At 48.3% G+C, this 144,179-nt stretch overlaps 1 protein-coding gene across 1 annotated transcript; it reads left to right on the forward strand.

Moving 5' to 3' along the window:
• The first annotated feature begins 60,933 nt into the window (after positions 1-60,933).
• LOC144180064 (ATP-binding cassette sub-family A member 2-like) lies at positions 60,934-102,143 on the forward strand. The gene is made up of 9 exons (XM_077708472.1): positions 60,934-60,969; positions 64,202-64,578; positions 69,013-69,449; positions 79,302-79,544; positions 82,585-83,054; positions 89,419-89,606; positions 93,985-94,158; positions 98,285-98,498; positions 101,817-102,143. Exons 1-9 carry the CDS (start codon positions 60,934-60,936, stop codon positions 101,994-101,996), a joined length of 2,319 nt encoding a protein of 772 aa, XP_077564598.1. The 3' UTR covers positions 101,997-102,143.
• Positions 102,144-144,179: the final 42,036 nt, after the last annotated feature.

Raw genomic sequence — 144,179 nt, forward strand, 5'->3', positions numbered from 1 at the left:
CCTCAGCGTGAGGTACGCGGTGCTCTTCCCACTACGCTACAAATCCGGGACAGGAGCAAGTGCTCCGAACGCGCCTTATGTCCTTGACTCATTCAAACTACATCAAGAAGTTACTCATACAACGAAGGCACGCGAAGCTGAACGTCAACGGAAACGAAGAACTGAAAACTTTAGAGGGGGATGCTGAATTTCCCGTGGGAAAGCTGCAACGGGAAGCGCCACGCGCCTTGCCGCTCAACCAGCCCCGTCCGCAGCGCCTCTGATGCTGATTGTGGCAGGATGCCTTTAGGGATTGGCCAACCAAAGAATTCATCACGAGATAGGTTCGCGTTCAACCACCGTCGTCATCTTCCCGTAGGGAAAACGCCGAAGAAGAAGAACGAGAAGACAAAGCTGCGAAGAGGAGGTCGTGTACATTGCTCTCAGCCGGTGCACCAATGTCAACAACCTTTACCTCACCAAAGCTGATGGAGACTACCGATTCTACCACAGAGACAACATCGACAAGAACATGATGAACGAGTTTCGGCGCCTCGAGAACCACCGCCTACTCACTGTAACACAACAGCACTTGCGTGCCTTTGGCACCGGTGTGGACCCGGACGCGGAATTCCCTCTGGCGCTAGTAAAAACCAGATCACTCAACGTAACGGCAACACAATGGAACCACACGAAACAGCCAGGATGCTTCGCATCCTCATCAGGGTTCCACACGGGAAGATGGTGTAATTTTTTTTTATCCACTGCACCCGTACCGGAGGAACGGAACCAGGTGAAAGCAATTGCCTCTACCGCGCACGAGCCTCACTTGCTCAGCTGTACGCAACCGATACCATTGCGTACGATATGTTCACTAAAAGTACTGCGCAAAAAAATGTTGCCGGACCTTTAAGCATATATTTTCGCGAAAACGTTTCTTTCGGCTTGGTTTGTCGTCCTGACTAATTCGGATCTAACTTACAACTTAGCCATCGGACTCGGTGAAGCTACTTTTCTAGAGTCACTATTCATGTGGCTGCTACACTGCCTCCGCAGAAGCTCAAAACCAACCAAGACTCCAGGAGACATTTTTGATGGATGCTCGTTTTTTAGTTATAATTGCTATGCGCGGTCATCCAATTGCAATTGAGCGCTCGCCTTGTGTTTCGCCCGGATTTCCTTTTTATTTTTTAAGCGCTACCTGAAACTGTGCCCGCCAAGTGCTTCTTCCTGTTTATCTCTTCTGATTCATGCCACAGAACAAAACACTCTGAATCTATTTTTGGATTTCACTCTTTGGGATTTCACCCTTTCCTTATTTGGGTGCACTGCTAGAAGATGTAGGGAGTCGACTCAAGTGAGCAAAGAACCCCACCGAATCTACAGGGCACAGGTGACGCAGGGGGTGGCCGTCTGATGCGCGGCTTTCGCCGACCAGAGCGGTAAGAATGAGTCAGAGCCTTGAACGAACAACAAAAGAAAGACTTATATTTGGACAAGCAAAACACTATATAAGCACGAGGACATGTCGCGTAACGGCGACGTAACATAGAACGAATAGAAACGCGAGAAACACTTCAAAATCAGGCAACATTATTCAATCAGGAGTGTTAACAAATCTTCATTACAAAACAGAAAAGTTAACTAAAAAGAAAACGAAGAGTTCGATGCATATGAGAGACATAGTCCCACAATATTCACCGACCGGGCCGGACGATTCAAGCTGTCGGAGGCGATAAGGCTACCTATGAAGCGTGGCTTCGTCGTAGGCCAGGCCGTCCGAGAAAATCACGGTGATTCGAGCCCCGGGAGTACGTTGGAGTCTTCTAGGGCGCGGGTCGCCGATGGTGTGGTGCACAAACTGGCAGAAACCGTTGTCACATCACGACGTCCAAACGTAGCTATCTTGCCTCGGCGCGAGTCTCTTTTTTATAACTGCGCCATCGTGGAGAGAGAGGTCACAACACGCAACTCACCATCCACCGACGAGCGCACAACTTCCCTCTTTCTCCCTTCTGGAATCATCGACGCGCCTTAGCCCTGGAAAAGCCTCACTCGGCCTCTCGAAAGAACTCCAAGCTTCCGTGAAAGTTGAGCGGCGGAGCTTTTATTTTGGTATTTTCTTGCCGGCGAGCCGGCGAGTGCTCGCGCTACCGCCGCTTCGTTCGAGAGAGTTCGAGTGTGTACTTGGGGCGAGTAAAACCGAACTGAATGAATCGGACTATTGTAACAAGAATTAGGCGCTGTTCAATAAAAATGAAAAATTTATACGGTACTTTTAGGCGGCGTACGCCGGAGTTTGTGACAGGGATTTACGCGCGCTGTAAAATTTGAGGAACGCTATGAAACGCATTAGCGAAGGGTTAGCATCTGAAGAGAGTTTCTTGCTAACGATATCTGGGAGGGTGAACGCTCTATGGACGCTATCCGGGTGCGTACATTTGCGAGCTTAGCCACTTAACAATTTCGCGTTAGAAGCATCTCGTCTGAGCACACCGTCGAGACCATGGAAGGTTTGCTCTGCCCCAATCGGAGTTGCCAAAGACTGACCACAACAAACCGAGGAAAATGATGCCGGGACATTTTCAACAACGTGAAATGCGGGGAGGGGCGAAGCATGTGCTCTAGGCGCCTATTGTGTGTGCTCTAGGCGCCTTGACGTTTTTGCCCATGCAGATGGAACTGTTGCGGGGTAGAGGTATACAGCTTTGCTGTAAATGTCTGGTGTCTTTCAAGCGAGAAGTGTTCTATTGTGAGGCATTGGAAGATGAGCGTCCAACGGTGCTCTTCTCGTACGCGTTTTTGCCTACTGAGAAGAAACGCTGTAATGCTAGGCATTGGAACGGGAGTGTGCCGGTTGTGCCTGCTTCGGCCGGTTCTCACACGTGCGCTCCAGTGCAGGTGCTAGGCAAAGACTGGCCTTCAGCCCTTCAGACCACACATAGGGATGGCTGCATTGATCAGACAGTATCGAAGAATGTGATGGCAACTTCGAGTACCCGAACACCGCGTATCGTGGTGACCACAAAGCCATTGTGGATATGGTTACTAAGAGTCAGCGAGTGATTCACAGAAGTTTACGTATCGCTGTGGTTCAAAGACCGAAGGTTTTGTACATTTATGTTTACAGCTCCGCTGGTAGACCACATTAGCAGGGCGAAATGGCACTGGACTTCTTGTTGTGCTTACTTTGCGCAGTATTTCGGGAACTTTGCCGCGCTAAGTGGCGTCGACATGACTATTCACAAAGACCTGGTCACCGTCCTGCTCGGCCACAACGGAGCTGGAAAGACGACGCTGTTCAGCATAATTACGGGTGAGCTGCTTCCCAGGGTGCCTCATTTTTGCCTGTGTTTTTATTTGCACGAGAAAGAGATTTCTGCAGAAAATAAATTATTCACAACATGTTTAAAACATAAAGTCAAATTTCACCCAATATATGGCCTGGCAAATCTCAGCCTTCTCAAAAATGACTAAAAAACCTCTTAAAGAAAATATGATTTCTCAATGAGACCGAATAATGTACGTAATGAATAGTGCAATGTGATGTATGTGTAAAGGTGCTACAAGTCGTTAGTTTAGTATAACCCTTACTACAAAAATAAGATGTACGTTTGAAGTTACCACGCGAATTTATGTTCAGAAGGAAAGAATCGCAATTAGCAAGTGTTCGAGTGTTACCTAAAACGTAGGTAATCGTAGCAAGTCCCTTACGCCCAACTACCATTCGCTGTAACAAAGAGCGCTCTTAGGTTTATGTGTTTTCCTAACTCAAGAGTAAAATTCGGTTCCTTAAATTTATTGAATATTTCGTACTATGTGTAGAGGAAGAAGTTAAAGGACCGGAGTTGAAGGTCATCTTCCTGGATTGATTGGTTGCATCCCGTCTCCCTTCTCTTTGAGCGCAAAGGCGTTAAATAGACACACAAATGACTTTTGTGGAGTAGGTGTCGTCAAGCTCATAAGCAGCCAAGCATTTTGTATACTGGGGTAACCGCAAGGAATGTCTAAATAAACGGAGGGAAAGAATTTTTATATTCCACTAAAATTTCCCTAGGCCAAAAGTGGGCAACGCATAGTCTCTAAACCTGATACTACGTAACTTGTCCAAATAACTCTGTCGTTCTCAATGCGGGATTCAAAACCCGCATAAAGGGATAGGAAAGTACCCACAATATTGTTGTTTTGGGCGGGGACAATTTCTTTTATATTTCTTTATTTTCGTGCAGGTAAAAGTGTGTTGCCCCACGGCGCACTGTCATGGTTCTAAGCATTTCTCTTGGCGGGACACGTGTGGCGATTAGATATAAACATTAGGACTACGAAAGTTCTAGTGCGCTATCAGCAAACCTGTTTCGGGTTACAGTGCTTTAAGTGATGCACTTTTGTTAGGGATAAAAAAATCGCTTGCCTTTTCCCTCAATATTTGTTTCGGAACTACGCGCACAGTTTTTTTTTTGTACGTGCCCAATGCGTTAATTTTCATCCATTCCGCTACTTCGCGCACCAACAGGGTTGAAGTCGCCCGCTGTGCAACCCCGAACAATTACGTCATAAAGGAACTCTGCAGCCTTCTGTTTGATGAGCAACTCTGCAGGCAGGGCTTAGCTTGAAGATTACATATTGCGCGAACCATGTATTCTATTTGTATACTCGTGTTTTATATTTACTCTCCGCCTGCGCCCGGTTGTGTTACTGTTTTAAGAAGAGTGCATGAATCCTTTGGATTCTTTTGAGGGAGTTTTTGGCCCTGGGGTCACTAGCCTAGAATATCCTTCTTTAATCTTCAGAGTTCTCATTGCAATTCCATGTTTCGAGAAAAAACCGCGAGGAAAAATAAATGCTGTGTGGGCTGCCGCAGCGGTATTTCATTCGCTGACTGTCACCTGCGCACGTCACTTTGTTGACTGCTGCCACGCAACGTGGGTATTCTTTGAGTTGTTAGGGGAGCAAAACTTCACTCTAATAAACTTGTTTTTCCTTCGCGACAGCTGCGTCGTCTTTAGCTACGTGATATCTAGTGGAGGTGCTGGACACATGCACCATAAACCCTCGGCCAGCCGCCAAGCAAACCCAACTTGTACCAGCCGCAGACAGCACAGCCTCCCACCCTAGTTCCGTCTAATTACTGAGAAGGTTATAAAGGAAGACGTCGTGACCAGCACCATGGTAAAACAAGCCAATCCCCCCGTTGTTGTCTAGCAACATCGCGAACCCACATCATTCAGAGGGTATTTTGGCGAAGACCTCGAAGAGGGTGTGCACATTTTCAACCGGTAAGGTGACGAAAAAAACCCTGAGGAAATTGTTTTTTCCTCTAGAAATTGGCTTGAACGGGGACTCAGTTTGGCTTGAAAACCGCGACCGCTCGCTAACATCATGAACCACCCTCAAAACGGAATATTTGAAAACGTTCACAACTGTCTTTTGTAACGATCGATCTCCGCGGTTGTTGCAGACACGATACCAACACGCCAACGAACGCGTTTTATTGTGCGTTGACGACATGAATGTGCTGTTCTGGCTAGGTGACACCGAAAGGCCATACGAGAAGCTGCCCTTTTTGGTGCGAAACTTTAAACATCTCTTCGGTGGACTCCTTGGGAACCTCCGACAGCCATTCCTGAGTTCTGAACATGCGCTCGAGGCAGTACGGTCGACCCCTTAACCCGTTTTTGGTGACCCACGACAACGATCCAGGATTCGCGACGGACGATTTACGGGAAAGAGTCCGCACCGTCATTCGCGATGAACTGCGAAACGTTTTACCAACAACGCCCAGCCCCAAGTTGCCTCCCTGACTGACACAATCCGAGAAGGTCCAACATGCATTACGAACGTCTAAGGCCTCAGAAACACCCCATGAGCCACAAGCTATGGCCTCCGCCGACGCCGATTGTCGACCCCGCCCAGCTACAACACGTCATCAGGAGGCCCTGCTGTACCGCCGTATGCTGTCGCCGCCCCACCCACTGTAACAAAAAACAACACGTCCAGAAAAAGCGCCGTATGGCGAACCCCCGATAATCTTCAGCTTCTACCACAGCCGAGAGGCGGACCGCAACTACCGTCGCTGCCCCTACATGTGGTTCGGTTCGCAGGGTTCATCGTCGATGTATCAAGCCCTCTACAAGGCCACACCAACCGAGGTCCAGCACGCTTCAACCGTTTGCCGTCGCCCTGCGCATACCTATCGCCACGCCGTCGAAACAAAGCAGACTACGTGCGGGAGACCCTTCAGCACGCCTAGGACAAAATATAGGCAGCAACGTCTGGGGCTGAACTTGCTCAATTCTTTCATTAAATAAAATAATTCAATATCACCTGTTACTACTTTATTCTTTTTTATGTATATCACAGCTTTTGTTTCATTCGTATTACCTTAAAATGCTTTCTATTGCACCAGTCACGCAAATATTCCAAAAATTGGTTTCCACACTACGATATCTTGGATGTTGTGTTTCCTGTGGCAAGCATTGTCATATCATCAGCGTAAGCTACTAAACGAAACGGAAGAGGGTTATAAAAATGTAATCTAAATATACCAAAAACAAGAGTGGCCCTGAAATACTGCCCTGTGGTACACCAGGCAAGATGACTCGACATCAGACACAGTTTCATTAAAACACACCACTTGCTTACGGTACCTCAGGTACGACTGCACTAAAGCAAGACTGATTCACCAACGCAATAAAGACTGGGTTTTTGAAAAAGAAGCGAGTGGTCGAAAAAGTCAAATGCTTTGGATAGACAACTTATATACCCAGCACAATAGCTTTTCTTCAAAAGCGTCGATTATGATCTCTTTTTGCTTAGTTAATTCTATTTGTGCGAATCGCTGTTTTGTAAATCCACACTGACAATCGGAAAGAAGATAATGCTTGCATAAGAAGTTATTCAATCTGTAATGAATGATTTTTTCTACGGATTTATATAGTAGTTGTAGGATAGATACCGGCCTATAATTGGAAAAGTCAGAGACAGAACCACTTTTATGTATTGCAACAACCTTTGCAATTAGCGTTTGTTTCGGGAAGACACCCAGGTTGTAAATATATGTCAGTATCGGAACCAATAGGTCTATTACAAATTTAAACAGTTGAATTTGAAAACCATCTTTATCCTTAGATTTGCTCGGTGGAAGATTTGAGAACACGGATATAACTTCTAATTCAGTAGTGGGAAACAAAAATAAAGTTTCTTAGACGCTTGGTGCCATACAGGCATAAGGAATATTTTGTGCTGGAGACAGCGATTGTGCAATATAGTGATAAAAAACCGTTAAAGGTGGTTGGAAAGCTCTTTCCCGCAGAGAACCTTCCCGTCTTTTTCAATGGAAATAGTAATACTCTGTGGCCGGAAGTTAACCAAGAAATTTTGTTTGTCCCCTTTGACCTGGCGCGTTGTTGCTGAGAGAACGATAAAAAAAATTACTAAAATATTCAATTTTTGCCCTCTTTAGTTCTCGGTTTACCTGATTGCGGTATTTTTTATACGTGCGTAGTTTTTCAGGATTTCGTGTTTTAATCAACTGTGCGAATAGCATGCTTTTGAGTTGATTTTGCAGCTAATTTCTACTCTTACCCATGGTTTTATGGTGTACACGAAAACATTTTCTGTTCTATTTTTATTTGCTATTTTCTATGATCTACATTGTATTTTCTATTGTGCACGATGACAGTACTATACGAACGATGAAGTGGGAAAGCTTGATTTCTGGACAGGTCTCACCTTCCACAAAGAGGAGAGGTTCCAACAGTATCTCCAGAATCTCCTGCCACCACTTTCGTTCATATGCCATGAGCGCCGATTTTCATATCCCGGTTCGTACTTTCTTGTGCCACCCAGTGTTCTGTGTTTCAGCGTTGCTCTGAAACAAGAACGAAAGCACAGTCCTCGTTCCTTGCCAATTTTGCAACGAGCTCCCATTACAAGTTCCTTTATTGCGGAAGGAACGCGTTCCAGTTCCACTTCCAACATTGGAACATCTCGTTACATAACGTTACATCTCATTTTTAAAATTAAAATATTGTGTCGGATTCCTGAGGCGAAATAAAGTTAGAAATTTTAAACTCACACGGAGCTACGTATCGGATACGAATATGAACACCGCCAGCAGCAGTCTATTTGGAGAAAAAAAGAATCCAAAGAAACGCTCCTAGACCATTTTTTTCAGGGAGCATCGGACAAACTCCAGGCATGTCTAACTTCGATTTTGGTGCTCGTCTATTATAGGTGCAACACAGATGCACTTCCCACTTCGGTCTTACAAATGCGCAGTAAGGTTACTGTGCTCCGAAATATCCGAAAGTTTTAAATATGCAGAAATGTAAATAAATGTCTTGCATTAGAAACCCCATGGAAATAGACAGTACATAGGCATTTTATGATTGCTGATTTAATGTTACAGTTTATTTAAAATACGTTAAAGGCCTCTTTGCAGGAAGTTTAGTAAGGGGGTTACAAAAGTGAAGCTTTGCGGATCATACAGCGCAAATGTGCGAGTAATGAAACACAGCACAACAAGTACTGACTGCGAGGTTCCCAATTCAAAATTTGTCGGAAGATAATAAGAAGAAAAAAAAAAATCCAACAGCATAGTTACACACGAAATCTACGGACAAGAATTACAAAGTATGCCGAACTCAATTGGAGTAGTAGATAAAAGAAACAACGAAAGATAGCCAAATATGTGGACTTGACGCCCAGATCAGTTACTGGGTTAGAAATACGCATAAGGGAAAAGCAAAAAAAAGAAAACGCGTAGTGTAGTCACGCGCGTAAAAAAACTTGTACACCATAAAAAAACTAGTCGGACACAAACTGCGGCTTTATAAAAAACAGAAACAACCACAAATAAAGATAAATAAATGCGAAAACAAGAAACCGCGTTCCGTGGTACAGAAAAGACAAATTCCTTGCTTCTGATTGATTGATTGTAGTGCTTAACACGCCGACGCAACGCCGGCGATGAGGCGTGTCGTAGTGGACGGCTCCGGATTAATTTACACCACCTGGGGATCTCTATCGTGCGCCGAAATCTCGTACACACGGATATTTTTATTTTTAGCCTACATCAGAAAAGAGGCCGCCGCGGCCATGAATGGAACCCGCATCATCATGCTCAGCAGCACAACGCCTTAGCCACTGAGCCACCGTGGCGGCTGATTACTTGCTTGTACAAGGATAAAGAAAGTTGGAAACAAAGTTACAGGATACGGCAGAAGAGAAAAAAAATGTACATAAATAAAAAAGTATGAAAACAATTATTGGGGAAAAAAAGCCCGAATGCATAGTCGCAACAAAGTAGAGTCCCTTTTTTGAACCCAATAAGAGTTGCACCTCGATCTTGGAGCGAGATAGGCGAACCCGTTTTAAGATGCGAAGCAGTTTATTGTCGAGCCCGTTCCCTGCGCCGTTGTGTGGGCGTCATTGTGCGGCCTCCACAAACCCACTGCGCATGTCTGCCCGGGCACCGCTGATGATGATTGTGGCAGCAATCCCCCAGGGATTGGCCAACCAAAGAATCCATCACGAGACAGCTTCGCGTTCAACCACCGTCGTCATCTTCCCGTAGGGGGACCCTGAGTAATATGCGAGCCATTCCTCCTCTCCTCTCTGACGCTCCTCTCCTCTCCGGGATTGCGCAACTAATGGCAACACCTGCGGCTCCGCGCCCGATAATGAAAAGCAGCTTAGGGTTAGAGACGCGACGGTAGCCGCTGCATTCTCCACTGGGGGCGCCACTGTACCTCCGCGGTATAAATGACGTGCGCGCGCGTTCGGCCTCCGGTCCCCCCCCCCCCATTGTTCTCCCCCAACGCCGCTATCGAACTGAAAACTAATGGGAACTTGAGTCCACCCCACGCCTGCTTCGCATACTACTCAGGGTTCCCCTACGGGAAGATGGTGAATTTTTTTTCGTCAACACTTCATTGGCAATGTTGAAAAGCCGTTTCACGGAAGCGCTTGAGGGTACTGATGTGTTGTAGTTGAAGAAAAGTTGGTTCAGTTTCTCGAAGTTCTTCATCTGCGACAGCGGGTAGTCAACTGGTACCAGCAGGTACCGCGACAGCTCATCCTGTGAAAATCGGCTGGTAGGGTTTGCTGCCAACAGGAAACGAAATCTTCGGGCGGGGATGAGGTGGCAAATTCTGTGCTGGACGGCTCGGTCACTGCAGCCAACTCCGTCTTTATATCGTGGGTAGCCTTTTATCGCACAGAACTGTCTGGCATTCATAATAGCTTAAAACTTGGGATTAAGCAACTGGCGACAACGAGCTCGCGCTTTCCTTTTAGGGGTCTAAACCTGCAATTCCGAACAATTCCCGGTGCCCCAGTGACCCTGCAATCCCAGTGACCGTTTGAATGACCTCACAGCGAGAGCAACTCCCTCGACAAAACCGCACCCACAGCTCGAGCGTCTAATGCGATGATTACCCCTGGCACTATACGGTGGATTCGCATGGTACCTGCAGCGCCGCTAGGACTTAGAAACCTTTGCTCGACAGGGAACAATTCTATCGGCCAGACGGGCATCATGTCCTTCCCACACAAACGATGCAACGTGAAAAGAATTCTCGCGGCTTCGCTTTCACCCGTCGAACGCTGCGTAAGCTCAACCGGCATGAAAACAAGCACAAGCTGCGGCCCACTGCGTGTTCATTCTTCTGTGTTTTACCTTCGAGGTAGCATGCTCTGCCGAAGGGCGGGGAACTGGAGCCTTGGCAACAAAAACAGCCAGTTTCTAGGAATGTAGCGTTTGCAAAAGAAATGCCGTTCCGTCTGTTCCCCCGAAAACGTAACGAGTTACCGTTCCAGTTCCACAGACCCTTAATAGAGCTTTGGCGTTCCTTTGTTCCTCCCAAAAGGAACTAGTAACACGAACGCCGTTACTTGGAACGCCGTTAGCACAACACTGGCGCCACTGTTCTTCTGAAATGCGGACTCCCGTACGACATTCCACTGCTTGTCTCGAAGACCAAATGAATCATTTTTTCCTGCATGATTTTCGATCCCAAATAAGAAAACGTCCAGTTTTCTGGCGGCACATGGTGAAAAAAACTTACCCCTAATATGCTCTACTGTTGCCTTTCGTGCAAACACTGCAAAATATAACCATCAGTGCCGAGATTGACATTCACGTGAAGAACTCAACAGTGTGGAAAAACGGTGGACGGGTATGATTTCATAACGCCAAGAATGCTAAGCTCACCCGCAGCGCCAGTATCTCTGTGAAGACATTCAGAATGCAACGCTACCCTTTCACTTAAGTGCCTGGTTGATTTCTTGACAGCTTGAGCTCTTCTCTGCTGACGATCATACTGGAGTGTTCTATGAGAAGAACAGCAATGTTGCATCCTAAGCCCTTATAGTATCCGTATTTTACAGCCGATGTGTCGTATGTGTTTAGTAAGCGTGCGGAGTGGATTCAAAGAACACAGTTTTTTCCCTTACCGGGACCTTCACTTATTTGTAGTCATTGGTGTTCTTGTTTGATCTTTACGCCGAAGAATTTAATTTAGAAGAACTAAACACTGGCTATAGTACCAAACGTGTAACGTGCGAAAAAACTCTATATTGCATCTTAACAAATTGTAAACGAGACTTTCCAGCGCAATACATTGCTACCAGCGCCTTTGAAAGTATTGTCTCCCAATTCAAAGGTGTTCTTTCCAACCACTAATAGTAACACGTGCTCTTCTGTCGCACAGGGCTCTATACACCCAGCGGAGGGAAAGTCACCGTGGCCGGCTACGACGTGCACACCGATGCTGCGCGCGGAATGGTGGGCTACTGCCCACAGGTGGACGTTTTCTTCGATGACCTCACCGTCCAAGAGCATGTCGTGTACTACGCGGGCGTAAGTTCTGTTGGATTTCTCAGAAATGACGAAGACAACTCCGCCCTCACCAATAAACTGAAGTTGTTTGCCACCGAATGGTTACGAATACGGAGGCAAATGAGTGATTGAACGAGTAACAAGGTATCGTTTTGTGTCAAGGGTAGCCAAACACTGCGCCCTTGGATCACTGTAGACTTCAGCGCCGCCGGGTGGCATAGAAGTTGTTGCTAAACTCGCCGACTCGTGTGTTCAAATCATAATCAGTAGTTCTGTTGCACTTCTGCGCCGCCAAAATGTTTGCGTTCCCATTGTCTGATCTTCCCACTCCCAGTTTTATAGCGGCGTGCGAACATTCATTCGCCAGCTCTGCAAGCAGCGGCGTACTAACGCAGGTTTTATTGGATGTCGCATAAATGCACTTCGGTTGCATGCCAGCACAAACGACAGGGTTATATTCCGGCTCTCCATATTCTTGTGAATGATGAAGACTAAATAATGAAGTTCTTTTGATTCTCGAGTTAAGAAGATGATCTCGACTCGATCCGATAACCAACGTCCGAGGCATGAAGCAGGTGAGGGATGAGGACTGCCTTTATTGTTGGATATAAGGTGTATTTACATTACCCCAAGTATTTAGATCAGGACAGAATTACGCTAACATTGTCATTCTGCCCCGCCTGTTTTCCCAGCCCGCCTCAGCAGCCTGTTCGGCCAAGATCTATACTGAACTAGATCCCTCTCGACCACCCTCGGTAACACTTCGGTTTTGATCCCAAAAACCACGCCTCCAGAATGGCCGTTCAAGAAAGAGCGAAAACACCTTTCAAAATGATTAATACGAACCATTGATTGGCCACACGAACCAACCAATCGTACACATGTCACCAACTGCGGTCACGTGACCCAACACTACCTCTCATGCACTCATACTACGTTTCCCACGCACGTTATTGCAACCGACAAGCAAATACAAGACACCTGACACCTAAAGGCACTACCGTGCGGTGTGGACACACCATTACATTGAGCGGAGGCGTCAGCCCTAAGTTCAAAGGCGAACGCTTAAAGCAGTCTTCGCGCGGCTAACATCTTACAGTGTCCTCGCCTTCCCGCCCTGCCTTTGTTTGCCGCGCGAACCGGCACAATGAGGGAGTCGTGGCTAATCACTTTCCCAGACTACACGATGCCCCTGCCCACCGCGTGTCTGGCGGGAAGAGCTGCTCGAAACCTAGGCGAGCATTTTTAAGGTGAATGACCCATAAACGAACAGCACCTATGCCGGCTTTGCAAATCTTCAACGACCTCGCCGCGCAAATTTTCGACACTAACAGACGGCAACCTTTCGCTTCCCGTCGAGTCGGTCACCTTGACAAACGATTGAGCCACTTCCCAATGTCGGCAAGCCATAATAGCTTCATGCGGGATGTCCTAGAGGGGACCCCGCGTCGGAGCTGTTTTCACTTCTCTGCACCCATCGCCAAGGTTGAGCTGACCGCATACCAACGGAACAAAGGCACTCGGGCTAAGCCACCCCCCCCCCCCCCCGTCTTTTACCATAGAAAAGGAACGAACACAAACCATGTGCTCGGCAGCCCCCAACTTCGCGTCCCTGCGGTTGCATGAAAGGAAGGAACGCAGCATGACAGCTACAAGCGGAGACGAGGCCGATACTGGAGTCACCAGCGGCTTCCATAAATAAATGAGGAGCCGGAACTTAACACCTCCGCGCCAAGAATATTGTTCATACACCAGCTGTACGTACAATAATCCTCACTGCAGCTTATGCGAACCTACAGCGTCAGAACTAAAGAAAACACACTGAAGCAATTACGCGAATTGTACGCGCAACATCCCAGGTAACAGGCACGGTAATAACGTTCCCCGTCGCCGAAGACATTACCACAATACTACAGCACACACCAACGCTGCCAACCCTAACAGCCGTCCAACTGCACCAACTGTGGATAGCACATGACATACTTAGTGCCTTGCCCTAGCCGTGCCTTCCGCAACATCAAACAATAAGCCAAAGGGCTCAACCACATGAGCAGGGCCTGTGAGAACAAATTTGTGCCGCCCTATAACATTAAAGGCAACCAACCCCACGAAGAGTGTAAATGTTCAAACTTGACAACTAAATGAATAACACCATCCACTCTTAAACCTAAAAGCGCTTGCAGAAATATTCTTTAACTCTAAGGAAAATAAGGAAACCCAAACGTACAAAATGAGACTACTCCGGTACCATTACGAAAACGTTCAAGAAAGCTCTGCGTATGTTCACGCACTCAGGGATGCCTGTTCTTTCATAATTCGTAACAGATTGTTCATCCCCGTTGCGGTTCACTTGCTGTCCACTTGCGATGTGCTGAAAGTTCCTATTTCAGTACTTCAGACAATAGTTCACACACAAGCGCCACAAGGGAGCCCCAGTCGTACATATCATGGCACACCATGACCACATGCCAATGAACGCCAATAATGGGAGAAACTGTAATTTCTACCCAGAGGTAAACTCCCTATCATGCTGTAACAGCAGCTCTACGTCTCAAGAAGACAGCATTACAACCACCAAGCTGCGCTACTCGCAAATAACACGCCTTACGACAGCTGAAGGCAACTGACACATACACACACAAAAAATAACAAGGGAAGAACGGCAGTACAGGCAAAACTAAAATTATCCTCACCTGAATGATCGCCACACACCCATAGCAAAACACGCCAACAACTAAGTGTGCGCCAAACAACACTGACCCTTCTTGTCTAACACTGGACGCTCTTCAGCGCAAACACCCCTTTCCACGGCGGCACGCACCGACCGTCACACGGGAGTTGATTCCGTTCCATGCACCACCAACTGCTTCAAGAGAAACCCTGGTGTGGCTCGCTGTGTCCTGTGCTCTCGGGCGAAAAGAAACACCCTACCCGGCGGTAACACGTACGACGATGTCGCCCCTGCGCCGCGACACCTTCCGCCACCTTCCGCGTTCTCGGGCCCGTCCGAGTTGACCTACGAGCGAGACGACGCGGGCCGGATGCGCTTTCATGCTTCGCGCGCGCAGCGGCGAGAGCGGGAACATTTAGGCGCACCGGTCCACTGCTCTTACATGACCCCTGCGCTACCTCTGCCTCCTCTGAGATGACCATGCTTTGTACAGCTTCGTGTGATCTGTGCATCAGCTCATCTACGAGGGCCTCCTCGCGGTTAGCCGAAGACTCTATTTCAGCGCATGGGGCGATGCCACCCTCAACACTTGCTTGTGCTGCCTCGGAAACCGACAGGTGCACATTGCCCGCCTCTACAGGAAGAATTTCAGAAGCTGCGACTGCTGTCTCGCGCAATACCGTGATCTCATCTGTCGAGGGGGGGAACGCTGACGGGTTTTTAACAACTGGGGTGGCTTCGGCACCTTAACCGCCTTCCCACCCTCCACCTTCTGTGGCGTTTTAAGCGCTCATGACGGAACGAACGCTGTTAAAACTTTCGTATCCTGTTCAAGTTTACCAATCCTGCAGAGTTTCGCTTTCTCGTAAGAGATCTCAGCTCTTCCTTGGGCTAATTCAGTGCTAAACTCCTCAGCCGTCCATTCGGACAGGCTACCCGTGCCCCTTGTACCCGCCAGCCATACTTTCTCTAAAGTTTGATGATCCTTTTTGATAGCTAATTCAGCTGTCAACTTCTCAATTTCAAGCACAATGGCACTAAGCTTCCGGGCATTCCAGCGACATCCGGTTAGCATAGTGGCCATGGAGAACACTGAGAAAGCACATTGGGGCCCACCTGGGCTCACTCTGGGTCGGCCGAGTCGCAGTGTCGCTTATGCAGTAGCCCCTAGACCCGATGCGCCGCTCTCGCCGCTGGGCTGTTGAATCGCGACTGCCAACACCCTGAGCGGGAGTTCACGAGGCATCCCGCTGAGGTGCCGCAACGTCGAATCGCGGCTTCCGCCACCCTAAGCCAGGTCTCACAAAGCCTCCTGCTGAGGTGTCGCTTCGTTGAATCGCCGCTGCCGCCGCCCTAAATTGGAACACACGAGGCCTCCCGCTGAGGTGCCGCCTCGTTGAAGCGCGCTTCCGGCGCTTTAAGCTTTAACTTACGAGACCTCCCGCTCAGGTTGCCGCCTCGTCAAATCGCGGTTTATCCGCCTTAAGCCCGAGCTCAAATGTCTCCTGCTAAGGTGCCGCCTCGTTGAATCGTGGCTTCCATCGCCCTAAATTGAACCTCACAAGGCCTCCCGCTGAGGTTCCGCCTCGTTAAATCGCGGCTGACGCCGCCTTCAGCCATAGCTTACGAGGCCTCCCGCTGAGGTGTCGTCCCGTTGAAACACGTCTGCCGCCGCGCTCAGCCGGAGTTCACGAAGCCTCCCAATGATGCGCCGCCTCGTCGATGGTTGGAGTCTGGCTAGTTATTGGTCAGAGCCGAACCATGCATTGAAGGAGTCTCTCCGGAATGCTCCACCAGCTCTAGCACATGGTCGTGGTCACCCTGTCGACTCCGCCAGTTAGAATTTGCTCTCCACCTTCTTATGAATGATGAAGACAAAATAATGAGGTTCTTTTAGTGCTCGAGCCGAGAGGAAAATCTCGACTCGCTCCGATGAACGACGTCCGATGCTTGAAGCAGGTGAGGGGTGAGGACTGCTTTATTGTTGGATATTAGGTTTATGTACACTACTTACATTACTTCAAGTATGTACATCAGGATAGAATGATGGTTACACCTCACTCTCGCCCGCAGCAGACTGTCCAGCTAACATCTATACTGAACTAGACCTCTCTCTACCTACCTCGGACAAAACCCCGTTTTTGATCCGAAAATCCCCGCCTCCAAAAAGGGCGTTCAAGAATGAGCGAAAACCTCTTCAAAATGATTAATACGAACTATTGATTGGCCACAAGAATGACCGAGTCTTACACACGTCCCCACCTGCGGTCACGTGACCCAACAATACCTCTAATGCACTCATAGTACGTTTCCCACGCACGTTATTGCAACCGAGAAGCAAATACAAGACATGTGCAACCTAACGTCACTGACCGTGCAGTGTGGATGTAGCATTACGTTATTCGGCGGCGTCAGCCCTAAGTTCAAACGCGAACGCTTAAAGCAGTCTTCGCGCGGCTAACAGCTTACAGTGTCCTCGCCTTCGCGCCCTGCCCTTTCGCCGCGCGCACCGGCACATTGAGGGAGTCGTGGCTAATCCCTTTCCCAGACTAAGCGATGCCGCTGCCCACCGCGTGTCTGGCGGGAAGAGCTGCTGGAAACCTAGGCGAGCATTTTCAAGGCGGATGACTCATAAACCAACAGCACGTTCGCCGGCTTTGCAAATCCTCAACGACCACGCCGCGCGCCTTTTTGACACTATGGGATGGCATTCTTTCGATTCCCGTCGGGTCGCTCACCTCGACAAACGATTGAGCCACTTCCCAATGTCGGCAAACCATAACAGCTTCATGCGGGATGTCCTAGAGGGGACCCGCGCCGCAGCTGTTTTCCCTTCTCTGCACCCATCCCCAAGGTTGAGCTGACCGCATACCAACGCAACAAAGGCACTCGGGCTAAGCCGCCCCTCCCCCCCCTGTATTTTACCACACAAAAGGACGGTACACAAAGCATGTGCTTGGCACCCAACTTCGCGTCCCGGCGGTTGCATGAAAGGAAGGAACACAGCATTACACATACAAGCCGAGGCGACAGCGATACATGAGCCACCCGCCGCTTCTGTTATTTAAATGAGGAGCCCGAACATCAGACAGTAAGCGTAGAACTTAGGTGCTTCTCTAATTGGGTCGCTGAAATATCTGCTAGTCTTCAGTAAATGCCCCTAACAGACTTTTCTGATGACCCACTTGGAATGTTCACCTCACCCCTAGTCGGCTGAGGCCATCAATGCGGCGTAGCGTTGTGGACGCGCTCCATACTCAGTTCAGGATACCGTACGGTCAATTCAGCCCGAAATTGGCCTAAATAATATTTTAAAGCAATTATTCTATCTTTGCAATTGCGCGATCGGCCATCTCTTGACCGATGTCTTGCTGTGGATGCCTTGCTCGCTAAAGCACTCAAATCTAAAAATAAAACATTCCTTTCGCTCTTTTTATTTTTGTCCCTTCTTCCACGTTGCCGCATGGCTTAGTAAGAGTATAAAAGACGGCGCTGAGGTCGTTTGGGCGAATAGAAACGCGTCTACCAGCCTATGTTTACTGTTCCAATACAATAATAACTACGGTTTAAGCATAGCGTTGAGAAATTAAATTGTAATCATGTATTATTTCACCGATTAAAGCGTTTTCTCGCCAAAGCTTCACCGGGGCCATGAAGCGCGCTGTGGAACAGTGCTTCGGGTTTATTCTGATCATCTGGGGATCAGCAAAGCACGCTAAAATCTCGCCAAATGCCGTTTTCGCTTTTAGCCTCCATCTGCAATGCAGGTACTGCGGCCGGTATTGAACCCGTGTAGTTGGGCTCAGTACAACAACGGCGCATCCACTGAGCCACTGTGTCGGGGAAATTATTTCTGCACTCATCCATTAGTGAAAAGACCGGCTGGGCAATACTTTTTCATATTTTACTAAACACATTAACACTGCACCGCGGGCGAAATGGCAAGGGTGGCCTGGTCAAGAAGAATGCGGTGCCCCTAAATTCTGTAAAACTTTTCGCAATGCTTGGGAATTACCAGCGAAAATAACTTTCTCAGAAACAAATAAACGTAATTTTAGATCGAACAAAAGCTTCTAACATGTAATGTAATCTTTTCATAGTCATGTGACCTTGTACCGATTGAAATGAGGGCTTTGACATCGTAAAAAGGGCGAAAAGCATCCGGTGTAAGGGTTTTTCTTGTGTTCTGGTTTCTTCGCGCTTTTGGCGATATTGAAGTGCTCTCACCAACTAGCCCAACTTTCTGCGTTGAAGTCAGGTCGCACAGAAAACGCTACTTCGGGTGCAGTGGCCATAACTGAATGTGCATTACCACGCTATGCGTCTTTACGTAGCACTTTTGAGCAATGCAACAAAAAGCTGTTCACTTCGGGCTTTCTACGCGCCATTTGATATCGAGGGCGCAATTATGGTAGCTTCTGTTTAACCCCTTGCTCGGTCTTCTATGGCGACGGGGATAACAGCAGTGATGGAGCTTCTAGTAGCTGCTGATGGCAGACGGCACTAAATGTGCGTTCAATAAAGTTGCTATATTACATATACCGACGCTGACGGCGACGAAAATAGCGACCACGAAGATCGTGTTCGTCCCGATACCTTGCACTGCGGGTGAAAATGCCGACGCGTAGTGGGAAGTTTCTGTCGTGGCCAGAAAATACCAAAGTCACGTGATAAGTGTGTTCCGCTGTAAAATATAGCTGTCCAATGAGTATTTTCGCGGGACTTCTCACCGCGAACAGTGCTGCTACTTTTCAAAACGCCTTTAACGAATTTGCAACGGGCTTAATTACGGTGAAACCCTCGCTGTTGTTTTTCAGCTGAGAGGCGTCGACAATCCTATAGTAAAGGCGAACAAGATAATGCGCACTGTCCGGCTCAAGGATAAAGCTAAAAGTATGCCTCACCAGCTGTCCGGTGGATACAAACGAAAGCTCAGCGTAGCCATAGCTCTTGTGTCTTCACCAAAGGTAAGGGGGCTTTGATAAATTCTTGCATGCACTTGGCGGTTTTCCGTATGTCTATTATACATTTTAAATTCAAATTCGAGTTTACGTGTGAAGCTGATTAGCGGAATAGAGGGTAAAGAGCGAGCACTATTCTATGATGGATCACGGGCTTGTGCATTTTGATCACCTAAGTGCCCTAAACCAGCTCCAATGCCTTGAAAAAGAAACGTTCTTTTTAGCAACCTTCTGAAGGACAGCTGGCTCTGCCGGCATATATTTATCATGCACTCTGCCTGCCGTACAACGCCTTACTCATTGAACCGATCTATGGCATCAGGTGTATTTAATACGTTTCTGTCACACATAGAGCTTATAAGTCTTCGGAAGGATAAAAGTAATGGTTAAATTGTCCTAAATTGGCGACACTCTTTAGTAGCCAGCTTGGCGACATTTGGCACTTTTCCCGCACGGAATAAATTACTCAGCCTTCATGAAATGGTGTAAAATTGCAACAGTGAATACTGAAGGTTGCGAAATTAGACCTTGAAAAATCTGAGTAAAACCGCTGCAATTCTTTAGGTATTTCAAAAACGCGGGATGCACTCAAAGTATGTCGTATAGGTTGTCGGACTCCGTAAAAATATTGTAAAAATTGTTCTATTCATGTATAAAGTTTCTCGAATGAACGCCATATGGTGAAAGATGGACCAAAGGAATACAGTTATTGAAAACATGCAGCTTGTTCACTATATTTGTGCCTGCCTATGGTGAAAGAGAAGGAAACTATTGGCGTTAATAGTAGAGTAAAGCATTAAATGGTAGGATAAACACATTGAATGGTAGGATAAAGTGACTGCTATATTTAGCCCGTTCCTTGCGGCGATGCTCATATGCCCTGCCGATGGGGCAAAGCCCGTAATCACTTGATGTGCGTCGGAGGTAGCTTGTGCTCTGGCCTTTCTGTAAGATGAGCTTGCAGTTACCATGCCTTCCTAACAACGTTCCCCCGGCTTTGGGGGAGATATTCTACAAAGTCAGGGTCCTGATGCTGCTCCTACGTCTGCCCCACCATTGGCGCCCCCGGGGCGCTTGTTGGTAATTATTAATATTTCCAACCATAAAAGTAACTGCGCAGAGAAGCATAACAGAAGACAATCACACATACACGGACGGCGAAAATTCAGTAAGACGCATTAAAACTACAAACGTCTGTTTCAAAGTGCCGATCATTTGCCACGGCCCTCCTTGCAAGCTTTATGAGAATGATTTTTAGCGACAGCGAGCGGTCTGGAGGACAAATTTGGCGAATTTCTGGTGCGTTATCGCATCAGCGGTTCATGAATAAACTGGAAGATGTTAGTACCCATGAAATGGGGAATTAAAAATATTAAATGCTCAGGTAAGACTGTCTATGGACAAAAACATGTCGATATTGTCACGTAGTCAAAGACGACGGAGTGGTCTTAAAAAAAACGAGTTTATTGGAGCGAACGTGTGCTCCCATAACAACAAATAGAATACATAGGCGGCGAGGCAGCAGTCAAGAAAGTTACGTGCGTAGGCGAGTGTGGAGAGTCGTGTGCCGTGGCGTATGCTCTGCAGGCTTTTATCTTTCTACGCGAGTGCTTCTGGAACCGTCGATATACATCCAGAACATGGTAGAGCAAAGAAACGTTTTTTGGGCTAGTGATGTTAGGGCGAAACAGTCTGCTTATCTGAATGAAACAGCCCTTGCGGCATACAAATAGAAGACGCACTTCGCTTGTGACACCGATAAGCGAGCTGGGCGTGGCCGGGCAGTAAAAACCAACAATAAATTAACCCATACATGGTTCGCGGCATTACCCCCTCTAAGAGCGCATCTACCCGATGTTAAAACAAAAAGACAGTCCCAACAAATAACTACAAAAAAGTCCGTCATCTTGCATAGTAAGGCTTCAAGCGAACCACGTGGACGACGTCGGGCTGCATGCGTCGTCGTGATGTTCCCGAATCACCATCGGAGATCACCTCGTAGATAAGTGGCCCGACACGTCGCAGAATCTGGTAGGGTCCGAAATACCGTTGTAGAAGCTTCTCACTGAGTCGGCGTCATAGGATGGGAGTCCAAACCCCAACACAATTCTCTGGGTGGTAGTCGGAGTCTCGGCGTCTCGGCGTCGGAGGTTGTAGTGCCCGGCATCCACCTGCTGCTGGTCCGTTGTACAAACTCGAGTGAGCTGGCGGGCCTCCTCCGCACGCTGAAGGTATCCTTGGACGTCGGGGTTGAGGTCGTCTTCTTGTATATGCGGAAGAGGGAGTCAAGCATAGTAGTCGGCCGTCTTTCGTAGACAGGCTCGAACGGCGTCATCTGCGTAGTTTTCTGGATAGCCGTGTTGTACGCAAACGTGATAGACGGGAGAACTTCTTCCCAAGTCTTATGTTCAACTTCGACGTACATTGACAGCATGCCCGCGATTGCCTTTTTCAGACGTTCTGTTAGTCCGTTCGTTTGGGGGTGGTACGCCGTCGTTTTTCGGTGATCCGTGTTGCTGTTGCGTAATATTCCTTGCATCAGCTCCACAATAAAGGCCGTTCTGCGGTTCGTGATTAGGGCTTCCGGGGCTCCATGTCGCAGCATAACTTGGAATATGAAGAACTTTATGACAAATTGTGAAGCACCCCTCGAAAGAACGGCGGTCTCTGCGTAGTGTGTCGTGTAGTCGGTCGCTACGACAATCCTGTTGTTCCAGGATGGGGATGTAGGAAACGGGCCCAGAAGGTCCATTCAAATCTGTTGGAAGGCCCTTGATGGGACTGCGATCGGCTGCAGGACTCCGGCGGGTCTCGTCGGTGGCGTTTTTCGTCGCTGGCAGTCACGACAGCTCCGGACGTAGTGGCTGACGTCGGATGTAAGGTGGGCCAGTAGTACTTCGCCTTGATTTTTTTAATTGTGCGGGCTGTGCCGCGATGTCCGGAAGACGGGTCGTCGTGGCACGCTTCCAGAATTTCGTCACGAAGGTCTGCGGGGATGACAAGAAGATAATTCGTTCTCGTTCCGGGGCTCACATTCTTCGTCACAAGAACTGAGATTTTCAGGCTGAATGCTGGTTGGTGGCGTTTGAAGGTCCTTGGCAAGGCGACGTTGCATCATTCCAGGTAGTCGATTATGACGCGTAAGTCGGGGTCGGCACGCTGCTGGGCGGGGACGCCGCTCTCTGTCACGATTCCGAAGAACGCGCTGTATTCATCAGAGTCTTGTGGTGGTAGGTAGACGGGAGTGCGGGACAGGCAGTCTGCGTCGGAGTGTTTCCTGCCGGATTTATAGACGATTGTAACGTCGAACTCCTGAAGGCGCACGCTCCACCGCCGAAGCCGTCCCGAGGGGTCCTTCAAATTGGCGAGCCAACACAGCACATGGTGATTTGTCACAACCTTCAAGAGTCTACCATAAACTTATGGACGAAATTTTGAAATCGTCCATATAATAGCGAGGCACTCTTTCTCAGACGCTGAGTAGTTTTTCTCCTCCTTCGACAGACCACGGCTGGCAAAAGAGATTACGTTTTCACAAAAGCTATGTTTTTGACGAGGACGGCAGGCAATCCTATATTACTGGCGTCCGTATGCATTTTCGTTTCGGCGTCTTCGTCGAAATGAGTGAGCACGGGCGGCCTTTGCAGGCGTTTTCGCATCACGCAGAATACGTTTTCTTGGTCGCTTTCTCAGCTAAAAGGTGTGCTATCTTTCGTCAAGCCTGTGAGTGGCTCGGTAATGCGTGCGAAGTTGTGACGAAGCGCCGGTAGTATGCGAACAGTCCGAGAAATCTTCGCCCTCCCTTCTTGTCTTTCGGCCATGGGAAGTTCGCAATGGCTGACGTTTTTGCCTGGTCAGGTAAGGCTCCAGCGGTGTTGACGCCGTGGCCCAAACACTTGAGCTCCTCGTACGCGAAACGGCACTTTTCGGGCTTCAGGATTAACCCCGACGTACGAATGGCCTCGAGTACAGACCCCAACCTTGCAAGGTGCTCATCGAAGGTACCAGCGAATACCACAACATCATCGACGTATACGAGGCAGGTATGCCACTTCAGACTGCTAGCACAGTATCCATGAATCTTTTTAACGTTGCTGCTGCCGTTAACAGTCTAAACGCCATCACCTTGAACTCGGGTGCGCGTTCAAATTCGGCAACCGCGATTACGTCAATTGCTTCTTGCTTTTCTTCGAGGAACACAATTACAGCGCCCTTGTTTAAATGGTGGTAATGGTCGGTGAAATTGGTGACCAAAACGTGAGATTGGCGTTGCCTAAAGCGCGCAATGACACTTGCGACCGAGGCACCGGGGGCTAGAAGCAGCCTTTGGTCACTCTCAACGACAGCGTCGACGTCAGGAACCGCATATTCACAGTAGACTCTGATCATCAAGCTTGCGCGGGGTGGCAGGGTGACATGATCGTCGCCGATCCTTATAGCTGCACGCTGTTCGGGGTTCAGTTCCGGCGTCATGCAGTGATTGGAGAATAATGTTATAGACTTGGCCTGTAGGTCAATTATTGCACCATTGTCTGTCAAAAAGTCCATTCTGAGAATTACGTTGCGGGTGCAGTTAGCGCAAATGACGAACGCCGGAGGTAAGTTGTGCCGTCTATGGTAACGCGCGATGGGCACGTTCCACTTGGCGTCACGAGGTTGCCTCTGCTGTGCGTATGTGCGGACCGTCCCATCTGGCCGTAACTTTCTTCAGCTTAGACATGAATGATGCGCTCATTACGGAGTAGTAGGCTCCCGTGTTTATGAGGGCCACCAAATCAAAGCCATCGATGGACAGCTGAATGTCGGACACCGCCTTCCTCGAGTTCCGGGTGCGTCGTAGCGTCGTATTTTTGCTTGTACGTGTTGAAAATCGGCCACTATGCATCGTCGTCGATTTCGTCGTATTCGCAGCAGCAGGTGCGGTCATGCCGGGTACGCGTCGCGCCGTTTTGCTGTCGTCGTGTTCGGGTGTTACGTTAGGGTGAGATCGGGTGGTCGGGCTAAAGGCATGGTCTTTCACGAGTCGCTTCGTCATTGCAGAGTTTTCATTTTTCCGCGGTCGTGCAACTTCACCTCCAGAAGCTGCTGCTTTTAGTTTCCGCCGCGTGGGCTGGGAGACGTTCCACGGGAGAAGTCAGCATGCAGTTCCACGGCGGTTAGGCAACTGGTACGTTTAAGGGCGAAGGTGAACGGTTGAATCGGGCTGGTCCTCGGTAGGAGTTGGACAGGCATTCGTCGATCTCAATAGGATGCTGGCCGGGTCGGGGGCTTGTTGCGTCGACGGAGAATCGTCGTCAACCGAGCCTCTTTTAATGGCGGCGATGGTAGCTGTGGCCGGCCTCTCGACAGTAGTAGTACAGCGGGCGATTATCGGGCCTTCGCCACACGTCGGTCTTCCTCGGCGTCTGGTTTTGGGTTGCAGGGGGTCGTGCGAGCGACAGTGGACGGTGGTACGGTGGGGCTTCTTGGCGACGGGTTGGAGCAGGTCGGGGTCGACGTACAGCTGCGGAGTTAGTCATGGCTTGTGGATCGAGGGGTGCTTCCGACGGCGTAGAAATCCCTAGTGCGAGTTCGATTTCTTCTCGGATCACGTCGGTCATGTAGGCGATCTGGGGCTGCGGCGTGGGTGTGAAAAGCCGCCTCAGTTTTTCGCGAACGACGGCGCCGATCGTTTCCCGCAAGTCTTCCGTCGCGAATCCAGGGGCGTTGAAGGCGTTCGCCAAAAACGCGTTCAGTAGTCGATCGTATAGCCTCGAACGCATGTCTAGGGTCCTCTCGATCATCAAAGCCTTGGTCACGAACTCAACCACGGTTTTTGGCAGCTTACGAATGAGTCCAGCGAAGAGCTCTTGTTTACTCCCCGCATCAGATAGCGCACCTTACTGTCTTCTGCCATTTCGGGGTCAGCTCAACGGAACAGCATCTTAATCTCAACGAACACCATAACACCTTCATTACGGTGTTGTATTCCCGTCTGGAACAACAGCTCAGCTCGTTCTTTTTGTACGACAGTTGTGAATGTTTTCAAAAATTCCGCTTCGAACAAGCTCCATGATGTTATCGAGCTCTCGTGATTTTCAAACCAGACTTGCGCCGTGTCTCCGAGGTAGAAAAAGACTTGCCTGAGAGTTTCTTCATCATCCCATCGGTTGAAACTCTTCCGGGTCTTCACAAGGGGATCCTTGGAATAATGAGGGCTCCCGAGGTTGCTGCAGAACGACGGGGGGATTGGCTTGAATGACCATGGGGCTGTCGGCGACGTCTTCTTCCTTCGCTTTCTCCTGTAGAAGACCGAGCTCGGGTAGGAGACCTTGCAGGTGGAGGCTGGCTCTTGTTGGACAGGCTGGGCGGATTCCAGAGGTGGTATTGAGCATGAAGGGTGCGTACCCAGCACCTACACCATTTGTCACGTAGTCAAATACGACACAGTTGTCTTTAAGGAAAACGAGTTTATTGGAGCGAAGTTGTGCAGCCCTAACAACTCATGGAATACACAGACGGCGAGATAGCAGTTAAGAAAGTGACATTCGTAGGCGAGCGTCGAGAGTCGGATGCCGCGGCGTCTGCTCTGCAGGCTTTTATCTTTCGGCGCGAGTGTTTCTGGAACCGTCGATTTACATCCAGAACATTGTATATCAAAGAAGATTATTCTGCGCTAGTGACGTTGGGGCGAAACAGTCTGTTTATCTTAATGCGATAGCCCGTTCCGGCATAAAAATGGAAGACGCGCTTCGCTTGGGACTCAGATAACACAGCCGGGCGTGACCAGGCCGTAAAAACAAACAATAAATAAACAAACCCATATATATCCACGACCTGATGAGTAAAATTGTGGTTTTTGAAGGCAGAAAAAAAATGAACTGAGCTTACTGCAAAGTAGTGAAATGTTGTTCAGGTAGGTGATGCGCCAGTCGCGAACGCGGACCACATTTTGTCTCCCGCCTATTCCAGTTGAACTAAAGCTTGAGACTGCGGCCACATGGTATAATAAATAATTAGACAGGTACCCTAGCCACAAAATTAGGTATCAACAAATTTAGTTCGCTGTATAAATAAGTAAAATATATTTATTCATTCATTTATTTAAAATACCTTACAGGCGCTAACAGCACTCGGAGTATGGAGGGTTAGAAGTAAAAGACTGCAAAATTAATAGAAATCGTATAAGGCGCTCACAAAGGCAGTTAACAAATTGAGACAAAATCCGCAGCAAATGCTCATCTAGAGCAGCGTAAAGTACAAGATAAACAAAGAGCTATATCTTGCGCTAACCGAGAACAACATCCTTCAAATTCAAACTAACGCTGGCAAAGAGCTAGTATTTTTCAAAAAATAATGGGCGCAATATTGACCAGAGGTTTAAATGTGGTTGACGAAATAGAGCTTCAACGCTAAGGTACCGGTCAACTCGCATGCCCCTCTGATATCAGCTGCTGATTCTCGACGAGCCGACGTCAGGCATGGACCCCGAGATAAGAGAGAGCTTCTGGAAGATCATCAACCACCTGCGAGGCAAGGTGACCATCCTCCTCTCCACGCACGACATGGAGGAAGCGGACGCCGTCGGGGATAGGATCATCGTTTTGCACAGCGGCCGGGTCATCTGCAGCGGCTCACCGACCTTTCTGAAGAACGCGTGCGGTGAGCCTTCGTGTCGTGTCTCATGTGGCACTAGGTGTGCATCTTCGGACAAGTACTCCCGTTCAATACGGTGCGAATTTCCCTGCGAATTAGCTGTTCCGGAGGCGATCGGGCGGCAAACGAATCTACGTCTGTTACTGCGGCAAATGTCCATAGGCTTGAAGTGGCCGATCTTTCTTGTAGGCTAACTGCGAGGAGACACAGGACGAGACAAGACATGCGTCGATGACGAGCGCTAACTTCCAACAAAGTTTATTTCGAAAAGCAGACGAATATATACCCCCACCTCCTAAACAGTGAGACAATACGCACAAACCACCCAAAGATTACACACTTGCTATGCTCGAGCATTCTATAGACTCAGGAATTTCAACTCTTTATCACACAGCCCGCGGGAGGGCGTGCTCACACATTCTGGCCTCACTCTACAAATCTTTTCCGTTTCGATGATTTCGCGCTTGAGCCTACTTTTTTTTGTCTCTATAAAAAATAGTTTTTTTAAAATCCGGCTTACAACCAATTAAACGAGCTGCAGTGCATTGCGAGGAAACCGTCGCGACCATTGATGACGTTGCATGCGTATTCACAGAGCCTATCATTTAAACAGTGACCGGTCTGTCGTACATACTGATTATCACGAGAGAGAGGGATCTGGTACACCACCTTTTCTTCACACGTAAAGAAGGATTTTTTGTGCTTCTTAGATCATCCTCAGTTTACTTTTGTATCAGAATATTTTCTTTTGAATAAGGTGGCCATTTTGTTTGGGCAGAATGCACTACCTTTACACTGGCACGTGTAAATGTAGTGTACGAACTACAAACTACGAACTACTAAAAGTAGAGTAAAAGTTGTGCAAGCACGTACGAATGCCGCCTGGCTTTTGACATTTCCCTGCAGCAACAAAAATGCATCTTTCTTGCCGATCCAGTGGCTCCGCAACAGTGAATTCACAGAGAAATTCGCACCATATTCTGTAAGGAACTGAATATTCAGACGGGCTTTGATAATATACAACTTTTTTCAAAACCAAACTAACTTGAATCTGATAACTCCTACAGCTACATTTTAGCCTGGAATGATGTTTTTAGCCAAAAACACGCAAGAAACTTGCAATAGCATATGCACTACACGGACGTAATGTTGGCCCGATGGACGTAATATGGGGTAGCACTAAAACCGCACCACGAAAACAATACTTGCATGTTAACCTTGGAGTAATATTATCAAGCGGAACTAAAGGCCCCGCTAAAATCGATCTATCATGTTTCGTGGCAGTGGCTTCGATCGCAGAGGCAAGAGTTTGACGTCACAAAGAAACCGACGGCCGTCTGCTTTTTTTAATGCCTCGTTCATTTTTTTAGGTTGGGGACAAAGTAGCGTTTTTGATTAACTAACCTTGTAATTTGTCGGCGTGGCCCCGTTGAACGCATCGGAACGTTGATACGCGGAGCTCTTTATACGAAATGTCTGCAAAATTGTGTAAACAGGTACACGTTATTCCGCCATCTGACATAATTACATCCGGTATGCTAGAAGTGAAAAGGGCCTAGTTCATAAGGCATGTGGCGATATTCTGTCATTATATATAAAGATAACTGAATATCACATGATACCGTACGGGATGACTTTTAAACATTTACCGAGTTGGTTCTATACAATTACATTTTATTGCGTACGAAGCGCTTATTTTAAGGAGGAATCTGCACATTATCCACTTCGGGAACACTGCTAACCCTGCCAATGGCTCAGGTCTAACCCTTCTAAGCCTTGTTGCAGCGACCACAAGCAAGGACTATGTACACGGTTTTTGGCGAAAGTTTGCCTAACATTTCGCTTCCTGCTACCTTGTTAATCTGCTGCATCTTTGGATTCATCCTTGATCTAGCGCTGAAGGGCACGCGTCGACAGGCCAGCCGGCGCGCGATCAGCAGCAAAACTGAGGTACTAAGCGGGGGAGGAGCAGCTGCTACACCCTCGCCTACTCACGTCATTTGCTTGCACTGAATGCACGAACTGAAGGCCCAGCCGCGCTGAGCGATCAAAGGCAGAAGTGGTGGTTTCAGCATGGCCGAGTCACGTGGTCAGCACCGGGAAGGCTCCCAGTAGGCGAAGTTATAAGAAGGAAAGGAGCAGCTTGCACGACGGTGGCTGAAGGTTACTTGGGACATGATGTATGACCTCAAAATATGTAGCATGGTAGAGCTTCTATTCAAAAAAAGCACCTCTTGCTACATCGGATACCTTTGGCGTGATTGAAGTATATGCTCGGTGTACATAGGTTTCCTAGAAATACGTATCACACCCAAACGCCAACATTAACGTGACTTCTGGAACTGGCTATCGTGCCTGGACTAGCGAGCGAGGGAGGCACCTCTGCTAACGGTTCCTTTTCCAATTGGCATCGCTGCGCGCCCCCTAATTAGGGTGAAATGCCTGCGAGGCTTCGTCTCCTCTTTCATTAGCTCCACGCCAGATTACTATTCAGAAACCAAAACATGCATGCGGGTTACAATGTTGCGCAATAAAAGCAATGGCATCGCAATAGATATCGCAAACGCATCGCCAACATTTTTCATCACAAAAGAGTAACTAACTTTTCATCCCCTTTTCAGTGCCAAAAAATTGAAAGATTTCCTACATTTCTCTTTTTTATACCCAACATGCAGGAGCGGGCTACAAGCTGACCTTCGGGAAACCTGCGACGGGCTTCAAACTCGACCAAGTTCTAGCCATCCTGCGCAGTACGGCACCCCTGGCTGTGGTCGAGAGAGAACGGGATAACGATGTGACGTTTGCGCTGCACACATTCAACTGCGATGGTTTCGAGAAAATGTTCCGGACGTTGGAATCCAATGCCCCGATTCTGGGTCTCACCGGCATTAGCGTGGCGGTCGCCACGATGAAGGACGCATACGTCCTGTGAGTTGGAATTGATTGATTGATTGATTGATTGATTGATTGATTGATTGATTGATTGATTGATTGATTGATTGATTGATTGATTGATTGATTGATTGATTGATTGATTGATTGATTGATTGATTGATCGATCGATTGATTGATTGATTGATTGATTGCGTGTCCTAATGCGCCGAAGTACACCTGTGCTCTGAGGTGCGCCGTTGTGGAAGGCTGCGGATTAATTTTGACCACCCGGGGATCTTCAACGTGCGCCTCAATCTCGACACAAGGGCAGTTTTGGTTTTCGCCTCCATCAGTTATGCGACTTGGGATTTTTACCATACTTTCTTTTGATTTGGTCTGTGAAAAAGCTTTCATTGTCATAAACTTGTGTATCTTTATCCTCCTCAGTCCCGGGGTACCCAAATCGGTACTATAATCATAAAGGCAGAAGCTTCCTCCCATTCGAAATTCGCGCGTCAAAGCTGTTTCCCCGCAAAAAGCATGCATTGCTTTCACTAAGCCCGCCAAGGTGGTGCGATGTGTCAAGTCATTTCTGCAGAGGCAGTGCGGCAAAATTGGCTTTCAACGAGGCGAGCGTTGCAATGCGTCCACAGGGTAAGCAAGAACCAGAGTACCCAAATGGGTACCATGTAATTCTATTACTTTACTTTGATTTTTTGCTATAGCAATTTTTTTTGCGTTGATTTCAATGGATAACGAATAAAAAAAACTTGTTACAAAATATTTAGTATTTGCAAATTCTTTGGACTGAAGATGTCATAAACGCTTCACCCATTTGTTAAGAAACCCTCCAAAACTTTCGAAAAGCGCTTTCACTCTATCCTTCGTGTCTGGAACCACTACGAAATCTATATTTATCGCCAGTAGTGGCGGCACTGGGTGATTAGTTTGCAGCACCAGATAGGCTTTCCATGTCTGGTTTGTTCTTGGGGCTGTTTTTCTAAGTTGCTGTTGAAAAGCGTTCATTGTCATTGCCGCTGCGGAAGGAAAACCGGCCACCAGCGGCTATTTGGCCTTAATGACGTAATTCGAGCGTTCAAAGAACGTCCAGACCCCGAAAGAGAGAAAACTCTTTTGAGCGAGTTTCAAGGTTATCTGATGGGCATGGAGCAGTAATTTTAGGCTAAGTTACTTTGGGATTATTACAACAGCGCAAGGGACAGGACTAGAAAAGCTTACAAGGACGGGCGCTGACTGACGACTAAATTTTATTGAAAGAAACAGCGAATTATCTATGAAAAAGCAAGAACACAAGCAAAACAAGAAAGGCAAAAAAATTCAATTCGATTATTAAACAGAGGCGTCACACTCCGCAGCCACACAACCCAAATAACTTATCTTTTTTGCATGCAGGGAGATTGATGGCATGCTTACACACGAGTCCTCCAATTTATGGATTGTAAACGTCTCCGAAACTTCATGTTTGCGTTCATCCGGGCGTCTGGTTACAATCGAGGAGTGGTCAAGCTTAGGCTAGCAGCCATCTTTTCCGCAATGAGTAGCGAGGTTGCTGCTGTGGAATGTCTTGAGCGAATCAGCATGCTCACGTAGGCGATCGTTGAGGCAACGCCCCGTCTGCCTACGTAGAACTTCCCGCAGAACAGTGGGACATCGTACACTACAAAGAGACTGCATTCCGTGTAAAAGCATTTCCGCTTGACGTTGAAACGTTCCAAGCTACGGTAATCGTTGTAAACCTTTCTGAAGAGTTTGGAAAGCCTATTGATTCCGGAAAAAACCTACTCTGGTGATAGCCTTCCTTCCGGTTTTCAGAAGCTTGTGCGACACCCTGTACCTTTATGGGATGATGCTAACTCTTTCTTTTTGTATATTCCGGGTTTTCTCAGCCCTGCCTGCCCAAATTTCTTCCAGAAAGACTCCTTCGAGACTTTTTACCAACTGCTCGGCGAAGCCCAACTCTTTCAGTTGTGAGTCTTGTGCTTTGAAGCTCTCTGATATGAGGTGGTGGCAACTTCGGTGAAGGGCATTACGCAAAGCGCTTTGGGCGATTCTTCGCATAAACACTTTTGAGTGAACCGATACTTGCACAGGGTGTCAAAGAAGCTTCTGAAATTCGGAAGGAAGACCGGCGTCAGACTGGTTTTTTCGGCCCTCAATAAGCTTTCCAAACTCGGCCGAAAGGTCAACAAGGATGACCTTTGCTTGGAACGTTGCAACATCAAGCGTAAATGTCCCTACATGTACTGCAGTCTCTCTGCGGTGAACAACGTCCTACGGAAGTCCTACGTACGGCAGATGGGGCGTTGCCTCAAAGATCGCCTACGTGAGCATGCTGATTCGCTCAAGACATTCCAAAGCAGCAACCTCGCTACTCATTGCGGAAAACATGGCTGCTAGCCTAAGCTTGACCACTCCTCGATTTTGACCAGATACCCGGATGAACGCACACGTGAACTTTAGAAGGCGTGTACAATATATAACATTCAATACTCGTGTGTAAGCATGCCGTCAAACTCGATGCATGCAAAAGTGATAAGGTATTTGGGCAGCGTGGCTGTGGAGGGTGACACCTCTGTTTCATAATCTTATTGTAACCTCTGTTTGCCTTTCTTGTTTTTTTTTTGTGGTCTTGCTTTTTTATATATATTTTATTTCTTTCAGTAAATTGTTGTCGTCAGTTAGCGCCCGTCCTTGTCAGCTTTTCTCGTCCTGTCTCTTGCGCTGTTTTAATCGTGGATCCTTACCGACTCACCCAAGCTTTTTCTGCTCCATGGCCGGCTTTAGGCTTTCGCGTTAAAATGAGGAAACAGCAGCCATTTTTGCTGTCTGGTTTCTGCTATACGCTTTTGTCGAACTGGCTATCTGGTTTCAGCTGTATAATTTTTTTTTAAAGTAAATGGTTATTAGAAAAACGTTTTGACGTTAACCTGGACATCATTGTGAGCTTTTGTGAGCCATCTGCCGTCCATTGGCGCCACTTGCGTTTACAGTGCTGGCAGAGGAAACATGTGAGGGCATCATCAAGATGGTGACTGATTGTTTCAAGACAAAATATTTCACTGGCCACAATCCTAAGGAGGACATGTTCTAAAACATTAACGTGAGTTATGAGGGGATGTTCTTCGAGGGCAAGTGGACGACTAGCCTAACCACATCTGACACTGCCACAGCACCACACCGCCTTTCAAAGCTGCACACAAATGCCAGGTGATACATTAGTAATGCCATTTTACCGTCAGGCAAAGAGCCACGGCAAGTATAGCCGTGCCGCTTTACACCGAGGTGGGGGTGCTCCGCAGAGTGAGTGACCGCGGTACATGAGCAAGGCCCAAAGAAGGTCACGCGTCGCATCACGTGACTGAGAGATGGCGGCAAAGTCGTGTCGAAGAAGTCGCAACATCGCTGTTACAACGTAGGAGCAGCGAAGAGTCGCAATTATAAGTGTCTTGCAAAATTGCTGCTGAAATTATTTTCGCCTGCTTAGGTTGATTTTTTTCCGAACGATGCAGAGGAACACGAGATTGCAGATGCTTTGAGTTTGATGCGATAGAAAGGCGCGATCGTGTGAAGGTGGTCTTGTATGCTTTAAACAGTACATTTTCTTAAGGTGGAAACAGGGGACGACGAGCGCTACCTAATCTATTAAAACGGCGCTGCTGTGTTACGAGGTCTTTTTATTACACGTTATAGATGTAGTACGTACAGAGACGCCTGTACGTCTTGCCGGTGTGTTATACAATACTCCGACACAGTCTAGTCGATTAGTTGTGTCTTCTGAATGGATATGATTTAGTACAACTCACGCTTCAAATGAGAATTGAAGCGTGAATCAATGTCCTTTAGAAACTTCGTTCCCCCGCCAGAAGGCGACTCTTTTTAGAGCATGATTAGGACAGTTATACTTAGCGCTTAGAAAGGCTATTGTTCTGGTGGATGTGGCAAAACATTAAAGAACCAGAAAAATTCCAGTTAGCAAATAAATGCCGTAGTGAGTTAAAAAGGCGGTGCCCTTTCTACCCGATTTTCTCAGATTCCTGAGTAGTGAATACGCAAAGAAAGAAAACTCGGAGTCACTTATTACGTTGAACAAATCTCAATAAAATAATGCTGGTCTGGAGTCTACAAAATGAAACAATGAAACATGCGTGCATTTAAAACATTTTAACAGGAGCCAGAAACTTAATCTTAGCAAACACAGACACCACCCACACGTAACGTCGTTGCTCATTGCTTTCTCTTGTTCTGCACCAGGGCTATGTAATTCCAATCCTGCCTTTGATGAGCCAGCATTTTTTGAAATTAAGGTTATCTTCGGTTGTACTCAGACGGTCAGATTTACAATGTGTTGGATTTGCAAGACATCAAACTTTCAGATAAAGCAGCGGCAGATCCATGGGACTACACGCGCCAAACTGGTGTACCTTTAATTTCTACTATTCAGCGATAAATATGGTTTCATACCATTTTTAATGGGAACACAACAGAAAAGTTTAAACACAAGAACATTTATGTTCACAAGACTTCAGGAATTGATGCACAATATTCATTGCACAAACCCCAATTTTTACGTTACAAATTGCTGTACGTTACGCCAAATGAGCCTGCTTGCGTGCCTCTTCACTTGAACGACACTCGTACTAATTTCCTGATGTTCCAATGTACCCACCCTCACAAAATATGTTTTAAGGAACCACTTGTTGTAACACCATCTTGCTTCATTGCTGAGTCGTTACCATATATATTTACCCGTTTTAACTGCGGAAATCTTACTTGAATGATTTTTTGCCACAGTAACACTTCTCTTGCGAAAAGATTATAACTCTGACCGCTCCGATTTTCTTCGCATTTAGCCCGCATTTATCTCTAGCTCCGCGTCCAAAGGCAAAACAAAACAAGCGCAAAGGAGTGCGCGGACGGGATCGTAGACTTGTTCGCAGTGGAAGAGATGATGCAGTCAAACCTCGTCAAAAACGTCCCACCTTAATCTGTATTCGCCGCTTAAACGTAGTTGCAAAGATTCCCAAAGTAGCCCCCATTGAACACCATGTATCGGTTTCCCGCTTAAGCCGTAGCCGTTGATTGCACATGAAACGGTCAGTGCGTTAGATTTTCTTTATTGTTCTCCACGCGTAGGTATAAATTCAACAAAATCTCACGGGCGCAGTTGTTACATGCTGGAGCTGTAACGCCCGGGCGATAGGCGCACAGAGGTGCGGCATTAAAACGTGGCCGCTATGATGTGTTCTTTGTCATACAGCTGTTACCGATAGCAGCAACAAACACATGGCCTTCGAAATTAACTTCAGGCAATTCGAAGAAGCTGGTGGTAAGGGTGCGAATTGATGGTCGCTGTCGAATCCAATTCAATCTAGTTCAAAAAGAAAGTGCACAGAAGCGCAGCGTGTCCTAGTTGAAAAGGAAAGTATTCTGGGCACGTTGGCACTCCTCAATGACACAATATAATTGTGCGAAGGGGAGATACGGACGAGGGGAGGCCATACACACACGGTGCTTTGTATGCGTGAAAACGTGTGGACACGGGCGAGGTAAGAGGGAACACATAAGTACTATATCCCTGTATGTGGAGGCCTGCCGGCGCCGCAAGCTGCCCCGAGTTGCAACCTTTATAGTTCCCTGCGGGCCCGTTTCAACAGGTTGACATCGACCTTTACAGACCCTTACCACTCACGCCATCTACGAAAAAGTATATTATTGTCGCCGTGGACAATCTTGCGCTCTACGTGGAAACTTCCGTGCTTTTCAGCGGCACAGCACGCAACGTGGCCTTGTTCCTCCTTCATCAATTCAACGTGCGTCATGGTTTTCTTAGGGAGCTTCTCAGCGAACGAGGACGTGTCCTGCTGGGTGAAGTTTTGAGAGCTCTCCTCACTCAATGCAAGGTTGTTCACTGGACGAGTACTGCCTAACACCCGCAGACAAATGGTTTCACAGAACAATTCAATCACATGCTTGATGACATGCTTCCTATGTACATAGCTTCCGACAACTTGGACGTGGTGCATCCCTTCGTTACTTTCTTGTACAATACCGCTACGCAAACCAACACCAAATTTTCTCCCTTTTTCCTTGTGCACGGAAGAGCCGGAAGAGACCGGACTCGTCGGAGATGGGCTGGTGACAATATCGCAAAACAATAGAGAACATCGAGCTCAATTTGCTTCTGTCAGCACGCGATCCTATTGGACACGCGCAGCTTTGTACTACCATGGAAGTACTGCCCGGAAGCCAGTTGCGCAGCGCCCCCTGGGCAGCGCAGGAGGCCTATGAGTCACCGCTGGTGCCCAATCCAGCGGGCAGGCCCGGTGGCCAGCATTCGGTGGGCGTGGCGAAAACACTCACTCAACGGACAGGCAGTCGCTAGATAGGCGAAGCGCCTTAAAATAGCGCCAGTTTCAGATGAAGCTAGATTGTGATGCGCCCTGTGCACTTACAAGTTCTGACGTTGAAAGGGCCACCAATTGTCCTTATCGTACGGTTGTATGGTTGAGACCATCGATTCAAAAGTGGGTGAGGTTCCAACGCCCACGATTCAAAACTGCCCAGCAACGAGTAACTTCCCTCGGCCAGGCATGTGTAACCGTGTCACAGACGCTTGGATGAGCCGTACGGTGGCTCGATTCCGGCGCGTCCGCCGTACAGGGTGGCGCCGCCATTTTTGCTCACTCGCTGACTGCCGCAGCTGGTCACTGGCTATTTCTATTTCTGTATCTAAGTTTCTGGGTGTTCAACTTCATATGCTTATATTTCTATGTTGTCTGTTTCTTCCTCATCGATCTATTTTAGGATACACACCGAATGGGTTACACAGAAGAAAACGGCTACCGAGAAACAGGAATCGGAATCAGGTACGTGGAGTGGTTTTGTACGTCAATGAAAAAGTTCTGTCTCGGAACTGACGCACATGGCCGCATGGTTCAAATCATGCAACTCACCTGCTAGACACAGTTTATATAGACCTATAAAAACCAATAAAGTAGCTTCAAGTTACAATTATACGGCAGCACAAGCATCGATTGAAAATGCAGAGATGTTTGTGTTGCGTCAAGTTGAAGTGAAAATTCATGACGCCTTCAGCTACCCACTGCTTGATCGCGTTTCGACAATTGTCCCGCATCTATGAGAGGACCATGCTAACGCGAGGCGTGATTGTCATTCCAGGGGCGGGGAAGGAAAATCGAGTGTATGGTTCTGTCTTAGGATTTTCATTTCGCAATAGGAAGTTTCGCGCAAATTCTCTTTCCTAAGATGCTTATCAAAATATTCTGCTTAAGGAGTCATGGTGAGAAAATACAACTTCGTGGTATTCGAAATATTTAGTGTTTTAGTGCCCCCAGCACTAGTCCGAATGCAAACTATCCATTAGTAACTGAGAAATTACTTATTTAAAGTTAAAATTTTAATATCCCGATATAACGTGCATTTTCGTCGTCCGCAATGAGATCACCGGGCCGCGATTACCGTTAGTTAGCCTAGATGGCGTCAACACACCTTCTCAAGGCGTTTTCAGCCTGTGGTTTGTGTACCTGGCTTGTTTTGTTCATGGAGACAGTCGTTTCGTGAAACATGCTGCTTTCTCGACAAATACGGTCACGTAAGACATCGTTGCTTGCGTCAATCGGCCAGTGCCGTCTGCAACAACCCCAAAGCCCCTCAGACCTGTGAAGCTACACCAAGCATAGTGCGCGCAGTACCAACTGCATTACGCATCGGTACTTCTATGTTTACGTGTCGTTTCGTAACTTCCACTGTTTGTCCCACTATTCTTATGACTTTAAAAAGAATATGCCCTAAATTTAAGCGCAAATAGCTCGTTCAGCAAGCTTATCAGCTCTGACAAAATTGCGTTTGCTTTTACCGCCCTCCTCTAATCGCAGAGCTGTCTGTTATGACAATTGCGGGAAATGAGCTAGTGGGTTGCATGGTCATTTCCTTTTTTCTTAATTATGTAGCTTACTTGAAGGAAGTTTACCTTAAAAGTGGTGTCAGTATGAGTCTAACGAGGCAATATTTCGAATGTACCAAACATGTATTGTCTCTAAATGGTTCCTTTAGGGGCGGTAGCTATTGCACCCATTTTCTCGTTTTTCCAAGTTGACGCTACATTGATCGCCTGCAATACGAAGCCGTAAACACAAAAAATGGGCACATTCGCGCTAGTGGTGGGAAGACTGCGCAACCAATGAAGCTGGTAGTCCCTCTTAGCTTATTCTTATTTGGGCTAAGTTTGTGCGTTGTTACGCTTGGAGAGAAAGCCAAGTTTTTTGCGGGGTTATGCCTAAGGACTAGGTAGAGTTTTTTACGTGCTGTAGCCGTTAGCCCCCCAAAGCACAGAATACTCGGTCATTAAGTTATGTACGATGTATTATCGCGCTCACTACGACCTACATTGCTCATTATATTCAGATGATTATATCGTCAGAACAATGAGTATGGTCACATACAGGTTAGTATAAGGTTTGTGTGCTCTAAATCGCTCTGGGTCTTTAACTCCGGGTACCAGACAAAGGTTGTAGAAAGCGCTGAATACTTAGGCACGGTGTAGGTCGTAGTGAGCGCGATAATACGTCTGCCCGATCTCTTCGCGATGAACTTCCAAGAGTGATGGAAGGCGCAGCTTGACGTGTGTTTTCTCAAAGTTTTTGAACTACGTCTGTGGTAACGGTTATTTTTTGTGTTCTGCTCTGTGGGATACTAAATTGATTAGCGTTATCGCTTCTAGGACTGTTCGCGTCTTTTATCTTTGAACGAATTTATATCTTTGAACTGCCAAAACTGCACCACTCGTCGCAACAAGCGATAGAGCGATCCACCCAGAGGCGTTTTTCCAAAGTCGTGCTTGTACCAGCTGTATCGCACCTCCTACATGTGGAAGCAAGAGTCCTGCCATCAGCTTCAGCAGCATCGCTGTTAAAATTGCTGTCTATAAACATACGGCCCTTTTTCCGCTGTTGGACACCGCGGGAACAGCTGAGGTCACCGATTTACCCGAGTTTCCTGAATTCCGATCTGTTCATTATCACCATTATTCAGTAACCCCGAAGCACTGAAGAAGCATGCGTGGTTAAACGTTTGTGTCCTTTAAATCGAAGGATGTACCCATTTTGGATCTCCTCTGGTGTTTCAAGAGGCGCCTTGGGTTTTGTGGTGTGAACTTTTGACGGCGCTTAAGACTGCTGCGTGATCAGCAACTGCGTGTCACTGAACCAATTTCGCTTATCGGAAGTGTGGTAACAAAAAGTGTCGTCAGAACAAAAATCTGAAAAAAGAATATTTTCACGTCACTTTGACAAAGTCCAACATTTTAATGAACGCCCAAAATGAACGTCTCTGCTTTCGGAGCTAGGAAGAAGTGAACACGCGTGAAAATAAAAAACAGCACATTGATTATACCTACCGCGTAGCTTTTGCTGATTCAGGGCCAATCACTGCGTGCTTACGTACTTGTGTATATGCCATTCACGTGTGCCAAGTGGTGCTACAGTATGTTTTTAGGCGTACGGATATCCCGCAGCGTTGAGTGCCGAGTTTATTGTCTATGAAGGGCATGAGGAAGCTTTGCTTTGTCCGGCCCGAATCAGGCACCGGCTGTTTATTACATGTTCCTGCCGCCTTGGCCAAATCCACATGTGTGCTAATGACGCCATTTTAGTCTCTTTTTCACTCACCCGGACGCTTTTGCAGATCTTTCTACGAATAGCCTCCCTTCTTGACGATCATAATTTCAGTTGAAAAAAATTCTGCTAACCATACGTAATTTTTTTGATGCGGCTTTGAAGCTTCTCTGTTGTGCTCGGGACTCATAATCGCGTAAAAGAGTGCGGGGCTGACAGCAAGGACTATCTTGCCGCACTGCTTAAAGATATGGAGTTGATTACATTTCTAAACAGAGGTTTGCAATTGAACACTAGCGACGAGCGGTGCTGAGGGGAAAGTTCACCTTATTGTAAAGGGTGCGGGGATGTAAGCAAGGACGTTTTTGCCCTATTTCGTAAAGAAATAAAGGTGATTACATCTCTTACTAGTGGTTTTCCTAGCGAGAAAGAAAGCGCTGACACCAAACTTTCCATGTGATGTAAAAGGATGTGGGTTGTTGCGCGGGGCCTTTCTGCAGAAGTTTGATCCCCCGTTATCTGAGGTTTCATCGAATTTGGCGGACCAATAAGCAGAGCGTGCCAGGTTCTGTTCCAGCACAATACTCTTAACTATAAAAATGGCAAAAGATCAAACTTGAGTTCCTCTCAATTATGATTGGGAAAGGAAAGCCAGAGTGACTGGGTCAACTAAAGGAATTGGCTTGTTGGGGTGGAGTTAAAACCACACACATTCGGGGCAGCCGAAGCGACCGTCCTCATCTCTTGTAAAACGCAGTAAAAACCCAGGCACGCGATCGAAACAGCCGCACGTCAAGGTGCGGCAATGGGAGGATTCTATTCGTGAAAGAAGGAGAGGTGCTGAACACCCTTCAAGGGATGAAGATGTCTTTGGAGCATTTATCAGATGATTTTAAATGGGTCAAACAGAATTGAATAGAAACTGAATGATGAATTTGCAGCTACCTAAACATTAGTAATTTTTTGGATGCGTGTGAAGGTACTTACTATCCTGAAAAATGCTATTCCCATGTTGTGGCTATTTTTATGGCTAACGTTGACACCATATGCCTTGAAGATAAGTACGGAATTAGCGTGTAGACGCAATGTCATAGTACTGTTATTGGTTGGTGAGGTTATAGGCACGGGTATTTCTCAATTGATCATTGTCGCTGTGTAATATTCTAACAGCGCTAGTATTTTCTAACCACCTATTCTGGAGAAAATTGACCTATTTGTGTGCGCACTTATGACTGAAAGAAGCCAGTCATCTTTTCAATGGTCTCCTCACTAGACTAGAATATTTAATTTCGATGTGCTGATGACGACCGGTTGCCTAAATCGTCGGTTGGCAAAACGGGAAGAAAAAGCAATACTAAATGTGGTCACTGAGTATTACCCAAACCTCAAGCAGTCACGCAAGCGACATGTTTAATAGGAACGCTACCTCAGGAACGCTGATAAAGCAGGAGAGCTGATCGCTGATAAACTGATTTATACCATTCTGACAAGTGGGGTCTTGAAAAAGATGATTGAGCAGAAGCAACACGTTAGGCCTAACAATGCACAAGTTACGCCGGTTACGATAATTGGATGTCACAGGGAGAATTGTCAGGAGTAGCAGTGATTTGTCACTGTGTTGGCGTGTTATTACACGAATATTATGAATGTGCAACTGGCTGGAAATTTGACGTTTTCAAACATAACTGACAGCATGCGTTGATGAAGTTTAGGGCCAGCAGCCCAAACTATGTTGACGTTGCAAGTTCAATGCTATGTATGTATTTTATCCTTAAAACGGGACCTGTGCAGCCAAGCGCTGCCGAAATGCCGCAGACAACTCTAGGCAGCGAGACGGCAACTTTAGTTCTTCCATCCGTGCATGCCAGTACGGCGGCACCAGTGAAAACTGCAGCTAAAATAATCTGTACCTTGCGGGTTATTTAAATTAAACAAAAGATAGGGACATATCACAGGACATTTTTTTCCCGTTGAATACAATTGTGACAAACTGTAATGGAACAGAGGTGACTGCTAGACGAGTCATTTTCGTTGCATGGTTGTGAAAACACGTGTATTATTGGCTGTTGCTGCCCTGCAAACGGCTATGCCGGGTTTTGGCGTAAGAAAATTGAGTTGATTATATTCGTATCAAGTAACGGACGTTATCAGAAGGAATGAGCATTAGAAATACTTTTACAACAATTTGCTATTAACCAACGACACACTGGAAGCCGCATTTACAATACCATACACCGTGCGTTGCCTGCGTTGTGGTATTTGCATGGCAGTCGAATGACGCATTATATACGATAAGGGAGCGATTGAAAAACCGTGGTACTATATTCTGGTCGGCATATTAAAGTGAGGTTTGCCGGCGCAAAATGTCTGTGAAAACGCGACGCTGTGATTGTCTGAGTTGCGATCGCGAACAAGGTTGCTGGAGTTGTTCGGCTGGCTAGAGTAAAACAAAAATGACAAACTTCGCTTGTTTGGGAGTCGGTAAGACCTCGCAGACTCGTAGCATGTGACACACCACCTCCTCGTCCTTCGTGAGACCCAGTAAAAGGGCGTGTACGGGAACAAAAACTGGTAACGAGAACTTAGGCTCTAGAGCTACTTTGTTTTTGAAATTAGCAGCGTTCAAAACCCATGGTACGAAGATATATTCTGGTGGAGAGGGCTACGACGCCTGCCAAGGTGGTCCGTAAATGGGGTTACAAAAGTTCTCCCTTAATTTAAATTGTACCGAGCTTAAAATGTGGCACGAAATGAAGTCATGATTTGGAAAAAGTGTGAAGTTACAGGTAACTCAAGGCAAAGAAATGTTTGCACGGACATCAACGGAAAGATTAAAGAAGCCTTGATTACTAACGTTATGGCTATATAGACAAAACAGCAGTCGCCAACGAAAGTATAAAAAAAGATATCTAATAATTTGAACGTAATGCAGTTGACAGACTAGGTGGTGTGCAGTGTATCGTATAGTATACAACTTCGATAATGGCCTCCCGCAGAGGAAGCGATAGCCGGTCTGACGAATGCGGTCTGTTTATTTATTTATAATTTATTTTTTGCCCTGGGAGCTCGTGATGGTCATTACATAGGGGGTTTAAAAACAAACACAACACAATATCGCACTGGAACGTGGAGTGATACACAAAGTGCGTCGAATGTTCATCGCTTTTCCTCGTGTCTTTTTTGTTTAACAGAGCATGTATCAACGCAAATAAATTAGTAGTGCAACAGGGCTACGTATAGGGTGCATAACAAAAGCAACGAGTAACATCAAAATCATCCGTAGGCGCATTGGAAAGCAGACATACAATGAAATCAAAACATTCTTCACTTTGTCCAACTTACAAGGTTATGCTGGGCAACTGAAAGTGCAAAAAATGCAGAATTTTCCACACCTTTTTTTAAAGAGCAGTTCCTAAGCTTACGGGTCGATATTTTGGGTATAAATGAGTACAACATGGTCTAAAAGGAATATGATTCTGTTAGATGAACTATACTTGCCGGGAGGAAGTTCCATTCCTGTATTGATAGAGCCAGGGTGGCGTCCTGATACTTTTTGGTTCTGCAAAAATTGGTCTTACTTTCAGCGGATGATCAGTTTGAGAGGAAATGTGATGATCTAGCACAAATTTGGATGACCTGGAAGATGAAAATTAAGCAATGGCAAGCACGAAAATTTCCTTCTGGTATCCATATAAGGCAGATCAAGAGAACGTTTCAGAGCAGATACGCTTATATCAAAACAATGGGAACGCAAGATAATTATTGCAGCTTTGTTCCGCAGGTCTTCCAGTGAGTTAATAAAGGTGGTGTTGTGTGGATGCCAGATTAGAGAAGCATATTGTTGCGTCCCGATAGACGCATGCAAAATCGGCTGTACGGTGTTGCACCGATTTATTAGGGGCGGCGCGCCTAAAATGGAAAGGCGAGAGAGCACGTCAAATCTCAGCGAAAATGGCTGACCGAGTCAAGAGCGCGGGGCCCGGGGCATGCGTTTGTGTCGTGGTCTCTGTGCTAGCCGCCTTACCAGGAAACACGGCACGTATCCATCACTTGGAGATTGTACCAAGTGCAATGACCTTTACACACCTTAAACAGGAGACTGCCCTGCTTAACACACAATCCACGCGACATTTTGCCCCCAGTCGAAATAGCATCGCCCCGATGCTCGCAGAGTTATTTAAAATGATAGATGCACTTATGGTATTGTTCAAAATGAGTCCGTCAACGATCGAAGTATGGCTTCATGCGCACTACATGAACGATGTCCAGACACGAGGCCATCGTGGACAACTTCGTACGTTACGTCTATAACCTGGCGCAGCACCCGATTTGGTCCAAATTACCGTTTAAGAAGTTTTTCACAGAGTCCTCGACGTCGGACGGGAGTCCATACCCAGACTCTGTCGCCAGGTTTTTTAAACAGCAGTCCTTTGGCGGAGGTTGTAGAGGTCTAACGCGCGCCAGCTGCCGCGCTTCTTCTGCTCGTTCCGTGAATTCGTGCAGTTCCGTGTTGTCGCCAGTGGCGTCATGGGGCAACATTGCATCCAGCATGGTGGTGACAGGCCGGCCATAAAAAAGAGAGAACGGCGTCATTTTTGTCGTGTCTTGTTGAGCCGTGTTATAGTCGAACGTGACGTATGGCAACATAGCATCCCACGTCTTGTGTTCCACGTCGATGTACATGCTGAGCATGTCCGCTATTGTTTTATTTAGACGCTCAGTAAGGCCGTTTGTCTGTGGGTGATACCCGGTCAACTTACGATGGGAGGTACCGCTGAGCCGCATGATTTCTTCGACGAGGGCATCAGTGAAGGCTTTTCCTCGGTCAGTAATAACAATAGCAGGAGCACCGTGGCGGAGAAGAATCTTCGTAACAAAAAACTGTGCGACCTCGAGAGCTGTTCCGGGCTTCAGGGCTTCCGTGTTCGCGTACCTAGTGAGGGGGCTCTGTCAAAACAGCACACGACGAAAGGGCACGCGACAGAAGAGCACCGACATAACAGCACGGCGTCAAAAGGGCACCCGACAAAACAGCACGCGACAAAACAGCACGGCGTCAAAAGCGCACGCGACGGAACAGCACGTTGACAAAACAGCACAGCGTCAAAACAGCACAGCGACAGAACGGCACGGTTTTATGGAACGCCTAAATGGGCAAATATTTCGATTTCAACGTGGATGAAAACACTTTAGTGGGCGCAAACTGCTCTCTCTGAGGTTCTCTTGACGTTTCGTTACTCTTTCTCGGGAAAAATACTACGGCTTTAATTATTACAGCATGTGGGATATCCAAAATGAAAGAAGCAAAAGCCAGGGACGACATTTGGTAAAACTTTTGTTTCTTTTTAGGTAGCCTTACAATTTTTATGATAATAATAATAATAATATTACTAATATTATTAGTAAGAAGAATAATTTTATTGCGATACTATTGTTCCTAATTGCTTCGTCACTTCTGTACTTCATCTGTACAGCACTCTGAAGCCTGTGTTTCCGGTGTTCCCGCGCCTTAAGATGAAGAGAAAGCCAGGGATGCCTTATCAGTGAACTTTGATCGCCCCCGCCGCGAGCTCGACATGTAGGTGGCGACAGCGTCGCGCTGCTAGTGTGGATGCTCCGCTGAGCGGCCCGTAAGAATGCACACTGTGGGCGCGCTTCGTGCCTTTTTCTTGCCGTATGTGCGCACGACAGGTGCAAACAAGAGTGGTATGCTGTGGTTCGGTAACTCAACGTTCAATGTATAGCATGGAAGCGGCAGTCAGTTTTAATTATTACGCCAAAAAACGCGACGACCCATCGGGAATCTCAGAATGGCCGTAATTGTGACAATAAACTTGTACGCTGTGGCTCGTAGCAAGCTCGATCTTTCCAGACTATGGCTTTGAGCCTTCAATAAAAGCATAAATAGAAACAAATCAGGAAGCCTCGATCTCTGAAATTCAGTTTACAACGGCAATCTCAATCGCTTTCACTGGTAGCATGACGCATTCTTGCATTTGTGGGATGCTCTGAAATGGTAACACTACTTAACTGCCCCGAAATTCCTTCTAAGAGCTTACGATATTTTTTGTGTGTTCAAAAGGCAACATAAAATTACTGAATTTTGATCAGCTCAGAGATATAAATGTAACCGCTCTAACGGGTCTTTTAAATGAAATTTTAGCGACTCTGAAGGAAGGTTTCATGAATAACGGTTTCGGATCACCTATTTACGGCTTTCGTCGCAAGTGAACTTGCGAATTGAATTGTCAACGCACGCAGTACGATCAACATCTCATGTTTAGCTAGGTTTTCGCAAAGTGACAAGCAGGCTTACAGTGTGCAAACCAAGCTTCTGGGACCTCACAGTGAGCACAAATTTTCTGTGACGGCTGCTCTGTTGAAGATTTGCGTTCTTTTAGAATCTAACAGGTGCCTGCAACAGCGAGATGTGTTAGCATTCTTGCGTATAAGGTCGCTTACGAACCCTAAATACGGCAATAAATGAAGTTGCGCTGTTGCAGATGTAGTAAAACATTTCCTTTTTATTTATCGTGGCAAATCAGCGTAACGGGTTCCCGGTAACTACTTTGTTTTGTAAACTGAATATCGCCTTTGTCTTGGCATTTAATTCTTGAGGATTGGTAAAAAATTAAATTCTGCGCATTTCATTTTTTTTCGGGAAGGGGAGGGGGGGGGTTCTGCCAACGTTGTAAGAGCAGCGAGAAGATAACGCATGTAACGCGCGCGAAACGCCAAACTATGGCTATCAGTATTATTTACAATCGAAACTACACTAGGCGTCGTGTTCTGTAGCGGTGAAAAAGCAGTACACGTATTTTCCAAAATGTATAACCCCCCTTTGGTCCGAGATTGTCCAGAAATTGTGGGTTGCCTTTTTCAAAATTGTATTAAAAGCAAGCATTGTGGGAAAAAAAAAAACAGAGAGTCATGGCACACACCCCACACACATGTGGGCAACAACGTGCATTATATATTACGCGTTTTCTCCTCTTTCTTTAAACTTAGGTCTACCTTAAGAGGTTAAGACGTGACCAAATTAGGCATTTGGTTATGCTGAGTGAGACACGTTTCTGGAAAAGGTGATTCATGCCGGATTTGAAAATGATATATATGAAAATGACACACAAAATGCCACATGACTGACGCAAACTCACAACTGCTTAATTTTACCGAAACATTCCCCCTAAATACTCTTGCGCATCCATAGAAACGTATTTTAAATAATACGTAAAATTAGCAACTCGATACAGTTGAATAAGTGTTTATTCCTCCTCCTGAGTATAACCAACGACGGTCCAAAAATGGTATTTATTTTAGAAAAGGTACGGGAAGGACACGATCACACAGACGCTTGCGGGTGTAAAATACGTGTCCGGTAATGTATGGGCGATAGCGCACGGGTCGTGTGCACTGTAAATGTTTTTGTTTGTTTCTTCTTTCTATAAGGACACAGCGCAATTTTACAAGGGTGTGGAATTTGCACGCGTATGCACAGTTCTTGTCGCTTCTTACCCGTTTCGCGTACTAAACTTTTATCCTTTAAATAATCGCCACGCCACCTTCAAAAAGCACCCTTCGACGTTCCCGAAACGGCAGACGACTGCACTCAACAATAAGGAAAGTGCAATGTGTGGAAGCAATGTTTATAACACGTTTCGCACTCAAGCGGTGACCACAACGAAGATGTTTCGTGGAATTAAACCAGCGCATAAACCCGCAACGGCCGCTGATTATTGCGTTTCTAGAGGAAACGAGCACGCAGAGGTTACTATGTCATTGCTTACTGCCGAACGAGCACACATATTGGTTGTTTTGTCGTGTGCAGCACGCCCCTTGCGCCGCACGCAACGTGAAAAAGCAGACGACGCGAGAGCGCCGTCCACACTAGGAGCGGTTCGTACCGCCGCCGCCAGGGGCCGACTGTGTTCGCGCTCGGGGCGAATAGCAGGGGAGCAACTCATTGTACGTCTCCGCGTGCGCATTGTACGCTCTGCGTTCCACAGCAGCCACTGCCCTTTGTTCGTCTTGGCGGCAACAAAAGCCGACCCAACCCTCGTTTTCGTTGAGGAGAGGGAGGAGGTCGAGGGGAAACGAGAGGGGGCAGTTGCTAACATGCGCATTGAGGGGAGGGATTTTGAACAGGAGCCAGTTTATTTTGAGAGCGGGACTTGGAAACAGGCAAAACGCGTTCGGGTTGTTCCGTGGTCCACCCATTCTTGCATCAATCGTTGCATCAATAGTTGGCTTTTCATTGTACCATGTCAAGTGACAGTCTTTGATTCTCGCAATTTCTGGGAAAGTAAAGCCGTCAGAAAGATGCACACGAACATGTTTATGTATTTTAGCGAATGAACTGCATATGTTTCTGCACAAATGCGGTTCCCAACAACAGAGTTTGTTGTTTATGGTGGGTGGCCTGTTTTTATGAGCTCACCTGCTGCCGTCAGCAATTGTTAGGCTCTCGCAACGCGCCGGCAAATTGAACAAAGCATGTTAGCCAGCAGTCTTCTAAGCCTTGCAGCAAGATAATAGGCGTCATAGATGATAGCTATATGTCATATTTTCGGGGAAAATCAAAAGTATCGAAGCTGCAAGCTGCAAAAGTATCAAGGTCCAAAACCTTAGTGCCGCTTCGCTTGATTCTAACTGCAGATATCGAAGCATTTCAGATGAAGAGCACAGTATCGCAGCTTAGGTAACGCAATAAACCATTCATCGGGTAAAGTTTTTTTAAATAGCGAGAAATCGGCGAGCGTGATCGCTAGTACAGCTTTATGTTGTCCGATATTCAGTGGCGCCGGCCCACTCCCATTTTCGATACATCATGTAACCTAAATAATATTGTGCCTGTAAAAGCGCTCACTGCACAGCCTGAATCGTGATACTCGCTTCTCAAGCGTTAATAAACGAAAGGATACCAGCAATGGAAGCACGGGAGAACATACTCGTACGACGACAAATTCGCATGCAGCATTTATTTCAAATAATTTCAGCCTTAGCAAATATATTATGTACGGACCGATGCAAATACATTGTGCACAAATACAAACATGTAAAGACAAATAAACTGACCCCCTCCCTGCTTCCCTTATACAGGCGCTCATGCATAGGTGAAGTAGTGGTGGGACATTTTTTTCCTACTTTGAAGTTGGGACATGTTTTCCGGCACCATTTGTTCCGGGACTATCAGTTCCGGGGCCAGTAGCTCCGGGACCATTTGTGCCGGGACCATATCGCCCGCACATCGTGCGTATGGTCTTCTGCTTAGCAGTTACACAGGAAAAAAACAAACACGCCTCAAGTTTAACGTACACGGCGATGACGTACACTGCAAACACCCCACGAGATTAGCGTTGCACATCCTATAGCAGTTTTTTTCGCAATAAGGCGGGTGTTCGCGAACCACTTCCGTGCGGCCGGAGCCATGCACAGCGGATTGCGTATAACGCGGCTCTTTTTACGCCGCACCAGGCACTCTGAAACAAATTTAACGTTCTCTCGCATTTAGCAACATATGCCTGCGTTTATCTTTAATAAAGTAATTGTTTCTAGTAGAGCTACGGGCTTTTGGGCCTCTATTGATGCTGGCGCGCATGTTGGTATGAAGGCCGGATCACAGTCTGGTACGCCATGATGATTAAGATGATGATTATGATGATGATGATTAGAAGCCCTCCATCTGTATCGGGACGTCCGTTGCCACCAACCAACTTGCCTGTCTTACTCTACTCATTAAACCTACCCTTTATTACCCTGACGGGTTAGCCCTCCGCCTACCGGTTTTAAACTCGCTTCTCCTATTGCCGTTTTCCGCAGCGCCACCTGTAGGGGCTGGAAAGAGCGGATAGCGTTGAGCCGCTGAGCCAAAGAAAGCGAGTTAGATGCCCGCAATGGTGGTTGCATTTCAAATGAAGGAGAAGAGCGAACACGCCGGAGTGTCGCCGTTTAAATGCACGCGAAGAAGTGTGAAGTCCTTCACTGCGGAGCATCCCATATTCCAAATTTAGCGTTCTGGTTGTGAAGCCTAAAAAAGCTGAGAGAAATGAAAGCTTTTGTGTGCTTCTTTTATTGAGTCTGCACTGCGAATACAAAAAAAAACGGCATCAAGGCAAGAAAAGACCTTAACCCGGTACCGAGGCATGCTTTGCAGCGGCCGTGATCTTTCGGCTCCCACAAAAAGACCTTCTCTTGCTGCTGTTTTCTTTTTCTGCTGTTTTATCGAAAGTGTAAAAAAAGAACAAGTGCCAGTTGAAATAGGCATGCCTCGGTACCGGGTTACTATGTAACCCGCTGCAACCCAAATCACCTGGAATATGATGGAAGCGAAAAGCCGAAGTGTAATCCTTAAGCGCTACTATTCTGACGGATAATTTGCTTCTTACTGAAGTCATACACCACTTAATTCTAATTTATACATGGGGGTTTAATTTGTTTAACAGCACAGAGGAGCTCTTAGTGGGTAAGAAATATTTCCGCAACAATATTGCGCGTCAAAGCAGCGTCCGCGAATATGAGCTACTGTGGATCGTGGCTCATTGGTGACCCGGCAGCTCACATTCTTCACTTTAGTGAAAAAGATCGTCACTATACATTGAAGTTTTCAAAAGAATGGCGTCAATGAGCAAATGAATAATTCAAACAACATTTATAAGAAAAGTAATTAAATAATAGAGGATCCAGGAACAATCCTCAGTAAATTAACACAGAAAAAAGTGTTCACGAAATATGCAGATTCATGGCTCTGCGTTAAATTACCACGAAAAGGGCACAGATGACGTCTTCATAAAAATAGATCCCTGAATTCATGACCAAAAACCAATCAATACAACGGGATCGAGGAACCACCTTTAATAGGCAATTACTAGAGTAGTCGTTTCATAGAAATAATTGCACATATAACCATGCGTGAAAAAGAAAGTAATACGAACAAGTAAAATCTGTAATTGATATCAACGGCTCACTATGTTGTGTTGCTTCAGCCTATCACAGGCACACCTAAATCTCTTCCTGTACCGAAATCGCCCTCCACTGGAATATGCGGGTGCCTAAATGTCCATGTACTGATATGTTCCTGCACAGATAAGTCATGTAAAAATAAGTTCAAATGAATGTGCTTTTCTATTCCTTACTTGCCGCAGAATTTGGATTCCGTTCCGGCGAGTGCACTATGCCATACAACCTAGCAACGCCACCGCACCCAACTTTTACAGTGCTCATCTCTTGCAGTGTGCTGTTTTGTCGCGTGCTGTTTCGTCGCCGTGCTGTTTTGTCGCCGTGCTCTTCTGTCGCGTGCTGTTTTGACGCCGTGCTGTTTTGGCACCGTGCTCTTCTGTCGTGTGCGGTTTTGTCGCTGTGCGCTCTTGTCGCTGTGCTGTTTTGACGCGTGCTGTTTTGACGCGTGCCCTTTTGACGCCGCGCTGTTATGTCGGTGCTATTCTGTCGCGTGCCGTTTCGTCGCGTGCTGTTCTGTCGGTATACCCTAGTGAGGTAGTCCGTGGCAACTATAATCCACTTGTTACTAGCGAATGACGTCGGAAATGGTCCCAAAACGTCCATTCCGACCTGCTCAAAAGGGTTTGCGGGAATCTGAACAGGGTGCAGTACACCCGCTGGTCGGAGTAGCGGAGCTTTACGACGTTTGCACTCGTGACACGGCGTACGTAGTGTCGCACCGTGGCTGCCAGCTTGGTCCAGTAATACGATTGCTGGATCCTGGCCAGGGTACGGGTGTAGCCTACGTGACCCGCTGTCGGCTTGTCGTGGCAAGCCCGCAAAACGTCGTTCTTGAGGGCTGCGGGAACCACAAGAAGGTAGCTTCTGCCACGTGGGGAAATGTTTGTCCTGTATAGAACTCCATTCCGGAATCCGAAAGACGATACGCCTCACGAAAACAGCTTCGGTACAGTGCAGCTCCGTCCTTCCAAGAATTCGATGAGTGGCCGCAACTCGGGATCTGCGTGTTGATGCTCGGACAGAGAGGAGGCGTCCAGAACGCCAATAAATGCGTCGTCATCGCCGTAGTCATCTGACGACGCTGGAATAGCTGGTGCTCACGAGAGGCAGTCGGCGTCGGCGTGTTGTTGACCGGAATCGTACACGACAGTCACATCAAACTCTTAAACCCTAAGGCTCCAACGTGCTAGGCGTCTGGACGGGTCTTTTAAGCTCATTAGCAAGCAGAGTGAGTGGTGATCGTTGACCACCGTGAACGGACGACCATATAGGTACGGTCGAAATTTCAGCACCGCCCATACGACGGCCAGAAACTCCTTTTCGGTTGCCGAGTAGTTGGGTTCTGTCCGTGAGAGTGTGCTGCTAGCATACGCTATACCTCTCTCGGCACCGTCTTGCTGTTGCAGAAGGACAGCACCAAGTCCAACGTTACAAGCGTCCGTATGGAGCGTCGTCAAACTGGTCCAGTACTGGTGGAGTTTGCAGCCGTTGCCGGAGCTCGTCGAACACTCTCTGTTCTCCGTCACTCCAGATGAACGTCACATCATCCCGCTTAAGACGAGTCAGGGGCGCCGCAATGAGGGCAAAATTCTTAATAAATCGCCGGTAATAGGAGCACAGGCCTAAAAACTGGCTCGCGGCTTTCTTGTTGACGGGCGTGGGGAACTGGGCGACGCCTCTACCTTGCCAGGATCAGACGAACTCCGGCAGAGCTGACCACATGGCCAAGGAACAACAGTTCCTCGTATCCAAACTGGCATTTTTCTGCTTTCAGCGTACGTCCGGCGGATCTTATGACCTCGAGGACCGACTGAAGACGTTCGAGATGTTCTTCGAACGTGATCAAAAATACGATCACGTCATCAAGATATACCAAGCATGTTTGCCACTTGAGGCCTGATAGCACGGTGTCCATAAGTGTTTGAAAAGTAGCCGGGGCTGAGCACAATCCAAAGGGCAAAACCTTGAATTGGTAAAGTCTATCCAGCGTCACAAAAGCGGTTTTCTGCCAATACCCGCTTTTTAAGTCCATGGACGAAAAATAGCGGGTGCTTCGCATTCGGTCTAACGAGTCGTCAATTCGAGGCAACGGGTAAACGTCTTTTTTTGTCACTTGGTTGAGCTTGCGATAATTCACGCAAAACCGCAATGTCCCATCTTTCTTTTTGACCCGTCGACTGTGCATTTCGAGCTCGCCGTTGTGCTTGGGCTGGTTTGTAGCAGAAAAGAGAATTCTCAATTGTGGATACCATCAAAAAATGCTACTGTAGTCCATCTCGCGATGTGCCGGCGTTCGTTGGAGAAATTAGTCAACAAGAGATTGGTGCGGCCGCCTGACAGGCGCACAAGGTCTCTTGCTATGGCAAAGCCCTGGTCGAAAAAGAGCGCAGTATGCAGTTCGGCAACCCCGTCGGCGGTGCAGGGATCATTGCACGCTGTTGAAACGAATGCGTAGGATCGCGGTGCAGGCTCACGTCTTCATCGGCGATACGAAGGGACAAACGGCGCCGGTCGGTAAGCTGTTCACGAGGCAGGCTTGTGGACCGTCTCACCAGGCGCTCTCCGAGATCTGTAACGACGTTGTCCTCGCGCAGAAAAACCATACCCAATATCAGGTCCTTGCACCACCGCGGAAGAACAACGAACGTGCCAACAAAGTCAGTGCCCCCCAAACCAATCCGTGCTGTACACTTCCCAACTGGCGTCATGAGGTCACCTCCCGCAGATCGAAACTGCGGACTATCCTACGGAGTCTTGACCTTCCGTAAACGGTCGGCACGTTCTTGGCTAATGATTGAATAATCCGCACCGGTGTCGAGTAACGCGGTCACCTCATGCCCGTCGATGGTAATAGGAAGGTCGGCATTCGCGACTCTGTCAGTATTCAGTGGCGTCGTCGTCGTCTACTTGCATTGCGGTGGTAATATGTCCGTAATTCGTCGGGTCGTCGTCGCTTTATCTTCAGTCGTCGTCTGCGTCGCTTGAAGGTCTTTACATTTGCGATCTTCAGCAACCTTGCCTCCGGAGGTTGCTTGGCCTAGTTTTCCTGCCGGGGGCTGGAAAGCCTACCCGGGCGGCTGTTTCGAGGGTTACGACAGGTCGGCGAGAAGTGGGCTGCGGGAGACGGCGAGCGTGATCGACGACTGTCGGGAGACGTAACGTTTTGTGCGGTGGGATAATCGGCGATTTCGCCAGGCCGCTGTCCCAACCGCGGAGGAGGAGCTGTAGGAGAGAATCCGGGAAGACCAATGTCGCGATAGGGGCAGCGTCGCTGTATGTGGGCATGTTCACCACAGTGGTAGCAAAACGGCCGCCCGTCTGCCGTGCGCCACATGTCCGTCTTTCGTAGTGGCGGACGTACAGCAGGTTCCTGTGCAGGCCAAGGATGTACCGGCAGGAGTGGCTGGTGACGTGGCGGGACAGCAGGATCCTGTGTGGGCCGATGATGTACAGGCAAGGGTGGCTGGCGACGTGGCGGGGGTGGTGTAGTAGGCAGTGTTGGAGCTTGCTGACAAAGGCCGCGGCGTAGCTTGTAGGGAAATGTTGCGTCGACGGATCGGGGGTGAGAACACTTGGTGTATCTCCTCGCGCATCATCCTGGCCAAAAAAGGAGCCGACTGCTGGGACGAAATACCAAGATTATCTAGCTCTTCGCGAAGAACTGACTGTATTAGGTCCCACGAGGAGCTCTCGTCACAGGTCTTACTAGCGACATCGGCGCGACTTCTGGTTGTAATACGGGCATATTGCCGTACGCTCCTTCACAGCCCACTCGATAGCCGTGGCCTCCTTGATAAACTCCTGCTCCGTGCGTGGTGGGTTTCTAACAAGCCCAGCAAACATCTGCTCCTTGACTTCATGCAGAAGGTATCGGAGTTTTTTTGGCTCAGAAATGGCTTGATGAGCGCGGCGGAAAAGGCGAGCCATGTCCTCTGAAAACATGGCGACACTCTCGTTGGGCTTTTGAAAACGCGACTCCACAAACGCAGCACTTGGTCTCGTCACTCGGTGTTCGGAAAGGGTTCCTGGAGCTCCTGACGGAAGTCGTTCCAAGTCGTCAATCTCCTCTCGTGATTCTCGTACCATGTGCGAGCACCGTCCTCCAGCGAGTAGTAGACTTGCCGCATCTTCTCGCGATCGTCTCATCGGTTGAAATCGGCAACACGCTCAAAATGCGCGAGCCAGTCTTCAACATCTTCGAACACCTCACCATGGAACGCGTTCGGGGTGCGGGGCTGATGGAGTATCACCTGAGAGGTGGCCATCACCGGAGGCGGCCGAGATTGTGGCGGAGGTGTTAACACCGGAGGTGATGTGGCCATCACCGTAGGCGGTCGAGATTTAGGCTGAGGTGTTAACACCGGAGGTTGACTCCGGTGCACGTTGTTAAGCAGGCCCAAACGTTCTGGGGACAGACCGAGCGTGCTGCGACTGGTCCGATGCACGTTGGTGTCGACGAGACGAGGCCTTTCGGGGCTGGTGTCCGACTGCGATCCAGGCATGGGTGTAACCAGCACTTTTACCAGTGTTGCGTCCCCATAGACGAAGGCAAACTCGGCTGTACGGTGTTGCACCGATTTATTAGGGGCGGCGCGCCTAAAATATAAAGGCGAGAGAGCACGTCAAATCTCAGCGAAAATGACTAACCGAGTCAAGCGAGCGTGCCCGGGGCACGCGTTTGTGTCGTCGTCTTCGTGCTAGCCGGCTTACCGGGAAACACGGCACGTATCCATCACTTCAAGATTGTCCCAAGTGCAATGACACTTACACAGCTTAAACAGGAGATTGCCCTGCTTTATACACAATCCATGTGAAAATATTCTTTTGTGGATGTTATTAAGGAAATGAACGCAGGGAGTTTGGTATAGCTGGTAGCTTGAAAAAGGCGGCGTTTAACAAATAAAAGTTTTGTGGGAGCCCAGTTTTTGATGTAATCAATGTGAGGGGTCCACCTCAGATCGCAAGTAAAAAATTTACCCACATATTTAAATGAGGAGACTCTTTTATTTCGCTTGTTGCCAACAAAACACTGTTTGAAAGGCGTTTCTAAGAGGGTACATGTGTGTTTGGTTTTTGATACGTTGATCTCCCCTCGTCATTTATTGCACCATTCTAAATATTCGGACAAGTCATCCAGTAGACTAATGACGTCATCAATGATAGTTGTCTATTTATAAAAAACCAAGTCATGGACGCACTCATTGAACGCAGTTATTGAACACAGTCACTCAACGCAGTTATGTTGTGCTGCCTGTTCCGGAAGTAACCATAATCCTGGATACTTCAGAATCTAAACCACATAGGTTCAACCATGCCGGTTAGGCTGGTGCTTTCGTACGCAAACAACACTTCCGCATTCGAACAGGATCTGGCCAGCCTGGTTTAACACCTTCTATCCTTTGCCAAAGCAACCTTCAGCCCTCAGTCCCAGGCAGTTGTAAAGCACATAACCAAGGCGGCTGTCAGGCTGCTGTTATATTAGAGGGGAGGCTAAGAATCTCTGCGTATGGACACGCCGCTTTCTAAACTACACCCTGCGTGCGTGTTGAGAGACTGCGTGGTGTACAGTTTAACGTGCAGTAGACGACAAATTGTATGGTGGGCTCCCCCAGAGGCAGCGGTCAGGCCGCGGCAAGGAATGCGGTCTATTTCCACTATTCCTGCCTAACAGCTTTTTTTATTAAAAAAAGAAGAACAATAAACTTCAATGCATAATTGTTGTAGAATTCAGAAAGTGGCGAAGGGGGCTGTCTCACTGTAGGAGCGCCGCTATAGTTTTAGACCAGCCATAGCCGATTACTGCTTCGGGAAAAGGAGTGACTATGTTCAATTAAAGATCCACGAGGCTCTTGGAAGTTTGCAAAGCCGGTCCCGGTGAGGGAGTTTCCGGAAAGTTTTTGGTGGTGCATGCAAGGACGACGTTAGCTCTTCTAGGGTACCGTTTGATTTCTTCAGCCCGCGTTTGTGGATCCTTCTTAACTTTCTTAATTAAGGTGTATAACAAAGGGCTGTTGCAGGCTGTTTTGATTAGGCGTCCTTCGACATTGTGGCTGGCTGCTCGGGCAATAGTATTAATGTGGCGGTTCAAACAAGTATCTGAGGGCAATGGTAGTTAGACGAAGTGAACCAAGCCACCTGTGCGCAATAAAAGATGACCATCGTGCTCAAAACTATCACCAACCTGAAGTTGCTACAGGCCTTCTCGAAGTCGTGCAAGGAAAGCCACGTGTTCAATTCGTATCATTATTCGCCGAGTACCCCAACAGCAAAGACCCTGTAACTCCTTGCACTTTGTCATAATGCAAATCTGGAGGAAGTAACAACTTTATAAATGCTATTAACACAATACTGGATCTATTTATTCGAACAAAATTTTGAACGAATAAACGAAACAACTAAAAATTTTGCAAAAATATACTAACTGATGAAAAAAAATATGCATCGTACACACCTCCGAATTTAAATTTAAAAGCCTGGGAAAGTAAGACAAGAACATGCATAAATATGACAAAAAGAAATCAGCCTGCCTCCCGGCATCTGTTTAAAATGCATAAGTGGCGAAGCAGACGCCTTTGATCACTTAATGATGTAAATTTGGACCATCGGCGAAAGAACGAACTCATCTAACTATTAGAGAACCCAACGCATGTGGATACACCTAGTCAAATCTGGCTTTAATCAACTCCCATTTTATAGAAGCGGCGTATGTATGTATCCTGCGCGTAGCTATACTTCTTTTCTGAGCTTCTGCAGATTTTTTGGGGGGGGGGTGGGTTACATCCATTTGTCATAGCGCTGGTGAAGACAGTTTCAGGGAGGGGTTTAGGTGTCAACACACCACCGAAACGTTATTCATCGCGCAAGCCAACCCCACTTTTGGCCTTTTTGTTTTTGCGGTCATGCTTGGTGCCCACTTCATCTATATGGTTAAACGTTAAAACATGAACACGACAGAATCGAAAAGAAGAGATTGTTTGGGCGGGGACTATAGTTTTAAAATGTTTTAACGGCACGGCATGACACCCCGGAAAATATGTTTGGCGGTGCTACTTCATAGAAGGGCTTAAAAGAGCTGAATGTCCTCTGCCAATGAAGATCTCACTAGAGCTAGAGAATCAGGAGAGAGTTACGGTGAATGGGTGTGAGCATACCGCACTCGAGAGTACAAAACCTGAAACAATTTTACCGCGTGATATAAGGTGTGGAAGGGGAGAACCAGCGTGTCGATCGAGATTCGAGGTGTTAGTGACAATTGTTACAATCCCCTTTTTAGTGAACGTTACTAAACCGTTCCGGACGTCCTGACACTGGTTGATGAGGATGTTACCATTGCAAAACCACTCAACACTTTATAATTCGTGGGGTTGTGGTAACGACCTGTTGAGACTAGGCATCCCACTGCAGTCACCAATGTTGTGACTCACATCCCAGCTTGTCGCCGATGTTAAGAATCAGCCGTCCCGACGCCGTCACAGTTGTGGCGATGCTGACTTGCTTCTTCCGCTATCGACGAGGCGCAGAGCAGAGCGATGAAGTTCTCGGGGCGACGAAAAGTTGAAGGAACATTTATATACAGTATGTACACGGGTAGGAAAACGTTACATTGCTCGCACTCAGGCGACAGCACCTCTCCACTCGGTGCCTCCGAAAAGTGCCACCAAAGAATGCCGACGATAAGTGCCTCCCGGCGGGTTTTTGTACCCTCGGAAGTCCGTTGTTGCCCCGAGAAGTGTGAATCGCTCCAATCAGGACTCTGGCTGGCCGAAGTTTGAAATATAACTAATGGAAGCGAAGCGGTTGCGTCAGCCGAGATGCCACGAAGGAGAAAGGGCGGGCGACGCCCACGCCGTCTCCGCGAAGCCGCCTCTAGGCTTGTATCTGCATGTCAGTTGCCGGTCGTTCACGCGATGCATCGTCCGGCCGAGCCCCCGCGACGCAAAAGGAAAGGCGACCCTGCCTGTCAACCGTTCGTGGTTCGGTATGCTATGTACGAGGCGTGAAGAGGCCCCGCCGTCGGCGCGTCACCCCGTGCAACAAATTTGGGCCGGGCGCCCTGGCACAACAGAAAATATGCGTGGGTAAGTGTCACACGCGTAATCGCCCGCCTGACGGAATGGCTGCTGTTACTTTCAAATGCTGAAGGGCGTCAGCAAGAGAAAATACGTCGAACTTCTTTCAGCACCCACTTTTTCTTAACTTTCAAAAGGACATATGCAACCACTTATACCCCCCGTTTGGAATCCGTCTGCGCAACGTAGGTTAGTCAATGACAGCTCCTGAGTTTTTTAACGGCTTTGCTTGTGATTTATATGCCTTTTTTAACCGCAATGCTGTTGAGCAAATAATTCGTGTATGGTGCGCGTAGTTTTAAAAATACCAAGCATATCCCTGTGATGAATGGCAACGTGAGTGATTGGCCGCGAAAGTGAGCCACCAGTGCGACACGACGATGACGAGGAAGAGGAGCCGGGCGTAAGTGGTCGCGGAAGCTGGTACGCGAACGGCTGGAAGCCAAGGGGCGGAACAGGGCGAGGTTGCGGGGGAACTACCCCGTGGGACGCTTGTTCCACGGGCCACCTCGAGCACAACCGTCGTTGCCCTCTGCGAAGGCTAGAGAGCGCGTCCACGCACCGTCATTGTGGCGCTGGTGCACCGATTGCTGACACTCCGTTCCGGCTGTCGGGCGCTGCCGTTCCTGCTGCTGAGCCGCCAGAACCGCATCGCGACGGAATGTGAGCCTAATCGCTACCGGACATTGTCCTCAGACCTCTCGAACTGCCAGAGTATATTGTGTACCTGCAAACTGTGTTGTGCTTTCCCCATCGCATCTTATGTTCCCGTCGTGCTTGTTCTTCATCTCGTGAAATATAGCGTCAACGTGTTAAACAGCGTTCGTCTCCGCCTGAGTGGTCCTTGGCCCATTCATAACAAAGGTGGCGAGCCTGCCAGGATCCCACCCAGAACATCTGCAGGAAGTTGAGTGCTGTGAGAACACGTCCATGCAGACTAGCATGGATGTGGAAAGGCTAGTGGCGATCGGGACGCTGCTTGGTCTCTCAGGACTGGAACTTCACCAGTGGATCGACACCCAGCGGGCGGAGCAGCGGGCAGAGAGGGCAGCTGAAAGAGAAGCACTCCGTGAAGCCACACACCGCGAAAAAGAGGAACGGCGAGAAGCTGCCGAGATAGCCAAGGAAGCCGCCGAGAGGGAAATGCTAATCTTGGAGTGGAAGATTCGTCTTCAAGAAGGGTCGCAAAGCACCAACGCCGTTACTGCCGGGAATGCAACGAACCGAAATGTGCCCTTCGGGAATCCGCAGAAGCTCCTGCCCCTGTTTGATGAAAGACGCGATGACTTACACGCGTGCTTGCAGCGCTTCGAGCGCGTGGCGACTGGGCAAGAGTGGCCGCTTGAAAAATGGGTCGTCTGCCTCAGTACGTACGTGTCTGGTGAAGCGCTGATCGTGATTGGCAGTATGACTGCAGAGGACTCACTTGACTACAACAAGGTCAAGAAAGCGCTGCTCCAGCGGGTCCGATGCACGGCAACGGCGTACCAGGAGATGTTTAGGAAGGCCCGGCCTGAAGTTGGCGAGACAGGAAAGCAGTTTGCGGCGAGGCTCTCGAGCTACTTCGATCATTGGGTGGAAATGGCCAACATTTAAAAGACCTACAAGGGTATCCGTGATTTGTTAATCTCGGAGCAATTCTACTGTTGTTGCCCCCCGAGACTCGTCGCCGTCTTGAAGGAATGGGAGTGTGCCACCCTGGATGCCTTGGCACACGTCACGGGCCATTTCCTAAAGCCGCACAGCTTTGGGAACTTAGGGAAGCTTCCAAATGACGCGCTGGACATTACGAAGGGTGCAGGCAACACCCCCGGGAAAGGCAACACATAACTTTTCTTATGGTGTATTCGGTTGGGCGTTTACGAGCGCTCTGGAGTGCTCTGAAAAGCGGCCGCGCGTTCGGTTGGTACAATTCGAGCGCTCGAATTACCTTCGGTTGGTTATTTGTAGCGTCATCCTCCGACTCGGAGCGCTCCAGACCGCTCTGACTTCGAAGTGAGAGCTTGGCGGGATCTGGCCGGGAGGGCGGGTCACGTGACACAAAACGCCGCGGTTTAATCGGCGGCTTCGGCGCTGGCTGCACGGTGGCGCTACAGGCGCGCTGCTCCGAGGTCGCCGATGCATTCGGTTGGTACGCTCCCTCTCGCACTCCGATTGCGAACCGCCCTGGCATCTGGCGACTCCGAGCCAGAGGACCGGAGCGGCCAACCGAATACGCCATTAGTCAATCGTCGTGGACGACGCGAGCAAGTCTGTCGCACTGTGACCAAAGAATATGGAAACTGCTTCAAGCATGGCCGCCCAGGTGGCAGATCCGACAATTGTCGAAGTGGGTCAGGAGACCAAGACAAAGTGATCACATGTGCCATTTACGAGCCTCCAAAGAGAGTCTCGAAAACCAAGTTCCACAGGGGCTATGTCGGGCACAACTGGGTGTGGTTCCAACTATATTAACACCAGCGGCAGAAATTCACCGTTTCTCGTCAAGGGAATGCCAGTTGTTCCTGGCCGAGTGCTAGGAAAATTCGCCAGCGTGCTCCGAGACACTGGAAGCGACACAGCCATCGTCCGCCGAGATATGGTCGACGACGATTGCTTGACTGGGATGACACGCCGAGTTGTTCTTCTTGATGGCTCGGTCCAGGAACTCCCAGAAGCCAAAATCCGGGTCCACACGCCGTATTTGGTGGGAGAGATAATCGCAGCCTGCATGAGTCGTCCCAAATACGACCTGATTCTCGGCAATATTCCAGGAGTCAGGGAGCCTCACCAGCTGTGATGGAACATACCCGCGAAGGGGACTGACGCCGTATTCTACGCGAGAAAGACGAAGTGCAAGGCCAAGCGCCTGCTGAGTAGTTGGGAGAAGAAGAGGTGAAGGAGGCACGGGCGCAGAGAGCGAGACCCCAGGCAGAGAGCGAGACCCCAGGCAGAGAGCGAGACCCCAGCCAGGGAACGAGGCGGACTGAACGGGGCACGGCTCTGTGCGACCTCAGGGCGAGACGTCTGGTCTATGCGCCACAGTGAGGCAAGGCCGTCGCGAGTCTCTGCTACGGTTCCGGGCGTCGCCGCCAAGGCCCGGGACATCGTCGCCAGCACGGGCCACCATCGACCGGGCTCCGGCGTTCCGAACAGCGCGTGACCGGGCTCGAGGCGGGAGCAAGGCCGTCAGCGGACCCGGCGGAAAGTCTTCTGGCCACGGAACCTGGGCATCCAACCTCAACGACGCGGACACCGCTACGAGGGCGACGTCGGCACCCGCGTCCCATACAACCGATGTGAGCGTTTCCTGCCCCGGGACGTTTACGCGGGGACGGTGCGCGGACTTTGTAGTTGCGGGCGCTGCAGCGGACCGCGTGGGCTGTTTTATCATCTGAGTTTCCCCTAACGCTTTGTGAATTCCCTTTGCCATTAATTCAACCCTCTGTGCTGTCCAGTCTGTAAATACAATGTCATCTCCTCATCCGCACTAAGAGCGTTCCCTCCGTTTCGTGTGATCCGGCCCATTTCATTACACCAGCCACTCGTGACTGGGAGTACGAAGTTGCTGGCAACAGGGAAACACCGAAGAGCAGCCTGGGACGAACACTACGTTCGAAGCCTTGCTATCTGATTTCCGCCGTTGCAAGGACTGAACGACCGCAGACCACGCGGTCCAACGTGCCACCGCCTTCGTGCACTCCTTACCACCGAGATCGACTACCCCAAGAGCAGCGCAAAGACTACACTTTGAGATCCTGTTACTGAAAAGTTGGGAAGGAGTCTCGGTTCGCACGAGGTCATCGCTCCACTTTCCTCGAAAGCGAAGGCTTCTTATATAGAGAGTTCCAATTTGCAGAGGGAAAGACGGTGAAGCAGATGGTAGTGCCGAAAATCTTCTGGGAGTTCATCATCCGAGCGGCACATGAGAACGTCACACCTCGACACGCGGGCATTCGCAAGACTGCTCAGCGAATTTTAGGCAAGTTCTACTGGCCGGATCTGCAAAATGATGTTAAGCGGTTTGTGCGCTCATGCCACATCTGCAGCCAGAGAACGACGGACAAGTTGCCGCTGCATACATGCTCAACGACATGGTTTAATGAAAGCTACTGACTCACAGTTTAAGAACAAACCTTTTGTCCGCTTCCTTACTCCATGCGTGTGAACCAGCAGCGACAAGCCATCATGCAACTGACTCTTTCTGACTGCATGCTGTGCGTGAGTGCGCTGTGACCGTGACGAGGGGACGTGACTAGTAGAATAGTTGTTTGCTCCCCTAACAACTTTCTTAGGGTGGGGGTGTAGTGATGAATGGCAACGTGAGTGATTGGCCGCGAAAGTGAGCCAGCAGAGCGACAGCGACGATGACCAGGAAGAGGAGCCGGGCGTAAGTGATCGCGGAAGCTGGTACGCGAACGGCTGGAAGTCAAGGGGCGGAACAGGGCAAGGTTGCGTGGGAACTACCCCGTAGGACGCTTGGTCCACAGGCCACCTAGAGCACAACCGTCGTTGCCCTCTGCGAGGCTAGAGAGCGCGTCCACGAACCGTCATCGTGGCGCTGGTGCACCGATTTCTGACACTTCGTTCCGGCTGTCGGCCGCTGCCGTTCCTGCTGTTGAGCCGCCATAACCGCATCGCGACGGAATGTGAGCCTAACCGCTACCGGACATTGTCCTCTGAATTCTCGAACTGCCAGAGTATAATGTGTACCTGCAGACTGTGTTGTGCTTTCCCCATCGCATCTTATGTTCCCATCGTGTGGTTGTTCTTCATCTCGTGAAATATAGCGTCAACGTGTTAAACAGCGTTAGTCTCCGCCTGCGTGGTCCTTGGCCCATTCATAACATCCCTATCGCTCGTGCACACGGGTCTCGAGCGCACGTTTTACAAGCTAGGCACCCCAACGTAGGAAATTGACCAATATGGGCCAAAGAAAACTCAACTAAATTGGCTTAAACTCAACTTTGTGCCCCTCAATGATCAGATTAACAGCGTCGTCATTCACGTCTTGCACGTGAGTGCAAGCTTCCCTGATTTTTTATTCTCTACGTGAAATTTTCTTTTGCTATGTAACCTTAAATAGCCTTTCTGGCTATCTTTTAACCATACTCGCAACGTATTTCTCGCTTTAGTGTTCATAATATATTATACCAAACAGAATTTGTATATTAAGTCACACGAACGTTTTCCGAATAAAATGCAAGTATCAAACTGGCAACATAACGTCGAGAAAAAAATCGGCTCTCGCTTACATTTCGAAGGTCAATTTTCAAGTTGTGCACAAAGTTTTCACATTTTACGCGCATCATACGTTAGAAACAAGGTTGTATCCCGTGTAATTATTTTTTTCATACGTCAAGACAATTATTCACTCATTCATGTTACTCAGTTTCCTACAACGACGATACGCCAAGGTAATGTGCTTGAATAGGCCTCGATATTGCCCGCTGGTTTGGCCAGCCACCTTGTTGTTCTCTCTTAGAGATCAGTACGTAAGTCGTGGATGCTTACTTGCAGCCCCTCAAGTGACACCGGCCGAATTCCGTCGGTACACCCTGGTTCCTCGCCGGTGGGTGCAGTTCAAGGCTCTGCTGGGCAAACGCTACAGATACCTGCGTCGCACGAAGATGCTCTTCCTTACCGGTTGGATCCTGCCGGTCGCCATCGCCCTGCTACCTGGCGCAGTCCTGGTTCGACGCGAGGCAGATGATGTAGGTCCCGAAATGTTGCGCCTACCCTTGACCGCGCAAGCTCATTACGGGCCACACGTGAGCACCTTCCTGCGGCACGTGGACCCCACGAAGTTCTCAATCAGCTACGAGGCGTTGCTAGAGGCCCGCAGCATCTCGATCGACCACCTTAACGGCCCTGGAAAGGAGCTTCTGGAAGCTTTGAAGAAAGACTACTTCAAGTACGGCTCCCATTATGCAATGGGCGCTGTGTTCAACGACACCGAGTGAGTTGCATATGTAATGTAATGCATATGTAATGATACTCGACCGATTGTGATTGTCTGTTGTAGTACATTGTCGATGTACCGCGTCATTACCGTCATCAACTTTATAGTGACAGAAATTGTGTCCCCTTCCGAGTGGGATAGCGTGTAAGGATTTTTCGGGTCGCACTTGAAGGCACGCGGATCGAGGCGTCGAACTAGCATCACGTAAACCGGACAGGTCTCAATCAATATCAATCATTACTGACATAATTGCATCTGGCGTCTCTTTTATATTTATTATCTGTCCCGGATGTGACTACATAACACTAAGCCGTTGAACATAGTTATTCGGCATACCCATGGCCATACGGAGTGATACTTGTGTATTGGAGTCCTAAGAGGATCACCGGAAGTCATGTTACAGGGAAGTGGAAATAAAACTCTCCACAATAATTTGCTTTGAAGTATACCTCTCTAACCCCATGTGCCCATAAATATTGGTGCTCACATTTACCTTCCCTTGTCATAGGACGAAGCAGTCTAAGAGGGAATACTTCGGGCCGTAAACTTCGTGGGCGTGCCCGCCGCCAGTCGTGCGGAATGTTTTTTTTTGCCAAATGTGATAAGCCAACTAGCCAGCAAGAAAGCCTTATTTCGGTTAGACTTCCTCTTGCGCCACACACGAATAGCTTCAAAAGCACTTATCAAGCCGTCTTGCATTCGGAAACGTACTCCCAATCACTCAAAATATTGTACAAGCCGAGGTGATCCGGCCCAGTTCATTCTACAGTGCAGATGGGGAGGCTGAGAATTCTTAGAGACACTGGAACGTTGACACTAATCTGTTCATATTAACTGCGCTACCGACACAGACAAAAGAAGAGGGCACAAACACGGCGCTCAACACGGAGGGCACAAACAGCGCCGTGTTTGTGCCCTCTTCATTTTGTGTGTGTCGGTAGCGCTGTTAATATGAACAAGTACCAACTCGCCCAGTCTTCCATTTTAGCTTCACACTAATCTGCCTTGAAATATTGAGGAGGCAAAAGTTGGTATGCTGTCTCAGCGCTTTCCATGTGCGCAAATGGACATCAGGCGTGTGCATACACGGCTATTAACCTAAACTGACACCACCTCCATCAATGTCATTAATTAAACAATTTGGCGGAAATATTTTAAGAGAAATACACATTTCCCGGGTCACAAGTCAAAGAAAGTGGGGTTTATTTCCACAACTTTTCAAATTAATTTGAAATCCCTAACACCCTTGTCACCGTGGCAGGCACTGTTGCCCAAACGATGGATGGCGACATTCGGTGAACTGCTGGTCATAAGGTTCATCTTAGGCACATAAAAACACCCGGAGACAGGAGAGAAGGACAAGCGCTACTTCCAACTGAGTTTTGTTGAATCAGGTTGAAATATATACCAGCAAACAGACAAGATATACAGAAAAATTAACGATTATACAGAGATAAGAATAATAAAATTACTCAGCAATGTCCCAAATGTGTCAGTCGTTACCACGACCAGTTCTTTTCTAGGAACGCTGTCTCCTTATCGGTCAAGACTACCGATGTTGTACTGACACACTCGAAACCACCTAGTTGCATTTAAGCTGCTTCCATTATCTCACGCGTGCGCTGATCAGAGTCATAAGGCAATACCACAGAATTTTGAAAGTACGGCTCACACTGGGGCATTCACCGCAGTAAGGTAAAGGTTCGCATCCTTTCTTTTGTGCACATTATTTTGATGCTCGCGTAACCAATAGTTGACACACCGTGCCGTCTGACCTACATATACCCTTCCGCAGGCCAACCGAACACGGTACACAACCCCTGTTTCGTATTCTACGTACTTGCTTTGGTACCCAACGCTACAGCCAGGGTTTTCTTTTGGTACAGGATATGTATCTCTGCGAAGCCTTGTGAACCTAATTGGTGCGGACATTATAACGCGAACTCTAGGCCTCTGCCCTATTTTCTTCAGCCGATGTGCGATACTGTGCACACACGGTGTAACAGCCGTCTTACGGCGCTCGTTGCCGTCGTGCGCGCTTGCTTCAGCCGCTTTTATTGCCTGCTTCTCACGCCTGCGGGGAGTCTGAACGACTACCACAATAACGTGTTCAGGTTAGCCTGACCCTCCGCCTCCACAGAGCTCTCCATGCTGTGCGGCGGTCATAGAATGTACTCTTTGAAGTAGTGAGACTGTCGTATTCTCACTCATATTCCCCAACAGCACGACATTGCACGCTTTCCGGACAAGGACTTAAGCCAAGCAGATGTGTGCAAATCTACTGCGTTTGGATTTACATCCAATTTTTTTAAAGTTTGTTGAGATGAAGTGTAGTATTGTTTTGTTTCCACAAATAAAAGCTTCTTAAATATTCCAATTACTCTGTTCGGACACATTTCTGCTAGCTCTGGGGCGTTTGCACAGCAGCAAGAACATTTGTATGAAAGACCAAAGTAGCGCACCTGATTCCGACACGGGAAGTCCTCGAATGGGTTGCAAACGCAGCGCTTGAGGTTCATGCTCTGTAGTGACGCTTACCAGGCTGGCATCAGGTTTAGGAGCGTAGTTGAAACTTTCAGCGATTAAATGCACGACACTCGCAAAGACAACGGATTTGGGTTGGACGGAATGCACTTCATACAACGTAAACTAAGGTTGTAAAGTACCACAATGGAAAGTGTGAGGTATGAAGCTTTCATAGGTTGGTTCGATTGTTTAACTGACGTGCGTGTAAACAAATAAATTTCATTTTAACAATTGCATGTTGGCTTGTATCGCATCACCATTGGTTGCGAAGTTGGCGCCTCACTTAAAAATTAGTTTTATGACAGTTGCATGATGGTTTGTGACAGACAACACGAAACACTCTACTTAGCGCACCACTTTAACTGTAGTTTTATGTCTCACCTGTCACACATCAATAAATACTCTAGTTAGCACATCTCTTAAAATTAATATTTATGACAAATGCATGGTTGTTTGCTACAGACAATAAGCGCTATAGTTAGCGTAGGATATTATTTTTATTTTTATACTTTTCCTTAGAAAAAAGCCGGCATTTTGCGACGTATTTTTCTGTATGTTTGGTGCATATTTAGAAATTTTATAGTTCTTTGCTTGCGTTATAGGTGTGTACTTAAAAGTAAACTCTCGGAAACCCTTTTTGCACCAGTCCACCGTAAAACGTGCTTTACCCCACAATTAGGCGTATATAGTGCATTGCGCTAATTGAAGCTTATTTGAAGATTTATTGAACCAGGGTGCACTACATAGAAGCTATAGACAGAGAAATCTCTTTAGATCAGGTGCTTCTTAGTATCAGCCACGAATCTTCTGGTGCCTGAAAAAAAGCCTTCGGAGGATTCATTAAACGCGGTTGTTGTTTGAAACTGCGATAAACTACATTTCCAACGCAAGCATTCAAGTTAATATTTCAGTAGATGTCAGTATACAGCGTCACCAGGCCACTTATGTCTATGAAAACGAAGGCGACTCATCACCAAAACTGCGTCTTTCCAATTCACTCCTGTCTCTTGAATTGGCGTGTATGATGGTTTCACCACATTTTTGCCATTTTCCTCTTCTTTATTCGCGTTCTTGGATTCCACTTTGTTACTCAATTTTACCACCGGTCGTCAGTATTTTGCCGTACCCGATCGGTTCAACTCTGTTTAATGAATTTATGCTGACGTTTTTCGCACAAGTTTGTTAACACATACCCGAAACGTCCTTCTCCTCCCTTCGCATTATTCTTCTCATACGCCTTTCCGTGATGGGTTCGATTGGTTTCATTGAATATTTTACTCCCGAGTGTTGGCCTTGTAAGGAAGGACAAAAGCCAGACAATGCTTGCGTACTTTTATGTTTTCTAGCGGGAACCCAATAGTAAAACCTTTGCTTGGACTTGCAGGCACACGTCATTTCTGCCATAATTTTTTTAGGCTACAAAAATAGTGTAAATCATTCATTGTCTTACTTAAAAATAATGTGCTGAAACGTAGCGTCTTTTTATGACTTCTTGCCGGTTCATTTTTTTTCCTCATACTAAACATTACACTAAGAGGGCATTTCAGTGCCCTTGATAAAGGCAAATGTGCTTCATAGAAGGGCAAAGCAGCACGTTTTGTTTATAATTTCTGCATAATAAATAGCTGGGGCAGCTTCTGTGCACTGACTTTGTGCACTGACTTTATTCCGTCCCCTCCCTAAGAGACACAAGATGGACACAGAAATTATCCGAAACCATTTGATAGGAAACATAAATACAGATACCATTACATGCTAACAATTCATAGCTCGTGCGCGGCGAGCTTTCAGTCGAATTTGCGAAGCGACTTTGGTGCTAGGAGGACTTTTATCAACAACGCCTAATTTCGGATCGGCTTGTTGCTGTGAAATTTAAGTGTTTTGTACTGTGCTGTCGCAACGCAGAATGGAAGCCTGGTACAACCCCACCAGCATGCTCAGCATGCCCATAATCACAAATCTGGCACACACGGCTCTGTTGCGTATATACTCCGGGAAACCGCGCTCGTACATTTCAACCGACGTCGCCCTGTACGCTCTCCCACAAAATGTCGAAGAATACGAGACGCGCCTGCGGCAGTTGCTGGCGCTGGTTCGACAGACGTGGCTCTACTGGGGCTGCGTGGTAACCATCAGCGTGGGCCTCCTCCTGTCCTCATTCGTCGTCTTCCCGGCCGCAGAGGTGCAGAATGGCGCCCGTAACCTTCAGCTCATGACGGGTGTTCCAGCCTGCGTGTACCTCAAGGCGCACTTCTTCTTTGACCTGGTCTTCTACATCGTTCCAATGGCGGCCATATACGGAACCTTCATCTACCTGCGGCAGCTGTCGTCGCAGACGATAAGTAAGCTCGGCAAGGCTATAGTCAAAGGCGTTCGCTCTGTACGCGAATCATTTGCTTAGGACGCTTCACATGGTAACTATGGATCTAAACAGAAGCGTTACAATTCTGTAAGAAAGGAAAATTTGGTGGCTACGCGAAAAGAAAATCTTTTGGAACTTGAACATCCGGATAGATACTTGACATTGCCAAACAAAATTTTGGAAGTAAGCTGCAACCCAGCTATTACAACGTCTTTTTAAATACATTTACAAAATACACCATCCTGATAATCATACTGAAACCAAAGAAGAATTTTCGTGCGTGGTGTCTGCCTTAGCGCTAGTTTCCTTTGGGCAGTCCCAGGCGAAACTACGTAGAAACATTTTAGAAGCAGGTGCGGTAGATTTATAGGAAAATTACGGATATGTTGTCCATATGGCTTCTTTAAGATGAAAAAACGCCCAGTTTAGGTGCAGCAAAAGGATCGCATTCTTAATCAGTGGTTTTGTCTTCTCCCCGAATGGGTGATACTTTGAAGAAATAATCAAGGGAGGCCTCCTTGGAGGAGTGTCACTTAGGAGCAGTGTCACTTCGTTTATGAGGCGAATCAAGAGCCGTAACCAGCTCGTAAGAATGAGTGTTTCATCCGAAGTTTCATATCCAGCAACAGAAACGGTATCGAATTTCTTATGAAAGTTGCGGGCAGTGCAGACGGTAGTCAGTTACGGATAGGACCTTCTCTTTCGGGGCAAGGATTTGTCGGGCCGTCTTTGCTTTTCATATACTATGTGTTTTTGCTTTGTCGCAGTCGCTCTGGTGGCTATCCTCATCTCATTCGCACCACTGGGAATACTTTTGCCTTACTGTGTCACGGATCGTATCGAATCCGACAGCACCGCCCACTCCGTAATCGTGGGGATCTTTTCGATTGGAGGTGAGTGGAAAAGTAGTGCTGTAACAAGCTCCGCATTATTTTTGGCATAAGAACAGTTTTGCTAAAGAGGAATCCACAATTTGCAAGATGCAATCGGCTTGTAAAAAACATTGGTTGATAGTGACAACCGTAGTGGTGACACCATAAATAAACGTACCTTGGCGAAACGAACAGATACTTTTACTTCACTTTGGCCTTAGAAAACGGCCATAAAATGGCCCACTATAGAATTCATCTCTAGTCGACATGGGCAGCTTGTAAAATAGCCATTTCTTTGTAAGGTAGGTGTCATGATTAAGGGGGCAATCCCCCCTTGAAAACAAAGATGACGTGTCATAGTAGAGCCAGAGGCTGACGAAGAGGAAGACGAAGAAAATGCAAATTTCCCGCGAAGAGGAAGGACTAATGACGAAGTGACGCGATGGAGGCACGTGGAGAATTAACCAATGTGGTGGTGACCCGTGCGGCGGACACGGGCACAGCGAATGCGAGAGTGCCGCGACGGCCGGGCAGAGGCTATTTAATCCCGTGGCACAGGCCGGGAGGGAGGGAGAGATTAGAAGAACGCCACAGCAGGAAGGTCAGGTGGCACGAATCCGATAAACAAGCCGGGGGTACGAGGCCACGCCATCGACCAGAGCCACGTCAGCCTGGGCCGGAGTGGACCGACGTGGCATCGGCCCCCACTTCCACGTCGTACCACCAACCTGCGCTTTGGTGGCCCCAGCGGGAACGGTCGGGCGCCTCCGTACAGCGAGCACGCACAGTCAACTAACGCCTGGGCGGTTCACACGCGGCGACGTTCCCGGAGCTCCCCGGTGCTACCTGCTTCCACGGCGACGTCCCCGAGGCCAGGGGCTGCTTCCTGCTACGAGGGCTACCATGAGGGGTAGCTGAAAAGCGGTCCACCGTGTGACTACCGCGCACAACTGCGTCGGTACCCCCACCATTACCGGCACCGTGGCAGCGGACAACTACGACTACCAGCGTGTCACGGCCACGCTACGGGTACGACACGTCAGCGCCGGAGACAGCGGTAGGCCCGTCCGCTAGGGAATTGGTATTATATGACCATGGTTGTTAGGATCGTTAACATGGACGTTGTATAGACTGGAACTAGGACGGTTTGCGTTATTAGGGACATCATTGTAGCGACTTCTAGTTGGGTTTGTTTGTTAGGGATTAGTCTTTAGGAATTTCTTTGGTTGAGTGCTTTGTTTGCTTTGTAGTTTATTTTGCTTAGGGGCTGTAGTTGTGTATAATAAATGTGTGCTGTGATGAACGTGCCAACGATTCTCCTGTGTCCATTCTTCTGAGCTGGTCGAGACGTGCCACAAAACGTGACACTAGGAAGCAGCAAAGTAATTCAAGTGAACCAGTTTCCCACCTAAATCAATATTATTTCCTTTCACATGGTTCGCCCTTTTCAAATATTCATGCTGTAATCAGCATTTTCCTAGTCCTTGTCTCCTCCTTTATATGCGCAATCTTTGGCACGAGGTTTTTACAGTGCTTGAGCTGCTTGCCTGCCTACTTCCCAGTCGAAAAACACAACAGAGAAATACGACAGAATGATCCTGTGAGGGAATGGGACATTCTGTAGTCTGTAGTAAATCCTGTCCTGTAGTCTGTAGTAAACCCTGTCCTGTAGTCTGTAGTAAATACTGTCCTGTAGTCTGTAGTAAATCCTGTCCTGTAGTCTGTAGTAAATCCTGTCCTGTAGTCTGTAGTAAATCCTGTCCTGTAGTTTGTCGTAAATCCTGTCATGTAGTCTGTAGTAAATCCTGTCCTGTAGTCTGTAGTAAATCCTGTTCTGTAGTCTGTAGTAAATCCTGTCGTGTCTGTTTTCATAGTAAATCCTGTCATGTCTCGAATTTCAACTTGTTTTGCGTAATAAATTACTTCCCGTGATGTTTTTTTCTATTAAGTACCTGAAGTATGCAGGATATGCATAACAATTTCAATAAAAATATGACCAACAAACATAACCATTTGGGGGAATTTTTGCCTTTCTGGAACAAGCTTAAAATTGTTTTCACTGAATAATTGATTTCAGAAAGCTGTACCAAAAGGCAATGTAAGCAATGCAAAAAGTGGTACATTCATGCATGCAATACAAAAGTTTGATGTTACGCAGATTGCACATGCCTGATGCATGTGCAGTCGCGGAAACTCGTGCACACGCACACTACACACGCGGAAACTCGTGGATCCGGCAGCCGCAGAACGTAACGCTGGAACACGCCGGTGACAACGTGGTCTCCAGATGCTCGCGCTAGGCCTTTTTTCTTTAATAGCCGTGTAATTACAAATCCGCGTAGCTGTTAAGAAGAAATACAGAAGTCTTTCCTTCAGGGACACCTAAGTAGCGCTACAAAATTTAGCTAGAGTCATTTGGGCACTTTTCAGCTGATTTGGCCGTGCTTCTGAAGCAGGGCCAAATCGCGTCCCATCATCGCGTTCCATCAATGACGCTCAATCTGTTCATGAAAGCAAATTTATTCTCCCGGATAGAAAAAAAAACTATTACGCGAGCATGGACAATAACCGTTCGAAAATTCGTTCCTTATACTAGTTAGGACCATTAAAACACAAGCAAACAAATATTTCTTGAACCTGATTTATTTAAACAGCAAAACGCGAGAGAATGTGAGAGAATTAAAACGGAAAGTCAATATTTAGCTGGAATGCTTGCCTTGGTGAACCTTGATCCGTTGACAATGCATTCGCACAGCAAAACGTGGAGGGGTATCCTGTGGCAAAAAGCGCACGTTTCTGTGGTGCTGCACTATCTCGATGAGTATGCACGCCCGATACCTGCCGAAGTCACGCAGGGGTCATTGCAAGTTCAGTCGATTGTCGAAGCACATCGCACGTATTCGAGATCACACTGCCTGCGAAATTCGTCGTATTCACTCGCATCAGTGTGCCAATAATCCCAAGCGCCACGGTTAGTCGTGGCTAGAGGAGTCCTCACTTCGAGATGCTTGAAATCCGGACCACTGATCTTGCTTTTACCACAGCTTCCGAAGCTTCAAATGTTGCTGCTGATACTTCGCGGAGACATCATATGCACTTTTTTAGAAAAAGTTACGCTTAACTTCAGCTAGGCAAAGCGCCGATGTTAAATGTGAACGAGCCACTCGGCCACGCTGCCACCGCCAAATTTTGACCGAAAGACGAAAAGCAGGAATGAACAAAGCAGGAGGGAACAAAGGAAGGGTAAGGAGGGAACCGGCCGATCACGAGAAGTTGCTTCGCGACCCCTCCGCACCCCTCTCGATTCTTCGTATTGTGGTCTCCCCGTCCCGCGAGTGCTGTCGTGCCGCGACATGCCTTCAGTGGTGACGATGCTTCCCCGAACTTCTTCCGAAGGGCCGGGCTAGAGGGAAGGCGTGCGTTTTCTTTCTTTCTACATTTATTTTTTTAACACATCTCAATGCAACGAGTTCACTGGCGCCGTTTCTTTTTTTTTTTTTTTCACACAGGTAGCGCCAACTGGTTCGCTGTTTTTAAAATCTTTAACTATTTAGGCTTGATTGGGCACATGTTTCGCGTTAAAATAAACAAATTGCGTGCTAAAAAAATAAAACAGCACGCAGATTGAAACAATGGGGCTCTCAAAGACACCCAGAAATACGTGTCAGAATGTGCACTGCAATTATTACACCACGTCTTCAAAAAGCGTGTCTTGCTTGTCCTTTATGCGTCCGCTTTGCCGACGGGCTACCCTTATTGCCTCATTATTTTATCAAAGATTGTCCACAGTACAATATATGCAATTGCAATTCCCTCAAAGAATTAAAGGAATTTGCGAAGTTCGTTATGTATCCATTTCTTTGGTTATACGCTTAGATGTTGCAACATTACAGTGATTTGTGCTAAGTTGCGTTGTTAATTGCAAATTTGTAGCGAAGGTTTTTTCAAACACGGCCGGAATGCTAATGGCAGTAATGCAACAAACGTTCATTACAACAGACGCTTGCGATGCAATTCAACGAGATGACCGTCACTCGCACGCACCATTGTTTTCGTGCAGCGCACGCTAAAAAAGTGGGAATTCGAGGCACCGCACAGGCCGGAAACACCAAGTTTCGGAGAATCTGCGTCGTTCGTGGTACTGGAATACAACCAGTCCACCCCTTAAGCGGCGCGCGGCATTCCCGTGTCCAGCCAAGCAGCGGTACCACACTAACTATCCTGTTCGTGCTGTCCCGTTTATCCTGCCTGAAGCTCTGTCCTCAAAGGCAATAGCCCCGTGTTATTCGATGCTCTCCAGCAACCACCCCGCGTTCCTGTCGTTCAGCGCGGCGTTTTCCAATGTTTTCTGTTGTCTCCAGCGTATTACATCGCTCTCTCGATGGAAAATGCGGTCCCCGCGTTGATGTTGTCCAGCTCTGCGTTTTCCAGTGTATTCCGTTCTTTCCGGCGTATTCCATCGCTCTCCTAATCCTGGAAAACGCGGGGTTTGCCGACAGGGTAAGCAAGAGATTTTGTAGCAATACTGAACGGTCTGTCGTGTGACACTTTTGCAATGAATCTAAAATTCTCTTTCAGACTGTTAAAATCTGCAGTGACTACAAAATGTTCGGTCGCATGACAGATAATAATAGTAATTACGGAATCCAGTCGTAGTTGCTGAAGGACAGTCTGTGGTGCAACAGAAATTTGTGTAGTGCCTACAGGGTGTTGCACAACAGAAGTTTCTGTAGTACAACAGAATGTCTCATGCGACAGACATTTTGTAGTTCTACTACAAAGGTCTTTGTAGTGGGGCTACACAATGTCTGTCGCATGATAGATATGTGTGTTGTACTACATAAATTTCTGTCGTACGACAGACATTCTGCCGTCCTGCTACAGAGATTCCTGTCTCACAACGGACCATCCTGCATTCGCAACAGAAATTCCTGTTGTGCGACAGAAATGCCTGACGTACGACAGATTTTCTGTAGTTGTACTACAGAAATTCCTGTCGCACGACTGACCATCCTGTAGTCCCAACAGAAATCCCTGTCGTGCGACAGAAATGCCTGTCGTACGACAGATTTTCTGTAGTTGTACTACAAAAATTTCTGTCGCACGACAGACCATTCTGTAGCCCCAACAGAAATCTCTGTCGTGCGACAGAAATCCCTGTCGTGCGACAGAAATTTCTGTTGTGCGACAGAAATTCCTGTTGTGTTTTTCGACTGGGTTTGAACAATTCGCAAGCCATTTATCTATCCACAAAGAAGGTTGTACATATACACACCGAATCTTACTGGTGACGCCTACCATGCACAACCAGCGTAATTGTAAACCGCTTTCGTTACGAACCAAGTCTCTACTCCTCATGTCCCTGCCTTAAAAGGTCACGTTGGCTTACCATCGCGCCTTTGCCCCCACTTGCCGTAGTGGCTGAGTGGCAAAGGCGTTCTGCAGCTGAACGCGAGGACGCGGGTTCGCTTCCCGGCCGCGGCGGCCGCTTTTCTAATGAAGGCGAAAAGCGAAAACTCTCGTGTGTTCGAGATTTCGGCGCACGTAATGATCCCCAGATGGTCTAACTTACCCCGAAGTACTTCACTACCACCCGCCTTAGTGCCTGTGAAGCGTCGGTGCGTTACACCCCACAGTCAATCAATCGTCTTTGCCTCATTTACCCCTATCCCCCATTTTTTCATCTGGCCTTCCCTGGTTCGTCCAGTTCTTGGTGGCGAGTTGATTTTTTTCCTCTTGTTCTTCGTTACCCATCGTTTCTAAAAGCGTTTACTACACTCCTGTTACGGGATTCTCCCCGGGACTATAAAAACACACATAGTGGCGAAATACTATGGAGCCTCATCTTATGGAACAGCTGGTTGCTCTAGCAAGCTCAAATTGTGGCCACGAAACATATTTTAGCTTAATTTTTCTTTTCCCAGCGCATGCTCGCTCTCCGGTCTCACCCCGTCTTTAATACGTAGAACACTTTTTCTTGTTTCCCACGCAGCATAAGCAATCTTGTTTGATACGGAAAGGTGTTAGGTATGTGGCCACTATCGCAGAAGCCCTTATTGTCTGATCGCCAGTGTTCTTGGTCCATCGGAATGTTTATCCGGAAAGGAAAGCCATTGGAGTAATTCTGTGCAGAGAAAGCGCTGAAACATTCGATTCCTCGACGTTTGACAGTGCACGTCACTTTACTGCCTGCTTTTTCGACGCTCGTGTTTTTCTTCTGGTTTACTGCGGGGCACAAGTTCACTCCAGTACATGCGATTCAGTTGAACTATGTTGCGTTCTCCATCGCTACATGACAGCATCAACAAACCGCATATGAGTGGATTAGGTATGAACAACATAACGCTAAATCACAAGGCCGATGGTTATCTGCCTGCCGGAAACTGCTGCACACGCTCGTTCAACCAGTTGCTATACAGTAGGAGTGTTCTTCAAGGGGAGATTTCCGAGCATGCGGCCCATTGTAGTTCACATGGACGGTTGGGACTATTTTGTCTTACAATAAACGAAGCATATGGCCAAAATTTACATAAAAGACGTTACAATACTTACCAAGGTACGTTTTTAACATTGAAGTCATAGGACACGCGTCCTTGCCTACAGATTCACTGGAAAATGTTTATGTTGGCTCTATGGCCACTTTAGGATGTCTCTGAGGGAATTACCTGTCCTCGAAAGAGATTCGGATACCGAAGTAGCGCGTGAAAAACAGCAACCGGATCATGAGTGCCAAGTTTCTCTGACGCTTTGAGCACACACCTCTCCTCCCGTGAACTACCCAACAAGCGCAATGGGACATGTTGCTGCCCAGCTCTCTCTGCCTACCCAGCTTCAGCTGGTGGACAGGGCACCGGCGGCGCGGAATGCATTTGGGCTCCAGTGAAGGAGGAACAACTCCCCTCGCCCGCTCTTTGGGCCGTTCAAAAATCAGAATAAAAGTATTTCCTTCTCCTCTCCCGTCTACTACATCTCTCGCAAACTTCGTCACCTCTGTCGGCGGCGGCAGAGAAGGAGAAGTCAGATCGTTCAACACCGGGTTTGAGCGTGCTCTAATTTTATAAAAAAAAGAGTTTCCACTCATGTGGTGCACCAATACATGTCAAGCAAACACTATTCACGAATATACATTTAAAACCCTTAGCAAAGAGTATCTCTCTTAAGTAATAAATGATGTTAAGTGCATTTCACTTACCTCTGGTTTCACAATTTGTAGAGCCACGTGTGTGAATTCAACTGATGTCGCATGCGTAATCATTGTGAGAGTCACTTGCGGCTTTGCTTTTCAAGCACATTCACAGGGTAGATTGGCGGCATTTTTTATACCCCGCCAGATTTTCGAATCAGAAAGCTGAGCGAATATTTATACTTTTGTTAAGATACTTTCCGGCGTGTGGCTCGTGCATCCGTTTTAAAATCTAACGTTTTTATCGTCCCTCCGGCCTCGGTTGTCTGTGCCGGAAGTTGTGGAGCAGCCTACCCTGTTTTTGTTTGTTTTGTGAATGTTTCAGAGACTACACTCAAATATTTTTCACTCTTATCTGATCACATGCATATTTTTAAAGAATGTTTGCACCTTAGGAATTGTAGCAATTTTGAAATATACGTGGGCAAAATTGCCCACGTATGTTTCGAAATTCCTTCAATTGCTACAGCAACCTTGAAACAAACATGGTTCAAGGAGCTCTATGTAGGTACGCAACAAAGGCCAAAGCACATTCAGCGCACAAAGCACCCTGAGAGTGCTGTTACTTTGGTTCTACGCCGTCTCAAAGAGCCTAGACCTATCGGCGATAAAGTTTTACCACAGTGCATCAACAGCGTCACCGTGTGAGTCTGTCGGAGTGTGCTCCCCGTGCGGTTGTTGAAGACAGTGGTGGAACGAGCGAGTACTGCTTGCGAAACCACTTTTGGTGTGCTACAATGCGTTACCCCCACTTGATTCCAAACATCAACTCCCGTTTAGCAGCGATGTAACAGCGCGTCACGTCTCGTGATAGACTCGCAAATGTTTCACTACCATGCTCGTGATGCTTTGCTTTGACTCCAAGTTACACGACCACAGGTCTTGTCATTCTCTTTGATGATGAGCTTACGTGTTTCGTGTATGTTGCAAGTCCACAAAAATCGAGTTCCTCACACTTCTTTGGTGAATTTGCAGCATATAGTGAAGTCGTCAGCGCTTCATTCTCCCTGAAAATGCACCCGCACCCCTGTCACCCAATTCTGAAATCTGTCATCGCAAATGGGTCCATGCGATCCCTAAAAACGTACAGAATGTTTTATTGTCAGCCATCTAGCAGTCGCCTAACTCCGAAGATTTACTCTATTGATTTATAATTACTGTATTTGGGAGAACGGCCTTCTGTCAAATTACGTCTCCATATTTTTGGAGCAATGTTTTATATGAGCGTATCAATCTGAGTGTTAGCTAGGATCACTCATTTAGTCGGTCTTACAAATAGTCATTCGTCATACTACAAGAGGACGTCACTCTCTCCATTCTTTTATGTTTCTAACGCGTATATAACGTTTTTCCTAGTGCTGGTAGTGGCAGAGTGACACTTTACTCCTGTATTCTTATAATAATGTCTAGTATGTCTAATAAAATTCATTTTTCCGCCACACGTTTACTAGCTGGTTTTCTTGATTCCATCGCCGACGTGCATGCTATCTCACTGCAGCGTTTTTATAAATTTCCACCTTCGTCGGCGGATTATACACCCATCTGATTTCCTTGACAAAACCGTTTCAACGTTGTCACCATAAAGACTGTGTGCTGTTGCGTTGCTTGTAGTGTGTACATTAGCCATGTGAAATGCAGTTGAGCAGTATTTTTAGATGTTATCGCACTTGTTTTGAATTTTTTGGATGCCCTGAGCATTCATCCCAGCTAGTAAAATAGATTTTAGTTGTTTGTTGATATTTGCGATATAAACCGATACAGCACCTATACCTTGCAGGTCCTCCCACCTTTCTTCTGTACATTCTGGTCGCCATCGCCACTGGCCACGCCGTTCCGCGGCTGCCCATGCTCCTGTTTCCGCCGTTCCTGCTGGGCGCCTCAACGATTCGTGCCGTCAACCTAGAATTCGAGGCTGAAATCTGCGAAGAGATGCGTCGACGGCAGTACCAATCCGATTTCGATATGAAATTCTGCGAGGAAATCAACCCATTTGGGTCTGGAATTATCCACTGCTGCAAAAGTAAGCGATCCAGATATTTGTTAGGGCAGACATCTTTATGGGAATCAGGGCATGTGTGCGTAACGAAGCCTAATTTCTTTATTGTACAACTTCTTTAGCTACTTGAAAGCGCAACTTTTGTTGTGTTTGGATTTACCTAGACTCAGCTTGCCGACCGAAAGTTAAAAAAACTGTTGAACGCAACATTTATATCAGCAAACATTTTCCAAATACTTCATCTTATATTGTATTTTATAGCTGTCAACATTGCTTTAAAAGAGAAAACACAACAAATTTGAAGCAAAACACGAATGCACAACTTATTCTTGCACTGCCTTTAAGTTAAAAATAAACGCGACCAAGCTTTTCTACAGCAAACTACAGATTGGCAGCACAAGTATGGTTGAAGCGCAAACAACCTCACAACCCCCAGCAGCGCCCTTACCAACCACAACAACAGCAAAGCGCTTGCGCTTGAGCTTCGAGAACGTGGCTCGAGCGACAAGCACAACAGTAATAGATGTCCGACCAGATGGCCCGAAATGCAGCTGCGCGAACAAGGGACAATAAAGTTGACTTGACCAATGTCCCATTACTTTTGTAATGGGATGACCTACAGAGGTGTGGTGGGCGCGAGAGGTGGGCGGAGGATAGGGGAGAGGGTTATTAGCCAGAAGGCTATTGCCATTAGAGGACATCTGTAGCAAGCCGAGCTGATATGCGGCCAATTTTTTTATATACTTGCTTATTTCAGCTGCAATCATGGCAGCGAGGGCATTGCAAAGGGAGCAGAAAGGATAACGGTAAAAACTAAGCAACAATTCAGTGGCATTCCACACTACAGGAGGATGACCGGTGGAGCAGTGTGTGGGTTTCTACAGCCCAGACGCACACCTCATCGTGAAAATGCGGTGGCACCCTGTGCTGTAACATCATGAGCACACGCTCAACCTGTTGAACGTCACGCACTGCGCGAACAAGTCAGGTCCCCGCGGACGCAGAAGCAATTACACAACCCCCACAAGCGACTCCTTATAGGTTTACCACAAACTGTCGCTTAAACTGCGGCACTGAGCTGGAGAAGCGTTCAGCGAATTTTTGGCCACGCAGAGGTCTTGGTTTTTTCGTTACGTGTTAATTGGGGTGCCTAAGAACATCGCTGTTACGCTTGGCGTCACGGCCCGCTTGCCGTCAGGGTTCTCTTTCCGTCACAATGAGCAAATTGCCGTTTCTGCTCGCAACGGCGTTCCTCGAAGGCACGCCATTCTTTCTCGCTGCGAACAACTAGCGTCCATCCAATAGCTCAACTCAAACTAAGCTGCAGTAACTGCGCTAGGCGACTTATGTCACAGCACACAGCGACGCACATTGAGGAGGCACAACTGGCGAGAGATCGCGGGAAGCAAACATTTGGCCTGTGTTGAAGTGAGGCGGAGAATACACAACGGCTTTTCTCTGCATAAGAAATCCTAAAATGTGGTAGCTATACTATAACAGCTCTGTTGTTAAAAACGCAGTTACAACGATGAAGGGGCGCAGTATCTGCAGCATCAGCGAACTGTTGTTATTGCTATGAAGCAGTAGAACGCAGGCAATACGAACGGGTCGAGGTGAGGACAGAAGTTCAGACAGAAATGTACGCTGGAGATTGTCCTTTCTGCCAAGGATGACGATGAAGGGGTTGGTGAACAACGCCCTAGGGAACGAAGAATCTCCCAGGAAACTTCTAACACACCGAACAACAGGGCTAGGGAATGTCATCGTCCAATGGGCAGATCTGTGCTGGTCACATCGGCTGTTCCCAGCGGTTCTTTGCAAACCAGAGGCTGAGGACACCACGTGGGCATTTGGTGCGCCTTTCGGTTACCGGGGCTAGTGCGATCCGACACGATTCAAGCGCCTTTTAAGTCGTCGCTTCTGCTGCAAAGACACAGTGGAGCTGTGGGCAGGTGTGGTATGCACAGCGTACCCTGCACCAAAGATGCTATGTAGCGGTGGGACGAAGCAGCCAGGAACCATGAAAGATGCGAGCGAGGTATCCTGAGATATTTAAAATTCGGCCTTAAGCGAGTCCGAGCAACTCGTCATCTCAAATATATCTTCATTGCCGTGGCCGAAAGATAGTCAAAAGTAAAATAGGATAAGAAAAACAAAGAGGTTCTAGGCAGTGCAATATTAGACTTTTACTTGAAAAAAAGGGAGAGAGAGCGGAAGAGTGAGTGTCAGACGATCAGTGTCCTTGTCCAATTTTCCTTTACGTTTTTGTGACGTTTTGAAAGTAGCACTCAAACGGGTGAGTGGTTTTGTGCAAACGTTCTCTGTATGAAGCAATTAGGGTGTCTTGTGCTTCGACAATGACTGACACTGATTTTATAAGGATAATCTGACGTACACAAGAAGATATACGAGTATGTTGTCGTGGTACCCCTTCCACGTGGAAGCAAGCACATTTTTGTAGGTGGTATGCTGTAAGCCTGATTTTGATGTGAATTTGGGTGATGTAAATTGGAAAACGATGAAAGTGGATGTAAAAACTTTCCATGCAGTTCGAGAGTTGTAATGATAACCATGGTCTGACGAGCCAGGATATCAATAAGGGAAAGACATTTGTGGTTTTGTATCTCTTCGGCACCGTTGGTAGTTACAGCAGTACTAGAAGCGTCCCCCTTGTGTAAATATGGCAGCTGTAACGAATGTTCTGTGGTGATGATTACCCCTTAAGTTCGTGCGTCGCCAGCTTTGCTGACGCGCCATATGTTACCACAGGAACGACGCTTTGTTGCCGAATACGCCTAGATATCCGGAATCTGCATGGGACACGAAACCTTAGACGACTATTCACTTAGGGTAATGCGCGGGCCGCACACATACCTTTTTGGCATCCTCCCCCTCACGCGCCAGAAGGGTTTTCGCGGTGTGACTTCCACCTGTGTATATAACCCAATATTCATGCTTTTCTGGCCTTCAAATATACTTTTGCTGTTGTAATAGACCACAAAAATGGGTATGTGCACCGTCAAGTGTGCACTCTTCCTCACTCCATGTTCGCATCTCGTTACAGTGCTCTTTCCGATACGAGAAAGGGAGCCGTGGGTAGTGACAACGCCCTTTACAGTCGACTCGTACGGAATCATGTTCGACCTAAGCATCATGATCATGCTGGCAGTACCGGTCTTCTGCATTGTGTTTTGCAACCTAAACAGCGCATACGAAGGTGAACCCAAGCCCCGCGATCTCCACACGCGAGAGCTAGACGACGATGTAGCCCAGGAGAAAAAGCTGGTAAACCTTCTCTGCCGCAAGAAGTTTCGCGACCACGTCATGCTCGTTCGGAACCTGCACAAGTTCTTCGGGGAGTTCTATGCAGTGCGTGGCGTGTTCCTGGCCTTGCAGCCCGGCGAATGCTTCGGCCTGGTTGGAATCAACGGTGCAGGAAAGAGCACCACTTTCCAGATGCTGACCGCCCTTCTTGAGATGAGCGACGGCAACGCCTACATGAATTCCCTCGTTCTCTCGAAGCAGCCACGGGAGGTGAACCTTGATCAATGCCTTCATATACGCTTTGAGAATGGTTGCATCGGACGTACGCATCGGAAGATAGTTAAAATAAAAGAACTGTCTCAATATGCACTGAGAAATGTTGCATCGGACGTACCCGTACGAAGATATTCAAAATAAAAGAACTGGCTTAATATGCACCCTGAATGGTTGGCTCGAACGTACACGTAGAAAGACAATTAGAATAAAAGAACTGGTTAATATGCACTGAGAAGTGTTGTATCGGAATTACGTGTAGGAAGATACTTACAATAAAAGAACTGGCTTAATATGCACTGAGAATTGTTGCATTGGACGTACGCGTAGAAGGATGGTGTAATGTAAAAGAACTGGCCTATTATACCCTTAGAAATGTTGCAACGGATGTACGCGTAGGAAGACAGTAAAGTAAAATAACTGACTTAATATACACAGAGCAGTGTTGCATCGGACGTACCCATAGAAAGAGACATAAAATAAAAGAACCGGAATAATATTTACTCAGAAGTGTTGCATCAGACGTATGCCTAGGAAGATAGTTAAACTCAAAGAACTGGTTTAATATGCACTGAGAAAGGATACATCGGACGTACGTGTACAAAATAGTTAAAATAAAAGACCTGATTTAATATGCTCTGAGGAGTGTTGCCTAGGACGTACACGCAGGAGTACATATAAATTAAAACAACTGGCTCTTCCTGCACTGACAAATGTTCAATCGGACGTTCGCTTAGGAAGAGAGTTAAAGTAAAAGAACTGGCTTAGTGTACATTGAGGAGTGTTGCATCGGACGTACACGTAGGAAGATAGTTCAAATAAAAGAACTGGCTTAATATGCACTGAGAAGTTTTGCCTCGCACGTACGCTTAGGGAGATAGTTAAAGTCAAAGAACTGGATTAGTATACATTGAGGAGTGTTCCGTCAGACGTACGCATAGGGAGATAGTTAAAATAAAAAAACTCAGTTAATATGCAGAGAGAAGTGTGGCATCGGACGTACGCGTAGGAAGATAGTTAAAATAAAAGAACTGGAATATTATGAAACGAGAAATGTTGCAACGGACGTAAGCGTAGGAAGACAGTTAAAGCAAAAGTACTGAAGTGTTGCATCGGACGTACGCGTAGGAATAGACCTGAAATAAAACAACTGGCTTAATATGCACTGAGAAATGTTGCAATGGGCGTACGCGTAGGAAGACAGCTAAAGTAAAATAACTGGCTTACTATACACTGAGAAGTGTTGCATCAGACGTACGCGTAGGAAGAGACGTAAAATAAAAGAACTGGCTTAATATGCACCCTGAATTGTTGCAACGGACGTACGCGTAGAAAGATAGTTAAAGTAAAAGAACTCGTTTATATGCACTGATACAGGATGCATCGGACGTACGCGTAGGAAGATAGGTGAAATTAAAGATCTCACTTAATATGCGGTGAGGAATGTTGCATCGGACGTCCATGTAGGAAGAAATGTAAAGTAAAACAACTGGCTTTACATGGACTGAGATATGTTGAATCGGACGTACGCGTAGGAAGATAGTAAAGTAAAAGACCTGCCTTAGTATGCTTCATGAATATTGCATCGGACGTACACGTAGGAAGAGAGTTAAAATAAAAGAAGTGGCCTAATGTGCAGAGAAAATTGTTGCATCGGACGTACGCGTAGGAAGATAGGTAAAATAAAAAAACTGGAATAATATGTACTGAGAAATTATGTAACGGACCTTCACGTAGGAACAAATATAAAGTAAAACAACTGCCTTTACATGCACTGAGAAATTTTGCATCGGACGTACGCGTAAGGAGATTGTTAAAGTGAAAGAACTGTCTTAGTATACATTGAGGAGTGTGGCATACGTACGAGTAGAAAGATAGTTAAAATAAAAGAACTAGATTAGTATGCACTGAGAAGTGCTGCATCGAACGTACGCGTAGGAAGATACTTAAGGTAAAAAAACCGGCCTAATATGCACTGAGAAATGTAGCATCGGACGTACGCGCAGAAATATACTTAAAATAAAAGAACTGATTTAATATGCGCATACGAGTGTTGCATCGGACGTACGCGTAGGAGGAAATATGAAGTAAAACAACTAGCTTTACATGCACTGAGAAATGTTGAATCGGACGTACGCGTAGGAAGATAGCTAAAATAAAACAAATGGCTCATTATGGAGAGAGAAGTGTTGAATCGTACGTACGTGTAGGGAAATAGCTAGAAAAAGAAGTGGCCTAATATGCACTGAGAATTGTTGCATCGGACGTAAGCGTAGGAAGTTAGGTATAATAATAGAACTGGCTTAATAGGCACTGGGAAGTGTTGCATCGGATGTACGCGTAGGAAGACACATAAAGTAAAACAACTGGCTTAGTATACATTGAGGAGTGTCTCATCGGGCGTAGACGTAACAAGATAGTTAAAAAATAAAAGAACTGGAAGAGAGAAGTGTTGCATCGGACGTAAGCGTAGGAAGATAGTTACAGTAAAAGAACTGGCTGAGTATACATTTAGGAGTTTTGCATCGGGCGTACACCTAGGAAGATATATAAAGTAAAAACGCCGGCCTAATATGCACTCAGAAATGTTGCATCGGGCGTACGTGTGCGGATATAGTTAATAAAACAACTGGCTTAATATGCACTCTGAAGTGGTGCACTCGACGTACGTGTAGGAAGATTGTTAAAATAAAATAACTGATTGAATATGCACTGAGAAATGTTGCGTCGGACGCACGTGTAGGAAGATCGTTAAAATAAAAGAACAGGCATGAAAAACGATGCCATCCTGCCCTGCGAAACTGAATGTCCAGCGCAGCTGTTGTACACCGCTATATACACATGCTGTTGGGGGAGCGTATGAAGCGTTCTCAGTTGTCTCTCAGGCTTGTCGCTTGTACTGCTTGTCTGGCGGCAAAAGCTTGGCACTGACGCATGCCATCGGCGTATTGGGCGCCGCATGTTCGGTCCTGCCTACACGAACGCTTGCGCTGGCCCTGGAATTAACCCAATCGCCTTTCGGGAGCAGATGCAAAGCTAATCTTAGCGAGAACACAGGAGGGTCCCATTGTTCACGGGCGCCTTATCGCCAATCTTGCGATTTCGATGCCTGTTTTGTGGTGTTTCTATAAACGAACACTGAGATGCCACGTTAGTCTGACGCACGCGCTCCGCGTCTTGGATGAGAACGGCTCAGTACTGGCTGGGTTTTTTGTTTTGTTTACGACACGAAATTTTTGAACCCACGAGACGCTAACCGCTTCACTGTAGTATGTACCGAGAAATGTAGCATCGGACGTACACGTCGGAAGATAGTTAAAATAAAGAAAACTGGCTTAATATGCACCGAGAAATGGTGTATTCGACGTACGCGTAGGAAGATAGTTAAAATAAAGAAAACTGGCTTAATATGCACCGAGAAATGGTGTATTCGACGTACGCGTAGGAAGATAGTTAAAATAGAAGAACTGGCTTAATATGCACCGAGGAGTGTTGCATCAGACTTACGCGTAGGACGATAGTTAAAAGAAATGGCCTATTATGTTCCGAGAAAAGTTGCATCGGACGTACGCATCGTAAGATGCTAATGAACATGCCTAATATCCGCCGAGAAGTGTTGCATTGGACGTACGAGTAGGAATATAGTTAAAAAAAACGAACTGGCTTTATATGCAGCGAGAAATGTTGCATCGGACGTACGCATAGAAAGATAGCTAAAATAAGAGAACTGGTTTTTCCTATGTTAATTTAGGAACTATAAATACCTTAAATAAGAAAGCTTTAGTCATGGTAACAACGCATGTGATCATATTTTACAATTTACACACATTGTAACGGAGCGCGGCTATTTCGTAATAAGGGCTGCACTAATTTTCGGAACGCCTTGAATTTTTAGACTGCATAAGCAGATTGCCCATTATCTTTATTTGGGAAGAGTGCGTAACTTGCGTATTTTTGCAAACTGTGGTCTGCTACGCTTGGCTGAGGTAATTAAAAAGCTTTGGTGGGTTCTTCTTTTCTGCACAAAGCACTTCACGTGAAAGGGGGGTCAGTGCCGTAACTAGAGTATGGTAAATATTAAATGGTTCTTCGCACTTGCCTTGAAATAATGACGATTCACATAAACCATGAAAGCAAGAAAACTTTCTCATGTTTGAACATGGTCATTACTTAATGAGGCAAAAGAGGGCCGCAGTCTGTGCTGAAGTGTTTGTTTTGAAGTTAACAGAGCGGCACTAGCACGTAAACATATTTGCCCCGTAGCGATGCATCTTTACGACATTTGAAACACCTCATTTTGCTGAACATTTTTTTCCTTGCTCGTCATTTGTTGCAGTAAGGGTATTTGATTTAAAATCACTTACCCCCATCGAGCAGAAAACAATGTACATTACAAAGTGTTTGATCTTTATTTGCGCGAAGAAACCTGCCAGTGCCAGTTCAAGATAACATCATTGGGTGCATTAACGTGTAAACCATTCACGCCACGGGTTCTAGAACCATAACCTGTCCAAAACCGAAAACAATTTTCAACCGCTTTTTAATGGCGCCACGGGCTCTAGAACCATGCACCCATAACCTGTCTTAAATCTAGAACATTTTCATGTTATTTTTTAAGGTACATGGGAGACTTCTGCCAAGGTTCCTACTGGCATAAATTTTTTATGGCGCTTATTAGGAACATAACAGTTTTTCATTTGGTATGGAACTCTGCGTGGGCCACAAAGTCTGCCTTAGTGATGCATCACATATTCTATCGTTACTGATGCCTTTTTATGTTGGATGTTGGAATTGTAAGTTAACAGAGCCACAAGCAACCAGCCGAGAGCTTCGCCATGTTAGCTGAGTGCGCGTTTTTTGCGGCGTAATGTTAATATATTTCTATACACATCACCAGAGCCTGGGAGGAGCATGTAGGGGTGGGGCATTGGATTGCATTAGAGAGCACCTCTTAATAACGCAGTTGTGAACAACAAATGAACAACGAGCAGTAGGAACAAAACTTTGAAAAAGCAAAAACCTAACAACGCAGGAAATATGAGAAACAGCAAAAATGCCAAAACAAGAAAGCGAAATACTTCCACAGACATCACAAATATTCTTTTTCTATGCAAGCCAAAACAGTAGTTTGATAACATGACGTCTGAGATGAGTCGGCTACGTTGCGATGATAACGAATTCTATGCAGTGATGTTGAAAAGTAGCGGAGAATTTGTATACGCGTTTGTTCTAGCGAACATCACGAGAACTTTGTGCGCACGATCAAGATGAGATTAGGCATGAGGAATGAGATAGTGCGAAAGCGAGTAGGCCCTATGATGACAGAGTGAAAGTATGATAGCCGGGAAAACGTGCAGAGCATTGCGAGAGGCGGAAGATCAGCGAATCTTTTAGCGAAGGTACACCTGGGTGCTTAGAGTGGAAGGGTGAAATCAACATTACAGTTTTATTTTGGACAGACTCCAGTAAGTATGTAAAATTGGGGTTTACAGGAGTGCAGTGTTGTAGATGCATACCTTATTGAAGGAATAATAAGTGAAACACAAGAAGGAAACGGGGTTAGAGAATTAGCTGTTCCAAGCGATATTTTGGAGGCCAAGTTTTCCCACAGCTTTGCTGGTGATAAGTTTGTCCTTGCTGTTAAGAACGCTGTCCCAGCGAAAGCCGAAACACAAACCATACTTTCAGACTCTACCATGTCTCCGAGGGAGGTTGCGAATTGTATTAAATGAGCCACGGCACTGAGCGTGATGTAGCTTATTACCTACCTTACTCGCCCCGTGCTTGTTTGACACAACTTGAAGTGAAGTTGTTAGGCTACAGTTTCAAACAATTCGTTCCCACATTTAACCTCGTCTAAAAATTGCAAGAAAAGCTTGTGGACATTTGGTAGTTGTGATGAAAGGGCACCTAAATTCCCCTATATTATGGGCTCAGAATGATTTACAGTAGGGTCTCAACAGACGTGGAACATGCGTCATGTCACATGGGAATCCTCATACCGGCCTAATAAAGCCCACCTTAAAAATAACAAAAACTACAGAGCTATAAAAAGCGCATTAGGAATATTCATGCCCAGACTAAAATTATAAATACGAGCAGTTCCTTAGGTAATGGTGTTCTAAGTTCGCAATTTAATTACATGTGAAATCTCGCTGCTCACTAGAGCACCACCGCAAGGATATCAACGTTGTCATGAACATATAACGTACAAAACATAGGAGTCAAGGTGTTTGAATTCCGCGCGTACATTATTTGCCCATAACCAGTGCAGGCCGACTTTGCGGTGTCAATGGGATGGGCTTTTTTTCTTCCGCTATCCTGTTCATGGATTCCCTTTTCTCACATCTGCGCTTTGCAGTGGCAGGCCTCCATTGGGTACTGCCCTCAGAGCGACGCTCTCTTGGGCAAGCTGAACGCTTACGAGACGCTGCGCCTGTTTGGCCAACTACGCGGCGTGCCGGAAGACCAGATGCACAGCATGGTGGAGCGGCTCATCAAGTTGGTTGACTTAGAAGAGCATGCAAGCGAGCCATGCGAGAACTACAGGTACTCGACCCACCCAAGTGGCGATAATTTTGGTATGCTCCGCACGGTGTCGCAGATTCTTTTACCGTTCGGTATCAGCCATTTTTCGATCTAGCCAGAAGTTAATCGGAAGTGCACAACTCAGGATGTCGTTTAAGGTTCCCAAGTGCAAGAAGTGTTTTTCCAGCTGCGACTTTTTTACTTCCATTCTCATGTCCTCTAACTGGTCCAAGTAGAGGTTCCCAATGGCACCATTGTTATTCTGAGATTGCCACATTTGAAAGCAAAGATTTACTGATCTCGCTGAGTGGTTTTGCCGCCGCAATCGGTTTAGCCTTCATTTGACCGCAGCTGCGCCGTATCTTTGGCAACGCACCACGTGACTCCCCAGACCAAGCTCTGCTGACCGAGCTCGTTCGCCCACTAAATAAGGACAAAAAAGGGCCGCGTCCGCTGTACCACCTCCGCGACCGGCTTGGCGCATAATTCGCCGCTGTTGTTTCGCGCCTGACCACGTGACTCAGCACTTGCATGCCAGGTTGTCCATGAACGGGATGGAGGCCGTGCCATCTTCTCTGAGTGCAATGCGGGCGCTGTAATATCGCCTCCTGTATTTTTACAATGCCAAACGCATCAGCCCGAACCTGCCAACCAAACCATCTCCTTCTACTCCAGCCAATTCCAATTCTTCCAATTCTTTTTACATGTTCCCCCCCTCCCAAAAATAAAAATAATAACCTGGGGAACAACACCCGCTCCAGCAACGCTATGGCAGGTTGCAGCCAATCAAAAATAAATGAACAGGGGTTATAACCCAAACGTACTTTTTGTAGTAAAAGCCAATTTGTAAAATGCAAAATTAAATACACCCCCATATTGGTACACTTTCGGCCAGTTCATAGCAGTTCGGCCAGTTCGTACCCGCACGGCCACGCATGTCCACTGGCCCGTCCACACGCTTATGAAACGTGAGCGTACACCGCCCTAAAATCTTAAGACATGCCACTAGGACACGAGCGGGTCACCAATCCTGCCGTGCCCATCCGAATGCACGGGAACACCACTGTCAAATCGCGAACGGCACGCACTGTTTGAAAACACGGCAGCAGGAGCACAGCACAAATGAGCAGCGTCCGGAAGAATTACGCAGCGGATGACTGTACAGACACAGTTGACTCCACGAAAGTCCCAGAAGCAGTAGAACTTGAGTTCCGTCTTCTTCACATGTCTTTACCTTCAGGCGTCGCCCAAAAGGTCGTAGGGGAAGGCAGATGTCATGTGCAGAGCCAACAGGTATCGGCTACTAGATGCCAAATTCACTATCGCGAAATGTCCGGCATGCTGTTACCGACAAACTCCACCAGTCCTATTAAAATTTTCACCGCTTCAGCGTTGTCCAGTGCCTGACGCAAATAAGTAGGTTCCAGTGGGAGGCGAACGAGGCGACTTAATCTCGACACAAAGGGAACTGTTTTTGCACATTCCAGGAGATAGTGGCTGATGGAAGGAGCACTGAGTCCGCAGAAGCACGTATTGTTATGCAGCAGATCAACCCGGTGGAAATAATGGGGAAACCGTCCATGTCCAGTGAAAAGTTGGGCGAGTCTTCGGGGTGGAGGAAAGAATGGCGGTATGGCCAAACACTTGGTACCCATCGAAACAACTCAGTGTCTGTGTTGTCAGAGCTCCACCTACCGTGCCACTGCAGCCGACCTACCTTCAAGAGCCGTGCTCTTACAATTCGCTTCGAAGTACCCCCTCCACTTCTGCACCCCTAGTTGCCGCACTTGTAGCGACGAGATCGGCGAGCTCATTGCCCCACACACCGGAATGGCTGGGAACGTGGAAGAGGGAGAGTGGAACGGAAGAAGCCAGTGATTGATAGTTTACTTGAATTTCGTGAACAGTTTCTTAGGGGTTGAAAGGATCTCCTAAAGCCAAAAGCAAAGACAGACAATCAGAATAAATGAAAACGGGACAGGAGGGCTTGTTGTTGTTGAGGTAGAGAAACAAACGGTGTAAGTCAATAGCTTTTCGAAACCTTTGCGTCACCAAAACCTCATCAGACGAGCTGAGCACAACGAACGCTGCACCGGCAGATGTCGTGGTGAAAGGACCGTCTGTGTACGCATGTAAACCGGGACTCAACTTTATCTTCTCAGCTGTACGGCAGTTTATCCTGCGGTGTGGAAGAGCCAAGCGTAGAGCGGGATGACAGCAGGTCCAGAGAAGAGGATATTCCACCTCGCCCGGGAAAATGCGTGTTCCATGCAGCTCAGTGGACTGCCACCGGTGAAACAAGTCGAAAAGACCTGTCTCGATGTCCAAGACGATCGACAGCGGAAGGGAGTTTGCCAATACTTCCAGCGCCGCGGTTCTAGTTGTGGTGTATTCTCCGGTGACCACAAACAGTGACGAACGCATCAAGGAGTGAATTTTAGCTTTTAACAAATGGTGCTGATGATCGCCCCACCATGCCGCTGCAGCATAAGTTACAGTCGGCAGAATTGCTCTGTGGTAAAGAAGGCGAAGGTGACTGCGGTCCAAAAAGGAATGAAGACGCGCAAAACCGATGAGGGCGGCGGACATCTTCTCAATGCGGTTCCGCAAATGATTCGTGTGGGCAACAAAGGTCAAGTGGCTATCGAACACCACAGCCAAGAGCCTCATCTCAGTGACTTGCCGCAAAGTCGTGCCGCACAGCTTAATGGGCGGCTTCCGCTGTGCACCTCTCTGTCCTCTCGATACCAGCAGACATGTACACTTGGGGGGGGTTCAATTTTAACTTCGCAGCACCCGTTCATTTTAATATTTTCTCTGGAGTCTCGTTGGCGAGATTCTCAAGCGCCCGCCGTCTACCTCCCTTGATTACGACTACTGTATCGTCAGCGTAGGCCTGAATATGCACATTAGGTGGTACAGGAAGGCGCAGTAGGTCATGAATCGCGATGTTCCATAATAGCGGGCTCAAAGGTGGGCCCTGGGGGCTGCCCATCGTTGTCTGGACACGCACACTCCCCGCATTACTTCTGTAGTGCAGCGACCTTCCATCTAAGAAGGATTCAAGCAAGCGGTAAATGTTAAAAGGGCAGCGGTGGGCTCGCAGGAAGTAAATCAAGAAAGGGTGCCAAATTGAGTCAAACGCTCCTTTAAAGTCCAATGAAATGAGCAGAGCCAACGATCCCTCTTCACGGCAAGCCTGGAGATGCAAGCGCAGGTTGTGCAGCACCGATGTCGCACTCTGTCCCTGAGTGAATTCATACTGATGTTCGTGCAGTAGGCTGGACGTGTGCAGGAAGAAGTACAGTCGACCGTTCAGCATGCGTTCCAGTAACTTACCGAGTAGAGATGAAATGCAAATGGTGCGGTATGAAGAGGGGTCATGCGGCGGGCGGTTCGGTTTCAGAAGAAGAACAACCCTCGCTTCTTTCCAGACCGACCGGAAATGGCCGAGGGATAGGCACGCATTAAGCACGGACAGCAAAAACAGGGAAGCATGCCCAACAAGAAGGGCCAACATACTCTCCCCAATCGGTAGCCTTCCCAGCTCTTCAGTCATGTGTCCAGTTCAGCTTGGGGCGACGCGTGGTGGAGAGCGGCAACGTTGCAAAAACATTTTCCGCCGTGGCTCTGGGATTTAGAGCGCTGTCCCAAGCGCCATTACTTTGACAATATGGAACACCGATTGCCTTGGCAACCAGGTACAAGCCGCTCCCAAATTAAGTTACGGTTGCGTGAGCCAATCCCATTGGGAAGCGCGCGATGTGTTTGGCATTGTAAAAATACAGGAGGCGATGGCTAAAAGCTTTGTGCCGTCATCAACAAGCAGCGTCTGACAACCCCGCCGATTTTTCCCGGCTTGCCGATCTTCTCAGAAAGCTCCAGAAGTGGGACCACAACCATATACAAAGGCAGGCCACGGACGATTAGTATAATAAGGACAAATTATTCGAAGAGTAAATAAATAAAATAAAGACCCTAAAAGGCTAAGCGAGGCTTTCAATTTGCATATCTGCGGTTGGCGAGCTAAGCCTCAGCCATTGTTTTAATAAAACAATTGTAATTTGGGTCTGTAATTGCTGGCAGGAACCTTTCTAACTCCATTTTGATCAAATATACCCCGACAGCAAGCCTGCAATACGGAGTACATTGAAGCCGCAGGGATACATTTCTTTCGCTGCACATTTTTTTTAATCAAAGAGAAACATTCGAATTACGGTTACAGCAAGCAAACACATTACCGCGGCGCTCCAATGAGCTTAGACGACACAATCAGGTGGTGCTAAATGTAGAATCACATTAACCCCTCACTGATGCCTTTATTAAAAAGCAAAAAGGGATAAAGTTGATACTGGAGTCAGTCAAGATTTTCGAATAATTGACGTTCACACTCGTGCAGCGGTGGCCAAAAGCGCAAGCTGTCCATAGCGGTGGCCATGGTCGGATACCCCCCTGTCGTGTTCTTGGACGAGCCGTACGCAGGTGTCGACGTGCTATCGCGGAACAAAATGCGTGAAGCTATGACTGCCCTCAAGAAGTCTACCATGACCTCTATTGTGCTCACGTCCCACAAGTGAGGGCTTTTGTCTGGTTTTTGGTTATTATATTTTAAATGCAAGCCTGCACCGACGTGCCCAATGACATACATATTGGTTTGCAGACGGCAACCCATCTAATGAAATCAACATACAGCCTCCTCCACTACTACTGTGGGTTCAGCTGAACAATTATACGCTTATATTCACGAAAATTTAGGCAATCATTTGACAGTGTATACCTTTAAGCCATGAAAGTAGAATGGTTTGTAAACACGCGTGATTTATTGCAGATGTAGCTACGGAAATCTTATTCCATATAAGAAACAATAGCATACGCAGGCATAAGTCGCGCAAATAAATGTTTTTTTTTATATTTTGAGAAACCCTCAATAATTGTAAAATCAAGTTTTGGTAAGAGAATTTACTTCGAAGTTCACTGCGGCGTAGAAGAAACTAATTATTGTTTGCTACAATTCGTTTGCATTGAGAACACTTGAATGAATGTCCAAATTATCCTGCAGAAATTTGCTTCTCCACATTTAATAAAAACTGCGAGTTAAAATATAATTTAATATGTTAAGTCCGAAGTTTTAGAATTTCGGGAAAGAAATGGAACGTTGCAAGAAAATGTTTGATTTTTTCTTCCCATCATCGACGAATGTAAGGCCAAATTGCCATCTCCGTCCCTACCAACCTTAAGAACAAAGAAAACAGCGTGTTATTTTTAGCAGGCTTAAGGCCGCTGCTATAGGACTTTCAACGGAGCAGTTTCAGAGAATGCGAATCTGTGTTTTGCGGTGTTTTGCGAAAAAAATTTTTGATGCGAATGGCAAGTTTCAAGGGCTATACGAGGAAAACCATCACCTTAAAGAATTTGGCTCACTACGCTTTCAGTTGTCAGAGTGGCCGGTTTTAGTAAGGACTTGTCTTGGAAAGAGATTAAACTGTTTAATTACTTGAAAACTGATTACATTGCGTTATAGGATCGGGGAAATAGCACTGAGAACGTCCGTCGCGATGCGCGGCGGTGGGGCGACTCCTTGCGCACGAAGTTCAGTTTACCCTCGCAAGCGAGGGTCCGAAATCCGAACCACACGTACACAGCACGTATAAACGCGGGCGCCGCTCGGGGCCGCGTGATGGTACGTATAAACACTGGCGGCGTCTCGGGGAGGCGTTGGCGGCGTAAGCTGTGGCGGTGTCGTATACGCTGCAGGGCCGTCTTCTCCGCTTTCCATTCGTACTTCTATTTTCTTTCGTTCGTCGGCCCCCAGCGAATTCTTCGTAGCCCCTGACACGACCTCCCTTTAGAAGGATCTGTCCCCAGGTCCTTCACCGAGTTGGCGCCCGATGGAGCTATCCGCGAGCTCTGTGGGTGTCCGCGTTGTTTGACGTCCGTTCGTATCCAGAGACGCAACTGTGCGCAAACGTTTGTGCAGTTGCTCGATGCTGGCGTTTTGTTTTTTTCGTTGCTCCGGATAAACTTCGTTTAGTGGGCGTTCGTTTCGAAGAGGTCGGCGAAGTTCAAACTGACTTGATTTTTGCGTACCGTGGGATTCCTTTCGTCGGACGTGAACTTGGGAGCATTTACGGCGTTGCGTTGGTCACGTCGCTTCCGTCGGCGATTGAGTCTGTGTAGCTTCTTGCGGGTTTGATGCGCGTGGGAACGTGGGCGTGCGTTTCGTCTGGTGGCGAGATGCCTTCCGTGAAAGTCGCGGAGTTCGGTGCGTTGAGGGCGTTGTTTTGCTCGAGGTGTGCGTTTCGTACGGTTCGGGAGCCGTTTGTCCTTTCGTTCAGCCTGCGGTGGCACGGCGTTGTCGTGAAGTGGCGCGGCTGATCGGACAAATTCGTTGCGACTCCTTGCTCGCCTTCGCCGTGGTTGCCCTCGGAAGCGAAGCTGTTGTGGGAAAATGGGCGTAGTTCGCCTCGCCCATTCGGTCCCACAATCTTTGGCGTCGTAGGCGTGGCTTCCTCGGTAGGGAATTCGATGCCCTTGTCTGGATCGGTGTCGTTCCTTGTCGTTCTCGCCGTGTCCGTGTCGTCGCTAAAGCTCTGGTCACTTGCCGGTTGTTTCGAAAGTGGTGCGGTAGGCATTCCTCTCGTGCAAGTAGGCTCGATGGCGTCTCGTTTGCCTGGTGCCCGTACGCTCACGGCTGCATCCTCCTGTACCATGGTGGTGTTTGTCGGATGAGTCTCGATCGGAGCAGCGGGGCCCGGGGAACTTGTACGTTCCGGCTCGAACGGGCCGCGTGCGCTGGGTGCGTAGTTGCTCGTAGATGGGTTCACCTGCGCGAGTGCGGTGTCGTTCGTTGGGTAAACTCGGGCTGTAGCAGCGGGTGCCGGAGAGCTCGTACGTTCCGGCTGGGTTGAACCACGTGCGCTTAGCGTTTCGTTTCTCGTGGCAAGGTTTGTTCCTGCGGTTGTTACGTTCGCTGGACAAGTCCGGAAGGCAGCAGCGGGACCGGAGGGTGTCATGAATAGCGTTTCCTCCGTGCGTGCTGGCTTTGTCGCGTTCCGTGCGTCGGGCGGTTCGTTGGTCGTGGTCAGCGCCTCTGGTCTGGGTACGATGTCGTTCGTCAGCGGTACCTGTTCTGGAACAGCGGGTGCGATGGTTGTCGTGCGTACCAGCTCGGGTGCGTTCCGTGTGCTGTTCGTTTCGGCTGTGGTGGTGAGCTCCACCAATCCAGGCACGATGTCGTTTGTCACCTCGGATGCGTTTCGTGTAGTTTGCGTCTCGTTCGTCGGGGCCATGTCCACCAATCCGGGTGCGTTGTCGTTGGTTGCGTGGACTGGGGCCGGGACAGCACGTGCGGAAAATTTCGTATGCACTGGCTCGGTTGCGTTCGGTGCTCTGGGCGTTTGTTTCGTGAGCTCCACCAATTCGGGTACGGTACCGTTCGTAGGTGAGGTCTGGACAGGGGGAGCGGGTGCCAGGTGCGTGCTGCGTTCTGGCTCGTGCGCGCTGCGTACGTGGCGCGTCTCGTTGCTCCTTGCCGAAAGGACCTGCGCGTTGGTGGTGTAGTTCGTCGGTTGGCTCGGTGTCAGAGCAGCGGTTGTTCGCGATCTCGCCAGGAATTCACTGACCTTGGCTTGCGTTTCCGTAATCGTGGCGATCACCTGGGAGAGGTCCAGTGAGCGGGTGGTGCACCGTTTTGCATGCGTCGTTTCGTTCGTGTGCGTGCTGTTGTGCGTGCTGCGCGTCTCCGGACCAAGGTGTGCGTCGTATCGTTGAAGGCTTGCCGCTGGCTCCGGCACCGTGGGAAACGTGTGGCCGACTCTCGCCAGTTGTCTCCGAAGACGTTCTCGTTCTTCGCGCAGCCTCCTGTTCTCGAATAGCGCCGCTTGCAGGTTCGTCTGCCATTTGTCGTCGTAGGCAGCCTGAAGTATCGTTGGCACATTCGATCGTTTGGAGAGCTGGTGACGTTTTTTGTTGTCCTCTAGGAGACGCGAGACGATGTCGTCCTTACGGCCAGAGCAAGGGAGCCTTCGTGATCGTAGTTCATTCACCAACTGCTGCTTCGTCGCTGAACACAGGACGTCGCGTTCCGTTGAAATCAGCAGCCGGTCGATCACCGTTGACGTGGAGTCTGTCGTTGCCCCTCGTCCGCGTGCACTCTCGTAGTCATGGTGCAGTTCGTCCGCGTCGTTCGTCTCCTCGTCCGTTCGTTCCGTGGCCTCAAATCCTGATCCTGTTGGCTGCGCCATGTCAGAGTGGCCGGTTTTAGTAAGGACTTGTCTTGGAAAGAGATTAAACTGTTTAATTACTTGAAAACTGATTACATTGCGTTATAGGATCGGGGAATTGGCACTGAGAACGTCCGTCGCGATGCGCGGCGGTGGGGCGACTCCCTGCGCACGTAGTTCAGTTTACCCTCGCAAGCGAGGGTCCGAAATCCGAACCACACGTACACAGCACGTATAAACGCGGGCGCCGCTCGGGGCCGCGTGATGGTACGTATAAACACTGGCGGCGTCTCGGGGAGGCGTTGGCGGCGAAAGCTGTGGCGGTGTCGTATACGCTGCAGGGCCGTCTTCTCCGCTTTCCGTTCGTACTTCTATTTTCTTTCGTTCGTCGGCCCCCAGCGAATTCTTCGTAGCCCCTGACACAGTAATCCGCAATCTGCCTCACGTATATGTCAGCTCTCTTCTCCAACTTCGCAGCATGGCTGAATGTGAGGTGTCCTGCGACCGCATCAGCATCATGGTCAAGGGGCAGATGACCTGCCTGGGATCGTTGCAGCATTTGAAAACCAAGTTCGGCAGAGACGTCACCATCCAATTCGTTTTGCCTCGGCATTCGAAGGTTGATGCACACGCCCTCAACATGGCTGTCGTTCAAGCGGTCGCAGGCGCAAGGCAACTAGACGAAAAGCACGTGAGTACCATATGAAGGGGACAACATATTGGCACCTGGTATCTGTGTGTAGAAAGGATCCCTCTTCATCTTATGGATCATGTCTTGCTCATTTTCTAATTTTTTTGCTATCGCAGTTACATTGCAGTCCCACATCATTAATTGGGGTCGAGGTAGTGATGATATGGAACGATAGATTATTGTCATTCCCACCACCAGCAGTAGCCTTTATTTAGAAAATGTGATGCGTCCCGCTTTGGGAAAACGCTGCGTCCGACGTGGGCGGGTTGTAAAATGGTTCGAAATATTGCCGACAGTGCAAACAAAATTTCGACAAATCTTTCTGCAACCTTTAGGCTGGTGTCATGCAACGTTTAAATGTGAGTCAAGCAGCTCTGTCTTGGTTTCAGTGCATGGTTTTTAAACTGCATAGAGAATATGGAGAGACTGCACATCATTATTGGGACACCTTGAAGGTAGCGCACTTTAACACGGACACTAGCGAAAGAAACGACAAACCACAGCGTTGACTCACAACTGATTTTTTATTAGAACAGACAGACACTTAAATACTACAACCTAAACTCATGTGACCGGACATCACACATTCGTCACAATCCAGCGTATCATTCACAAAACATGACAGGCATGAAACAGACTGTGTGGATTAAGGCGCGTGTTATAATTCCGTTACAGAGCGATTTAAAAATTCAAACTCACTCTCATGTAAATGAATCGACGGCACACTAAAGCACCACACCCCTTTTTTCTTATCTTATATGCTTCAATAATCTCTCGTGTTAACTTATACCTGTGCACAGATATTATAACCGTTTCCTGGAACGCATGCTCGCACTTGCACTTAGATGCGTGTTAAGAAAAAAAGGGGGGTGTTGTTTAATTGTGCCGTTGATTCATTTACATGTGAGTGAGTTTGAATTTTGAAATCGCTCTGTAACGTAAATATAACACGCGCCTTCATCCACACAGTCTGTTCCATGCCTGTGATGTTTTGTAAATGATACGCTGGATTGTGACGTATGTATAATTTCCTGTCACATGGGTTTAGGTTGTAGTATTTAGGTGTGTGTCTGTTCTAATAAAGAAAACAGTTGTGAGTCACCGCTGTGGTTTGTCGTTTCTTTCGCTAGTGTCCGTGTTTAATTGCGGTTCCTTCAAGATGTCCCATATGGATTACCAACTAGCCCGATTGTCACTTCTTCTACTACCTTATTGTTTTAGCGAGGGAAGTTTTTAAATACCTATTTTTACACCTCGTTCAGGTAAAAGTATATTGCTGTGCGGATCACTGCCACGGCTGCGAGCAGTTGTTTTGGCTGCATATGTAGGGCCGCTGGATAAAACAAGCTGAGGGAATTCATGGAATGTCTACTGATGCGTAGGATTCTTATGTCGCTCATCTAGAGGGTGAGTTTTTAGAACCAAATTTGTACGTTTTTTTAATACGGTGTTCGACAAATTATCTCCATTTACGCTAATATAACAATTACAGGGGAACTTGAGCCGAGTCTTCATTTTTATGGAAATGCAGGCTTTACACGGTTCGCCACTTTTCGCTATTTATTTCGTTTTCCAATTTTGTGGTGTTTCAAAATTCTCTTCTATTCATTTTCTACATTTACACTATCATAACAATTACAGGTAAAACTTCCCCATATCTAAATTTTTGTGAAATATGGGGCATTAAACGGTTCTGGCGTACGGGTACTCGGCAAAGAATACTGCGCATTAAAATTCCGGTTAAGGGCACCTGCAAAAATACAAGTTTACCGTTGAGTGGAGATAGTTGAGATAGTTTTACTGCACAAAATTGGGTTGGCATCATTCTAGAAATTCAACTTCTCGCCTCATGAGGGCCCCACAAGCACCTGCGGCTGCAGTGATGACTTCAGAATTGGCCGCCCAGTCTTGGAGCCACGAGCCAGTTTGGCATGATGTCACCTGTGTCCGTGTCCGGATGATGCGTTGTCGGTGTACAGCGACGTTTGACATTTACTTGCGCGTATCTTCAGCAGCAACGGCGATAAAATTCTGCTGAATAGGCAAGCTTTTGCTATGCGAAATTTTTTAAACACCCCTATACTAAGCCAAAAAAGGTTTTAGCCACAAGCTGCTGCAAATGCGTCCGAGTGTCTGTGATCGCATAAAAGATGGCACAAGCATTGCTGTCGACAGAATCGGATTTTTTAACTGTCCGAGTGCGCTTGTCTGAGTGCAACCATGGTTCTTAAAAAAGTTGCCCTGCCTATCATTCCTTTATTTGGTACTACGCGGTGTCTGATTGGTCGCTCAATTTGTATTCTTATTGTCTACCCTAATAAACAAGCTCTCGTTCTCTATATCACTGTGTTGTAGATGATTTAGCATAATATCCGCATACCTCTTCAACTCTTTGCCTTCATATAGTCCTTCACAGTCTAGATAACCAAACATCTGGCCTTCAATTGGTTCTACGCTTACCGCTTCGACCTTGCACGGTAAATCATATGCCTCCTTTGTGTCTTCATAATCAACTCACTTATCAGCCGTTTCAGAGGCTGGATTAGCTTCCGATAAAAGTTTCACCTGCTGATTTGAGACCAAATAGAGGCCCGTAATCTATGACATCAACATTGTTTTGCATCACCTGGAGCTAAGCAAGATGCGTCAAAATCTTTAAAAGCACCTTTTGCGGTTTTTGTCATCAATTACAAAATACTGCTGTGATTCCAACCCACCAATGTCAAGTTATTAAAAATCAAACAGTTTATTCAAACCGAAAGTATTATTACATTTTAGTGCTTGATCAACGACGGTGCATAGTATTGTCCTAAAAGGAGACTTGAAGATAACAAATAGGTCCCAGCTTTTTAAAGGCGGTTGTCACCAAAAACTGTTTCCAAATATCAAACAATTTACATTTCATGGTGGTTCGGGAATCTTGCAAATATAAAAGGTATGCGCTCTGCAAGATTTGGTTTACAGTTGTATATGAAATACATCAGAAACATTACAGCACTGTGTGACCACCTTACAAAAAGTCACCTTAGAATTGACCCCTTTTTATGTTGTTATGAAGTTGCCTCTTTTGGGAAATGTGGGCGCGTTGATGCCTATTCATACTGGGAAATAACGTCACAAAAAAGACAGGGAGAAGATGGGAGACATCCATATCTGCGCATCTTTTCTGTCATCTTCCCTTCCCGCAGACCAGTCAAGACAAGAGGTAAAAATATTTTTTCATCTCTCATCTGTTCCAGGCAGCCTTCCTCTTTCCTGCGTGAGAGCTGTTTTAGGTTCTGTTCTGAACGGAAATTTATAAACTCTCGCTCTCCCCAGGGCCTCCGTTTCATCGTGGAGCAACGTCCGGCCTGGAGTGCGCTGTTCCAGCAAGTGTCCGCCTTGAAAAAGACCTTCGACTTCCAACACATCATTGTGACGGACACGAACCTCGAGGAGCTCTTCCTCGGCTTCGCCCGCAAGGCTCGGGCAGAAGCAAAACTGGCCATTAACGACTGATGCCGGGACTCTCAAACTGCGCACATTGTTGAACGCGGAACTCCTTTGCTGCGGTTAAATGTAAAAGTTGGCGTACTCTGGATGCGAATATTATATATTGCCCGGTACAACTGTAATTGTTTTGCTGAACGCTTCTCCATAACGGTAAACATGAGGGTAACCTGTAGAAAAATGAAATCCGTATTGAATGCGGGGTTGTCCTCTTCACACAAATGTGTTTTAGTCAGTGCTTCCAACAGAAACGCATATTTGGAAAATGTCATCGCTGTCATGATTACGGGGGCAAAGATGACGTGTCATAGTAGAGCCACAGGCCGACGAAGACGAAGACGAAGAGAAGGCAAATTTCCCGCGAAGAGAGCGGACTAATGGCAAGGTGACGCGAGGGAGGCACGTGGAGAATTAACCAATGTGGTGGTGACCCGTGCGGCGGACACGGGCACAGCGAATGGGAGAGTGCCGCGACGGCCGGGCAGAGGCTATTTATCCCGGGGCACTCGCCGGGGGAGAGAGACCAGAAGAATGCCACAGCAGGAAGGTCAGGTGGCACGAGTCCGAGGAACAAGCCGGGGGTACGAGGCAACGCCATCGACCAGAGCCACGCCAGCCTTGGCCGGAGTGGACCGACGTGTAATCGGCTCCTACTTCCGCGTCGTCCCACCAACCTGCGCTTTGGTGGCCCCAGCGGCGACGGTCGGGCGTCTGCGTACAGCGAGCACGCACCGTCAACTAACGCCTTGGCGGTCCCCACGCGGCGACGTTCCCAGAGTTCCCGTTGCTACCTGCTTCCACGGCGACGGCCCCGAGGCCAGGGGTTGCTTCCTGCTACGAGGGCTACCACGAGTAGTAGCTGAAGAGCGGTACACCGGCGCCAAATATTTGTCACGTTTTGTGGCACGTCTCGACCAGCTCAGAAGAATGGACACGGGAGAGTCGTTGGCATATTTACCACAGCACACATTTATTATGTACAACTACAACCCTAAGCAAAGTAAACACAAAGCAAACAAAGAACTCCAAATAAATTCCTAAATACTAATTCCTAACAAAAACCCAGAAAAGCCAACCAACCAAACCAAAAGTCACTACAATGAAGTCCTTAATAATGCAACCAGTCCTAGTTCATCTCTATACAACGTCTATGTCAACAATCTTAACAATAAGGGCCATATAATATCAAGTCCCTAGCGGACGCGCCTACCGCTGTCTCCGGCGCTAACGTGTCGAAACCGTAGCGTGGCCGTGACACGCTGGTGGTCGTCGTTGTCCGCTGCCGCGGTGCCGGTGGTGGTGGTACCAACGTAGTTGTGCGTGGTAGTCACCCGATGGACCGCTCTTCAGCTACTCCTCGTGGTAGCCCTCGTAGCAGGAAGCAACCCCTGGCCTCGGGGCCGTCGCCGTGGAAGCAGGTAGCACCGCGAACTCCGGGAACGTCGCCGCCTGGGGACCGCCAAGGCGTTAGTTGACGGTGCGTGCTCGCTGTACGCAGACGCCCGACCGTCGCCGCTGGGGCCACCAAAGCGCAGGTTGGTGGGACGACGCGGAAGTAGGAGCCGATTACACGTCGGTCCACTCCGGCCCAGGCTGACGTGGCTCTAATCGATGGCGTGGCCTCGTACCCCCGGCTTGTTCCTCGGACTCGTGCCACCTGACCTTCCTGCTGTGGTGTTCTTCTGGTCTCTCTCCCCCGGCCTGTGCCCCGGGATTAAATAGCCTCTGCCCGGCCGTCGCGGCACTCTCCCATTCGCTGTGCCCGTGTCCGCCGCACGGGTCACCACCACATTGGTTAATTCTCCACGTGCCTCCCTCGCGTCACCTCGCCATTAGTCCGCTCTCTTCGCGGGAAATTTGCCTTCTCTTCGTCTTCCTCTTCGTCGGCCTGTGGCTCTACTATGACACGTCATCTTTGCTCGCTTAATCATGACAATGGGCCCCCTCTTCAAAAGTTTTTTCCCAAAAAACTGCTCACTTGTAGCCGATGTCTCTTCAGATCACCACCACTGTTCACTACTCACACACAACACACCTTATCACACACCACCGTTCACTTTTTCTTCACTCTACAGTTCACTTCTTTCTACACACCATCATTTCACACTTCACCTCAACCTCACTTTCTCAACACATCTATAGTTCACTCGTGTCTACAGAACACACCCATTCGTGCACACCACGTTCCCGATTTATCACCAATACATCACTTTCTCAAACACCACTCTACTCCAACACTCCGATCTAACCCATCATAAAATATCAAACACATCAATCATCTCTTATTCAACAAGCCTTCCTCAATCCACATCAAAAAACGTCTTTTCCTCCTCCTACTCCTCAATCGACACTTTGAAACCACTTCTTTTATATTTACAGGTCATACACCGTCACCACTCTACTCATACACTCGACTCGAACACATCATCCAATCAAACGCATCAATAATGTAATCTTTGACACCACTGTCTCAATCCTAACTCCGTCACTACATCAATCATATTTCCATTGTATACATCTACACCAAAGCGTGCCTTTTAACTATACTACCATATTTATGCTCTACCACCACACACAAATTATTCGTTACCGTTATGGGTCCTATTTCTGGCCAAGTCGAGTCCATGATTTCAACCGGGTTCGTTCAGGTACGGCTTCATCTTCACCTTCTTCTGCCTCAACCACTCAGCACCCTTTGTTACCCTGTCAGCTCGATTCAGACAATCAACTTTTGTCACCGCACTGGATAGACGGTAGCACGTAGCCTGGCTGAATGGCTGCCTGAGGCGCCTAAGCCTTGCGAGTTCACCTCCTACTGGGCAATAGAGAGTGTTCCTTTTACACCTAGCTCGCAAGCCTCTTAGCGCGGTAGGTCTTCTGTGCCCTGAGCGACCTGACTTGCCCTGCTCACTGTGGGACTTCCAATGAGCCTCTCTTGTCTTGGCCCATCGTGTGCTCATCTTTCTCCCTTTGGCTGTTAGCTGGGCCACTTTTATGCTTAGCCTGCCTTTCTCAGCAGGACTACCCTCACTCACTCTAACCCGTCTATGCCACACGCAGTGCTCCTCCCTTTGCTTCGATGGTCCACTAAGGAATTCCTGTTCTTTCTCGCTGATGTCGGCGCGAGATTGCTTATTGGGGGCTCGCGCAACCTTTTCGTCAGCGCCCACTTTCTTCTTTGCGGTAACCCGGTCCAATACCACTTTTCGCTTTGTTTGGTCCACTGCAAAGCAATCCGTTTCAGGGCGCGGCCCTAGCCGTTTGGGAGCCTCAGCCCATGGCTCTGCCCCGTTGAACTCGGTAACAAGCTCAGACGCTGACTGTACTGCCTGCCTGTCATTGCCCTTTTCCTCGACAATCACACAGCTAAAGCCTTGTTGCCGCATGCTATTCCTACCGGTACACGGTAGAAAAGACCCCTCGTCCTCAATCAATGCTTGCGTAGAGAAGCTGGGCAACCTCGAAACATCATAATTACTTGGAGGCATCAAACCTTTCTCGCCGGGATTCTTCTCAGAGCGCTCATCTCTCTGCATCTGTTCTGCTACCGTGTCACACTGACTACGTTCACCCCCTCGCTCTTCGAAAGCGGCTTGCTCACCGACGCCAGTAAACCCTCGAGACTAGGAACATCCACGGCGCGAGACACGACCCCCGACCTCGTGTTCGCACACTTCCCGGACGGCAGGTCGGTCACCTGGAAAAATACTGGTCTAAACTTGGGAAGTGACCATTACATATTCGAAGTGAGCCTGGAGCTGAGGGGAAGTCACGTTAACGCCCCCAGTCGCAAACACAAGCGCACGGATTGGCATGCTTTCCGCAAGCAAAACGTTCGGACCACCATTGACGACATCGAAGAATGGACAAGGGACATCACGGCGGCGGTGGAAAATGCGAGCACCGAGATTGACACAAGCGACTCCATTCCCACCATGGACCCGCACCTGGCTCATATGATAGAAGCGAGACAATCCCTTCAACGTCGATGGAAAAGGAATAGAATTAACAGAAATTTACGAAAGCGCATCGCCCGACTTGGACGTGAAATTGAGGCTTACAGTCAGCAACTCTGCCGACAACAATGGCACGCCATTTGTAAGGAGGCAGATGGGCAGCTTCACGCCAGTCGTACTTGGAAGCTCCTGCGTCACCTCAGAGACGAGACGCAGAGTAAATCTTTTCAACGCCACCGGCTAGGAAAAATCCTGCACTCGGCATTCAAACATCGCGGAGAACAAGGGGTTCGAGACTACCTCAACAACAAATACCTGCCCAAGGCAGCGCAGTCCACACACCCGGGATATGCAGGAGCCGACAACCCCGAACTGTATGCGGACATAGAGGAAAGCGAGGTGCGTAGAGCCATCCAAGAGCGTAACTGCAAATCCGCCGCCGGCCCTGATCGAGTACACAATAAGACGCTCCGCAACCTCAGCGACGAAGCCATCTCGGCACTCACAGACTATTACAACAGGTGCTGGCGCTCCGGGTACATACCAAAGCAATGGAGAACGGCACGTACCGTTGTAATTCCCAAACCGGGTAAGCCGCCTAGCATTGACAAACTCAGACCCATATCCCTCACGTCGTGTGTAGGGAAGGTTATGGAGCATAACTTAATAATAGGTGGCAGGCGCACATAGAGGAACACGACAAGTACCCACCTACCATGATTGGATTCAGAAGTAAACTAAGCACTCAAGACGTCATGCTCCTTATCCAGCGCGACCTACTGGACCGCCCGAGCAGCACGGATTGCCGGGCGATCTTAGGACTGGACGTCAAGAGCGCTGTTGACAATGTACTCCACTCCGCTATTTTGGCACAAGTCACAAGACTAGGGCTGGGAAAGCGCTCTTATGAATACATCCCAGCCTTTCTCACCGATAGAACAGCACAGCTCCATGTCGGACACCTCCAGCTAGAAGAGAGAAGATTGGGAAGTAGGGGAACACCGCAGGGAGCGGTGATCTCCCCCTTTATCTTTAATTTAGTTATGATTCCGGTAGCCGATAGCCTGGCCGACCTGCCCCAAGTCCGGCATACCATCTACGTGGACGACGTGACGCTGTGGGTCGCGGGTGGTGCGACCGGACATATCCAAGACCGGTTACAGGAAGCCATGCACCGGATAGAGGGATGCCTACAAGGAACAGGACTACAGTGTTCCCCCCAGAAATCAGAGTTGTTGATCCTGCCTCCACCAGGGCACTGGAGGAAAAGCGCTGAGGAAGAAGCAGCCAATATCGTCCTCCGAACAGGGAACAAAGGCATCATCCCTCACGTGTCTAGCATTCGAGTATTGGGCATGCACATCAACGCAGGCAAAGGAAACACGTTAGCGATTGACCGCCTCATCACGAAAATTGGCATCGCCACTCGTCTCATTAAGCAAGTGGCTACGAAAAAGCAGGGCATGCGAGAGACCAGCTTGCTGCGATTGGTGCAATCCTTCGTCATAAGTCACGTCGCCTATATCGGAGCTTTCCACAAATGGTTACAGCATGAAAAGGATAAAATCAATGCGGCCGTCCGTAAGGCGCACAGGGCGGTCCTGGGTCTCCTCCCTAGCACCAGCAACGAAGCCCTAGCACGGCTAGGCGTGCACAATACTTTAGAGGAAATCGGAGAGGCACAGTGCATAGCACAGCTCGTCCGCCTAAACGCCACGAAGGCGGGCAGAATAATACTCCAGAAAGCAGGGATGACCGCACCAAACGAGTTTCCCACTGAAGAAGATCAACCGAACGTGGAGAAAAGGCACATTGGCCGCTTGACCCGGCACTTGACCATACCGCCGCTCCCTCGCAACATGCACCCGGAGCATGACAAGGGGCGACGGGAAGCAAGGGCCAAAGCACTGGCCCGAACGTATGAGGATGACGCCCAGGCATACTACGTTGACGCGGCCATGTACAAGAACAAGCCCCACACCTTCGCACTCTCTGTCATACGGGCCTGCGATGGCAAATGCGTCACAGCCGGTAGCGTATCCGCTCATACGGCAACGCAGGCAGAAGAGGCGGCTATCGCGCTGGCGCTAACTTGTGAGTTGGACAAGGCCATTACAGTATTGAGTGACTCACGCTCCGCCATTTCAGCTACAGCAGAGGGATCATTGGGCGACCCGCCCATGGACTACTGCCCACAAATAGAATTGCGCGGGCCCACATTAGGTGGTTCCCGGCGCACATGGAAACCACTCTGGGAAGGACGCCAAACCGCAACGAGGAAGCGGACAGAACTGCGCGCGAGCTCGCACACCGCGCAGTCACCTCGCCCCCTCTCTTGCGATCGGAAGGCAACGACGAGAAAAACGAACCGCACCCGGCATTGAGCTTTGGTGAAGTCCTTGCCTGGTATCGCGAACAACGCCGACAAGCACCGAAGCCTCATTCGCTTCTGAGTAGAAGTGCTGCAGACTGGTATAGCGCTCACGCCAGCTCTGGCGCGACACATCTGTCCGGACCTCTACCAGAGTGACGTGTGCTGTGTGTGTAGTGTGGTGCGCGCGGACCTGCCTCACATAATGTGGGGGTGTGACGAACACAGAGTGAGGGGTTACCCACCGGAACTACCACAACATGTCGTGCAAAATATGAACTCCCCGACTAGGGAGCTCCAACTCATGGTGATCCAGCAGCTGGAGACAGCTCTGGCCAGGCAGAAGCGCGGGCGGCTTCCCGATCACGTCAATGGTCGGACCCCCCAGCGCCGACGCCTCCGGCCGGACGCGGCCCCGTCTTCAGATCGGCTTTAACACCAACAGCCGACGGTGAGGGCGGAACCCTGTGTGGTGATCCCCCTCACCGATAGTGCAGGATAACCAATAAAAGTCCTTTCTCTCTCTCTCTTCTCGTTAGTAGGCTGTCTGCAGACGCAATCGTTTTCTTTATTTTCATTTTTACTCGCTGCCTCGTAGTTGCCTCCGACCCGCGTTCTTTCTATATCACGTGCCTCGTCTCGGTCGGCGTTCCGCGTGCCTTCGATCTCACGTGCGGCACGTTCACCGCTCTCATTGCATCTTTCTTCCTACAAGCTCTGTCGCGAACGCACCTTTTCTATTTCTATTCTTTTGCTATCGGCATCATCGCTGTGGGCTAGGCGCGTGCATCAGGTGAGCTAGGTTCAATGCTCCCTCCTCGCTCGCACAAACTATTTTTCACGAAGTGCCGCCTCGATGATTTTAGTTCTACCTTCTTTCGCAGTTCTTCTATCTCTGCATCAAATTTCTCATGCAGTTCTTCTACCTCTGCATAAAATTTCTCATGCACTTTGCGGCTCTCTTCATCTAACAATTCAAAAAACTACGTTTTGTTCAAACCCCGCGATTGAACTATCGTCAACAACCTTTCCAAATCCATTCTCCAAGCTGGTTAGACACGTGACTGGGCCCAATGGAAATATCCCGTGTGACGATGAACCAATCCTGGCGGGCTCGCCAAATATTTGTCACGTTTTGTGGCACGTCTCGACCAGCTCTGAAGAATGGACACCGGAGAGTTTTTGGCATATTAAAGCAAAGCTTTTCACCTCTACCCCCAAGGGTTCTTTCGCGACCGTTGGTGTCACCAGAAAACTCCAGCGAACAAATAAAAGAATTTACTGGCGCCGCAGGGAATCGAACCCGGAACTAATAGACTACGAAAGCGAGAGCCCGTTGTCTTACCGATTTAGCTACGAGCCCCCGCGAAGACGGGCAAGACATGTGTACTCACCAAGCACATCTACGGGTTTACCCCCTTTGTTATCGCTGAATGCCATGTGAAAGCGTCACTTGACCACTCACGCCCGTCTAGCGGCCCTGTGCGCACCTTGCCAATGTGCTAAGAGTTACAAAAATTAAAGGAATCTCACACCTATACATGGCTTCTCACTTCTAGTACGTCAATGTGCTAAATCCTGTGGCCTCCACTGTTCACGTAAAAAATCACAGCTCTTTGTCGTCCGCCCCCACGCCAAATCAAGGAATACATTCAAATACTCCTTGATTGCCAGGCCATCACTCCAAGCCCCAGCATCAAGATCCTGGGACTACATCTCGAGGCTAACACCAAGAGTGACGACTCCTTATAGCGCCTCAAAAAAAGCACTAACAAAATCATACACATGATCAGGCCAGTTGCCGCCAACAAGCGAGGCCTAAAGGAATCCGGTACCTTTCGATTGACTGAAGCTTTTGTCCTCTCGAGAGTCACTTACGTCAACCCCCTGTCTTCGTCTCGACAAGGAAAACATAAAGAGGCTTTATATGATGATTAGAAAGGCGGTTGAGCAAGCCATTGGTCTTCTCGTGAGTGCTTCCACGCAGAGGCTGCTTAGCAGGGGCTCCACAACACGGTGGAAGAGCTGATAGAAGGCCATCTTTCTAACCAGAAGGTCCGACTCAGAACTGCCGTGGGTAACCGCATGCTTCACCAGATTGGCTGGGTAGCCCAGAATGCCACTCCGCTTGACGTACTCGCAGACTCTTGGCGACTAAAACTAAAGATGCTCCATTTGCTTAGAAATATGAACCCCTCACATGACGAGGGTCACGGAAAAGCACGGGCTCAAGCGCTAAACATCACCATCGGTGGGGATCATGCAGTTATCTACACAGACGCTTCCAAACATCGCGGGCAGCAATACGCCATCATCATGACTACCTCCAGAACCAACCTCCTTGCGTATACCTCACTTAGGACCCAAGAAATGACGGCAGCTGAAGAGGCAGCTATCAACTTGGCTCTCACTCAACCAGGGGTTCGGAGGGTAGTCACCGATTCCCAGCAAGCCTACTGGAATTACCAGTCGGGTTGGGTGTCCTGACCTGCACTGCGCGTTCTAAAAAACCACTCCCCAAATGGTTCCAGTCAGCTCATCAGGTCACCCCCTCACGCTTCAATGGAGGGCAACAAATACGCCCGTCCACCCAACAAGCCTGCGCTTTTACATCCCGTGCTATGGAGCTGCACGAGGACAGTCACCCGCTTGACACGTTCAGGGAGATAACCCAGCATTATCGCCTTCTGATACAGACCGTACCTTCGCCTTACCCTGACCTTTCCAGAGAACAACAAACTACCCTACGGCTCATACAATCCGGGCTCCTTCCCACAGCCTACGCGTCTTCACTTAATGTATCCGAATCGCTATAACGCTGAATGTAAATTTTGGTCAGAAGTAGGAACACTCTGCCCCGTAATCGGGGTGTGTGACTTTAGCCCTCAGCACCCTCCTCTCTTTCCGTCAACTACCCAACAAGAGCAATGCGAGATGCTGCTGTCCAGGCCCTCTCTACCTACCCAGCTTCAGCTGGTGGACAGAACACAGGCCGCGCGGACTGCATATGGGCCCCACAGAAGAAGGAATCACTCCCCAGGGCTGCACTCTGGGCCGTTCAGAAATCTGAACAGAAGTATTTCTCCCTCCTCCTTCTCCTTCTCTGCCGCGAATCTCGTCGCCTCCGTCCGCGGCGCAGAGACGGAGAAGTCAGATCGTCTAACACCAGGTTAAAGCTTACTTTAATTTTATAAAAAAAGTTTCCACTCTTGTGCTACACCAATACAACTCAACCAAACACCGTTCATGCATCATGCATTGATTTAACCTTACCAAGAATATCTCTTTGAAGGAATAAATGGTGTGGTTGAGTGCATTTCACTTCTCTCTGGTTTTGCTATTTGTAGAGCGATGTGAGTGAATTTATGTGACGTCGCATAGGCAATCATTATGGGTGCCTTTTACAGCTTTGCTTTCCAACCACATTCACGGGGTGGATTGGCGCGATTTTTTTACCACAGCACGCATTTATTATGTACAACCACAACCCTAAGCAAAGTAAACACAAAGCAAACAAAGAACGCCAAATAAATTCCTAAATACTAATTCCTAACAAAAACCCAGAAAAGCCAACCAACCAAACCAAAAGTCACTACAATGAAGTCCTTAATAATGCAACCAGTCCAATTCATCTGTATACAACGTCCATGTTAACAATCTTAACATTAAGGGCCATATAATATCAAGTCCCTAGCGGACGGGCCTACCGCTGTCTCCGGCGCTGACGTGTCGTAACCGTAGCGTGGCCGTGACACGCTGGTGGTCGTCGTTGTCCGCTGCCGCGGTGCCGGTGGTGGTGGTACCAACGTAGTTGTGCGTGGTAGTCACCCAGTGGACCGCTCTTCAGCTACTCCTCGTGGTAGCCCTCGTAGCAGGAAGCAACCCCTGGCCTCGGGGCCGTCGCCGTGGAAGCAGGTAGCACCGGGAACTCCGGGAACGTCGCCGCGTGGGGACCGCCAAGGCGTTAGTTGACGGTGCGTGCTCGCTGTACGCAGACGCCCGACCGTCGCCGCTGGGGCCACCAAAGCGCAGGTTGGTGGGACGACGCGGAAGTAGGAGCCGATTACATGTCGGTCCACTCCGGCCCAGGCTGACGTGGCTCTGGTCGATGGCGTGGCCTCGTACCCACGGCTTGTTCCTCGAACTCGTGCCACCTGACCTTCCTGCTGTGGCGTTCTTCTGGTCTCTCTCCCCCGGCCTGTGCCCCGGGATTAAATAGCCTCTGCCCGGCCGTCGCGGCACTCTCCCATTCGCTGTGCCCGCCTCCGCCGCACGGGTCACCACCACATTGGTTAATTCTCCACGTGCCTCCCTCGCGTCACCTCGCCATTAGTCCGCTCTCTTCACGGAATATTTGCCTTCTCTTCGTCTTCCTCTTCGTCAGCCTCTGGCTCTACTATGACACGTCATCTTTGCCCCCTTAATCATGACAATCACTATCATATTATGTTCCACTACATCGGGGAAACAACACGCAAACCACACATGGGGACTTCGCTGCTTTCATAAATTAATATGTATGTATATATATTGTAGCATTGATTGTGGACGCGATTGATGTAACCATCATAGGCGCTCGTGCAAGGACAATTCCCCGTTCGGGATATTCTGCTTGGTGCACGCCCAACGACGAGAAGGCAGAAGTATCGCTTGGCGCACGGGCCGATCGAGTATCACATCGGACACAGCTTGCGTGGCATGAAGAACCTCGGCTTCGCCGCAGCTCTAACTGCTCGTTAGTGGTCCAATAAACCACGCTTCAGTTTGGTAGAGGTGCGGGGTAGCCGAGGTTCTTTGTGCCAAGCAAGCTGTCTCCGACGTGATACTCGATCGGCCCGTACGCCAGCGATACTTCTGCCTTCTCATCGTCGGGCGTGAACCAAGCCGAATATCTCCAACGGGGAATTCGGCTTGGGGACACCAACGGGGGACACCATTTTGCGCGGCCTGAAGTGGAAAACGTGTCTTTGTTATCTTGATGACATAGTCGTTTTTTCTCCCGACTTCGACAGTCATTTGAGGCGCCTGGAGCAGGTTTTGACTTGCCTTGCCAATGCCAAATTGCAACTCAACATGAAGAAATGCCACTTTGCGGCGCGAAAGTTGACCATACTGGGCCACGTTGTGTCGAAGGAGGGAATTCTTCCCGAAGCCACCAAACTTCGTGCGGTCGCCGAGTTCTCTAAACCGACCACCATGAAGGCTCTACGGAGCTTTATTGGTCTATGTTCTTATTTCCGCCGCTTCATTCGCAATTTTGCCGCCATAATTGCGCCCTTGACGGCGCTTCTCGGCAAGGAAAGCGGTATTGGCGCTTGGACGAGGGATTGCGATGAAGCCTTCGCGAAGTTACGGCGACTCCTTCCTTCCCCGCCTATTCTGTGACACTTTGACCCGACCGCGTCAACAGAAATCCACACGGATGCCAGCGGCGCCGGAATTGGTGCAGTGCTTGCCCAACGCAAAGCTGGTTTTGACGATTATGTCGTCGCTTATGCCAGTCGTACGCTCACCAAAGCTGAGTTCAATTATTCGGTCGCGGAAAAGGAGTGCTCGGCCATCGATGGGCGCCTACAAAATTTCGGCCATATTTGTACGGTCGTCTTTTTGACGTTGTGACAGACCACAACGCATTGTGTTGGTTGTCGTCGCTCAAGGACCCGTCTGGCCGCCTTGGTCGCTGGGCTCAGCGCCTTCAAGAGCATGACATCCGTGTGCTGTACCGCTCCGGCCGGAAGCATTCAGACGCTGACGCTCTGTCCCGCTCCCCCCTACCGGCGGAAGACTCGTGTTCCGTTTCTGTTGATGCCGGCCTGTCGTCCCTCGACATCACGGACATGCCAGCCGAGCAGCGCAAGGACCTCTGGATTGCCTCGGTTATTGCCTCCCTCTCGGGCGTGCCCTCTGCTCAAGAGTCGCGTGCGCTGCGCCGACAAGCTGCCCACTTTGCACTCCGCGACGATATGCTCTTCAGGCGCAACTACCAATCGGGAGGTCGCAAATGGTTACTGGTGATACCTCGCCATTTGCGCATGGGCATATGCGCATCCTTCCACGCTGACCCCAGCTGCGCGCACGCCGGTGTGTTAAAAACGTATGAGCGGCTTCGCCTACGGTATTACTGGCTGGGAATGTACACGTTCGTCCGCAAGTACATCCGGTCATGCATCAACTGTCAGCGGCGCAAATCCCCTCCTAATCCTGCGGCGGGCCCGCTGCAGCCATTGCCGTGCCCCGAAAGACCGTTCGACCGCATTGGGATAGACCTTTACGGTCCCTTACCCTGCACAGCCGCTGGCAACCGTTGGGACATTGTGGCGGTGGATCACCTTACGCGCTATGCAGAAACCGCTGCTCTAGCAACTGCCTAGGCACGTGACGTAACGTCCTTCCTGTTACGCTACTTCATACTTCGCCATGGTGCTCCTCGAGAGCTGCTCAGTGACCGAGGTCGCGTCTTCTCTCGGAAGTCATCGAAGCCCTCCTGCGGGAATGTCGAATTATTCACCGAACTACGTCGTCTTACCACCCGCAAACCAATGGACTCACAGAACGATTTAACCGCACTTTGAGTGATATGCTTTCGATGTACGTGGCGTCGGACCATACTGACTGGGACGTGATACTTCCTTCTGTCACGTACGCCTACAACACGGCCACGCAGACGACGACAGGATTCTCACCTTTTTTCCTGCTCTACGGACGGGAGCTGGCATGCACTCTTGACACAATTTTGCACTATCGCCCAGATCAGACCGAGTTCGCACCCATTTCGGAAATAGTCAAGCATGCCGAAGAGTGAACTTCACCAGTGAACTACCTCGTCGAACCGGTTGCTCCCGCACCCGACCGTCGACACCGTGGACGCGTGATAGTTCACGCCAACCGGCTGAACGAGGATTACGATCCTGTGGTCTCCTCGTCACCTTGAGTCGCCAGGATGGCTCCTTTTCCAACGGGGGCGAATATTGTAGCGTTGATTGTGGACGCAATTGATGTAATCATCATAGGCGCTCGTGCAAGGACAATTCCCCGTTGGGGATATTCGGCTTGGTGCACGCCCGACGACGAGAAGGCAAAAGTATCGCTTGGCGCACGGGCCGATCGAGTATCACGTCGGACACAGCTTGCTTGGCACGAAAAACCTCGGCTTCTACGCAGCTCTGCTTGTTAGTGGTCCAATAAACCACGCTTCAGTATATAAATAGCACTCTAAGCACTCTTCTTCGGCTAATTCTAGAGCTTAAAAATTTTGAGTTCGATGGAAAACACTACATCCAAATAAGTGGCACATCTATGGGAACACGCGTAGGGCCAAACTATGCCAATATTTTTATGGGCGTCCTAGAGGGTGAATTTCTGAATAGGCAGAGCTTAAAGCCACTCAATTATAAGCGTTTCATTGATGATGTATTCCTGATTTGGACCCACGGGCAGACGAACCTGATAACCTTCATAGACGCGTTCAACTCTGCTCATCCCTCCATTTTTTTTTCTTGCCAATACTCCCCGTCTACAGTTAATTTTCTTGACGTAAACGTCACCGTCTCAGAGGGCAAACTGATCACTAAACTGTACCGAAAACCGACCGACAAGCAACAGTACCTACATTTTCAAAGCAGTCACGTCAAACATTGCAAAACCGGAATTCCCTATAGCCAAGCTCATCGTTTTCGTCGAATTTGCTCAAAGGAAGAGGACTTCAATGATAATTGTAAGGAGCTACGCAGTGCACTTTTGAAACAAAAATATCCCGTTGAAATAATTGACAACGCTATAGACAGAGCACGAAACCTGAATCGCTCAGACATTCTCAGAGGCACCAAAACCTCCCACGACAAACCGCAAACGAACTTGGTCTTAACACATTCCGCATCTGTTCCCAAAGTCTCGTCTATACTAAAAAAGCACTATAACATTCTTACCCAAAGTGACCGCCTAAAACATATTTTTCCCAAACCCCCACGGGTTGTGTACAGGAGAAACAAAAACATTAGGGATGTCCTGACCTCATCCAAAATAAGGACTCAAACGACCGGCGGATGCAGTCCTTGCGGGAAGCCTCGATGTCAAATATGCACGCACATGTCCACAACGGATACCGCGGTCAGTTCAGCCTCTGACTTTCGTCTAAAACTCAAAGGAAACCTAAACTGTGATAGTTCTAATGTGGTATATTTGCTCGAGTGTACGGTGTGCCACCTACAATACATCGGGCAAACACAAAAGTCGTTCAGATCTAGGTTTAATAATCACAAGTCACATTCCAAAACTCTGCCATCTCTCCCGTTGTCAAAACACGTTAACCTTCCTGGGCACTCTTTTGACCACCTCAGAGCCGCGATATCAGAATCTGGGTTTCGCTCTCACCATGATCGACTAATCCGCGAATCGTATCTCATTTACAAGTTCAAATGCGCATCTTCAGGCATTAATGAGTGTTTGGGGAAATTATCGTCTTTGGTGGGTACCTAAGCTATTTTCACTGTTTTCCTTCCACCGTCTTTTTTTTTTTTTCATTCGCCCTACCGAACACTGTCAGCCACCACACGTTCCCCCTCCCCCCCTCCCCACCCTTGTCTGTCTCCCCTTTTTTTTCATAGAATAGTAGCTGCATTCCCAGTACGCCTCCGCTCCCGCGGTTGGCAGCCCCCTTTGGGGGGTTAAATTTGTTATCGCGAACGCGCCGTCCCCGCGGTCATGTGTGGTGTTTGTGTAGGTGAGGTTGGCACGGCCAAAATAGCAAATAAAGACCCCCTAATTGTAGTAGGGGACTTCAATGCCGCGCAACCTCACTGGGGATATTCCAAACAATGCAGTAAAGGAAGGAAGACGTATGAAGCAGCCAGTCAACTCAATCTGACACTGCATACCGATCCCAAATACCCAACCAGAATGGGAACGAGTGTAACCAGGGATACGTGTCCCGATCTTACCTTCACTAAGAACGTAACTCAGGTGAGCTGTGAAAACACGGGGGAAAACCTCGGTAGCGACCATCACATACTAATCACTAGCATAGAGAAAACAGCACCTAAACGAAAAATCCGAACTAACAAAATCACCGACTGGGACGCTGTCCGTAAGGATAGATCCACGGATAGTGAACCCATACGGGACATACAGGAGTGGACAATGCAACTAATCTCGGACGTAAAAAAGCACACGAGAGAGATCGTGGGTACAGAAGACATCCCAGCAGTTGACAAACGAATACTCCATCTATGGGACGCATGCAGGAGCCTGAAGAAGAGATGGAAAAGGCAAAGATACAACAGTAAGCTCAAAATTAAAATAGCGGAGATAACAGCGGAAGCAAATGAATACGCGAGAGAACTAAACAACCAAAACTGGGCAAACATGTGCAACAACCTACGAGGTACGCTGCACTTCTCTCGAACCTGGGCATTACTCAAACAACTAGCAGACCCAGTACAAGGCAGCCATCAACAAAAACACGATGTAAACAAGATTATACACAATTTCCCGGGAACACAGGAACAACTAAAAACAGCACTCGTGGACAAATATCTCCGAAATCCCACACGGACTGGGCCGAAAACCTACACTTACAGCGGCGACGCCAACCGAACCCTAGACAGGCCAATTACGGAAACGGATATTAGAAGGGCCCTTACTAAGATAACAAAGAGCACCACACCCGGCAAAGACGGAATAACCTATAAATACTTGAAAAACCTAGACGACAGATCTATAGGAGCTCTCGCAAACTACTACAATAGCCACTGGGAGGAAGGAACACTGCCACCGGAATGGAAGTTCGCAGAAATGATTCTTCGCCCCAAACGGGCAAAACATTGTCAATAGGTAACATGAGGCCAATATCGCTAACCTCCTGTGTAGGTAAGATAATGGAACATGTTGTCCTGGATAGACTGCAGAACTACATAGAGGCTAACCATCTCTTCCCTACCACAACATACGGTTTCAGGCCAAAGTTGTCAACCCAGGATATTTTACTGCAAATAAAGGAACAAGTTTTAGATGCAGCTTCTTGTGTAAATCAAGCGGTCATCATGGCCCTTGATTTAAAAGGCGCATTCGACAATATCACCCACCAAACAGTTTTATCTAATCTTAACGACCTAAACTGCGGAGTTAGAATATTTAACTATGTGCGTTCTTTCTTAGAGGACCGGACGGCCACGATAGGAATTGGGGATATACGCACAGACACGCACAAAGCACCGAATAAAGGCACACCACAGGGCTCGGTGATATCTCCAATGCTTTTTAACGTAGCCCTGCACAAGCTTCCAGGAACCCTAAACAAAATCCCCAATATCCGTCATGCAATATACGCCGACGATATAACCATATGGACAACCACGGGGTCAGACGGAGAAAAGCAAGAATCCCTACAAACAGCAGCAACGGCCGTGCAAAAGTATGCCTCCCAGTGCGGACTACAATGCTCGGTAGAAAAATCAGAGTTGCTCCAAATCCTCAAAAGAACACCGGGAAAAACATTCGTACCACCCACTCCGATGACAATCAACATAGACGGGAAACCTATCCCAACAGTAAAGACACTAAAAGTGCTGGGGCTAAGACTACAGCAGGACAATGGCTGCGGAACAGCCCTAAACCATTTAACGAAACAAATAGAACAAACACTACGAATGATCAACCGAGTAACCAACAGAAGACACGGGATGAAAGAAGGGGACATTCTAAAAGTTGTCAACGCTCTCATAATCTCACGAGTCGCATACTCAGCTCCATTCTTATGTTTAACAGCCACTAACATCAAAACACTCAACACAGCACTTAGAAAGGCAATCAAAATGGCGCTAGGATTACCCCAATGGACGTCGACACAGAAATTAAATGAACTCGGAATTAGCAATACAGTTGAAGAAATACTCGAGGCACATAGACTAGGCCAGTTTGAGAGGTTAAAAACCAGCCACACTGGCAGGGAAACCCTAAAGCGACTGGCCTACCGTGTAGATGACAACATTCACGCAACCACCCACGAGATTCCTGATTGCATATCCAGGGCCCTGAAAGTAGCACCCATACCTAAAAACATGAACCCTACACTCCACTACGGCAGAAGGTTGGACGGATGCCGTAATATCGAACGAATATACGGCAATTCATCGTACACGTGGTACACAGATGCTGCCATTACGAGTACCGGTGGCATAGCCGCCATCTGTGCGCACAACCCAATTCAGCAGCGCACCATAACTGCTAGCGTGCGGACATTATCACCTATTGAAGCAGAAGAAGCGGCAATCGCTCTAGCTATCATATCAGGTCAGCAGGATTCACGAATGAACATTGTTTCTGACTCCTAAAACGCCTGCAGGCAGTGGGCGAGAGGGCGCATCGGCAAAACAGCCCACAGATTAGCAATCGGCTACAAATCAAATAATCCAATCAAAATCATATGGGCCCCTGGCCATGAAACTCTAGAGGGCAATCAACAGGCTCACGCCTGGGCTCGCGCCTCCCTTCCCCGAGCTGACAGCCCCCAAGCAGAGTTTCCTGTTCCTGTTATGCCCACATATTCCGAAATTCTAAGCTACTACAAAGCAACCCGAATTAAATTCCCACATCCTCATCCCAAGTTGCAAAGACAGGATCAAACAGCACTCCGCTCAATCCAAACGAACACCTTCCCTCACCTCTCCCGTCTACACAAACTGTACCCAACCCAATACCCGAAGCTGTGCCCCAAGTGCACCCAAGTAGCCACCCTCTACCATACGGCAGCAGGGTGCCACAAAATTCACAAACACCCTCTAACAGAGGAGCAGTGGAGTGAGGCACTGTCTAGCGCCGACTACGACGAGCAGTGCCGAACGATCGCCAGAGCAGCCACCGGCGCCCTGGAGACTGGAGCCCTGGACTAGGGGCACCCACCACGTCCAACTACCCAACAAACATAATAAAGTTATTTCTCTCTCTCTCTCTCTCCCCGCGGTCACTCACCATTTTCTTGGATGTTGCGCGGTTCCCCCATCCCTCCGCTTCTTGGACTGTCAATCATTACTCACTTCTTTGCATGCCTCCATCATGCTGTGACATGCTTTTATTGTAACACAGAAACGTGTTGACCCTTACTGGCTACCGATTCAATAGTTGCTTCCACGCAGGACACACCTAGTTACTTCCTACCTGGCTAAATAATTGGTTGCGTTGCTGGCACGTGCGCTCTTCTGTGAACTTGTAAAATGCCCTGACAGTCCCCACGCCGCCGGTAATTGGTGTTTTCAGGAATGGATGCGTCACCTGCGGCTTCTGTTCTGTATTTATTTGTTGTTCGTGTACTTTGCATTTCGTGTGTCGAGACATTCCCTGCACCATCCATTTATTCGTGTAATCCGTATGAAAAGTGTATTTGAACAGCTCCCTACCCTGTTTTTTTTAATGGATGAAGTTGAATATTGCTGGGCTTTTTAGAAAAGAGTTTGTCATCATGTATAGTGCCACATGTATAATGCCTTCCCTTCCCTGTTCCCTCGCCCCAAACCCGCAAATGTTGTTAAAAAAGGGTACACTGCAGCACGCCCTGTGCACCTATACAAGCGTGCGTGCTCCAACGTTGTATGTTACTCAAGATGAAGACTGGTCCCGCAGTCGAAACGTCAGTAAACCACTGTTTTTGTTTTTAATCGTGCGTCTACCATTTGCTCAAGTATTTTTTCTGGCTCCTCGAGAAGTTTTCTTTTACTGCTTATATATATATATATATATATATATATATATATATATATATATATATATATAGGAAATAAGGGCTCGTTGAAAATAACACAGACATAAGAGTTGGCAGTCAAGAAAACCTCGGAAAGCAAAGGGGAGGATGTGGGAAGTCATTGAAACAGATAAAGGATTTGGAAAGAAAGGAATAAAGCGTAGAAAAAATGCCCGCCAGGTGGGATCCGAACCCACGACCTCCATAATACCTGTCTGGTGCGATAACCACTACGCTACAGGTGCGGCGATTTTCCCCTCCGCTTTCTGGGGTATTTAGGTTTAGGTATTTTTCTTTCCTGTGCTTGGGGATGCTAGCCAGCGCCACTCGGACTACTCGGGGTGAAGGGGACCTTCTTTTTAACCCCCGGGCCATGACTCGAGTATCTACGACATGTCGAGAGTGGTCTTAAGCTTCCTATGGCACCAAGACTGCAGAACAGAGGCCCTCGTTATGCGTGTAGCGAATCAGAATAGGAAATGAGGGTCCTTTGAAAATAACACACAAATAAGAGTTGGCAAGTCAAGAAAAACTCTGAAAGCAAAGGGGAGGATGTGGTAGGTCATTGAAACAAATAAAGAATTTGGAAAGAAAGAAAGAAAGTGGAGAAAACATGCCCGCAGGTGGGATCCGAACCCACGAACTCCAGAATACCGGTCTGGTGCGATAACCACTACGCTACCGGCGGGGCGATTTCCCCATCCACTTTCTGGGGTATTTATGTTTAGGTATTTTTGTTACCGGTGCTTGGGGGTGGTAGCCAGCGCCACTCGGACTGCTCGGGGTGAAGGGAACCTTCTTTTTAACCCCCGGGCAGTCACTCGAGTGTCTACGACGTGTGGAGAGTGGTCTACCAGCGTTGAACCCTGTTAAGCTTCCTATGGCACCAAGACTGCCGGAACAGAGGCCCTTGCTATACATGTAGCGAATGAGAATAGGAAATGAGGGGCTCGTTGAAAGTAACACAGAAATAAGAGTTGGCAGTGAATAAAATCTCGGAAAGAAAAGGGGAGGATGCGGTAGGTCATTGAGACAGATAAAGAATTGGGAAAGAAAGAAAGAAAGTGGATAAAAAATGCCCGCCAGGTGGGTTCCGAACCCATGATCTTCAGAATACCGGTTTGGTGCGATAACCACTACGCTGCCGGCGGGACCATTTTCCCCTCCACTTTCTGGGGTATTTATCTTTACGTATTTTTGTTTCCTGTGCTTGGGGGTGGTAGCCAGCGCCACTCAGACTAGTCGGGGTGAAGGGGACCTTCTTTTTAACCCCCCCGGCCCTAACTAGAGTGTCTACGACTTGTGAATGGTAGCCCAGCGTTGAACCCTCTTAAGCTTCCTATGGCACCAAGACTGCCAGTACAGAGGCCCTTGCTATACATGTAGCGAATGAGAATAGGAAATGAGGGGCTAGTTGAAAATAACACAGAAATAAGAGTTGGCAATCAAGAAAACCTCGGAAAGCAAAGGGGAGGATGTGGTAGGTCATTAACAGAAAAAGAATTTGGAACGAAAGAAAGTGGAGAAAAAATGCCTGCAAGGTTAGATCCGAACCCATGACTCGGATCCCACCTGGTGGGTATTTTTTTTTCACTTTCTTTCTTTCTTTCCAAATTCTTTATCTGTTTCAATGACCTACCACATCCTCCCCTTTGCTTTCGGATGTTTTCTTGGCAGCCAACTCTTATTTCTGTGTTATCTATATATATATACAATAGAGAAGGCAAGCTGAAAAGCATAACAACTGTTTCTGGAACGTTTCGACTGGGGACCGGTCCCCGGTCCCAGGTCGAAATGTTAGGGTCAATGTTGTTAGGTTGCTCAGTTTGGCTTCTCTATCGTACAGCCAGTCTCCTAGCCAGGAACGTTTTGTCTTAAATATATATATATATATATATATATATATATATATATATATATATATAGCAAAAAAAGAAAGACACACGTCGAAAAAATAATAGGTTTAACGTTTCGGCCGAGGGACCGGCCTTATTCTGACGAAGGCCGGTCCCTCGGCCGAAACGTTAAACCTTTTATTTTTTCGACGTGTGTCTTTCTTTTTTTGCTACGACTTGCCAGTGTTCAAGAAATATTTTCCTGCAATATATATATATATATATATATATATATATATATATATATATATATATATATATATATTAAATTAGAGTCACCACGACAAACATAACAATATTTATTACGACGTTTCGGCTGGAAACCAGCCTTTTTAAGTGAAGTACATAGGTCGAATACAGGGTATATGTAGGCTCGCAGGGAGCGCTGTGAGCACGTGGACACATTATTTCTAAAGTGTACAAGAAGGAAGTACAGCAAGAAAACAAGTGGAAAGAAACCTACCGCACGACTGGGCGCGCTGGTAACCCATCTCAATATACAACGCCGCGAAAAGCAAAAGCGAGGCACTTAGGAAGCGTGTTTCCTTCAGCCACCGCCCACCCACGCACAGCAATATTAAGAAAAGTAAACAAATAAGGAAGGGGTACTGGACATCTCACTCCAAAGGAGCGGAAACAACCTGCCGCATAAGGCGGAAGCGTAGAATTGACAATGAGTCATCCGGACACTGGGGAACGCAAAATGGCCGAAGGCGACGTTGAAGTTCAAGAATGCAGGCGGGAGGATTAGCGAGGGGACATCGTCCTCAAAGGAAAATGCCGCCGCTTCCCCAGGAGACCAGATAATAGCCACAAATGGCTTATCCGCGCCCCGCGTCCCGGGCACAAGGCGGACAATCACGACCCCTCGAAGGGCGTGCGTGAGCCACCCAAGAAGAGCGCAGATCGTGCGAGGATTTTGAGAAATGACACACAAGGCAGGAAATAAACAAAGAAACAGCACACAGAAAAAAAAGTGGAACGAGCCCCCGCCTCATGACATGAAATGGATAGATACAACAAATTGTTAGCTTACATTTGATATTTTTGCAAGTAACAAGGGTTTGCGCATTATGAAAAAAGTAAAATGAAGATGTGACGTACGTACGAGAACAAATCTCCAGTGATCTAGGAAAAAAAAGACACTTCGTAGCTAGTCGTCAATGGCAGTATAAATTCGCACACAGCATTTTCAAACAAACTGACAAACGAAAGAATACAAAGAATACACGTGTACAAATCGTAGAACATGGGGAACCATAGCACTGAACAAAAATAGCTTACAAAGTGACATTTCGCGCAAAAGAGCAATGTAGCATACGGAGAAAATAAGTTATTCACAACACTAGACCGAACAGTGCTTGGAAAGTGTAATGATGGGATACAGCAAGATTTCGTGCAGGAGAAGCATTAAAGCATACGGAAAAGTAACCTGCTGACAACGATGAACCATCCAACGGTTGAGAAGTGGTAACGTGCGATACGTGCCGCTACAAGGTCTAGGTTTGAAGACACGACAGCCTTCCCTGAGACTCATTGATACCTCTTGTGAGAGTGTTATATTTGTGGATCAGATAGGATTCGCAGGCTTCCCTGTCGAAATGGGTTTTAAATCCTGATTGGAGCACTGTGGCCTTAAATTGGTAGAACGGGTGTTTCAAAGAGTCGATATGTTTTGAAAGGGGGAGATAAGGTTTTGTTTTTGCATAGGATCTGTGATTATTGATGCGAGTTCTAAAAGAATTTTCAGTCTGTCCAATATATTGCGCACCACAATCACCATATTCTAGGAGGTAAACTATATTTTCGGTGTCACAATTAAAGTTGCCCCTGATCTGCATGGAAAAGTCAGATTCCCTGCTCTGAGCGCTTGTTGTTGGTGTCATCATTAGACACAATTTGCACCAGGGTTTTCCACGTGGTGTGGAACCTGTGAAACTAGTTTCTCTTGATCGAGATGATGTTACAATGTCTCTGTTGTTTCTTGCTCGGCGATACACCACGCGTGGTGGTTCTGGAATGACGTCCTTCATTCTTTCACTCTGGAGCAAGACGTTGTGGTGTCTCCTTAAAATTTCATTGACGTTTGGGCCAGATGCCGAATATGTCAGAATCAGATTGGTTTGTGACCTCGAAGTGGAGGTTTTATTGCCACTAATAAGGCTAGAACGCTCCTGTTTTGATGCCTTCCTGATTGAATCTTCAATGAGTGGTAGTGGGTATTTTTGTCGTGCGATGTCAATGCGGAGCTGATCACAATTAGAAGCGAAGTCAAGCGAATTAGAAGCGTAGTGAGAATCCGACCGAAACGTCGACAAATACAGTTTTATTATAAGCTATATATATATATATATATATATATATATAGTCTAGAAACAAAACGTCACACAGAGTGCGAAAAAATAAGGTTAGTAGAGACAGAGACACACAAGAACAACATTAAAAATAAAAATAAATGTTTACTGAAGTTTCAGGAAGAGGACTCCCTTTTTTCATAGTACTCTGCAGAAAGGGAGTCCTCTTCCGCAAACGTCAGTAAACTTTTATTTTTATTTTTATTGTCCTTCTTGTGTGTCACTGTCTCTACTAACCTTGTATATGTATATATATATATATATATATATATATAAGCAGCTGAAAATTTTCCCGAGGAGCCAGAAGGAATAGTTGAGAAAATGGTGGTAGATGCTAGATTAAAAATAAAAACAGCGGTTTACTGACGTTTCGACTGAAGGACCAGTCTTCATGTATATATACATTCATATATGCACAAAGGAAAAGTACGCTCTTTGGAGACTTCATTTTCAAGGTTTCGACCTGACACAGATCTTCAGGAATGAAAGCTTTGGGAAAAAATCGTACCGACTCAGGGGGGGGGGTGCCCCGATACTCAACCCACATGGGAAACAAATAAACAAGCGACCATACACACACAATACAGAGCTTATTCTGCCAAAGGCAAGAGAAAAAGACCCACAAAAACAAACAAATGAAACAAACAAACAAAAAAGACGAAAAAAACATGGGGGGGGGATATCAGGAGGAATATACTGCACGAACGCGAGTGATGGGGACGACAGGAAAAGCGACATGTTCATGGGTGGCGAAAGGCCGAAAAACATCCGGTGTCTCCAAGAGGGTTAAACTACAAAGCCCATGCCGCCACGGGCAGTGCGTTTACATGCGCGTCACCCCTAACACGGATTAACTACCGTCCGTCTTCAGCAGCAACGTCAAGATTGCAAGCGGGGCCCTTTACTATATCTGAAGACCAGGCAGCTTCCGCGCCTTCGGGGGTCCTACAAAAGCCAATGGGGGAGCCCACTTGAGGCGTCCCCTTCCCCGCCTTCGCCTCCCTTTGTATGCGGCGTCACGTCGTGTCACGCCAGATCAATGTACCGCGTATTAACTGTTTGCACTCGGCCTGTGAGCCGCACGCATGGACCCCTGGGCTTATTCCACAAAAATATGGCGGAGCAGGGCAATTTGTAAAAACATGAAGACACGAAGACAGAGGCGACAGTCAGTGTGTGCGTGCCTCCGGGGCAACCAAAAAATAGAAAAGAAAAGAAAAAGAAGGAAACAATGGAAAAGAGAAGCAAAGCAAAACTTGAGCGAATAGACAGGAAGGACGCGCGCACCCCGTCAGCACTAGCATTGGGGATCACAATGTGAATACAAGACACCCGAGCTATAAGCCACAACAGACACCAAAATAAAATACTTTTTACACGCTCAGGTCAAATTGGAAGCTTCAACATTACATTTCACGTTTTCCAAGGATAAAATGGAGATGACATCTGGTGACAAACAGGCAATGGGTACAGTCTGGCTATTAATGAGGCGTGTTATGCTTGCTAAGTGCTGAGACAAGAAAATGAGAGAGAAAAAAATAAAAAATTACAAAATGTAAAATATCTGGGGGGGAAGGGAAGTGTTGGTAGGGGGATGTCATCGACCTGTGCAAACGCGTCGATTCCTCCATGACAGAAACAGAGAAGGTGCGACACATCTTAAATGGAGTTGATGACGACGCCTTCCAGATGCTACTATCCAAGGACCCTAGAACTGTCGCTGACGTCGTCCGCCTTTGCCAGAGTTTCGACGAGCTGCGCAAGCAGCGAGCCCTAACACGGCAAGCTTGTTTTCTGGAGCAGCCCGTATCAAGCGTAGATGCAGTATATGAAGGGGACCATGCGCTGTATGCGCGAATCAAAGATTTCATTCTCGAAGAGGTGGCCCGCCAAGTCTCCCTCGTCCCTTACATCTCAGTCCCGCCTTCCACCCTGGCGCCTTCGCCTAAGAATGTCATCAAGGAAGAGGTCGCTGAGGCACTACCATCGACTCAGCATAACCTGACCGTAGCTGCGCCCCTGACTTACGCCTCGTTAGCAGGACGGCTATCGCACCAGCCTGCTTCATTCTCTCGCCGACCTGTTGTATGCCCCCATGCCGCTTCCTTTCCTGGCGCTTCCTTTCCACCAGCACCCCGTGCACTAGCTTCATTACCAGCACGACCGCCGATAAGCCCGGTGAGCAGTCCCCAGCTAACGGGTGCGTGGCACACGCAGGACACCCGTCCGATTTGTTTTGCATGTGGCACGCCAGGGCATGTCGCTCGCTACTGTCGCCGCCACATATTCCCGCCCGCCGCCAGCTATCGCGAGGCGCCTTTTTACGCCACCCCTTACTTGTCGCCGTATGCCGCTCAACCAGCGCTGTACAATTTGCCCCCTGAGCCGACTGACCTTCCAACGTTCGCTGGCCGCCGTTTAGCTTCTCCACGTCGCCGTTTGGTGTCTCACATGCGTCGCCGCCCTACTAATGCCGAAGACGAAAACTAAAAGCCGCAGTTCCGGAGGCAAGAACTGCGTCGCCATCGAATCCTAGAAGTCCTCATTTCTCGCCTAAAAATGTTGTCGACGTAATTGTGGAAGGTGTCCGAACCATTGCTCTCATCGACACTGGAGCCGCTGTTTCGGTTATCCACGCCGACCTCTGCCGTTCTATTGGAAAAGTCATGACGCCCCTTTCTGGACTCTCGTTACGCACCGCCAGTTCACAGCCCATTAAGCCGCTAGCCGCTTGCACTGCTCGTGTCATCATCCAAAACAATTCCTACACCATTGAATTCATAGTGCTGCCAGCTTGCTCTCACGACATCACCCTCGAGTGGGACTTTCTTTCCCACAATAACGCTATCATTAATTGTTCCCGTGCTGAATTCGAGCTTTCTTCTGGTCTTTTCGACGATTCTTGTAATGCCGCTACAAAATTACTCGTCGCTGAAGACACCGACGTCCCGTCTAACTCCTCCGTCATCGTGCCCTTGTGCTGTGCTTCCGTCCCCGACGCCACTGTTTTGTTTACACCTTCTGTCATTTTCTTTTGCCATAAATGCCTTCCGCTACATTCCGCCGTTTTGACTGTTCGTGATGGCGCCACCATTATGTTGGTGACCGATCCGTCAGCGACTCCGTGCGCTCTTCTACAGGGAGAAACACTTGGCTTCGCGGAGCTTGTAGATGCTCGTCTAGTTGTTGACGTACCAGGTGATCTTTCTCACGTTGAGATCAGTGAACTGTGTGCTTCTCCATGTTCGCCAGGGCTATTGCCTTCCGATGCCTTTGCCCACTGCATCGACGCCAATCTGGATGCTACCCAGCGAGAACGAATTACTTTATTGCTTTCGAAGATTTGTTCTTCCTTTGATTGCACGCAAACCTCGCTGGGCCGCACGTCTACTGTTACGCACTCAGTCGACACAGGATCACATGCTCCACTTCGACAGCGCCCATATCGTGTGTCTCTGACAGAGCGGCGAACCATTGAAGACCAAGTCACAAATATGCTTCAACGATATGATTCAACCACGTCACAGCGGCGAACCATTGAAGACCACGTCACAGATATGGTTCAACCACGTCACAGATATGATTCAATATCATCGCAAGAAAAGACGTGTACACTCTTCCGCGTATCGACGATGCGCTGGACTGTCTGCAGGGAGCGTCTGGACAGTCCAGCGCATCGTCGAGGGAGCGTCTAGCGCATCGTCCAGCGCATCGTCCAGCACATCAGTCCAGCACATCGTCCAGGGAGCGTCTGGACTGTCTGGACAGGGAGCGGAATTTTTCTCGTCACTGGACTTACGATCCGGGTACGGGCAAGTTCCCATGGCCGAGGCTGATCGCGCAAAGACGGCATTTGTAACCCCAGACGGCCTTTACGAATTTAACGTTATGCCGTTTGGGCTTTGCAACGGCCCCGCCACGTTGAAAGAATGATGGACAGTCTCCTCCGTGGCCTCAAGTGGAAAACGTGCCTCTGTTACCTGGACGACGTAGTCGTGTTTTCTCCCGATTTTGAGACACACCTGATCGCCTAGAACAAGTCCTGACTTGCCTTGCAAACGCTGGGCTGAGACTAAAGCTCAAAAGCCGTTTCGCCGCACGCAAGCTTACCATCCTGTGTTATGTCGTTTCCAAAGACGGCATCACCCCCGACGCAACAAAGCTTCGAGCCGTTGCAGAGTTCCCGAAGCCGACCACAATGAAGGCGCTTCGGAGCTTCATAGGCCTCTGTTCTTATTTTCGACGGTTTGTTCGCAACTTCGCGACCATCACTTCGCCTCTTAACAAGCTCCTCGGTAACGACAGCGGCATTTCTGCGTGGTCACCATCTTGCGACGAGGCGTTTGCGACACTGGGTCGTTTGTTGACATACCCGCCTATATTACGGCATTTCGACCCGTCGGCCCCCACGGAAGTGCACAGTGATGTGAGTGGGATTAGTTTCGGTGCCGTGCTCGCTCAGCCGAAATCCGGATTTGAGGAGTATATTGTGGCGTACGCAAGTCGGGCACTGACGAAAGCAGAAACATTTTACTCCGTCACGGAGAAGAAATGTTTGGCCATAATATGGATGCTTGAGAAGTTCCGCCAGTACTTGTATGGCGCCCATTTGACGTGGTGACCGATCACCACGCGCTTTCTTGGCTCGCCTCCCTGAAGGATCCTTCAGGTCGTCTTGGGCGGTGGGCTCTTCGCCTGCAAGAATATGATATCCGCGTGGTTTACCGTTACGGCCGTAAGCATTCGGATGCTGACGCAGTGTCCCGCTCTCCAATCCGGCTGAAGTGTATCACCTTGCCACAGCGGACTGTAGCTTGTCGTCGCTCAGTGTCACCAACATGACTGCCGAGCAGCGTAAGGACCCATGGATAGCTTCCATCATCGGCGTCCTCTCTGGTCCTTCACCTACCGGTGCACCCAGAGCACTGCGGCGACAAGCCTCTAGCTACCAACTGCGGGAAGAGATCCTTTATCGTCGGAATTACAACTCGGACGATCGCAAGTGGCTTTTGATTATCCCACGCCATCTGCGTGCCGACATCTGCTCCGCCTTTCATGCCGAACCGAAATGCGCGCACGCTGGCGTCCTGAAAACGTACGAGCGACTACGCCTACGTTACTATTGGAGGGGCATGTATACCTACGTGCAGAAGTACGTGCGCTCATGTCCGGAGGGTCACCGTCGCAAATCACCGCCTGCTCGCTCTACAGCCCCGTTGCAACCCCTACCGTGCTCATGAAACCCTTTGATCGCGTTGGTATCGATCTGTACGGGCCCCTGCCTTTAGCGACTGCCTGTAACCGGTGGATAATTGCAGCGGTCGACCTCCTCACAAGGTACGCCGAAACAGCTGCCTTGCCGGCATCCACGGCTCGTGACGTCACCAGTTTTCTTTTGCGTCACTTTATACTTAGTCATGGAGTGCCTCGGGAACTTCTGAGTGATCGTGGCCGCGTTTTTCTATCGGACGTTGTGCAAGCTCTACTCGCCGAATGCCACGTTGTTCACCGCATGAACTCCTCGTACCAACCGCAAACCAATGGGCTCACACAGCGCTTTAACCGCATCCTGGGAGATATTCTATCAATGTACGTGTCGTCGGATCACTCCAATTGGGACCTCGTACTTCCGTTCATAACGTATGCATAAAACACGGCTACGCAGACAACGACAGGATTTTCTCCGTTTTTCCTACTTTATGGACGCGAGCCGACCGGTACACTGGACACCATTCTGCCTTACAACCCTGACGCCATAGAATATAAGCTGGTTTCGCAACTAGCGCAGCAAGCCGAAGAGTGCCGCCAACTCGCCCGTTCCTGTACAACTGCCGATCAACAGTGCCAGAAGCATCGCCGCGACGATTTCATCACCCCTCCGACATTTGAACCGGGCTCATATGTCTGGCTTTAGGTGCCCTGCCCAGCACCGGGTCTCTCCTCAAAACTTGTCGCCAAATATCATGGCCCTTACAAAGACATCGCCCGAACTTCGCCCATAAACTACATTGTGGAACCAGTCACCCCCTCCTCTGATCTTCGCCGCCAGGGGCGTGAAACAGTCCACGTTCAACGACTGTAGCCCTAATACGACCCCCTGGTGTCGTCCTGACCTTAAGTCGCCAGGTTGGCTCCTTTTCACGGGGGGCGATTGTAGCAAGGATAACGAGCAGCTCTTGTAACGCCATCCGAATATCCGGGTATACGCCACATCAAGAAAGAGTGCCATCCGATCGTGGCCAATTTATGCACGACGGTATGCGCGCACGCTAGTAGCAGTGGAAGAAGTACGGCAGAAGGTGCTTGGCGCGTGTGTTCGGCCATCGTCTGTACGCTTGTACCTGCGCTCGCCTTGCTTTTGCTCCTGTCAATAAACAATATTCGGTCTACTACTGGAGGGTCAACTATATCGCTTGTAATATATCTATATATTGTCACGAGTGCGTCTGCTATGAGACGGAGCCACGAAGACGACGACGACGAAAGGCTCATCCACGTGGCGCGTGCCGGAGAGTTCGTGGAACGGCTCGTGCTTTGGAACGCTGATTTGGCTGATCAGCGCTTTGTGTGACTCCACGTCTTTTTGGTGGCTTTCTTTCTACAGCCACAAGTTCGCCTAAATAAATCTCAGTTTGTCCTTGCCCCAACTTCGCCTGCTACACTTCTTGCAACGGAACACTGGTGGAGGTGCGGGGTATGTCCAGCAGTCCTACCGGCAGCCGCTCATCTAGCCCCGTCAGTCCCCTTCTCATCGACACGCCTGTCCATCGCAGCAGCCGTCGCCTTCTGGGCCTAACCCCTGAATTCGGCCTCATGCCTGGGAACGCTCAGTCGCATCAAGCTCGCGAAACGCAAACCATGGAGTCCAACAACTCACAGGTGATTTTCCAACAACCTCGGCAGCCACCCAGCTTCCATGGCGAAGTGTACGAAGACGTCGACGACTGGCTAGACCAGTACGAACGAGTTGCTTCATGCAACCTCTGGAATGCCGTCCACAAACTAAGAAACGTCTACTACTCGCTAGAGGACGGTGCCCGTGTATGGTTTGAGAACCATGAAGCGAGCCTTCGAACTTGGGACGACTTCCGCCACGACATTCGCGAGGCATTCCCTAACGCAGATCGTAGGGACAACGCATTGCAACTCCTTGAATCGCGCGTGCAGAAGCCAAACAAAAGTGTGGCAATGTTCGCTGAGGACATGGCGCGTCTTTTTCGCCGAGCGGATCCCGACATGTACGAGCCGAAAAAGCTCCGGTACCTTATGCACGGAGTGAAGGAGCAGCTCTTTGCCGGACTCGTGCGAAACCCGCCACAGACTGTGCCGCAGTTTATAAAAGAAGCTACCGCCATCGAACGAGCTCTGCGGGATCGCTGCCGCCAATACAACCGAATGGACAATGAAACTTCGGCGCACGCCGCCTTTATTTCCCCAGCCAACGAAAATTCGCTGCGTGACATCGTCCAGAGCATTGTCCAAGAAGAACTGAGAAAGCTTACCACGAGTTCCTCGCAGCCAGCCATTGCTACCATCGCTGAGGTCGTCCGCGAAGAGATTCGTCAAGCGATTGCCCCACCTGAACCCAGCCAAGAAGTTTTACAAGTGAGCTATGCGAATGCCCTGGGTCGTCCTTCGTCTGCACGGCCCTCTTTCCCAACGCAACGAAAGCCGCCTTCTGGGACATGGTCCCGCACTGAGCCAATCTTCCAGCCACCGATACGCAAGACCAACGTATGGCGCACGGCAGACCAAACACCGCTATGCTACCACTGCGGCGAGGCGGGTCACGTGTACCGTCGCTGCCCATACCGCGAGATTGGACTTGCCGGTTTTTCACCCGCCGCTCCTCGCCCTCCTAGTTTCGGGGAACGACCACTTGAAATTGACGCCTATCTCGCGGCGAGGCAAGAGCAGTCTGTGAGACAGCGACCACGCTCGCCCTCGCCAGCTCGCTTGAACACTTCGTTCAATCGTCGAAGCTCTCAGGATGCGTCAAGGGGGAGGTCTCCAAGTCCCCACCGGGGAAACTAGAACCGGCAACCTATGGAGGCAAGGTTGCTGTCGATGGGAGCTGCGAAGACCCTCTAATGTCGCCGGCGGTCGATAGGCGTACGGCGGAAGAATGCGCCGATGAAGTGGTGAGCGCCGATCTTTCTGTTTTAATCGACGGGCAGGAAGTAACTGCTCTGGTGGACACTGGCGTAGATTTTTCGATAATAAGCCAAGGACTCGCAGACAAGCTCAGAAAAGTCAAAACGCTGTGGACTGGGCCACAGATTCGATCCGTAGGCGGCGATGTATGACGCCGACGGGCAAGTGTACTGCGAGAATCCGTATAAGTAAGGCGAATTTTGCCGGCACTTTCGTCATCCTTCCCCAGTGCTGTAAAGACCTTTTCTTGGGAATGGACTTTCTGCGAGAATATCACGCCATTATCAATATCCCAGAGCGCCTAGTCACATTCTCTAACGACGTCATGGCTCGAGACCTCGATTACGAACAATGCTCGTCGACCTTGCGTATCGTTGATGAAGACGTCGTCTTGCCACCGAGGTCATGCGCCTTGGTTTCCGTGAAGTGCGAGGGTTCGTGGTGTGGCGAAGGGATAGCTGAAGCAACAAGTGACCTTCTTTTTACCCGTGGCATCTCGATCGCACGAGGAGTAGTGCACCTAAATGATAATTGCACCGAAGTACTTCTTACAAACTTCAGCAACGAACGCCAGCAAATCTCCAAAAGAACCGCCGTAGCACGCTTTGAGAACATTGAAGAAAACTTCGGATGTCTAGCCTTACAGGCCGAAACAGCGCCAGGTGGCGGTGAACCCTCCGTCTTCGACATATGCCCTGATCTACCAGCCATGAAGCAACAATGCCTGCTGGAACTATTACAACAGTTTATTGATTGCTTCTCTTCTACAACCAAGGTACGACAAACGCCCCTTACGAAGCATCGGATCATTACCATGGAGGATGCGAGACCTGTTCGCCAAAACCCGTATCGTGTCTCTCCCAAGGAACGAGACGCTATACGGGACCAGGTAAAACAAATGCTGGAGGACGATGTGATACAGCCATCGCAAAGCCCCTGGGCTTCTCCTGTTGTTTTGGTGCGGAAGAAAGATGGTAGTCTGCGCTTCTGTGTCGACTACCGCAAGCTAAACCAAGTCACCAAGAAGGATGTGTACCCGCTACCGCGAATCGACGACTCCCTTGACAGACTGCGCCACGCACGGTATTTTTCGTCGATGGGTCTCAGGAGTGGTTACTGGCAGATCGAGGTCGATGAGCGGGACCGGGAGAAAACTGCATTTGTGACACCGGATGGACTTTATGAATTTAAGGTTCTTCCTTTTGGTTTATGCTCAGCTCCAGCAACATTTCAACGTCTCATGGACACTGTCTTGACCGGCCTGAAATGGCAAACGTGCCTTGTGTACCTCGATGACGTTGTTGTCTTTTCCGCCACTCTCGAGGAGCACTTGGAAAGACTTTGCTTGGTCCTCCAGGCATTACGTTCCGCCGGACTCACACTCAAGCCGGAAAAGTGCCATTTCGGTTACGAGAAGCTCCGCTTTTTAGGCCACGTCGTTAGCCACGAAGGAGTACAGCCAGACCCTAACAAAATTGCAGCTGTCGCCGATTTCCCGAAACCTACGGACAAAAAAGGCGTACGCCGCTTTTTGGGACTCTGCTCGTATTACCGCCGGTTTGTTCCAGCCTTTTCTCACATTGCAGCCCCGTTAACCTGCCTAACCCGAGATGATACCCCATTTGTGTGGAACAAGGAACAGCAAACGGCATTTAATGAGCTGAAGCAGCGCATGCAAACACCGCCGGTTTTAGCCCATTTTGACGAAGACGCAGCGACCAGCATCCACACGGACGCAAGCAATATCGGATTAGGAGCAGTTTTAGTACAAAAGCAAGATGGTGCCGAAAAGGCTCTTGCTTTCGCAAGCAGGACGCTCTCCCGTGCGGAGTCGAACTACTCGGCAACTGAAAAAGAATGCCTTGCGGTTGTATGGGCGGTGTTGAAATTTCGACCTTACCTGTATGGACGGCCGTTTCAAGTCGTAAGCGACCATCATTCACTATGCTGGTTGACGAGCCTTAGAAACCCTTCGGGGCGCCTTGCGCGCTGGAGCCTGAGGCTCCAAGAATTCGACATAACCGTCGTTTATAAATCTGGACGACAGCACTCCGATGCGGACTGTCTCTCCCGACCTCCAGTAACGCCTGCAGACGATGAAGAATACGACATTCCGTTCTTGGGAGCTGTGAACACGACCACCATGTCCCAGAAGCAGCGCGAAGACCCAGAACTGCGGCCACTCATCGACTTTTTGGAGGGACAGACAAGTAGTGTTCCAAAAGCCTTCACAAGAGGGTTGTCATCCTTCTCGTTGCGGAACCATGTGCTCTTCAAGAGGAACTTCACCCCTAATGGCAATGCCCACCTCCTAGTCGTCCCCGCAACGCTACGTAATGAAATATTACAAGCGTGTCATGACGAACCCACCGCGGGTCATCTAGGCTTCACTCGCACGTTGGCCCGAATCCAGGAGAAATATTATTGGCCAAGGCTTTCCGTCACCGTTAGACATTACGTCCGTACGTGCCGTGATTGTCAACGACGGAAACCGCCACCGGGACGACCAGCCGGTTTGCTTCAACCAGTTCAGATTCCTGAAAAACCCTTTGAACAAGTTGGAATGGACCTTTTGGGACCTTTCCCACTTTCATCTTCCGGGAACAAATTCGTAGTCGTCGCAACCGACTACCTCACCCGCTACGCCGAGACATGGCCCTTACAATGAGGAACAGCTGCAGAAGTGGCCCACTTCTTCCTCGAAAACATCGTGCTCAGACACGGCGCTCCATCGATTGTAATCACAGACCGCGGAACAGCCTTCACGGCGCAGCTCATGGAAGCTGTCATGACGCTCAGCGGGACTTCCCATAGGAAGACAACCGCATACCATCCGCAGACCAACGGTTTGACGGAGCGCATGAACAAAACGATCGCGGACATGCTCTGCATGTACGTAAATGTCGAGCATAAAACCTGGGATGCCATTCTGCCGTACGTAACTTTTGGATACAACACGGCACGACAGGAGGCGACATGAATGTCGCCCTTTAGGTTACTCTACGGTAGCGAGGTGTCGACCATGTTGGACGCTATGCTACCACATTCCGATAGCGACGACCATGTCGACACGGAAGAGTTTACACGGCGAGCGGAAGAGGCACGGCAACTTGCTCGCGTGCGCACAAGCAATCAGCAACGCCATGACGCCAACCGCTACAATCTCCGCCACAGGCACGCGGACTTCCAACATGGTGACCGTGTGTGGGTGTGGAGTCCTGTTCGTCGCCGAGGGCTCTAAGAAAAGCTGCTTAGACGGTACTTTGGGCCATACAAAGTTCTGCGTCGGCTGAGTGACGTTACGTATGAAGTTGTCCCGGTCAGCACTGTACCCGCAGGACGTCGTAAACTTCAGCCTGAAACCGTTCACGTGGTGCGCATGAAACCCTATTATTCAAGATGAGCCGACGTTCACGCCGTCACACTCAGGGACTGTGCCCATTTTCTACCATTTTCTACGTGTAGTACAACCCTGAGCATCGGAACGATGCCCTTTATAGAGGGGGGCAAATGTCACGAGTGCGTCTGCTATGAGATGGAGCCACGAAGACGACGACGACGAAAGGCTCATCCACGTGGCGCGTGCTGGAGAGTTCGTGGAACGGCTCGTGCTTTGGAACGCTGATTTGGCTGATCAGCGCTTCGTGTGACTCCACGTCTTTTTGGTGGGTTTCTTTCTACAGCCACAAGTTCGCCTAAATAAATCTGTTTGTCCTTGCCCCAACTTTGCCTGCTACACTTCTTGCAACGGAACAATATATATATATATATATTTAGGGTCTGGAAATGAGTGAGGGCCTCGTTAGGAAATACAGGAAATGCCGGCAGTGAACACCACCAAAGAAGGCATAGGGGAATCGTTAGACTATTTTTTACCGTTAGTGACGTTACATTATTATTTTCGGTATTATTAACTACGTGAGAAAGAAAGAAAAACACGCGCCGAGAGTGGGGACTGAACCCATTCCCCTATGCCTTATGTGGCGTTGTAGACTGGCCATTTCTTTCAGTATGTATATATATATATATATATATATATACATACATATATATATATATATAAATACATATATATATATATATAAATATATATATATATATATATATATATTGTTGCGTCCTGCAAACAGGGACACAGGAAAGTTGTCTTCGCGAAGACGCAGGGGCAAAGTATGTATTAGGCGAGGTGCCTAATTTGGGGGAAACAAACAGAGAGCACCAGTTGGTGGCCAGCAATATGGCGACCAAAAACAGAGCGCACGAGCCGCTCGATAACGCGGTAGTTTGTCGTCCTCTGCTGTGCCCATCACACGGCACGTACCCACACGGGGGATTAGCATGTCCGTCCTACTTAATATTGCTCTCATGCCACAGACTGGCACGTGACATTACGCCCTCTCCTCAAAAGCATTGACTCGATGCTACGGTTATGCGCGGTGAATGTAGTCCGCTGCTAGATGCATTGTGTGATCACCGCGAGAAGTATTGTTTCATGCGGACCACATGCACAATTTCTTGGCGAGATCTGTAACGTCCTGCGGCGCTTGGGCTGGATGGAGTAACGTCATAGGTAACATCGCTAACCTGTCGTAACACCGTGATGGGGCCAAAGTAACGCCGCATAAGCTTTTCCGAGAGTCCCCGGTGCCTAACTGGAGTCCACAGCCAGACCCGGTCCAAAGGGGAGAAGGTTGCATGTCGGTGGCGAAGATTGTAGCGAGTGGCGTCACAACGCTGCTGCTGTTGTATTCGCTGGCGTGCCAGCGCGCGTGCTTCTTCGGCGCTACGCACAAACTCCTGAAGGGGGCTGTCTTGGTCGTCGTGGGTATCGGGTAGCAGCATGGCGTCAAGCATTGTTCCCTACCGCAAACAAGTGCAAATGGTGTCATTTGCGTCGTCTCTTGTTGGGCCGTATTATACGCTAACGTTACGTAAGGCAAAACTGCATCCCACGTCTTGTGTTCCGCATCGGCGTACATACTGAGCATGTCGGCTATTGTTAAGACATTCTGTTAAGCCGCTGGTCTGGGAGTAATACGCGCTGGCCTTTCGTTGGGACGTGCCGCTTTGTCTCAACACTTCTTGCAGCAGTTGCGCCATGAAGCCCGTTCCACGGTGTGTAATCAGCTCTGCGGGTGCACCATGCCGCAGCACAATTCTTGTTAGAAAAAACTGCGCAACCTCAAGCGCTGTAGCCCATGGAAGCGCCTTCGTTTAGGCATACCTGGTTAAGTAATCCGTGGCGACTACTATCCATTTATTCCCAGTTGTGGAAGTTGGAAAGCGGCCGAGCAAGTCCATGCCAACTTGTTCAAAATGTTTTCTAGGAACCTGAACGGGCTGCAGAAGTGCAGCTGGCCGAACGGGTGGTGCTTTCCGTCGCTGGCAGTCCCGGCAAGTTCGTACATACTGCCGTACGGTGGCCGATAGCTTCGGCCAGTAGTACTTCTGCTTGATCCTTGCCAGCGTACGTGTGTAACCGAAAATACCAGCGCTAGCCTCGTCGTGACAGGCCTGCAAGGTTTCATTCCTTAGTAGGTTGGGCACGACAAGCAGGTAGTCACTCCCACTCCACGCGAAATTTCTCTTATAGAGAACGTTGCTCCGCAGACAGAATGAGGACAGTCATCTGGCAAATGCCTTCGGCACGACGGTAGTGTGGCCTTGCAAAAATCAAACAGCAATCGTAGTTCCGGATCCGCGCTGCTGCTCCGAAATGGTAGGTGCGTCCAGAACTCCGATTAGCGCGGCATCGTCGCTGCCGTCGTCATCGGCGGGGAGAAGGCCAACAGGAGCTCTTGAAAGGCAGTCTGCGTCTGAATGCCGCTTACCGGATTTGTGTATGATGGCCATGTCAAATTCCTGGAGCCTTAAGCTCCATCGGGCAAGACGGCCAGTAGGATTCTAAAGGTTCGTGAGCCAGCAGAGGGAACGGTGGTCGCTCACGACCGCACTTTCACCAGTGTGGCGTCCTGTCAAACAGGGACACAGGAAAGTTGTATTCGCAAAGACGCAGGGGCAAAGTATTTATGAGGCCAGGTGCCTAATTTGGGGGAAACATACAGAGAGCACCAGTTGGTGGCTAGCAATATGGCGACCAAGAACCGAGCACACGAGCCTCTAGATAACGCGCTCCTTCGTCGTCCTCTGCTGCGCCCATCACACGGCACGTACGCACGCGGGGGATTAGCATGTCGGTCCTACTTAATAATGCTCTCATTCCACATTCTGGCACGTGACAATATATATATATATATATACACGCATACATAAATACATCAATACATACATACATACATACATTCATTAAACCTATTTTTGAATAAGCCAGATCCAAAAACCGAAGCTGAGTAACTTAAAGCTGCAACTCCTCATTTTTTTCATCAAAAAGGAGGTGGCAAGAAAAAAATTGAGGTAACACCCTGCAAACGTGTACGCAGATAGTAGTTCGTATCGAAAATGAGTCAGATCCTGCTTTTTTGCGGGTCAAAAAGAGCCAGCTGCATCTGCCCAATGGTAGTTTGCTTTTCGCTTGACTGTTCAGTGTATTTCTTGGGTGTTTTTATAAAATGTCTTGCTTTTCGGTCCTGCATTATTACGAATTCCGACACTAATTAGGACAACGCGAAAGATCTGCCGCCAAACTTCGGCGACAAAACGGATGGAAGAAGTGAACTCAATGAAACTGAGAGAGTGAAACAACCATTTCATCTGGGCTCCCCTGTCCTTAGGGCATAATGGGTATATTTATGTTCAACTCCCTTAGTTACCCTTTTAGTGTTGGGCTAAAAAGCCCCAACGTACAAGTCATGGCAAATCCTTCGCCACCCCTTGTGAGGGCACGAACCATAAAATACAAACACTCTTCTTGTGAAGCATTTGGGAAATTGCGGGCGAGGCAATGAAGAACTTGCGTACTTCGTGAGTGCCTTCAGGCGGGCTCAAGAAAGTTATCCTACGGAAAATTTCCAAAAGAGCTGCCAATGCGGCAAAACGAATGCACCAAGTCTTCCTGTGGTATTCTACTGTTCTTGAGACCATGATGCGTGCGTTTAATGCCTTTTCCTCCCAAACTCCATCTCACCCTTCGTTAAAATTCAGAGTAGTGGAGCGGCAGCTGACGTCGTTGATTCAGGAGATTATCCGATGAAAAGACAACTCGCTGGCTCGATGGCCGACGGCACAGCCAACGCCGGTCTACTCCAAGTAAACTCAAAATGTACAATATGTACACTTTATTTACGCTACCTATTTACAACTCATGGCTCCTGATCGCAAACAAGAGGTCGGGCAAGGCCCGCGTAGAGCGGGAGCTCGTCGCTCTACTCTCCTCTCTCCCTCTCTGGTTCTCTCTCCTCTAAAACATCGAAATCTTAATTTTTACCACCACACCCCGCCCACAAAAAGGGCGCAAAACTTGATAGTGAGGATGGCTCATTGATTACACCACACTAGGCCACTGATTGGCCACCGTGACAAAGCTACTGGTACAGAATAGCCATGTGACCCACCTTTCTCACTCTCATACAGAAACCTAATGGTATTCCGCAAAACACAAATATAAGAGAAATGAAAACCAACCAACTAAAACCACAACCTACTCCGAGAATCGGTTCTCGGGCAACACGTCGTAAAGTATTGTCACACCTTGCACGCCTATGTTTGTGCTCTGCGCCGCCAGAATTCATTTCCTTTGTAGACGCGTGGAGCTCCCAACAAGCCCTGGTGGCCTACTATCAGTCGTCCCAGCCGACGAGTACCAGGCTCAGACGTGTGACGAATGAAAATTAGTAACTTTGAGCAGTGAAACTTCATAGACTAAACCTCTGGTGACCAATGTTTGACCCGTTGTCCGACCTTCAGCTCCCGTCCGGTTCGGGAATTCTCGTGGCGGTAATCGCGGTCGTTAATCTATCAACGGGCCCACTCCACCGGCTTCTTAGACGAACACACGAAAATCCTCCTTTGGAAAGCTGACATCGCTTTCACCTATTAAGGAGTGGTAGTCGCGTTTGTATGCGACGTCTCCGGGCCCGCTCGTTGGGCGGACACAAAAGCGCATCGTATAACAAAGAAGCCTCCGCGGTTTCTCCTTACGCCCCTCGCGCCTAAATCAGCTAGGCCGGCGGGGAAACAAACACCGTACAGGTAAACAAGCTAACCACAGCGGAAGATGTATATAGTTCATACCACAAGCTAGCTTCAGCACTTTGGAGGCTGCATTATTATCAATAGTGCACCCACTGAGGGCGCCTAACTCGCCGTGAAGGGAGTCCTGAAAGGACATTTCCTTCTCCCCTCTCGGCAAGAAACACCCCAAAGCCATGGCGCGTTTTGTTGCTTCCTTCGCCGTGAGTTAGGCGCCCTGAGGCGGACACCAATGTAGCCTCCACAGTGCTGCAGCTAGCTTATGGTATGAACTATAGTTGCCGGGCGGTTTTAATTATTAAGTGAGGGGTCCCAACAACACCTCCCCACAAAGAATGTTGTCCGTACACTAGCTGTACGTACAATATAAACTCTGGCTGTGGGTTATAAAAGCCCCATACACGAAACAGCTGTAGCAGCCCTGAATATCGCCGGCTGAAGCAGGCAAGAAAGCAGACGTGGAGCTTTGTTTGCAGTTTCAAGATAAGATTGTTTTCAAAAGATGAATAAACCGAGAGCTTTCCCCGACGAGGGAAGAAGGAGGAACCCCCGCGTCCTTCGAGAGAGAGAGAAGAAGAACGCCCCCCGAGCGAGCAGAGGACCATGGCGCCAGGACTAATTCCGAGTTGTCGGCCGCACAACAAAAAAGCGCTCCGCCGAAAAGGCGAGCATTGAAGAGCGCGGGGGAAGGACCCCACGCCGGTGGTGGCCCCATTTTAAATGGGATATGAACACGGCACGTCCGAAGGCGAGATAACCGTGGGTCATTAAATTTTAACAGAGTGAATCTCTAGAGCATGCAAGCATGGCAGGAGGAGCGGAAACTTAGATAGGCAGATCAGTTCAAGAAGTATGCGGGGATAAATTGGTTGGAGTTAGCACAGGACCAGATTTTTGGAGATCTATGGCAGAGGCCTTTTCCCTTCAGCGGGTGTAGATAGGCTGATGATGATGAATATGAACACGTGAACAACCTATTTAAATCACGACCAACTATACGTAAAGTTGGTCGTGATTTAAATACACCCACTGCAACCGAGAACCCCTTTATGTATTGCTCAGGAGTACAACAGGTTTCCTATTATACAACCAAGGTTATTCTACGTTCTTTTTTGATCTGGTTCATAGTTTTCTTACAAAACCTATCGGAACTACAAACATTCATGCGCCTTACTGTGGCCTGAATGGCGTGGCAGACACAATACCTAAGAAAGAGAATTTTGACAACAGTGTGGCGCCCCCCGACTCTACTCTTCGTTGGCCGCTAAGTTCAGTGGCCCCACCAGGGCCGGTGGGAAACGTTGTGCACGTCTGGCCAGTAACCACCGACGAGCACAGCAGCTCGCGATCAGTCACCGTCACCACCAGCAGGCAGCGGGTCGTCATTTGGCTGGAGGGTACCCCGAGCCTTCCACGTTCACGAATACGTGTCAGATCCCTAGGTTCTATAGCCAGCGCTCAGAGGTGCCTTTAGATGGTCCGTTTTAAAATGTGTTGTGCTTGTGTTTTTATGTTTATGAGTGACAATGTCGATCACGTGATCATGTGGGCACCGCCATTCGGTGAATATTGTTCTGGCCAAACAGAGGCCTACAGTGTGTTAGTAGCCCCTTCTCACTTTGTATTTGCACATGTCTTTGGATCCGAGATGTTTGGGAATAATACTGGTGTTTAAGGTTTTGGGGGGTCGATCGAAAAAAGGAAGATGCTGGGCGATATTTAGCCAACTGCATTAGTACTTTGTTTTAGATGCAACTGCATCTCATTCACTCGCCTTGTCCCTCCATACGGCGTTGTCCGCACCTCCCCCTAAATTAAAAAAAATAATAATAGCCAGCGGCGCCCGGTATCCCACGACCCCGTGGGCAGAACGCGAGGTACATGGTGCTCTTCCCACTGCGCCACAAAACCGAAACAGAATCAAATTCTACGAACGCGCCTTATATCCTTGACTCATTCAAACTACGCCAAGATGCTACTGAAACAACGCATGATGGGGCAATGATTAACACTTGCAATAAAAGAAAAGAAGATCCCACTTACAGCAACAATGATGGAGTAAAGGTCGTTGCGACAGCGAAGCCCCAAGCATACCATTTGCAGAGATTGACCAACATTGGCCAATAAAACATAATAATAATCATAAAACACATAACCGTAGGCATTACCGACACGTTTCACGCGATTTCAGAATCAATGCAACGGGAACACCACGTGAACCCCATGATGCGTCGCATCTACACAGGGTTCCCCTCGGGGGGAGGTGGGCGCACTTTTTTTGTAAATTATCTGTTCCTTATTTTGTAAGTTTTGTAATGTAACCGAGCGTCGTCTTCCATAAAATAAAAGTTAACAACAGCGCCTCCATTGTGCTTGTAATGGAGGGAAGAAACATTTCATGAGGCAGCATGATGTCAGGCCGCCTCGCTTTCGCAAGCCAGTATCATCACATGCCACCTTCTCCTCTGCTCTGGCTCCTCCCGCGCAATGCATCCTTCGATTTTCACCTGCCCCATGCTCATGGTAGCATTTAATGGCTGTGGCAGGCTGCCGGTGCAAGTGAAGGGTTATCGACGAAGGCGCC

Source organism: Haemaphysalis longicornis, unplaced genomic scaffold, assembly GCF_048455015.1.
Source record: "Haemaphysalis longicornis isolate Haplotype H1 unplaced genomic scaffold, Haemaphysalis longicornis Haplotype H1 scaffold_4, whole genome shotgun sequence".
Lineage (NCBI taxonomy): Eukaryota > Metazoa > Arthropoda > Arachnida > Ixodida > Ixodidae > Haemaphysalis > Haemaphysalis longicornis.

Coding starts and splice junctions, on each gene's coding strand:
- LOC144180064 (XM_077708472.1), top strand. CDS start 60,934: ATGGCCGCCCAGGTGGCAGATCCGACAATTGTCGAA. Junction 60,970..64,201: donor CAGATCCGACAATTGTCGAA/GTGGGTCAGGAG, acceptor CGGTGGGTGCAG/TTCAAGGCTCTGCTGGGCAA. Junction 83,055..89,418: donor TCTCGAAGCAGCCACGGGAG/GTGAACCTTGAT, acceptor TGCGCTTTGCAG/TGGCAGGCCTCCATTGGGTA.